The sequence below is a fragment of the Carettochelys insculpta genome, chromosome 3 (assembly GCF_033958435.1).
Source record: "Carettochelys insculpta isolate YL-2023 chromosome 3, ASM3395843v1, whole genome shotgun sequence".
Taxonomy (NCBI): domain Eukaryota; kingdom Metazoa; phylum Chordata; order Testudines; family Carettochelyidae; genus Carettochelys; species Carettochelys insculpta.
The window spans coordinates 54025467-54162035 of NC_134139.1; the positions used below are offsets into that span (position 1 = coordinate 54025467).

The following is a 136569-nucleotide window of genomic DNA, read 5'->3' on the forward strand; positions in this document are numbered from 1 at the left end:
CTAGTTGTTGGCTCTGTGTATCTTGCACTGTTTAATGAAAGTGTGTCTGGGAGGGGCCCTTTAAGGGAGCGACTTGCTGTTGAGTCCGCCCCGTGACCCTGTCTGCAGCTGTGCCTGGCTCCCTTATTTCGATGTGTGCTACTTTGGCGTGTAGACGTTCCCTCGCTGTGCCTATTTCGATGTTGGGCTGAGCAACGTCGAAGTTGAACATCGACGTTGCCAGCCCTGGAGGACGTGTAGACGTTATTCATCGAAATAGCCTATTTCGATGTCGCAACATCGAAATAAGCTATTTCAAAGTTGGGTGCACGTGTAGACGTAGCCTAGGTGGGGAAAATATTCTTGCTTGAGCCAGTTGCTTTCACATTTAAGGACTGGAGGTTTTCAGTGAGTGCACTAGTCCATGCTGTCTTTCTGGATATGAGGTCTATTGGCCTTTGCAGTTTGTTTCATGGCAATGAGAAATACTGTATCCTGACAAAATATGCTGTTGTCCAGCAACCTCGTTTAAGAATATTTCCACAGCTTTATGTCCTTAGTTTTCAAAGTTTAATCACCCTTGAGCTGCCAGTTTATGAAAGTCTGCTCAATTGAGTCAAATCTGGACATTCTTCCTCTCACAGACATAAGTGAGTGCGAAGAATATCTGTTCTTTTTGGGTGTCTGCTTTATTAAAAATATTCTGGTAAATCCTTAACACGCATTGTTATGCCATGGGCCTGCAGATGTGTATAACAATAGATTCCTGCATGGATTCTCAGTGTTTTATTTTTAATTAAATGAATTCAATGTCCATTGTAGGATCTAAAATTATAAACCAGATCTTCCTAAATTCCTCCCCTCCCTCTTTTTCTTTTAGTCCAAAAGCAGAGGCCAGTCATTACGGAGAATGGAAACTTTGACAACATTTCCTGTGATTTCCTGTTCAACTCATCCTTAAAAAGGTACTGTGGCTTATCTCAGCCATGTCATATAATACACATCCATCCTACTTCACAAAAGCAGAGAAAACAACCACGCCAGCACTGGTGAAAAACACATTACATGACATGCTGCAGGCTTTAAAAAAAAACCAAAAACAAAACAGCTTGTCTTTTTCCTGTCATAATAAAAATTATCTAAAACAAATGCAGAGCTGTCCAATTATAGTAGCTTGATCACAGTCCAATGGAATAATTGTGATGGATAAATAGAAAAAAACCTGTCCAGACACTGAACTAGTATTTGAACAGTTGGTATTTTAAACCTTCTTCCAGCATTTATATACAACATTTAGTAGCTGAGAAATAAGGAGCGAGATATGTTCCATTTCTACCCTTTTATTAATAAAATTAAAAATATACATGGCTTACTGTGTTTTTGAAATACTCCTTGTAAGGGCTGTGCAGAAGGAAATGTTAATGCTGACTCATAGGACATGCCACAGATAGACAGTTGTACACATATTATTATTAGTTGCAAGTAGGAACTATGGGTCAATTTGCTAATATAGTGAAGAACAGTGAAACATGTTTGTGACACACACGTACTACAGATCTTAGGCTTGATTCTTCTCTTGCGCTAGGCTAAATGAATAATTCTACAGAACTCAATGGAACTACCTGAGCATAGAGCCAATGTGTCTTCACAATCACATACACACAGAGTTTAGTGAGCTGCCTAATGGAACAAAAAAGATACTCAGTGTGTGAATGTGTTGTGGCCGACAAAACAGTAATGTCTCAGATCTATGATGGATGCCTAAGAGGAGTGCAAAATTTCTTTTTTTCCTGTCTGTCAAATTTGTGTCTATACAAACATTCTATTATTTAGCCCTTTTATAATACCTTTCATCCACAGATGTCAAAGCACTTGATGTCTTTGAGCGTCTGCTAACTCCCTTTTGCAAGCACCAGGGCATATCATCCAACCCTAACTTCTTACACGACTACTACTAACACTTTGCATATAACTCCCCCCAGTATCTGACAAACCTCAAGTGATATAGAGCCATTAACACCCTGAGAGGCACATTAGATATTATTATACTTCTTTCACAGACAGGTAAGTTAAGGCAGAAAGATACTTTAATAAATCCCACAGCTCCTGCAGCAAGTCAGTAGTGTAGCCAAGAACAGAACGCAGAAATCCTTGCATCAGATTCTCTGCTTCCCTGAGCTTCTACTTGGCACAGCAGAGTCAGAGGCCCTCATGGGCTGCAACTGACTCCTTGAGTGTGGCTGCATCTACACAAGCAAGTCCTTTCAAAAGGTTTTCAAAAGAAGGGGCTCTTCTGAAAGATCCCACAGTGTCTACACAAAAAAGGTGTTCTTTCAAAAGTAAATCAAAAGAACGTGGCGCTCCTTTGGAAATCGCTTTTCCTTTCCTGTTTCAGGAAGAGCACCCCCTTTCAAAAGCTTCTCTCAAAAGCAACTGTGTAGACACTCTGCAGGCCTTTTTTTTTTTTTTTCCAAAAGAGCAGTCCTCATGGGGCCTGACTTTTCAATCCCCAGCCCATTCTTCCAAACCAGCGGGGGCTATGTGGTCGCTCTCTTTCAAAAGAGCAAATCACTTTTTTGATCTGCTTTTCTGTGTGTGGACACACTCTCTCCAAAGAAGATCTGTCAGAAGAGATCTTCCGGAAGGGCTTCTTTTGAAAGATCTCTGTCGTGTAGATGTAGCCAGAGTGATTCTAGACTTAGGTCAGTGTAGCCTACAGACTGCTCTAAATTCTAACAGTTCTTTAAGTACCTAACTTCCATCAAAACCAAAGGGAGTTAGGCACCTAAATACTTTTGACAATCTGGGTCCAAAGGCCTATTGAGCAGGAACTGGTATCCAGGAACTGGAGTCCAATTTCCCAGCCACACCCTCCTCCCACCTCACTATTCTCCAGAGGAGTTTCCCCATCTCTAGTTGCTAGCTGGCTGGGAGCCAAATATGTGTGTGATGGGAAAGACGTTGGCACAGCGATCTGATAAGCCAGCTCTGATTGCTGAGAGCTCCCCCAGGCAAGAGGAATTCTCAGAGCAATGTTTCTTGTAAGCTCAGCACTTGGGCAGCTGCCCAGGAAAAATCCAGGTGCCGCCCAAATAACTGGTGGAGCACTAGGGCCACCCAAAGTGGGTAGCATGTGTTTCTACGGGTGATGCACAGCCACACATGGATTGATAAACATAACAAACTTTATTCTGCCTGTGGATGGAAAACATTAAGAGGGAACAGTGATGCTCAGTTGTCCTTGTGCCACTGAAGTAATGCAAATGGCACTGGAGTGCAACCAAATTTCATTTAAGACCAGTGCTTTTTTTGTGCCGGTACAGGCCAGTATTCCACACCGGCACCTTGGCAGCCCCAACCGTGGGATCCTCAGCTGCATGGCAGAGGACCCCGCCAGACCCATGGCTGGGAGCCAGCTGGGGCATGGAGCCCTGCTGGCAGCCCCAGCCACGGGAACTCTGGCTGTGGGCAGTGGGGGTCTCTGGCAGTCCTGCAGTGGGGAACCAGCTAGGACACAGAGCCCTGCCAGCAGCTCCCACCCCAGGGACCTGGCCAGGGGAACCCCAACAGGTCCCACAGCTTGGGAACCATGGAGAGGAAGGGGGGAAAGCCAGCTGAGTACCGTCTCCTCTTTTTTGTTACAAAAAAAAAAAGCATTGTTTAAGACTCTTATTCCTACTCCTTTATGTTACTCACTGGCTGACTCTCTCTCCTTGGAATGGTCAGAAATATAATTTTCTTGTGACACAAACACTCACACTTCATGAAGAGTTGTCAACTCTCAACATTAGGTTGGACTTGTATTTCCTGCTAGTTGATGTGTGGTCATTCTTCTTATAAAATATAACCAAATTCACTCTCAATTACAGCGAGATAAATGGGGAGTAGGTCAGTTGATTTATGTGGAATTACTCCATATTCAGTTATGTACTCGTGTTTTCTATTATGCAGCTGGACTGTCTGCTGGGAAGAATAAACAAAAGAGTATTTTCCACCAGAAAGCTGTAAGCACGGTTGCAGAGGTAGATAAACAGGGACAGGTACACCTGTTTTGAAAATTCATTTTTAACCCACAGCAAAAACTTTCTTAAGCAACCCCTCAAGAGACTGGCAAAGACTGGTTATTTAACAGAGATGGATCCTGCAACAAAAGTGGGACAGAATTCCATCTGGGATTATTGCTGCTGTTACTGTTGGACAGGATGCTGTACTGGTAGATGTCACCTCAGTTTTGCAGACATGTACAGTGTGTTCTTAGTTAGAATATATGTATTATTAACTGATCACTACACTGTACAGAAACATACTAGAAAACACACTAACTTTGAGAATCATGAAGTTTCTCTTCCCAAAACATTCACGTCCTCTGTTGAGTCGTTTACACACCTTGAGCTCTGTGCCCTGCTTTCGTTATTTGTCTCCAGTCTGCTTCTTAAACATATAGGTTTGGAGTCCGCAAACTCCTTCTCAGTTGACTCGTCCTGCTAATGTAAGAGGCAATGTTCTTCTGAGTAAGGGCTATTTACATGAGTAAGGATTTGGAGCTTCAGGTGCTTGTATATTATCTTCTCAGCCCACTTCAGTGTCTCTCCTATGACGCAATGGTTTTGTTTACGAGCAGTGGGTCTAAACTTAGAGGAGAAGGACTGGCATTCTGGTCCTACTTCCACTGATGTCAACAGGAGGTTTGCCACTGACTTAGACCTTTTGTGATTTTTTAAGAATTTTACCTTTTGCTGTTATTCTGTGTTTGTGTAACACCATACACAAAGGGGTTCTGATCCATGATTAGGGCTCCTATGCATTACAGTAACAAAACAAAATAACAACACTAATTAAAATAATAGAACTGATCTTGTGAAAGAAATATTATTCCCTCAGCCCTCCATGTTTTTACACAGCAAGACTAAGACTCCATCGGACCAAACAGTTTACTATGTGACCTGCTTAGATTGGCAGCTGCCACTTAGTCTAACTGATGTACAGAATAGGCCTATCTTCCACAGGTGACTTGATGGAAAAACGAGGACACAGACCATTATCTGCTTTTAGCCTTTATGTGGTTCCAAGGCTGGAAACAATAAATCTCCCGCCTTATGTAAAGATAATGAAAATAGATTTGTTTTTAAGTTTTTCCCTCTTTCTTTCCATTTTAATTAACCACTCCCTATATGATTAAAAGAGTGATGTTGTTTATAACATACACAGGAGAAATGTAGACCAAGATGTCATATTTTCTAACTCTTTAAAATAACACTACATTATTCTAAGGTCCCATGTGGATTTTTGCATAAATGTAGCTACATCAATGCCAGCTTGCAGTACAGATGGCCTGCACTGGCATAAAATTGGGCTTGCATTCATGTGACCTACCTTGGCAAATTAACCTGAGGTAGGATGCATAGAGGTAAGCCACCTTTTGCACCAGGGCAGTGGGTCTGTATTAGAACTTTCTACTAGAGTAAGCACACTAACTTGGTTGCATTGGTGCAAAATCCCTCGGCTAGGACATGGTCTAAAATATACACACACAGCTATGCGGATATATAGTAGCAACACACGTGAACATGCCAATGCTGGAGAATACATAAGATTTTTTAAAGTGAAACTTTTAGAAATCTTCACTTGTTTCTGATTAAGATAAAATATTACATACACACCTGCCAAATGCAGAGAGTGGGAGCCAGAAATGGTCCAATCCTGCAAACACACAAGAGTAACTTTACTCACACTAATCTCAATATGTCTGCTTCTATAAGTAAGGGTACCCACAGCCCTTGGAAGCCACGGCCCCTCTGGCTAGAGATACTGCAGAAAAAGTTGCTCTTTTTGTGGAAAGAGTCGACCCTCTCTTTTCCTGCATAGTGACTAGAAAAACAGAAACATGCTCATTTTTAGTGGCTCGCTCTGTCTTAGTGTACATCTCTGAGGTTGGCGATCCACACCTCCAGCAGACTCAAAGAACTTTTTCTCCCCCTCCCCACTCCCGTTCAATACAGAGGCTACATCTTTACTGCAAAAAAGAAGCATGGTTTTACATCAAGATCGCTATCGCAGTATAAAATCCTAGCAGAGGCAAGTCCTGGGTTGTTTTTACCTCAGGGTAGCTAGTTGAGGTCAACCCTATAACCACCAGCTAGTGTTATCTTGGACTAGTTACACAAAGGTAAAACCTGCAGTGCATTATGTCTGCCAGGGATTTTACACTGTGATAGCCATCTCAGATTGCTCATCTTGCTCTTAAGATCAGCTCTTTTTGCAGCCAGGAGCCTGTTCTTGGTGCCAAATGGGGTCCGAGTGTGAAATGGCTGTATTATGTATCCCCTTTCTAGACTCACATTTAGGATGCTATCTTACAGAAATACAGGCATCTACTCTCAGGATCCTGACTCTCCATTGTCCTGCATCTTTCATCATTTCCACCAGCGCAAAGCGGGTAATACATAAAACACTACTCGACTGGAAATGTAGTGATTTGCACCTGCTTTCTATAGCAGCAACGAAGGGTCCTGTGGCACCTTATAGACTAACAGAAAAGTTTAGAGCATGAGCTTTCGTGAGTTAACTCACTTCTTCAGATGCTGGTCCTGGAAAACTGCAAGGCCAGGTATAAATAGGCCACAGCAAGGCTGGGGATAACACGGTTAGCTCAGTCAGGAAGGCTGAGTTGTATTGTCATCAGTAGATCTGGAGGTGTGAACTCCAAGAGAGGGGAGTTCTTTCTGCTTTCTATAGAGGCAAATGGTCACCAAGGAGCAGGACAGGGCAGTCTCTGGGTCCAAGTCCTGATATCACTTTGAGAGATATGCATCCCTGGGTAAAAGGACAGTACAACACACAATTAAGCACCACTTAAGAGCCAAGTCTTTGAAATAGGGTGTAAATGGGAGTGAAATGGCCTTAAACACACTAGTTTTGGACAAAAAGCAGTCAAGTAGCACTTTAAAGACTAGCAAAATAGTTTATTAGGTGAGCTTTCGTGGGACAGACCCACTTTGTCAGACCATAGCCAGACTGTTCTGGAGTCTGTTCTGGTCTGGCTATGGTCTGAAGAAGTGGGTCTGTCCCACGAAAGCTCACCTAATAAACTATTTTGCTCATCTTTAAAGTGCTACTTGACTGCTTTTTGTTTTGATTGTGTATAGACTAGCACGGCTTCCTCTCCGTTACTATTCAACATGCAAGGCTTTAGCTTTGGACAGAGCCGCTGCAGAGAGGTGCATTTAACCCTCTCAGTACTGGAATGAGGACCCTTTAAAACATGGGTGTCCAACCTTTTGGCTTGCCTGGGCCGCATTGAGTGAAGAGGAATTGTCTTGGGCTGCATATAAAATATATAATATAGTTAATGTATATAAATCACATAATAATGTTAAAAGTTTACAGTCTTGTGGGGCTGCATTACTAGCTGTCCAGGGCTGCATGCGGCCCGTGGGCTGGACACGCCTGCTTTAAAAGGAAAGATTATAAAAAAAGCATCCTAGGTTTGACGATTAATTTGAACCTACCTTGTTTTGAAGCTTTTTACAATATTGCTTTCCTGGTGCCTAACCTCAAACTGCACCATGAGCCTTGGAAGCTCGGCAGTCTGTGTACTAGATGCAAACAGCAGCCCCTGTACGGGTTAGGCGATGACCCAGGGATGTTCTTTGTGAAAAGGAAGTGAAGTTGAGGTTTTTTAAATAGCGCACCAAGTTATACATAGTAAGATCGAGCTGAAGGAGTGGAAAAAATGGATCGTGTATCTTTAACCCACAGAAGAAACATTGCTGGTTAACAATGGAAACTTTTTCAGTGTTTCCCTCCAGCGGCCCTGCCAAGCAATAGAAAGGAAAGCAAAAAAAAAAAAAATGAAGCTTGTTCCGCTGAGTTCAACCCCAGACAGGCTCACGACTTCCTTCCTGCCTTGCTACCCACCCCCCCGCCTCGCCTCCCTCCCTCCCTTGCTCTTTCTCTTTCCCTCGCACATTGCACAAACCGTCGAGAAGCTGCAGAGCGGAGCGCCGCGAGGCGGATGGCGCTGTTGGCGGGGCCAGGGCAGTAAAGCAGCCGCCCGACCGCGCCAGGAAGGCGAGCGAAGCAGCCTCGGCGTTAGGAGCCCCTGCCGGGCAGCCTGGGGACGGGCTCCAGTTTCAAAGCGGGCGCTGGGGGAGGAAATGAGCCTCGGAGCGCTCCTAAGGGCGCCGCGGGCGCTGCAGGCGGGTGGCAGCTGAGGGGTGCGAATGAGTCCCTGAGGTACCAGGTAAGGGTGGACTTTTCTCCACCGACTGTGCATCGCCCCCCCGCCCGCCGTCCCCCGGGGCTTTCTGGCGGCGCAGCCGCGCTCTCCGCAGCCGGGAAGACCGGCAGGACGGGGCGGGACAAGTGGCACTTAGTTTCCAAACGCGCCTGACACAGGCCTCCCGGGAAATGCCCTTTCAAGCCCCCCCCCCCCCCCCCCGGCTTAGCTCGCTCCTTGCGCCGCAGGCAGAGGCAGAGGAGCTGCCTTCTCAGGCCAGGGGGCGCGCCGGGGCGAGAGGGCGGGGACCGCACGCGCGTGTTTGCAAAGCGGGTTGTGGTGGGCAGAGGCAGCGCGATGGCTTTCCTGGGACACGCGTGGAGCGAGCTTCCAAGGAGACTAGCCTGGGGCGCGCTCAGGAGCTCCGCGGCGAGTGGGCAGCAAAAGGCCGCCGCGCGGTGCCGCTGCGGGCGGGAGCTGAGTGCGAGAGGTTCCCAGATTGTTTTCCCACCCTGGAGCAGGAGAGGCGCGTTCCACCGTGTGCTCCCCCCCCGACCGCTAGGACAGAGATGGGCCGGTGCAGCCCCCTACCGTTTGCACACCGTCGGCTGGTGTGAGCAGCGGGCTGTAATTGTAGCGCTGCCCAGGCGCCCGGCTAATATTCGGTGCACGCCGTTATACGTGCATACACCGCTGCGAATGTTACCCTGGAGCCGTGCCTGGTAATTAATCTTAATGCACGACAGGAAAGGTATTTTGGCGCATAGACCGCACAAAGACACCCGCAAGTACACGGGGACAGTTGCACACAGTTGCATTCAGAGACACGCCTCCAGCTCGCGGGTGCACACGGGCATGTAAACAAACAGTTACACACATGAACCAAACGCAGGCGCGGTCCTGCTGCGTAGAATTCAAATGCTCCATCGTGAAGGGAAGGCTGCAGTTCTTGCTACCCACCCTGGCAAAGGGACTCACAGAGCTAATCCAAACAAAGACACACGGGAGCGCACATGGGCAGAGGGGGACACACCCAGGGAGAATCATATCGCACACAGAAGAGCAGGCAGAGCAGCAAGCACCCATCCCGATGTCCATGTAAGGAACACAAGCTAGGCGTGACTGTAGGGAAGGCTGTAATCCAAGGCCTGCATACATGAACATACATCACAAATAGCTGACTCCTGGCAGGGAAACACGTCTGGATCTGGCAGACCTGAAAACTGCACAGAGCCCTGCAGATGTGCACAACCAGGGGGAGAGAACAGCAGACACGTGGGTGGGTCTGTAATAAACAAAGGCGGGCAAAGGCTGTGACCCTGAAAAGAAACACTCCAAGCAGAGCCTCCTTTGATTTGGATGTCCTACCAAGGCGGCCATGTACCCAGCCGCTCCACAGCCCTGCAGACACAACGCCACACCAGAGCTTACACATGTGTCAGCCCAAATCTTTTAGGTGACAACTTAAGAACTGTTATGCGGCAGTGTTGTTCTGGTGCCTTATGGGAGTTGTAGTTGTGTGCAGCAACACCCCCCCCGCGGCCCCCCCACTTGTCTGTAGGCTGGGCTTTCTGGTCGCATGAGACCTAACTGTTTGCCCACTTGCTTAGCTGACCTATCCCACGTGACGTACCTGTAGTGGAGAGAGCAGAAAGCAGACGTGCTGGTGAAAGCAGTTGTTGGTTTGAAGCCCCAGTTTTCCACAGTGTTAGTGGGAGAATTTGGGTCGGGTAGTGCTAATAGATGGAGGGCATACACGCCTGCACGAGGCAATAGAAACACACAGGCAGCAGTTACACAGCGCCAGCCCGAAAGCCCTGCAAACGCCCAATGAACAGCTGTCACCCAGCAGAGTGACATGCACATCCGAGGCAGTAGGCAGAGAGAGAGAGAGTGTGTGTGTGTGTGTGCGTGCACGCGTCGCAGGCCCTCACACCATACTCTGCTGCGAGTATCTCTGGCGCACTCCATACCCAGGTCCCAGCCACAAGGGGATGGGGACGCGCAGTCCTTGGCACACACGTGGCGAGACACTTGGCCGGAGAGCAAAACATGTACAGACATGCCAGAGCCGTGCAGTGAATGACCCGGGCCCGCCGCTGCACACACGCGGGGGGGAGGGGGAGGCACACAGGCTCCACGCTCAGAGACAGCCCCAGCCCAGCAAACCGGAGCTGCTCATCCCCATGCTTGGCCCCGGGCTGAGCCTGCAGCCCCGGCGCCTCGCCCCGAGCCAGTCGCGCAGGTTGTTGCCTTGGGCTCACCTCTCCTTCTCTCTTTCCTCTGCAGCGGATTTGTTTATGGAGCTTTGGGCCCGGGCCAAGGCAGCTCCTGAGTGCCCCACTGGCTGGCCAGGCAATGGTGCGGCCCCCAGGCCAGGGAGGAGCCCGGCCGCCCCGCAGCGGCTGACCCAGCAGGAGGAGGAGCAGGCGGCTTCCCCCGCGAGCGCCTGGCCGCCCTACTATGGCCGTGTACTGCTATGCGCTCAATAGCCTGGTGATGATGAATAGCAGCAAGGAGGCAAAGAGTGGTGGGAGCGGGAGCACAACGCCCCCTCCCCGGGGACAGGCGCTGCAGGTCCCGGAGCGGCGTGGTACCTGCTCCCCACTCGCCACGCTCAGCCCGGGCGCCCGGAGCCCCAGCTGCCCCCGGCGGAGCTCGGCGTTCCTCTTCCCCCCCGCGGAGCAGCCGCCTGCCGAGGAGGCAGGGAGCAGCGGCAGGCCCCTCAGCCCCAGCCGGTGGGGAAGGGAGGAGCCGGCAGGGCCCCACCAGCGGGAGCTGCAGCACGTGCAGGTGAACCAGAGAGTGGGGCTCTTCGAGGCGCACATCCAGGCTGCCCTCCGCAGCCCGCGGCTGGGCCGGAGATTGGTGTCCCCCCTGGTGCTCCGCAGCCCGCCCCCTGGCGGAGCCCCCCGGGTGGAGGACAAGAGCCCGGCAAGCCCCCTACCACAGGCGGAGCGCAGGGGCCGTGCAGTGCTGGCTCCAGGGGGGGCGGAGCGGGCAGGCGAGCCCCCCAGGGCACAGGGGGGCGGGGAGGTAGAGCAGGGGGGCGGGTTCCCTGGGGTGCAGGGGTCAGGGCACAATGGAGCGCAGAGCACAGGGGAGCTGGAGAGGGGGAGCAGGGCCCTGGGTGCGCCTGGTACAGAGGGGGATGGCGGGGGGCCGGGGCCGGAGGCGGCGCGGAAGAGAAGCGGGGCTGGTGAAAAGCAGGGACAGGAGGAGCTAGGGAAGTGGAGTGGGTCCCCGAGGGCGCAGAACTCCGCAGTGATGGAGAGGGGCGCGCAGGGCTTGGAGAGCTGGGAGGAGGTGCGCACAGTGTTGGGCTCAGCAGTCAGGGAGACGAGGAGCGAGCCTGACAGAGCACAGGGCTCCAGGGTGATGGAGCGAGGGGCCGGGGCGCCCAGCACGCAGGGCTCCAGGGAGATGGAGATGGGCAGCGCCTCCCTAGAAACTCAGGGTGAGTCACCACAGGAGGGGAGCCAGAACTGTGGAACCCAGGGCTCGGACTCTTCACTAGCCCCGGACCAAGGAAGGGGTGAAGAGCAGCATTGCCCCCCGACGCCTGGCTGTTGCGGGGATCTTGGGAGCCCGCCTGCCCGAGCCGGTCCTGCAGAGGAGCTGTTCCCAGTGCCTGAGAGCTCCTTGGGGGCAGAGGATCAAGCCTGTGCCCCGCTGCGGCAGGACCACCCTGGAGACCCTCAGAGTCTGGTGACAGACACACCCACAGAACAAAAGGGGAAGCCCCCTGGGGAGGGCTGCTGTGGGAGCAGCATTCCTGCTGTTATCATTACTGACCTTGGGGGTCAGGAGGAGGAGACCGGGGAGAGTCCCCGAGTGAACATGCCCATCCGGAAGCTCTCTTCTTCTTCGGCTTCTTCCACTGGCTTCTCCTCATCCTGGGAGGAGTCCGAGGAGGACATGTCCAGTGACCCTGAGCGCACCTTGGATCAAGCCCAGGCCTTCCTGCAGACCCTGGACCAGCACAAACCCAGAGTGGTAAGTCCTGTTCACAGCAGCTTCCTTGGGGTTCTGGTTCCCTGTGCTGGCTCTAGGGCTGGTACCCCAGGCTGCACCATGGCTCCTTCCCTTAATTCTGAGACTAGCCTCCCTAACTGTGACCCACCCACAATCTTCTCCTGCACCCTGACTTCCCCCGCTCCTGGAGTTTGGCTGCACCAGGGCCGGACTGTTTTATGCTGAAGAAAGGTCTGACAGGTAGGGGCCACACTGGGTGGGGTAGCTGAGGTCTGGTAAAAGGATACTCTTGCCCCAGAACCTTTAGGAACCACTTTTCTATTCCACTCATCACCACATCTAGTTACGTAAAAGATCTGCCTATTGCACTTTATCTCAGCTGGGGCACTGCCTGGTTAGCCACCATTAACCATAAAGCCTGGTGCTTATTAAACTCTGATGAAAGACAAAGCCAGAGTCAAATGCTGTTGTCGATCGGTAGATGTTTAAGAGAAGCTCGCAGTTATCTAAGAGAAACTTTCTCTCTTGGTCTCACAGGGGCAAAACCCATCACCGTGCTGTAACAGCAAACAGTAACAGTACACTGATGGTCATCACCTACTTTTAGAAGAGATAATATATTGCACAGCCCATTGAAATGCCTGGTCTTGTAATACTTGGGCAAAATTCCTAACCAAGAGCTGCAGGCTGGAATTTACCTAGAACTATTTAGTACTGTTGTAACTGCAGACTCTGATGTGGTTCTTTTTCTTCTCTCTGGCACCAGTTGTACACTAGTGTAACTTCAGTGGCTTCAGAGGATTGTCCCCTGATTCACTTGCACACTTCTGAATTCAATGCCAGTTGGCCAAGTCTACTATCTGTCCATCCTGCTGCTCACTTCCACACCTTCCACATACGTGTAACAGCAATATTGAAATCCCTAGTACGTTTCTTTGACTCTCTGGCACATGCCCATTTTTGGAGTAAAAACATTGCTTACAATAGTATTTAAGATGTTTATTGGTTTTATATTTATATTTATTTGAGGTTGGTTTGGGGATTTATTTGGTTGGTTGGTTTGGGGTTGCTTAGGGTTTTTTGGGGTACGTGGGAGTGTCAGTGTTTTGAGTGTCTTTCTTGTGATGGTGGAAAAGCCTTTTCAAAGAAGAAGGTGTTTCTTAAAGATGGGAAGACTGTGCGTTCACCTGATCTCCTCTGAAAGATTGTTCCAGGGCTGAAGCCTCTGGACAAAGTGTGCTTTTTTCTTAGTTCTCACATGCTTGGTGCTGGGCATTGTGAAATGAATTGCCCCAGAGGAGCAATGTCACAGTGGCTCAGTGATTGAAATTTGGTCTTTAATATAGCTGGGTTTGATCCACTAATTGCTTTGACATTTGGGACTGAAGCTTTTAAACTGTCAAATCCCCTGAAAGATTCAGGACACTCAGAACTGTCAGTACTGCTAACAGGAGATGAGAGCATTCATTAATCCTAATAGACCACCTGGAGCATCCTCATGATTTGGTCCATTATGTTGAAACAATCTCGGGCACGTGGTAGTGGAAACTTCTGCAGACTTTGGTGGCATAAGGATGAGTACAGCATAAGAATCTGAACTGAAAAGAAGGATCAAGCCCCCAGAGGAGGGATGCTGTGTGGTCTGTGAACAACTATCAGGCTGAAACATAAATGAAAAACACCTTTTTTCAGCTGCCTGCTTCTTCTCATAGCAGGGATCCCGGCTCAATTCAGTACAGGACAGAGAAGCATTTGGGCAGAAACACTGTTGGCAAAGTTATGAATACTGTAGCTCTTCATGTTTCCAAATAGTTAGACATATTTAGATCCGTTGAGTCACTCTCTGGGCTCCGGGCTGTGTGATATTCCTGTAGCTGACAAATGTTTGTTCTGTGAATACTAGTTTTAGTAATCTCTGCTTATTCACTGTCCATCACTGGCAATGTTTATCAGCAGTAAGTCCCACTGAGCCTGCACTGCTGACAGTTGAGTGCTTGTCCAGCTTTCTGGAGGCTCAAAACTGTTCTTGTGCGAAAGTGGCAGAGAAAAAATACAAAGCTTTGTTTCATCCTTACTAGTGGGCAAGCCACTCACCTAATAAACTATTTTGCTAGTCTTTAAAGTGCTACTTGACTGCTTTTTGTTTTGATAGTGTATAGACTAGCACGGCTTCCTCTCTGTCACTTTCTAAGCTGTTTCACTGCTGAAGAATTGGCCTGACTCTAAAGCCCTTTGAAGTCAGTGGAGAGGCTCCTCTTGACTTCGGCGAACTTTGGTCATGCCCGAAGGTCTAGCAGTAAGCTTGTTAGTGTAGTCTGGTTAACTTGTATTATCACAGGGCCAGAGTCTGATCTAAGTTTAGTGAAACATCAGTGGAACTCCATTGACTGCAGTTTGATAACTTCAGTGTAAGTGATACCAGACTCTGGCCCCAAGCATCTCCTGAAAATCTGGGGGAGGTTAGCCAGTACTTCTTTTTGTTTGGATAATCCCCATACTGCTTGCTGGTTTGCAGCCTCTATGGGGATTCCCTATAATGGCATGAAGTTGCATTATGGGCTTGAATCCCTGCTTTGCAGTATAGTATAATATAGTATCAGTTTTTAGCCCCGCTGAGTTCAGTGGTGGTGTGCTGAAGCACTCACTGCTCCGAAGGTCCAGTTCAGGGAATCTGCATCTGCAATGAGTGGGATTTGCAGGGATAGGAAAGGTTGCGGCACCCCAGAAAGAGGTATGAACCATCGGAAAGTGCTTCTCGCTGGAGGTAGGTTCAGAGGTGCACGTTTCATGTTGGGCGTTTATAGAATCAGTATACAGCAGGCTCACTTCTGCCCTTCCTTTCTGGTGGCTGTCTGGCTGGACACCCTGTCTGGGATGTCCGGCTGTTTACTGTAGTTCCTCTCTGTGTTTTTTTTTGTATGCTAGGGCAGGCAACTTCCTTCAGCTGGACTTCAGAACTCAAGCTGTGTTGCTATTGCCAATAGGCGGCTGTCTACTACATGGCTGTCTACCTGTATTTTGTAATCCTCACTCTAAGGCTGGCCTGTCAGACACTAACCACCAAATGATTGGGAGCATTAAGTTGTTTATCATGAAGAATGTGGACACCTTAGTCCTCTGCTCCTGAGACAAGACCCATTGAATTCGGAATTAGGGATGTTAACAGTTAACCAGTTGACCTGTTAACTGCTAGGGGCTGGAGCAGTCCCCGGCCCCATGTGGACAGAAGGTTGCTCCACCTCTGCAGGACCGCCGCAGGTGGGGGACACTCCAGTGTGGCCAGAGCAGCCCCCATCTGTGGTGGCCTGGCAGTTGGGGAAGGAAATGCTGAGGAGTCTGCTTCAGCCTAGACAAGCTGGAGTGGCCCCCCTGCTTTGGACAGGAGTGCTTCACCCTGGCTGGAGCACTGAGAAGTGGGGCTGCTCTGACTGGGCTGGAGCACTCCTGCCCATGGCAGACAGGGGACCAGGGCTGCTCTGGCCTTGCTGGAGTGCCCCCACCTCCACAGCAGCACTGCCCGCAGGGAAGTTCCAGCTGGGCCGGAGCAGCCTGGGTCCCTGGCAGGTGTGAGGTGTGGTTGAGGAGGCCTCCCCACCCCACTTAATTGGTTAACCAATTAAATGGTAGGTTAGCTTATGATTTAACCAGTTAACCAATTAAATGGTATTTTACATTGCTATTCAGAATGGTATTTCCCATGTAACTCAGCAGCTAGGTCCCTCCTCACCTCCCCGATCCTCCCCACCTTTGACGGACTCCTATCTCTGCTGTTCCAGTCAACTGGCTGTGCTGCCTGTCTGTAAAGTGTGTTGAGGCCCTGCAGGATGAATGGGGTTAGAGACGACTGACAGAAGATGTTGAGGCGTGTGCTAGTAATTCTCGTGAAATGACAATAAGCGAAGCAGACCTTTTTTAATAGGAGCTCCTCCCGAGGTTTAAATAAAGCGTAAAACGGAGTGAGGGTTTCAGGCACCGCGGTTTTTACTGGGCTGCAGCAAGTTGCTTGGGGGAAACCCCACCCCTCTTTGTGCAAGCTTGCAAGGCTCAACAGGCAGCAGAGCTATTGCACGTTTTGAGCAATGTAGGAGGAAGTGTCTGTCCAGGAGAATTGGCAACCTCATGCGCCCCAGAGCAGTGTGCCACACACAGAGCCTCCGGGCCCGCAATGTGGGATTGTGGGCAGGTGGGGGAAGAAATGGGAGTGTGGCCCGTGGATCCACATGTTATGCAATCCAGCAGCTGTGCCGGCCTGGGGGTTGTCTAGTAGCCTGTCTTTTGTCACACAGGTGCTACGCTTAGGAGGTGAGGAGGGGACTTAGTGTACCAGAAGCTGAGCCAATCCAACCCCTATTAGAGACCATGCAGCTGCACAGGAACAGCTGGGGGAGGGGAGGAAAAGATGATCAGGCCCCTGCATCGGATTTCCCTTTCCTTAGGCACCTGATCCTCCTGTCCCAGGAGAGTATAACTCCCATTGCCTTCAGTGGAGAATATGGCCCTGCACGTGTTTCTTTCCCAAAGGGGCTATTCTCCTGCCACCGGATCTGAGTAACTGCTGCTGAAGTCAATAGAATTACTCATGTCTTGCAGCCGGAGACCTGGGCCCCTGCAGCTGGTTAACTCACCACCGTGGTTCTTAAGCAAAAGATTTTGCTGCAACTTGCTATTGCCCACTGTTGCCATGTGCTGATCACTATGGTGAGTCAGTGCTATCCCAGCAAAATCCTCAATCACTCACCTGCCAGAGAGAAGCAACATGCAGTTCGTCATAACATCATTTAACTATTTCCCTTATGAGAATGAAGGCTTTGAATCCCCAGCCCCTGGAAAAAATAGAACGAGATGCTGTTAGGCATTCTTCTTCTTAGCCTTCCCCTGCACTAGTGCAGAAACCAAGGGACTCTGAACCCTGAAGTGTTGCAATCACAGAACTTGCCGCCTGTTGCAGAACGCTGCCTCCCTCAGCAAGCATGGTGTCACTCTCCCAGCAAGCCTCACCGTTCGCCCGGGGCGTGGAGTTTCCATTAACGTGAGCTAAATAGCAAGAGCTTTTGCAAAGGGCCCATGTGATTACTGTAGCTATTTGTCTGTGACTGGCAGGGACTGTAAAATATTTCTGAAATGAGGCAATGTAAGCCGTGAGTAGCTGCAGTCGAGTGCCAGGCACACCCCACGCTGTCTAAGGGGCTAGAAAGCAGTCTCTGACAGCAGCGCGTCTGATATGCTCCCTTAAAAGAAATCCATCAAATTCAGTCATTCAATCATAGACCTGTCAGGGGTGGTCAGAGACTCCGGACCATGTGTGGTCATGCCATGAGGGCAGGGGACTGAACTTGATGACCTCTTGCGGTCCCTTCCAATTCTAACGTTCAATGATTCTGTGATTCCCATCCAACATGTTACTTTAATTAGGAAGGGGCTGTGCAGTAGTAAGTGTTTCCCTGGGGGGTTTGCTGGGGACGATGCTGAGTAGAGCCCCATGTCTCGCCTTCCTCTCAGACCATGTTCGCTAAACCTGCATGACCCCAGTGCACTGTGGCCCGCTGGAGGCACTATCAGAGCCTAAAGAAGGTGGATGATACCATTTTGACTCCCCTCTCATCAGCAGTTTTGTTTTTTTTTTTGCCAATGGAGGAAGATTTCTACTGCATTCATCCACTCCACGTCCTAGAGCTGTGGTTCCCAACCTTTTCAGTAACATGGCACACTTCAGTGAGACAAACAATTCCACGGCACACCCATTATTTCAGCTGAATCCGTTGCTCATAAACATCACATTTTCTTACATTTACTGGGGTTACAGTCTTACTAGAGAGGTTTGCAACACAGTAGTGTGTGCAACAAGCTCAACAAGGATCAAATGCATTTATGTTTCAGATCCACCACAGAACACCTCATCTTCCACAGCGAGCACAGACACACTTTCAAAATCTGCTCAACTCCACTATTTCTAACTACGCATAACCCTAAATCTGTTCCACACACAGCATTTGGTTCTGGCAAATTTGGCCTGTTCACTTTATTCTTAAAAGTGTAATTTTTATTAAATAATTGAACTGATAAATAATTGAAATTCATTGGATCAGAGCAAAGTGCTTTAGGGATTTGCTAGGGATATTGAGTAACTAAGTAATCTCTTTAGTGGTTCTTCAGTTACTTGTGGGGGGGGGCGCAGAGGAGGGGAAGCAGCTCCAGAGAGCAGGCTCCCCTGCCAGCCAGTCCGTTGGAGCTCAGACACAGCATTTAAGCCATGCTCCAACTCCAACAAGCACCCGCCCTGCCACAGTGAGGTGGGGAGGCTCCCAGCCAGCCCATTAGGGCTGGGAAGCATCATTTCAGCTGCCTCCTGGCGTGAATGGGCTCCAGCAGGGATGGCATTTCCCCTCGTGGTGGCTCTGCAAGGAGCCACCATTGGGGGAAAGTGACCAACTCTGCAACCCCTGGGGCTCGGGCAGCTGTGCTGCTTCAGCCCCAGCTGGCATGGGGTCATCAATTTTCACTCGCAGTGGCTCTGCAGAGTCACGGCGCAATGCAATTGATGAAATTTCATGGCACGCTTGGACAGCTATCACGGCACACCAGTATGTTGTGGCACAGTGGCTGAAAACCATTCTTCTATAGCCTGGGGACTATATGGCACTTACTGGACTTTTTGGTTATAAACCCATGTTTACCAGCATATCTATTCATGCTGGTGTTTTTGAGCAATTCCATGCTGAAAGTATTTATTAAAAAAGCTGTGGAGGCTTCTGAGAACTCTTCCTTGGGGATTCTAATGCTGTGTTGCACAGTTTTGTAACCCTGATGCCTGCAGAATAATTAAGATCAAGCTTTTCAAAATAGCCCACTCCTTTTGGGTGCCCAACTTAAGCCACTGTAGGCCAACCACCCACTGATGCCCACTGGAGTTGTAGGCACCTAGCACTTTTGAATATCAGGACCTGAGTGTCTTGGATTGGATAGAACAAAATTTAAGCTCACCAGATTTGTGGAGACTTTTCACATTTTTATTTTTGGTCTACATTTTTATAGAACTGTAAAGTGATAAAACCAACCAAACTGTTGCCGGCACCTGTGTCATGTTTTCCATGTTATTTCTATAATAACCCAGAGCAGATTTACATGCAGAGATAACATGAGCCCAGCACCCACTTTCAATCATTGTATGGCACTTTTTGAGTACGTTGGCACCTCTTTCTGATATTCAACCTCACTTCTGAAGTGCCTAAGTGACTTAGGAGCCTAACTCTTATTTTCAAAAGTGACATGTGCTTAGGAAACTAAACTGTATTGATTTTAATAGTAACAGAGAGATAGCCGTGCTAGTCTATATACTATCAAAACAAAAAAGCAGTCAAATAGCACTTTGAAGACTAACAGAATAATTTATTAGGTGATGAGCTTTCGTGGGACAGACCCACTTCTTCAGACCATAGCCAGACCAGAACAGACTCAATATTTAAGGCACAGAGAACCAAAACCAGTACTGTTTTTAGTTCTCTGTGCCTTAAATATTGAGTCTGTTCTGGTCTGGCTATGGTCTGAAGAAGTGGGTCTGTCCCACAAAAGCTCACCTAATAAATTCTGTTGATTTTAAGTGACACTGAGGCTCATATGTGCCGAAGTTGCTTTTGAAAGTGCCACTGACTTGCTTTTGAAAAATTTACCCTCTGCCCCGTACATTATGTAAAACCACACATAGGCTTTTCTCTCTACAGCCTGCACAATGGTCACAAGCAATTCAAGAAGCTATTAATGTATTATGTTCATGAGCTTCAGAACTGGTTGCCTACAACTCGGGTCTTAAATCTCTAACTAGGATCTTAAATCTCTAACTAGGCAACTAAATAAGGAGCCTAATTTTCAATAGTGCTGAGCACCCAGCAATTCCTTTTGGCTTCAACTGTCCCATAAGTATTGAGAAACCTGGATGATTACCATGTCAGGGTCAAGGTGGGCACCGTAAATAGAGGCCCCACAGATTAGTTTTAAACATGTAGATCCCAAATTCTCTTTATTTCAGTTGTCCCTTCTACAGTATGGGCACTGTTTACCTTGCACACACGGCTGCAGTGAGATGTTTGCCAAGCTCTTTGAGATCCTCTCACAAAAGGATCTAGAGAACTGCAAGTTACTCTTACTGGTGAGCACTAGGGCTCTCTGTATCCATGTAGGCTTTTTTGTAGAGATGCAATATTAAAATCTGAAACACATGAATTCTGTTATGACACACATAACCTTTCTTCCTCCTGCTACAAGGTTATTTTTGACACTATCGTGCATTTCTCTCATGAAAGAAAAGATTTTATAGTAAACATATTTCTTTTTATTACACAGGGGAAAGGCGACAGTCTATTAATGAACCATCCAGTCCTTTCTTTCAGATTTGAGATTTGTTGCTGATCAAAACGCAGGGATGATTTTGAGAGAAGTAGACTGTTACGTACTGTTTGAAACTTTTTTCTTGTACAGCAAGGTTGCAACATTCGCAAGTGCGACATTTGCAAATTCAATTATTTGCAAACGCTGCTTCCCCAGGGCCCGGGGTGGGGGGAGGGTGCCCACTGGCAGTCGCCACTTCGTCAGAGCTCTGGGCTGGGAGTGCCAGCAGCTGCTGCATCCCTGGGGCTCCAAGCCCCCTGTATTTGCAAAAATCAACGTTCAGGAGGGTTCCGAACACTGAACCCTTGCAAGTGTTGTGACCCTGCTGTACATACCGCAGTAGACCTGAGGAGCAGTACAGAATGGGAGCATCATTTACAATCAGTGTTATTATGGTCTTTAAACGATGGGAAAGCATCCCGTATCCCCCAGACAAGACAAAAACCATCTCTGGTGTCGTCCGCACGTCCTCCAGGGCTGGTGCTGTTGACGTTCCACGTCGAAGTAGCGATGGGGAACATCGAAAGGAGACTCCCTGGAAGGAAATGTGGAGCGTCCACACACACAAGTGCTCCCCATCGAAATAAGGGGCCAGCAAAGCCCCTAGCTGCTCCCTTCAAGGGCCCCTCCCAGATAAACTTGCCCTGCACAGCACGAGATCCACAGATCTGACAACTGGTTGCAGACCCTGTGCACGCAGCATGGACCTCCAGCTGCAGCAGCAGCAGCCAGAAGCCCTGGGCTAAGGGCTGCTGCACGCAGTGACCATAGAGCCCTGCAGGGGCTGGACAGAGCGTCTCTCAACCCCTTAGCTGATGGCCGCCATGGAGGACCCCGCTATTTTGAAGCAGTGGGACACGGATCGTCTACACACGCCCTACTTCGACGTTGAACGTCGAAGTAGGGTGCTATTCCCTACTTCTTTGGATGGGAATAGTGATTTCAACGTCTCACCGCCTAACGTTGATTTCAACGTCAAAATAGCATACGGCGCATGTAGACGTGACGCGTGCTATTTCGATGTTGTGCTGGCTACTTCAAAGTAGCTGGCTAGTGTAGACGCACCCATAAGGTGGTTCCTATTACTACCAGTTCATATTTAATGATCTGCAGAATGTTCAGACTGCAGCTGAGGGGTGGAGGTGGGAAAGACAAGTTAACTTTCCAAGTGATCTGCAGACCAGAAAAATAAACCTGCAATCTCTTCAAACATGTTTGATGCTGGTGGATTTTTTTAAATTAGAGTAAAAGTTATTGCAGCCTAAGCTACTCATGTTAAAAGATTTTCCAATTTTAGCAGCATTCTTTCCAGGCTCAGCTACATTTGTTTTTACCTTCTCTATGGCAATTGATGATCTAAGTGTGAAAATGTGTAATTCTGAAGGATCTCCAGTAAAGTATTTCTTCCACAGCCGTAGCTGAAGCAGGGCTGTCTAATCTAATGACATGTTGTCATACCTCATGCTTTCTTTAATAAAGTCCAGATTCTAAGCATCAGCCAAGTTTATATATCCCAAGTAATACTTGAAATCAGTAAAGGACAGAACCTGAATTGCAATTGTATCTTTACTTAATTTTTTCAGTCTTTTCTATCTTGACCAGAATCTATTTGGAGGAAACCTAGCAGGATGGATAAATGTTCATGAGCCAAAAAACATAATATTTTAATAATGTCAAGTGGAAAATCCAATGGCAGGTCAGAATACAAATTAAATAAGAAGTTACAACTACATCCTTAATGGGGACCAGAGAACAAATTCAAATATGCCAAGTAAGGGATGTAATTAGAGACAAGCCAGAATAAAATCCCTAGATTTGCTCAACTCACTGAACTTTCAGAGTGTGGGCCCTATTCTTCTCTCACACCAGTTTTACACCAGTTGAACTGTATCGGGCTGGACTCACCATTGCCATTCTCATTCTGTAGTCATTAATACTAGTGCAGAATGAACACAGGGTGGGTGTTAAATTCTCCCAAATGCAAATGTTGGTATTTCAGACTTGCTGTTCACTAATTTTGCACTAGTGAACAGCTGTAGGGTTACATTTTATTTACACAAATGTAAGTGAGAGAAAAATCAGGCTCTGATTGGGAACCTGAATGTGATCTGGTTCTGAATTTCAGAGGCAAACTCTCTTTTATATTGGATCAAGCCAAAAAATCCAGCTGTGGGTACCTCACCTCTGAGTTGATGTTCAGACTATATACAGGTACCTCCTATTGCAGCTTGGGACAATCACTGACTGTCATGATTGGCTATGCATTCAAAGCAGGGCTTGTGCTCATGGTACCAGGAAAGGTAATTGCTGGTGTGTTTAAGCAGCTAGAGAAAGTTTATAAATTATTATCTTTTCAATGCTGTATTGCCGTAGTGCTAAAGGTCCATCATGCAAGACCTGAGCTGCAGGAGCACCCCTTACTGTCAGAAGGCAAGGTGAAAGGCCAGATAAAAGGGAAGAGAACAAATAGAGAAAAGAGATTCAGGCTGCTTCTACATGTGCCACCTCCTGTCGCAGGTGGTGTGGTAATGAGGCAATTCGAAGCAGGCTAATGAGGCACTGACAGGCATATTCAGCGTCTCATCAGCATAATTGTGGCCGTGCGAATTAGAAGTGCAGACTTTGAATTGCAGATTGACAGTGAAGATGGGGGCAGCTATGAAATAAGCGCCCCCCTTTGACATTCCCTTACTCCGATCTCGTTTTGTGGGAGTAAGAGAAAGTCAAAGGAGGGCGCTTATTTCAAAACTGCCCCCATCCTACACTGTCAATCTGCAATTCGAAGTCTGCCCTTCAAAATTCGTTTGGCCACATTTATGCTAATAAGGTGCTGAATATGCACATTAGATCCTCATTAGGCTGCTTTGAATTGCCTCATTACCATGCCAGCTCCAATGGGAGGCGGCATGTGTAGAAGCAGCCCCAGTGACTGACCTGTATGTGCCTACATTATTGTAACACTAGAAGACTTACCTGATGTTGCCTGGGGCTGGCCCAGGATGGGGAGTGGGAGTGAGCTTGAACTCTGATTTCTGGCTGTTCCCTGGGATGGGTGGGGTGCACACCACACCCACTGGCTTCGTCTGGGGTCTGCCTCTCTGTGAGGGCCATGTAGAGCATCCACTGGCATTCCACAGAGGTGGCAGGGGCCAAATAGGCCTCCTACTCGTCCTCCCCAGGGCTGACTTGGTGGTGGAGGCAGGCTTATGGTGCTCCCTGGGGCTAGCACAGGGCCTCAGGGCAATGGGCAGCTACTCCCCAGGGTTGGCCGAGGTAACAGGGGCTCTTGTTGCCTCCTGTGGTTGCTGGTGAATATAACTGTCCCTGCTCTCAGCCCCCTCCCTTTCCGTTTGATAGGAAACAATCCCATTCCATGTACATCCCATTATCCTGGCACAAGCAAACCCTCACCTTGCTTTAGCGTATGATAAGAGGAAGCTGCACACCAAATTTGGTGGTCCTAGATCGTACCATTTTGGAGGAATTCCTGAGCAAACAGACTCACACGCAGACACACAGTTCTCAAATATATAGATTTTAAAAGGCTGCACGCTGTATGCAAAGCCTATGGTTTGAAGAAACACTATCAAGGACGTTCTCTCCAGCAACATTGCTTGTAATTTTCAATTAGGGACTTGTAAATACAACTTCATTCCTAATCAGTTTTGCTTTCTTTCTCCCTGGCAAAACTTAGGTTTTTTTTCCACCTGTCTTTTTAACAACGTTGAAATGAGCCAAAGTCATTTGTAAAACTAGCAAAGTGAACCTAGTGTGCACAACACTGCTGGTTTTGACAGCAAAAAGGATGTGTTTTTCCATTTTTGAGTTAAACACCATTGACATAGTCGATAAAAAACTGGCTAAAACATTTTAAGCTCTGCTGGCTGGTCATGTTTTGTGCTTTTTCTACACAGAAATATTGCACTGGCTTGTTTATATCCATTTGTAAATCAATTTAGTTACCCAGGTCCAAGCAGCTGTCTGGATTTCAGAATGACTTCTTTGAACAGGTTCTGAGCTGATTTAGGTCAGATCTACGCAACACACTGATATCAGTAGAACTACATTGAGCAGGATGTGCGAATTCCATACCTGGAGTGGCATAGTTATGCTGCGCTAACTCCCCGGTGTAGACAGCACTATGCCAGCAGGAGAGCTTCTCTTCTTAACATAGCTACCATCTCCTGGGAAGTAGATTAACTACGCTGACAAGAGAGCTCCGTCATAGCTTCAGCACTGCAGTGGTGCAGATGCATTGGTGCAGTTGTGCTGAAGCAGTGTTGTAAGTAGACTGCCCACAGATTAAACTGGACAAAAGTCACTTTTAAACTGTAGAATGCCCACACAGAGATTGCCACTGGCTTAACACTATCCGTTTATATTAACTCCTTACACTATATTGGTGCAACTTCCCAAGGCCTAATCTAAGGCCACATCTACACTGCAAAATTAAGTTGTGCTAACTTACATCAGCACACTTCGGTAATTACATTGCTTATGTACGTCTACACGTTGCTCCTGGTGTCAGTGGTGCGCGTCTGCATTTGATGCGCTTGTTCTTATTGTGCTATCAGTGTGGGGCACTGCGGGAGTAAAAACGTGGCAACAGAGGTATCAGTGGCTACCTACTTTGTCAAGGTCTATCCCACCACTTTTTCACTGCTATTATAATTTGAGTTTGCTAGATTAAAGGGAATGGGGGTATGCCTAGCCACCTCTCCTCACGACCCACGGCATTGCTTTGTAGACATACCCCAAAGGGCTTAAACTAACATGGCTGAGCTAACACACCGTCATTGCCAGTGAGGACTGGATGGGGGAGGTTCAGCAACTTAGCTTTGAGCCAAGCAGCTGCTGTGCAGCCTTTTCACATGCTTCAGTGGTGAGTTGCAGGTATAAAAGCAGCAGTGCTTCAGCTGCTTGAGCCCTGGGTTTCTTTGGAGCAGAGAATCACTCAGCTGCCATGAGTCTGAAAGTGTGTACAAACGGGGACTAGGAATAAAAGGCCCATTATATTTTTGTTTTCATTCACGAGAGCTGGGCCTTTGCAAAGACCTGATATTTTTGTTTTTCTGGCCATTCCTCTAAAAAAAGAGTTATTTCAAGTCAACAAAATATATTTTTAAAGACATTTTTTGGAATACCAAAAGCTGAAAAAAATCTTTTTGGGACAAACTGAATGTTTAAATATACAGTTGACAGGAGATGAAAAGTCATTTGGATTGTTTTTGTTACTTTTTACTCTTTTGACTGAAACAATTTGGTTAATTCAGCCTGAGGTTTTGTTCACCCAGATTTTAATCATTTGCCCCCAACCCCCTAAAAAAACATTTTGGTTGAAAACTTTTGCCTCACTCTCCCTCTGGACTCAGGTCTTCATACGTGCCAGTTCCATGCTCCTTCGTGAAGCAAATGCTTGAATGTTTGAGGACTGATCACTGCCCAGACCTTCCCCTCATTTCAGCATATGTCTCCTCTCAACTCTGTCGAGCCTTAGAAATAAATGCCTTGCTACAGTTTGCTCTTCTTTAAGTCTCTGCTGTTGGACCAGTTCTCTCCATCTGAGCGAGTCTCATGATTCAAGATTACAGCAATATTCCACAGGCATAGCCCCAAACAGTGCATCTTGCAGTTTGCTTACTGAAACCTCAGGCTGTATGGGTGTAGATTAGTCCACCAGATACTTTTGGGACTTTGTGTCCTTTAGTAAAGGATGTCACTACATCTGCACACCCCAATTTGAAAATGCACCCTAAAGAATTTTGCTGTCAGTCTTTCTGTTAAGCTTTTAACGTAAGCATCTGAAAGAGCTGCTCCGCACATAGAAGGGGCACCGGTTTCACAACAAGTGGGAAGTTAAATTCATTTAGCTGAACAGGTGCAACTGTGTGTGCAGACCCTCTACACAAGCTAAACTGCTGAAAGCCAAATTTAAACCAAAAGTAGATCTACTCTGGGAATAAGGAGTAGCCAGTGTGGAGCTAGCTACTGGAGAATACCTCTGGAATATGGGGCTCAGAGCCAGGAAAATAACCGTTTTATGCTAACTCCTTTGTCAACCCTCTGTCACGTGACGTTGGGAGAGTGGGCATGGCCATATTACTGCTGCACTTCTGTTACTTTCAGCTGAAGGGATACAGCTGTTGGAGTCCGAGGTGGCCGTTCGCTCCTCCAGATGTCCATCCCAGCCACTGCCCCCACCCCCGTGTCCCGTATGTGGCCTTGGGAGATATGGTCACCCTACTGATTTATGCCAAGAATAAATGGAAAGCAGAAGGGTAGCAGAAAGCCATCTTTGCCCTGCCTCTCAGTCCCTGCACTGAGCATGTCTTGGCCAGAACTGATAATTGGGTGCCAGATCTTTACAACAACTTAAATTTGGATCCATATCCAAAGCTTGTGATCCAGTCTGTCTCTAGGCCCTGATCACATCAGTTGCTGAGACTTTGCAGGATCAACCCAGTGGAGGTGGTTGAGCCTGATTCTTTACCAGCTAGCTAAAAAGTGAGTACCAACCCTCCAGCAGTTAAAGATGAATCTTGAATTAAAGATTATGTCATGATGAAACCTCCAAGAATACATCCAGTGAAAACTGGCAACCCAGGTATAGGATGGGAGTAAAACCTTATCAAATCAGTGGGTTGTATGGATGTAAATTAGTCACCAGCGTCCTGGCTGTGGCAAATCAGGACTCTGGATCGCATTACAAACCTAGGGCCCAATCAGGCCGCCATTGAAGTCAGTGACAATATTTCCAGTTACTTCAGTGGGAGAAAGCCCAGGCCCCTTTCTGCCTCCTCTTACCCTGAGGGGGTTGGTTTTGAATTTCAGATGTATTTGTTGGGCCAGAAACTGTACATGCTGTGGAGGCATCAAGGAGGGAGAATGGCTTCTTGGGGAATTTCCCCAGGGTGGGTAGGTGTCAGGCTGATGAAAGGCAGCTCTGTGCTGGCCTCCTGTGCAGTCTCCTGCATCTAAAGAAGCTGGAGGCGTGGCTGGGTGGGAGAGGAGTGTCTGTGTGTCAGGGGAATGGCCAAGCACAAAGTGCTCTTACTCTGCTGCAGAGCCTGGAGCTGCCCACAATTAAGGGTGATGTAGCAGAGCCATGTTTGCATCATTTCCTCCCCTTCCACCCCCAGTCTCCTGGGCTGCGTCTTCTGTGCTAGGCTTCTTAAATGGCGCAGCACAAAATCTGCCCCCTTGTCTCCAGGCCAGTGACAGACAGGTGCCTCTGGGCAGTGCTGACAAAACCAGAGCTCTAACTGCATGAACAAGAACTATAGTTTAATCTGAGGTCAATCACACTTTGCTGTGATTCAGACTGAAACCTGTGGTATCAAATGAACAAGACCGGCAAAGGGCTTTAGATAGCTGGCAGCTTCTCTGGAAGATGCAGTGTTGTGGCTGGTTTAGAAAAATAACCTAAACTGAAGGGGCCCGAAATCTGATCTGGCAACCTTTAGAGAGGCCTGTATTTGTACGGCTGAGTGGCAGACTTTCACTCCTCCAGACGTTCATACTAAGCTCATTCAACAGCTTCAGTAAAAGGAGAACTCAGCAGCTAACTGGAACTTCACTGTGGCTGGTGAAAACTGCCTGGGTTCCAAGAACAGAGAGAGAGAGAGAGGGAGGAGCACATGCTAGATAAGAAGTGTCACAGGGCTCTCGCATCACTGCCGCCCTTTCGGCATTGCTTGTATGTGTTGGGCCCTTTCCTCACCTGGTGTAAACCACTTAGTGAGATCAGTGCAGGAAACGGATTTACACCAGCTGAGATCTGACCCCCTAGACTCATCTTTGAAGGGGTAAATAAGAGAAATGGGAGGCTGTTGGGTGGCAAGATGAAGCTTTTAGCAACAGCCTTTACTTGACAAAAGTCAGTAAAATATCTCTTTCTGTAAGACAGTACCTGGGGCAGTTTCCACTAGGAGGATTTGTAAGTGTTTTTGTGCAGTTTTAACGGTGGGTGCCTGATATAGTGTGGCCAGGAAGCAGGCTTGCTTACACTGCACCCGCTACACAACATTGACCCTGTTCTGAATATGTTGAGTATCCTAATAGAAGAACTCAATATTCAGTGTACATCGTGCATAAACCTCATAGGTAGGCCAGAGCATCAGAAAAATTAACTGGTGCATAATTGCAATGGCCCTGATGTGGATATGCCTCCCTGTTTGCAGTGGGAGGAAGTGATGCAATAGAAAAATTCTGCCACCTCTGTGCTACCTGAGAGATCCCCTTGTGGTATGGGAGAGGAGATGCAGAACTGGCCCCTTCATATTAGTAGATTGTGCATCTAAAGGCTGTGTTGTGAGAAGGAGTAAATAACACTTCCTCATTCGCTTTCTCCACACCATTCATGATTTTATAGAGTTTGAACATATCCCCCTTGGAGATGTCTCTTCTCATATGGAAGCTTCTCCATACTCTTCATCATTTTTGTTGTCTTTTTCCAATTCTAGTAAATTTTTTGTGAGATGAGGTGACTAGAATTGTATATGGTATTCCAATGAGAGCATACCATGGTTTCATAAAGTGGCTTTATGATATTTTTCTGTCTAATGATGTGTCCCTTTCCCAATGGTTCCTAACATTGTTAGCTTTTTAGACTGCTGCTTTATATTGAATGGATGTTTTCAGAGGACCATCCAAAATGACTCCAAGATCTCTTTGTTAAAAGATAAAAGCTAATTTAGACCCCATCATTTTGTATGTATAGTTAAGATATGTTTTCCATTGTGCATTACTTTGCATTTATCAACATTGAATTTCATCTGCCGTTTTGTTGGCCACTAATCTAGTTTTGTGAAATCTCTTTGTAACTTCATATTGTGCTTTGGATTTAGACATCTTGAGTAATTTTACATCATATGCAAATATTGCCACCTTACTGCTTACCCCTTTTTCCAGATTATTTATGAGTATGTTGAAAGCAGTGGTCTCAGTATAGATCCATGGGTGACACTGTTATCTATCTGTCTCCATTGGGAAAACTAAAAATTTGTTTCTAACCTTGCTGCCTGTCTTTAGCAGTTACCAATTCACAAGAGGGCCTTCTTCCTATTCCATGACTGCTTGCTTTGCTTAACAGCCTTTAGTTTGTGACCCTGTCAAAGGCTCTTTGAAAATCTAAGTACACTATATTCCCTGTAGCACCCTTGTCCACATGTTTATTTGACCTCCTCAAAAATTCTAATATATTGGTGAAGCATGATTTCCCTTTACAAGAGCTGTGTATTCTCTCTCCCTGCAACATACTTTGTCCATTTATGTCTCTAGTATTTCTGTTCTTTACTTTAGTTGCCACTGCTTGCCTGGTATTGAAGTTGGAGATACTCGCCTGTAATTGTCAGGATTGCTTCTGGAGCCATTTTAAAAATTGGCATCACAATAGCTATCTTCCAGTCATTTGGTACAAAAATTGATTTAAGTGATGGATTACATACCACAGCTAAAATTCTGCAGTATTGTATCTGAATACTTTCAGAACTTTTGAGTGCATGTCATCATATCCTGGGGACTTACTACTGTACAATTTATTGGTTTGTTCTAAAACCTTCTCTATTGACGCCTCAGTCTGGGACAGTCCCTTAGATTTGTGGCCTAAAAAATGGCTCAGGTTTTGTAATCTACCTCACATTGTCTGCCATGAAAACCAATGCAAAGAATTCATTTGCTTTCTGTGAAACAGCCTTGTTTTCTTTTAGCACCTTGATCATCCAGTGGCCCCATTGATTGTCTGTCTGGCTTCCTGTTTCTCCTGTACTAAAACTTTTTTTTTTTTTTGATATTCATTTTTATGTTTTTCCTAGTTGCTCTTCAAATTCTCTTTTTGTCTACTTCATTAACTGTGTACACTAGAGGAGTTTGTAAGCCTTTCTATGCACCAGTGCAATTTTAATGGTGCTTACAAAGGGTTGCAAAGTGTTGGATTGACAGGATGTAGATATTTTCACACAGCACCTATTACGTTACACTAACCCTGGCTCTAAATACATGTATTTTCGTCATAGAATTGTACAGTCTTCACAAAGAGAAAGATAGAGCTTTTGTTCATAAAACCTCACAGGTAGGGCAGTAACTGATAAAGATGCATTCAGAGCTCTTTGATGTCAGGAGATAGGAAAACAGCTCTGATTATATTCATCTTGACACAGGAAACCAGCACAGAGGCTGTTGGCCAGTATCTCTCCTTGATGCTGATTGCAAGAGTTTAGCAAAAATCTTGACTTTCAAACTAAACAGTTGCACCTGCACAATAATCTGTGAAGATCAAGCACACTTTTATTTACAGGCAAGATTAAGTGCTGACTATATGCACAAAATACCAAGTCAGGTAATCTAATCTTCTTACAACTGCCCTATAATTGAACACTGCAAAGGCCTTGAACATATTTTAATGTAATTCTCTTTCTAACTAAAGGGCTACTAAAAGATGGTTAAATGGAGTGAAATACTTTTTCCTCCTGAACTGAAAAACTGTGTTGTTTGCCTCTTTCGTTAATAACATATAGATAAACAACCTTGCTCTTAAGGACTTTCTAAAATAAGGGCATTCTTTCTCCTATCCTGTTCAGTATCTTCTTGGAGCCTCTTGAAATGTTTAATTGTAATAATCCACAAATCAAAGTCATCAGCATTAGGTATACTACCTTTAAAGTCAATGGACCAGTTTAAGTTCTCTAATACACCACCTGTGATGATGACTTTGATGAATTTGCACTATTGTAGCTATGGAGAAAATGGCTCCCATTGTACATTACACATGTATGTTCTTTTGGTGGTCAGCAGCAGCAGCAGCAGCAGCACATGGGGAAATTAGCTTTACCTTATAAACACAATTAGAACATTTCCTGGGTATAAAATTAATTGAGGAAATAAATGTCCTGGATATCATCCAAAAGCATATGATTGCATAACAACATTTTCCATCTTCACTATGTAATGAAGTAACTTATTTGGGAATTAAATGACAAGCCACTTTAAATAGCATTGCCAGCTGTAACAAAACACACGTTGCAAAACAAATAATGAACATGATTACTAGGTGACAACATTTATTGAGCAGAATGGGGATTTCAGAAGTGAACATTGGCCAAGGAAATACTAACACCGTGATAGCATTTAACATCTTCAAAGCATGGCTGCACAAGCCTTACACATTAGGTGTCATATCCCTGAAAATACTGTTCTTTTGAAAATACCTGTTAATCCCTTCCAACCCTCCAAATACAGTAAATTTTATTCCAGACAAGCAACAACCTCAAATTTCACACTCTGGCTAGAATTACAGTGGCTCATGTATAGTGTGTGCATCTCCCAGACGTACTGTAAAAGCCTGAATCTGCCTTCAGGTGCATGCACAGTTCCTGTTGACCTCAATAGAACAAACGCTCACGCCTCTGACTGCCAAATTCGGCCTGGGTTCTTTATCTAGATCTTCATCTTCTGCCATGGAAAGAAGCTGACTCAGAAGAGCACAGACTACAGAGTCTACTGGCTGGTTTCCCTGAGTTGTGTGAACCTATCATGTTTGGGTCACTGGTGCTATATGACATTGTTTCACTTAATTTGAAAGCACTGTAATGACCTTGAGCCAAATTTATCTCTGGTACATATCCACTGCATCTAGTGGGCTCGCACCAGAGGTGAATATGGCCCAGTGTATGAAAGGAAAGAAAATGGAAGTTAACTGGGTTTGTTCGGGGTGTTCATCGCAGAGTTATTGAGAAATGGTAAAACAGCATGTGCACATTTGGGTTTGGTCTGCAGCCTAGTCTCTGGGAGCTGCCATCATCACAGGATCCCAGAATTGCTCAAGGACCAACACCTACACTATAATTTTACAGCCCAGGGCTACGTCCACACTACACTTTTGATCTTTTGAAAGAAGTCCTTCCGGAAGAACTTCTTTGGAAAGAGTGTGTCCACACGCAAAAAAGCTGATCAAAAGGGCCCACATAGTGTCTACACATGTTTTCTGCTCAGTATCGTATCATGGCTTGGAATTCTCCCCTGCCTGATATTGGTTACAGACTCCACAAGATTTAGTCCTACTTCAGCCCAGTTCCAAGTCTTGCTCTGGCCTTCCTCTTGTGCTGGCCTTGTTCATAGCCCTACTCTTGTCTTGAACCAACCTCACTGTGGGCTTCTGATTCTGCCCCTGGCTCCTGGCTCTGTCCACATCTCATGGTCATCCCCATCATTCATACTTAGCCAAAATCTTTCACTAAGTTCAGTGTTTTGCTCAAGTAAAGGCTCCAAAGTTTGGTCTGTAAAATCTAAATGAGGATTGACAGTGTATGTGATGAGAGCTATTGTCCCTAGTCCAGATTATAGTCTGGACAGTTGACCACAACACAGAATCCACCATCGCAGTTGTTACAACTGAACCCTCTTTGACGGTGTCTGTAGAGAAAGACCAAGGGTGGACTGGGCTGGGAAAATGCCTTATTACTAGAGTAAGGTGTCTGTAGTTTGGGGATGAGGTGCTTTGGTGGGGCTGTGTCAGGGAAGGTTGCACTGTTCTCCTGGCATGCAGAAGCTTGAACTTCAGGGCTGTCAATCCAGTCTCTTTCTTCAGCACTAAATTCACAGACACCTTTGTAGACCAGAAATAAGAACTGTCCATCTCAGCTATTTCTGGTCATCTCAGAACAAAGTTAGACCTCAGCATTTTTTTTTCCTCTTTCCTTCTCTCATCATAATAGCTGTGCTTTCCTGTGGAACAGGACATCATTTGAAAAGCTGTTTGAGTAGCGATATCAGTCGATCAATGGAAAAAATGGTTTGAGATGGTTTGTAAGAGTACATCCGGCTATTTTAAAATTAGCATAGCTTCTCTTCTCAGACCAGAGGAAGCTTTTTCATTGCGAAGGGAACCTCTGTAGTCAAACAGAGTAGTGCTTGCTGATCGTTTACATGAAATGCAGTGGGGGCCTGATCAGGGCCCACAGAAGACACTGGTAGTCTTGCCATTGAATGTCCATGGTGTTGGATCAGTCCAAGATCAGTTGGTCACGATAGAGGAGGAAGGCCCCAGTATAACAAAGGTGAGAACACAGCAGCTGAGTGTTGATGGATTTTCTGGTGTCTGTTGCCAGTTGCAACCTTAAAGAGAAGCTAGGTTCATTGGGGCCAGGGAATGACAGGACAAGATAGCAAAATGGTACCTTTCTATTCTATCAGCAGAGGGATGCAATATGACGGTATCCTCGCCCGTACCCCCCACTTCCTCCTGCGTTCTCAATAATAAAGCTGGAGATGGGCATATATTGTAGTGACACATGTAGCTGCTTTCATCTTTTATAGGCTGATTTGGGAACAGAATGACACCCTCCTCCCATTCAACTTTTAAGTAAAACCAGAAATGTTGAAAGCATATATCCACTAGAGGTTGGTTGATTTGTTTAGTGGACTTTGAAAAAGATATTTAAAATACGTGTACTGTAACTGTCCGTTCTATGATCATCTTCCTGCTTCGTGTTCCATTGTCTATCCCTCATCTTTTTTCTTTGTTTCCATTTCTCCCTGTCTCTGAGTCTCTTTCATATCTCTCTTCCGTAGTTTTTACAGAAATCAGAAATGTTAGAAACCTTTTAGATCCCATCCTACTCATCCCCAGGGGAGATGAATATTTCTTTGTATTGTGTTCTATGGGGTTTTATCTTCTCTGGCTTCAGACATTCATCAACCTATTTCACAGCCTGTGCATTCATTCCACCCCTGGTATCGATGCATTGTGTTTTGTAGCACTTTTGTACACTCCAGAAACGGATTCCACTGGTTTAGTTTAAAAAAAATAAAAAATTCCACTGAAAATTTTGATTTTCTTTTTAAAGGAGATTTAAATACCCCCAGCATTTATCCCAGACTGAAGAATATTGTCCTGAAATCAAACCATGGTAACCAAAAATTGAATTATTTTGATTTGGAAGTTCGGAGCACAGTGCCACATGGGAGCTGTAGTTTGGGTGCCACATGATCACTTTCCTCTCTATAGCCTGAGATCCCTGGTCCGACTACATTTCTCATGATGCACTATGGTCTTCCTTCTGGGAATTAGAAGCGGTGTACAGCAAAATGGGAACTACAGTTCCCAGAAGGCACCACGGCCGTATTTCCAGATTGAAATATTTCAGTCTTCAGGTGTTTGAGTTTTCAATTAAAAAAAAAAGCCTCAAAATTTTCTGTGGGAAGCTGACACTGCCCAAAAAAATTTAGTCAGTAACCCAATTTGCTGTTAAAAAAATACTTTCAGTGGAGAATTTTTGACCAGCTGCGCTGGCCACCTTTTGTTGTTTGTCCCAGAACCCTTTCATGTTGGGTGACAATGTAACTATATGATGATGATGTCATAAAAAAGAAGCCAGTACTGCTTAAAATGACTTTGAAAATTCTTTGAGTACTTCAATGGAAATAGGATCAATATTCATTTCACGAGAAGCTCAAAGAATTGAGACGTGTTCCCTGACAAGATAGTCCTGCATTGGCCCCCAAATCATTTACATGACATTTGAATTGTCCTGCATGCATAGAGGGAGGTGGGATGAACCCCCCAAATTAAACATTAGTGGGCAGCCCATGTTTTTTTTAAAAAAGGATGCTAAAACACTGCTCCTTGTGCTTTTTGGTTAAGGTGAGCAGCAGAGAACGGTTTAGAATCTAGAGTCACAGCCTTTGAATTCCTCAGGCTACAGATCATCACATTCTCGTGGGACCCATTCCTGCAATTCCATGGACCCCAGAATATAGTCCTGATAGCAGATTAAGAGAGTGCATTTAAATAGCTCTCTGAGGGAACTGTGTATGGCAGATGTGCAAGGGAGGATTTAATGGGAGGTATAAGACAGTAGCTGCAGTAGTTACCCTAAAGCTCCAGGTCCATGACCTTTGGTGCAGAATTCTTAATTTTTCAATTAATTAGTTATAATATATAAATAGTTAATACATAATTAATAGATTGGTGCAGCAGGCAGGGGCCCAGCTGAACATTTGTCGACTACATCCCTGTTGCCCAAAGGGTTGCAGTGCTAAGTAAGGAGCCTGAGGGAAAATGGGTCAGCATTCGATAAGGTAGGGAGCCCTGCAACAGGCGGTGTGGGGCAGTTATGGGAAGAGAGGGAGCAGTGCAGGGTGGGGAAGAAGGAGAGCAGCAGGGAGAGTTAAGCAGGTGAGGAGTGCAGCAAGAGGGGAGCTGAGGTGAAGAGAAGGTGAAGAAGGGAAATGACCCACAGAGCCAGCAGGGAGTAATGACAGAATGCAGGGGAACCGTTAACCCATTTGGGAACCTGATGCTACCGATTGAAGGTCCCTTGAATCCAGGCTGCAGCTCTCCCCTGCATAGGCGAATACGCCGTTATTGCAGAAGTTCTGAAGTGATTCTTTCCCTCAGCCCCTTGGAGGTGACAGGGACAGTAGTGCACATGGGCAGGGGGGCAGAGAGAGGAGGAGTATCACCAGGGAGGCAGTGAAAGAACAGGTGTAGGTGGCAGTAAGAGAGGGGACGTGGCAGACAGCAAGTGAGGGGCTGTAGGGCTGCAGAGTGGCAGTGGAGGGGTGTAGGGTTGCAATGGGGCAGTGAGTGAGCGGGTGTAGGGCTGCGGAGCCAGTGACTGAAGGAGTGTAGGCTGCAGGGGAAGTGAGTGAGAGAGTGTAGAACTGGGGCAAGGCAATGAAGGAGTGGGTGTAGGGATACAGAGAGACAGTGAGTGAATGGGGTATAGGAGTGCAGAGAGGCAGCCAGTAAGTGGGTGTAGGGTGGCAGAGAGGGGGTGAATGAGGGTCTGTAGGGCTGTGGGGGCAGTAGGTGAGTGGGAGTAGAGCTGTGGGGGGACAGCAAGTGAGTGAGCGGGCTGCAAAGGCAGTGAGCAAGTGGGTGTGAGGCTGTGGAGGCAGTGAGTGAGTGGGTGCCTGGGTGTTTAGTTGGGGGAAAGAAGGGGAAGTGAGTGGGTGCTTTGGGTTTGCCTGTGTGAGCAGGCAGGCAAGTTCAGGCACGGCACATGTGTAGTTGGGCCCGATGAGCCTGTGGGGCGTGTATGTGTGCTTCTGTCAGTGCACGAGTGACAAGTGTGAGCAGGCTGTGGCGAGGGAGGGAGTGAGGCGAACATAGACAAAGAGGAGCAACTGGAGAGGTGATGGCACAGGAGAGCAAACAAGTGAAGAAGGGGATTTTGTAGAGGGAAGGGGAGAAAGGAAGATAAGAAATTCAACAGAAGGGAAACAGTCACTGGAGAAAGTGAGGAGAATAGGGCAGAACTGCTGCACAAAATTATACCCAGGACAGTTGGATTTTAAAATTATTTAATTTCATCTATTATCAAAAGGTTACAATAAATTAATGCATGCAAATGGCACTGGATTTTCTATGCACCAGGTGATCCCTGCATACACGCATGTGGCGGAGATATGTCCAATGCGCCATCTAATTTTTTTCCATCCATATGTGGAATAAATTTTATTGTGTGCACCGAGGTATATATGGATGTTCACCGCCTGTAGAAACACATGCTGCTGGTTGTGGGTACTCTGCTAATGAGCTGAGTGGTATTTCAGTCTCTCCTGGGTGGCCCTAAGCGGACAGCTATACTGCATATGCCTCCTTATCCGGTGCTTGTGTGCACACAGCAGTTCGCTGCATAACGGCTGCCTAGCCATGTGAATACCTGCTTTAGCATGCGCACAGCTGAGAATTGGATGCGCAAGCTAAGCACCTGCAAATATATGTGCATCTCTTATTACTTGAGTGGAAGATGGTTAATTTCAAATCGGGTGACTGTGGCACTGCCAATCACATGTAATGCTTGGGTTCTGATAAAAGACAGAATCTTTTGTTTAGTTCCCTTTTCCAATATACCTTACACCATTCACATCCCCTGGCTTGAACAGCAGTTAGACAGAAAAATGAATAACATGAAGTCACATGTTCTCTGTATTGAACCCTTATCCGGAATTCCAGGAGAGAGGTGGTCCATTTCGAAGTCCAGAGAGAACTTTTAATTGCTGACCTGTGCAGAACTTTGCCTGAGAAACACTGGTTTTTTTTTCTGCCCCTTATATCAATCCCTGTAGTGCAGAGGTGTCGGACAGACCTCAGCTGACAATTTTGTTGATATGATGCACTAGGCTGTATAGGGTACTGCTTGATGATCTTGACAATGCATGGCTAGTTGTATAAAGCAGTAAGACTCAAACCGTTAGGCCCACAGCCCAACCTGCTCAGTGCAAACCTTTCCATTGGCCATTAGCCAACCACCCATGATGAAAGAATGCATTTGTTTGCCTCTAAATCTCTTAAATGCTAAATTATTCATATTAGTCTGCAGGCGCATAAAAACATAAGCCGGGCTGCAGGGCTGGAGAGCCAGGGCGGACTCCTTGCTGCGGGGGTTGAGGGAGCAAGTCCTAAGCCCATGGCCCACCTGCAAGATAGTGGTCCATAGACCACACTTTGAGAACCACTGTTATAAAGCCGTGCATGTCAGTAAATGACGTAGATGAGCCTCTGTTTCCCCTGTACCTGGTATAGTCATTGAGCATAATGCACAATGAATGTCCATCATTTCCATTTTGATTTGGTAGTGTTTTGCAATTGGTTTACACCCATACAAATATGGGGTGAGAAGCAAGGGACAGCTGGTCCCAGGGAACTGCTAAACTGGCTAAAAAGGGCATTATTTATATTTAGTCACTTATTCAGAAAAACATAAGAACATAAGAACGGCCATACTGGGTCAAAGGTCCATCTAGCCCAGTATCCTGCCTGCCGACAGTAGCCAGTGCCTGGTGCCCCAGAGGAGGTGAACCGAAGACAATGATCAAGTGATTTGTCTCCCGCCATCCATCTCCCGCCTTTGACAAAAGGCTGGGCACCATACCTTACCCCTTGCTAATAGCCATCTACGGACCTAACCTCTAAGTATTTATCGAGCTCGTTTTCAAACTCTGTTAGAGTCCTGGCCTTCACAGTGTCCTCTGGTAAGGAGTTCCAGAGGTTGACTGTGCGCTGTGTGAAGAAAAACTTTTGTTAGTTTTGAACCTGCTACCCCTTTATTTCATTTGGTGTCTTCTAGTTCTTATATTATGGGAACAAGTAAATAACTTTTCTGTATTCACTTTCTCCACACCCTTCATGATTTTATATACCTCTATCATATCACCCCTCAGTCTCCTCTTTTCTAGACTGAAAAGTCCCAGTCTCTCTAGCCTCTCCTCATATGGGACCCATTCCAAACCCTTAATCATTTTAGTTGCCCTTTTCTGAACCTTTTCTAATGCCAATATATCTTTTCTGAGGTGAGGAGACCACATCTGCACGCAGTAGTCAAGATGTGGGCGTACCATAGGTTTATATAGGGGAAGTGAGATATTCGTTGTCTTATTTTCTATCCCTTTTTTAATTATTCCTAACATCCTATTTGCTTTACTGACTGCCGCTGCACACTGCGTGGATGTTTTCAGAGAACTATCCATTATAATTCCAAGATCCCTTTCCTGATCTGTTGTAGCTAAATTTGCCCCCATCATATTATATGTATAATTAGGGTTATTTTTCCCAATGTGCATTACCTTACATTTATCCACATTAAATTTCATTTGCCATTTTGCTGCCCAATTTTTGCTGAGATCTTTTTGAAGTTCTTCACAGTCTGCTTTGGTTTTGACTATCCTGAACAGTTTGGTGTCATCTGCAAACTTTGTCACCTCACTGCTTACCCCTTTCTCTAGAGACCTAAGCTACAGTTTAGTTCTCTTCCAAGTGCTCATGTTCGGACAGATGGAATAGGCTCTGAATATCCTGAGCCCATTGGTCTCATCTGAGAATGCAGAGCCTGCTACCTCTGTCTTTCCACTGTCGTCGTTATTAAATGTTTAAATAAGTTACCTCAGATTTGTGATTTGGCAGATGTTAGCCTGGTGGCTGGTTAAATTTTAGGGAGATCTCCAAAACTGCAGAATACCTGTGTGATCATTGCAGTGGCATTTCAAAATTATTTTGGCTGAAACATTGCTTTCTCCATCCAGTTTCCCCTGGGCTGCAACTGAAAAGATCTAGCTGATGAAGATGGTGAGAGACTGTGTAGGAGTCACATGAGAGAGATTGCAAAAAGTTGGATTACGATAGCCCAGAAAAAAGACTGAAATGCAGCTTGAATCAACTATTTAAGGTTATTATGAAAACTAGTCAGTTCTTCCTTCCTACTTACCCTGCCCTGCAGTACAAGACAAAGGCCTGCTCAATGCAAGGGAGTAAATTTAGACGTTTGAAAGAAAGCACTTCCCCATTCTGCAGCCAGCCAGCCTTGGGAACTCACTGCTGCAGGCCGTCGTAAAGTCAAGCACTGGCAGGATTTTTTTTAAAGCGTGGCAACACATATGAACTACACATATGTAGTGATGCAGGCTAAGATTTGTAATTGTGTCATGTTTCAGTTCACACCCCATCAGCAGCACGGTGCAACTGCAGACAAATAATGAGGCTGATCCTTTTTTCCATTACAGTGCTTCTACTTCACTCTGGTGTTGTAAAAGGGCCTTAAAGTAGCTGTAATTTATGCCCCCTATAAGGGCCCTTCATATTGCTAGAGTGTGACCAAGTGGGATTCCATTCACAGCCGAGGGAGAGTACCATGGACTACGGGCCAGGATTCTGGGCATGACAAAGCTACGGTCTGATCCAGTGCTCCTGGAGGCATCCAATCCAGTTTACAGCATTACTGAAATGATTATTTTATGAACGTCCCTTTCGGCATTCCCTGTAAGCTGAGTGCTTGCGTGGCTGCCACCCATCTGGTTAGCAGAGTGCCCCCAGCCACCCACAGCCAGCAGCATATGCTTCTATTGGTGGTGCGCACCTGCACATGCCTTGGTGCACATAATAAAATTTATTTTACCCTGGATGGAAAAAATTGGAGGGAACACTGGTCCCTGTAGAAGAGTGGCTTGAATGGGTTTGCATTAATATGCCCCAGAGAACAGATCTTCCACTGTTGTAAATGGCCATCATTTCATTAAGTTCAGTGGAGCTCCCCCAGTTCCACCAGCTGAGATTCTGGCCCATAACCTCTAATTTACAGAAATCAGTAACGGCTCAGTTCAGTTACCGAGCCCCACCCTTTTCCTGCGGTTGTGACTAGAGAGGCTGTGCCACCGGTGATGCTTTATCACAACACAAAAAGAGAGAAACATGGGGAAAAAACAAGGCGATCTGACATTTGGTATAAAGGGCACACCTGGCCTCTGCTGAGAGTGGTGGAGACGTGATGTACTTGAGAGATTTTTTAATTAATTCTTTTAAGCAGGAAGGAATGACTTAGACCTCAAGTGTACTTATGTGGGGTTAACTGTGGTGAGGTGTAAGGAGTGGCTTGAATGGACATGATTATGTGTACGCTGCCCAAACAGTCATACTATCATAGCATCAAATTAACTTTGTGTGTGTGTGTCTGTTGACTTTGCCTAATCAGTAGCTTGGCATTTCAGCAAAGCTAGTGTTTAGACACACTTGAGTCCTGGTGGGTTATTTAAAGACCCACTGGTTTAATTAAGTACTTCAGCTTCTAAAGAATGACACCGGCAGGGTTGGGGAGGGCATAGGAAGGGCAGGATGGCGTCGTCCTGAAAGTTCAGGGAAAATAAGGGCTGTGTTCAGTGATCATGTGCATAAAGCGCGGGCCAGTCACAACAACTGTAGTGTCAATGTGTACAGGGCCTCCTCATGCCAAGATATTTCAAGGCCCCTTACAAAAGCGGCATTGAGTTACGACTGCTTGACTGTTCCATAGAGAAGGTCAAGTGAGATTGGCTGTTTGTCTGTTCGTATTGGTCATATTTGAGTCTTTTATAGTTTTATACGTTTATACTGTCCAGTCCTGAACAGTCATGCCTCTGCAATTACTTAACTCCTACAGTAAAGCCATGGCCCAAGTAAGCACTTGAGCTTTGGTGACTTCAGCGGCACTTCCCATATTCTACAAGTTGCAAGCTTTGCTGGGCTGGGGCCTGAGCTAGGCTAACACAATACAGTGTTACCTGCCCAGTTCTTGGGGTTCAAATCCTGCTGCAGGGAACAAAAGAAAATGAGTTTGGTGAATTTCAGCCCAGTGGCTTTATTTCTTCATTCATGTCTCCCCACACAGTTGAAGCTGACAGTCAAGGAACAACGTCATGTTGTTGGCCAGGACTGGGGACCTTGGCAGGTCTTTACAGCTCAGTAATAACAGCTGGTGCTTTGCAAAAATTAACTCAGTTATTCCACACCTCCATGAGTGCGTTGGTGCTGTGTGCCCGAGGAATCACGCGGCAGAAAGGGGCAGGCCTCTCGGAGCATACTAGTGACTAACTAGGCACCAAGGAACTGCAAAGGGCAGCATGGATTATATTGGACAGTTAGACAAAGAATACAGAGTCTCAGCAAGAGCTCCTTCTGCGCTCAGGGCACAGGAGTCCCCTGTGTTTGCTACCTCACCTCACTGTCGTTCCCCTGGCTTGGGGTAATCTGCCCAGCACCTTGGAAGAGTGGATATAAAATCATGCCTGCGGTCTGGCCCTATGGCTCTCACAGTTCCATGGCTGCAGGAAATGAAATTTCAGTTTGTGCCACACAGTCTCGCTTTTCAATGGGGTTCTGGCAGTCCAGCGGTTCTCCAGCTGTGAGCTGAGACCCCGAGTGGATCATGACTCCATTTTAACGGGGTTGTCCAGAGCTGACTTAGACTTGCTGGGGTCTGGGACTGAAGCCCTAGTCCCACAGCCTGGGCCAAAGCTGAAGTTCGAGGGCTTCCGCCCTTGGCAGTGGGACTCAGATTACAGCGCCCCCACTCCAGTACCAGGGGTTGAAGCTCTTGGGCTTCAGCTTTGGCTCCCCCCGAGCCGTGGGGCTTGGGCTTCAACCCTGCCAGGATAGTGGAGCTCAGATGAGCTCCTGATCCTGAGCCTGTGTAGTAATTTTGATTGTCAGAAAAGGGTTGTGGTGCAGTGAAGTTTGAGAAATGCTGCTCTAGATTTATGCTTCCAGGGGCCAGCAAAAGCCATTCCTGCCAAGCGGTCTCTCCCCTTCTCACCAGCAGTAGTCCCCAAACCAGTCCAGAAAGCCTCAGTTTCACCCTGCGTCTGGGGCTTCTGACCCAACCCCCCTCACTGATTGGAGAGAGATTCTGTTTCTTCCCAGCAGCAAGACAACCAGCAAGGTCAGCTCGGCGAGCTCTGCTCTGCTACGTGGGCAACACTGGCGACTTGCCACCCCTGCCGATCGGCAGTCGGACTCGCCCACACAAGCGCCTGCCAAACCTTTGGCTACTCATGCACATTCACCACAGAACTAGTCTCCCATTGCCTTGTCTTTATTCCCTCCTCCCTACTGTCTCTAGCCCTCCCACCATCGCAGGCAGTCCCGCACTGTCTCAGCCCTGAGACAGGTACTCATTCCACAGCCAGGGTTAACCCCTTCTGTGACTAGCTGGGGCTACACAACTGGTTACAATTCTTATCTCCATCTGCCTGTGTCCTGGCTAGCTCTGGCTCTATGCCTTCTTTCTTTTCAGGAGCCACTTCCAAAAAATAACCACAGCATAGGCCAGTGGATTAAGTTCCCTTTCTTTCCAGGAATCTAATGCTGTCAGAATCTGCATTAACTTTCTGCTTCAGTAGAAATGAGCGTGCACATTACTGCAGTGAATGAAAGAAAATGCATCCATTATCTGGCATGCCGGGGAGAGGGGGAGTAACATACCCGTACCCTCTAATGTGAGAGAAGACAGGGACCTGCAATGTTTCCGTCTTCTGAGAGCAGCTTGCCAAAGCAAGCACGTTAGAACTGATCAAAACACCTCGCTGCGACCCAGAATGTGGGGTGTACAGGTTTCCTTTTCGGATTTGCATTTCTCTTGCAGCCTTTTGGAACCTGACCTGAGGTGCAGTAACATGCCAGTGGAACAGCCTCTTAAGAGTGTGGTTAATTGTAAACAACCTGAGGTGGAATGAGAGGGTATGAAAAAGAACATTGCTTCTATTACTGGCAATAAACATCCTTTCGCAGCACAGCATGTCTGTTCTCACACAGCTGTCTCATCTGCAGGAGCAAGAATGAGGAGACTGAAAAGCACATACACACCCATGAATGGTGTGCAGATGTCCTGACACATGTGGTATACAAGCTAGAGAATCCAGAGACCCTGGCATGCTGCCACAGGGCCCTTTGCCTCAGCAAGTTTTGGAAGAAGTTGGGCCAGTGGGCACAGGGGGGAAGGCAAATATGTGATCAAGTTTAAGGAAAAGTTGGACTGTGCCAAGGCTCCCACAGAGTGTCTGAGTGAACCTGCCACAAGCACTAGGAGCAACAGATTCCACTCTTGTTCTTTGGGGTAAATTCAGTTCCAAATCCACATTTGGCAGCTGGCCCTTATGTCTGTAGTGGGCTGAATTAAACACTTGGGTTTGAGGAAGTGGGGGGACTTGATCACATTTGGTAACAGGCTCTGGTTTCTCTAATGGGCTAAGACAACAGTCCTCATCTGACTTTGGAAGAGTTCTCACCTGGACCCAAGCTTAGTCCCTACCAGTGTTCTGTGTAAACCGAGCACTTGGGCGGCTGCCCAAGAGAGAGTCAGGGCTTGTCTTCACTTCTACAAAGATTGACCCGGTCAGGGTTGATCTTCCGGAGTTCAGTTTTGCACATTTAGTAAAGGTGCACAAAACTGATCTCTCTAGGTTTGGCTGTCAACCCTTGTACCCGCTATCATGAGGAGTAAGGGAGGTCAATGGGAGAAGTGTTCCTGTCAGCCTTCCTTAGTTACTGCAGTCAGGTAAGTCGATTGCCGATACATCGATTCTGGCTTTGCAATTGCTGTAGCTAGAATTGCATATCTGAAATTGACTTATTTTCCTAGTATAGACCAAGCCTCAGATGCTGCCGCACTGATTAGCAGAGTGCCCACAGCCACCCATAACCAGCAGCATGTATTTCAATTGGTGGTACACATCTGCACATGCCTTGGTGCACGTAACAAAATTTATTCCACTCCAGGACAGAAAAAATTAGAGGGAACACTGTCCCTATCTCATTTTTGGCAGGAATGTGATAGGATTCTCTACCAAGCGCAGGCTTGTAGTAATGCATATCTTAGGCTAAGGGTTTTTCATCTGGCACAGACGTTCAGCTTAGCTGTTCCTTTAGCCTAATGTTCCCTTTAGTGGCTGGAAATGGATGGAAGCAGAGAGGAGAACTGTGTGAAGGAATTGACATGACACCATTCCTAACCCTCCATGGTCAAAGAAAGAAGCAATAACCAACTCAACTGACAGCTCTTGTATACGTGCACGACAAGTGTTCGACACCATTGTGTGGAACAGGGTTGTTGCCAGTGCGAATGGAACACAGCTTCCCTGCCTTTGGATTTATTTCTGAGAATTACTCCCTCGAGTGAATTGATGCCTTCATTATAGACAATAAATCAGAAGCGCGAGTAATCTGCTGGAGGCAGCCCTGTGGGGCTCTGAGGTACTGCTTGTTACAATTCCATCTCTAAATTGAAGTTTTTTCCTGGCCACTGTCACTTATCCCCCCACTGGAGCTACCAGAGTTGATTTTTGTCTCTGAAGCTTCCTAAAAATGCTTCTCAAGAGCAAATACGTTGCCTCTGAAATGCAACAGATTTCACCAGCTGTTAGGTATCTCGACTGTACACTTTTTGGGGCACTATATTATTGGTAGGGCCCCGATGCCTGTTGACACTAAGCACCACCACAATACTAACACTCAGGTGAAAAATTTTAATTCCCAGGTAAGGATCCCTCTGGGTCCTCCAATAAGATTTTCAGTCTTCTCCTAACATCACATACAAATCACACAAGTCAAACCCTATCAATATCTGTCAGTATATGTAGTAGATTTTTTTTCAAGAAACAAAGTATAAGCTTTTCCTGTGACATGCAGCTTATTGTAAGCTTGTGGTGCTGCCTCACTCCTTAATTATAGTTATGAGTCAACATTTTTGTTTACATGAGAAAACAAATGAACAAACAAGCAGAGCCCTCCCATCTCTTGGCCCTCTTCTCCGTGAGCATATCACAGGTCATATTGGTGGAAACCCTTTATTAAAATATTGGCAGCACATCACTGTGGTAGTAAAATTGTACCAGTACCAAGCATGGTGATAGCTAATAAGGTTCTGTTTACAATGTTAACAGTGCTAATTAAACACTAACCACCTGACATGATCTTTCTTGGATGATTTAAGTGATCATCAATTTCTACCATTTTTCAGCTGGAGTTCAGGTCACCATTTTTTAAAGTGTCCACTGATTTTGGGAGCCTCTACTTTTTGTGCCTAACTAGAGACACACTGGGCCTGATTTGGTGGCGTGGTGGTGGCGGGAGAGTTTGAAGTGCAGGGGCTGTGGACTTCAGCTGGCATTATGAGTGTGCGCCACCAATTGAACAGATGGAATTTGAGGAACCCCCAGTTAGTGTCCACCTTGGAAAACGTTGGTCTTAGTGAGCTGCAGACAATGTCAATGCTGGGATTTGATTTCTGGAGCTCCTGGCTCCTAGTCCCTGAACTCACCCCACCCAGGTTAACTCTCCAGTCTTCCAGGAGCATATGGCCACTGTGCAGTCACATAGACCAGCCCTTAAAGTGACATTTAACTCTTTTTTTTCTGTTCCTCATTTGTTAGTGGCTGTAAAGCCTGTTTCTTTCAGTCAAACAGAGAATGAGAGAACTCAGAAAACAATGTGCGATTCAGTTGCATTGGAGCAGACCCGCTTACAGGAACTGATTACTCAGTACAGTACGTGCTATGAAATAGCAGTTCTGTCTTGGCACGGATTGGAAGGACAGAGGTGACTAAGCAGTAAAATTGATGAATAACAGTAGCCATGTATAGTAGATCCTGTAAACCTCCTTGAAACCCGTCGTATATCTCAATGAATTGCCCCCTGAGAAGCACAAACCTTTCAGGCACAGAGTCTGGACCAGTTCTCAGAGCACTCCAGGCTGGGTGTGAGCAAAGGTGGGACCTGCAGCTGATGGTGCTTTCCCTCATTCCAGACGAGGGGAAATGTCATGGAAGGCAGGCTGCCTGTGCAAGGGGGGCTCCAGGCACAGACGGCAGCAGTGGAGTGGAACAACTGGCACAAGGATTTTTGTCCCAGGTAGGGAGTCATTGAGACAAGCTATTGGGAGAGCCAGGTTGCTAAGTGCTGTGTTGGAGGGTGGTCTCTATAACAGTTAGGTAGGGGAGAAAGACGAGGTGAATGGAAAAAAAGACATATGGGTCCTAATGCTGAAGGACAGTATTATAAAGGAAAATAAGTGTCTGACCATCAGAAGTGTTGAGCGCCTGCCGCACCCACTGAAATCAGGAGATGGGGATGCACCAGACCTTTGAAGATCCATCCCTTAGTGTACTGAGCTATAATCCCATTCGCAGGGCCAAGTGACAGCTACGAGCTATCCCGATTCATGAAATACTCATTACTAAGGAGGTAAAGCTGTTTCCCCTTGCTATGATGTAATCACTCATGATACAAGACTCTCTGCAAGAAATTTTTGTCACACACTCGGTGCAACAACCCTGCAAGCCACTTTGCTTGCTGCTGTTACAGATTAGTGCTGGTACTGTTCTCTCGGTGCACAGCTCTTGCACAGGCCTTTCACCTCCTCCACATCGACCTCATTTGGGTTTTTCCGGCATGAGAACCTGAGATTTTTTTCTTGGTAGCGGCTGAGATTAGTTGAACCAAATATTGTGTGTCAATGGCCTATGTGCCAAGCTGTAGGAGTGGAAGAGGCTTACTACTACTACTACTACTACTACCATCACCACCTTTGTGCTGATTGAGGGCCTTTAGGAGGCAGCAAGATGGGAGAGTAACTCATTGTGTGTGGGTTCTGCAGAGCAGGGGTGTGTTGGCATGCATTCAGGTGACTGCATAGTGGAGGAATAGCCTGGCTCTCCATCCTCCAGGATGAATATTATCCAAATATGAGCCACCCGTAATCCCAGACCTGCAGTTCTTGCCTAATGCTGCCATTCTCCATCAGGCCACAAGCTTTTTCCCTCATTCAATTTGTAGTCATCTTCTGCAGGAGTCCAATAGCCTTTCACTCCCCATCTCTTTCCCCCTGTTTGTTGGAGAACTGGGTGGTAAGCCCAGGGGCATGTCACCTGCCAGACCAGGCCTGTGTGAGCAGTCCTGGCTCCTGGGCAGTGGAGAGAGAGGCTTGCCTTCTATCCCAAGCAGTTCTCCTAGCTCCTGTCAGACACTGTGAGTCACTGCTAGAGAATCAGTCAGAAGCACCCAGCCATGTTTACGTAACTGTGATTTCCTGCTGTCTGGGAATTTTTGGGGTTCCATTTGTGCATCCCTAAAAGATAACAGTGAAAAGAGCATCCAGGGAAATGAAGCCGTGTGTCTTGACAGTGACAATGTGACCATCCCACTGTCAGCCATGGGCAAACAGCAAAGGAGCTCCAAAGTCAAAGGGAAAGCCTAAGGCTGACAGGAGTTCAGAGCCCTGGATATTCAAGGAGTAGGACAAGGCAGAGAAATGACCCTTTGCTACAGTGATTAAGTAGGAATGCGTAGTTTACTGTAAAGGGAGCAATATTATTTTTTTTGTCTGTGATCAGGGCTTGGGACACTCCCCCGCTCCTCCAGAAGGGGTGAAACCAGTGATATTTTTGCTGGAGATTCATAAAGCCAGAAGGGACAGTGGTGGTCCTCTAAGTCTGACCTCCTTCAGAGCCCAAGCTATCGAGCTCCCATCAGTTAATTTCTGACTGAATTGGAGCATATCTCGATCTAGTGCTGTGTGTCCTGTGCAAAAGGAGTCAACCTCTGGTATGTTGGGTACTTTTGGGGACGAATGAGATGGAGTGAGAAAAACAGCCTGTTGTCAGTCTGCCCCTGGAAGAACCTTACTGGGTAGGAGGCAAGAAACAGGCTGAAGCCAGAGGATAACCGTGTGGCTGTGTGAGGCTAGTATGATCCCACTGAGGAAGAAAAAGTGTCTTCTTACCCTGAAAATAGAATATACTGTCTAAGGCTACTGTCTAGAAGTCTTGTCTCTGGTACTTTGCTCCTCACTGTAGTATCTTAATGCTGCTCTATGAACAATTTATTTTGCAGTAGTGATTCAAGAATAATTCAGGCTACAGAAATAACAATTCTTATTGCAGAGAAAGTGGGTCCACACAAGGAGTTATAGGAGAATAGCTCTTGCACTTCGTATTCATCCCTTTAACCTGAATTAATTGTCCAGTGTAGACAAGCCCTTACCCTGCTTGAACAGATGGATGAAAGAGAATGCCCACCTTGGAAAGTACAGCCTCAATAGGAGTGAATCAAAATACTGACTGCCAGTTTATCCCAGCTCCAAAGTAGTTAGCAGTAATAATGTCTAATCTAATCTAATGTGTAATGTCTTTCTAGGGGAGGTGCTTTTACGTGTGGGCCAGTGGTACATTTTTATTGTCTAAAATAAGAATTTTTCTTTCACAAAATAGCTCAGGCAATCTGATGATTTCCTCAAGTGTGTCATTATTAAGGAGTGGAGGAGGAGAAATGATCAACTTGCTTGTGAATCAAGACAGTCAGCTGGACTAGACTAGCAAAGCTCAGAGCTGGCCCTGTGCAGACACATGCCTGTTCATACACCAAAGATTAGATTGTAAATTCTTGGTAGTGGGTGGTGGGGCGGATGCTAACATCATACAGCCCAAAGTGGGAAACCAATGGACTATTTCCTGATGGCAAAAAGTGATAGCATAAGCTTATTGTCTATATGGGCAATTGCTTGCAGAAGTGTCCAAACTTCTGGGGGTGGAGACTGACACTGTGATCAAAAGAGTTTGTGCTTGTCTTGAAAGGCAGATGCAAGAGCCTCAGTGGTGGTTATGGCTGCTCTTTTGCAGCTGGTAATTAAATACACTGTGGATAAACTCATTGCAGTGTTTATCATCATCAGTTATTAAGGACACTAAACCAAACTTCAAGCTAGACATAAAATAAACAGGAATTTTGGCCAGCAGGAGTGATTTAAGAGAAAGCTTCTCTCCTTTCCAAAGAAGCCATAGGTTTGTTTGCCAGGAATTAGGTCTCCTGATCTGCTAGTTCTTGGCTGAATTGCTTGGGCCTTGAATATTCCTTCTATGCTGCTAAAAGCTATAAACGAATGTGGTTCTGACAACTGAAAAAAAGGGCCTTTCCAAACTAACCACTGTCTTACTATGTTGGTGATGTGTATGTGAAACTGAAGGTGACTTAAACAGACCTAGACTAAGTTTAAATCTAAAACTCCTGACTGATATCTGTTGACCCTAGTCAGTAGCAAAATTCTCATTGACTGCAGGGGCACCAGGACTTCACCCACTGTCTGTGGCTTGATGTAATGCTGTTTAATTAAAATGTTAAACACTTCTCCATTTCTAACACTAGTGTTCTTTAAAGTACTCCTTAACTGGTGGCGATTTTTCCCTTTCCCCACTTCCAACACTAGTCTGCTGAATGGAGCTAAAATTAAAATGCCTGTTTTGTAGTTTAAGATGGGGTGAGCAAACTTTTTATGTCAGGCCCTTCTTTTCATCCCCACAATTAGCAGGACCCCCTCCAACCTGTCAAATGTAATCCAAAACAATGGAAATTTTGGTTATGGTCATATGAAAAAAAACCCTTTCGCCATATGTAAAGAAAATAAATATATAGCATGTAAAAACGCTATTAATCAGTATATAAATGTGAATATACAAACATATTCCAAACCTTTTTAATGAGATGGATGAGCCTGAGACATAGCAGCCAAGTTTGCTGTGCTGCCCCTACAAAATTTCACACCCCCACCGAGGGGACCCGCCCTCCTCTTTGTGCACCCCTGTTTTATGAACCTCACTGTGCTAAAGGATGGGCTATTAAACAGCTGCTGAGAAGTTTGCAGGGAGTCACACAGAAACAGCAGATGTTAAAGCTCAGAAGTGGAAAGGAAGGCTTAAAATCCAGAGGCAAAACCACCTCAGAACAGTAAGGTCAATCTTGGCTTCAGGATTCTTGTCAGTGCTTCTTGAACACCAGCTAATGTGTAGCAAGATCCAGGTGGTGAGGGTATACAGGATTGCACAGCTTTATTTTTCATGCACATATAACCTGCTGGCTGTTGCCTGAGTTCATTTGTACCCCCACCAAAGGGAGTTGCCACAGGCTGCTGAAACTGGAGGGCTTTGTCTAGTGCACTGAGCTCACTAACGTTTCAGAACTCTTCTTGCAAAGAAACAGCGACCAGGATGTCTCTTTCTTCAGCCTGCTAGCAGAGATGCACCCTGTCTTTCACAGAGATGATAATATTGTTTATTAACAGAAACCCGTTATACAGTCTGGTCTCTGTAGGGGTTTTAGTCCCGCTTGTGGAACCAGTTACATTACACAGACTGTGTTGCTGCAGTAACTATTGAACTGAAATAACTGAGGGTGAGATGAAGTGAATGCAAAAGAGGGATCCTTCCCATTGAAATATCAAAAATATATCAGTCATTGGTGTGCTGCTGAGTAATTGTGCAATCTGTCTGACATGAACCACACAAATGTTTACACTTAGACTTGTTCAGAATTCCGTCTGCATCCAGGAACTGTCAGTCACCTTCTTACACCGTGTTTGTGTTCACAAACGCTCTGTAGACACGTCTTGTAAGTGACTGTGCTCTGTCTGTTCATGTGTGTTAACAGGTGGCTGGCTGTTCGTGCCGAGTCTCTCTCCATAGGATAGATGGCACAGTCCACCATAACTTACTAGAGCTTATCCTGAGTGGGCGAGGGGGAGGTAGGCTCCTGATTCAATGGGTGCAGCATTTGGAACTGTCCCGGAGGTGCTAGCCAGTAGCAGCAGCACCCTTCTGCCCCAGCATCACAATGGAGGGGAGGCTCTGGAGATGGCGGTAGGGAAGGGCTGGAGAGCAAACATCTCAGCTCCCTTCTTAAGATATCATGACCTGACACATGGGCTCTAGAACCTTGGGAAGTGGTAGGAGCTTCAAAGCTGTAGCCCAACCCACAGCCTCTATCCAGCTTTTTTTCAGCTTGCTAGCCTGAACCCTGAAAGTCTTGAGTCTGTTGACTTGACCTCTAAGACGCACTGCTGCTTGCTGTGATGGCATACTGTCTGTTTCCGTTTCCCCCTCTGCAAAACAGGAGTGATACACTCAGCACTCATCTTAAGAGTGGTGGGGACAACTAGTTAACATTTACGAAGTTCTTTGAAATCTGAAGGGAGTGGTGTTTAGATTTTACTCTTCTGGAAACTTTAAGCAGAAGAGACCAATGCTAAGTTCAAGGGAGGTAGAGAAACTGTTTCAAATTACATGAACTCAAAGACTAATGTATGATTAACTGGTACTCTCATGGGCCTGTGCTACCACCTGTTTTGCCTTTAAACAGCATTGGGAAACTAAAATCTAGTCAGAGGATCCCATTTCTTTTCCCCTAAGCACCCTTGGCTCAGCATTCTCTGTCCCGGTATTATGGCAGACTGCTGAATGGATTTATGGCAGTAAGAGCCCAACATGATTGTCAGTAAATCCCTGAGGGGGTGGGGATAGGGTTCTTCCTCTAAGACAAACCACTCACTCTTTGCTCATACGTCCTGTGAAATATCTGAGTATGGAGGACTTCTAGTTTCCAGGAGGTTTGGCGAGGGCACCAGTCTGTCCCATAAATTGAATTAATGGACTAATTTTATAATATCACAGGGCTAATGGGCAGAATTTATATATATATATATAAATATATGAAAGCAAGGTAGCACTTCAGGGAGAGACTTTTGGTGTGATGGAAACTAGGATGGAGAGATGAGGGCTTAATTGGGGCATTACTGACAAAATATGCATCGATGTAAGTGTCCGATGCCATCAAATACAATTGGAGAAGAGTCTTAATACATCCCTGGGGCAGAACTTGGCCCAAAATATAGTGGCTGATTTGCTGTTTTCTTGCCCAGAGTTTTCATACTTTTCCAGTAGTTGAAGGTGTGTTAGTAACTTCATCCCGCATGCAGCTGTGTTCATGTGATTTCCTGGACTACACTCTGTAGGAGTACACTGTCCTACAGAGGACAAGGCAAAGCCTCTCTGTTTATCCATTTCCATGGAAAAGTTTAGCTTTGGCCTGTCTTGCCAATGAAAGAATCAGAGTGCCAAAGTGATAATGCAGCATACCAACATGGGACAGAGCTAGAAGCTGGGCATAGTTCAGGCGTCAGCATGATTGAATTGCGCATGTGGTACAGGCAGCTGTAAACCATAGTAGGGAGATCTGAGTCTGTAGCAGAACCAAGAATCAGGCTGCCAGAATTACCCTGGGCAAGTCACTTAATCTGTCTCCAAGTTTCCAGCACAAAACGGGGATAATCCTTACTGTTTTATCTGTATAGATGTGCTGTTTGGGGCGGGAACTGTCTCTTCCACATGGCATATGGGGCAATACACAGTGGTGCCTTTGTCTTGTTGGAGATTCTAGGTTGGGGTCAGGAACCGTACGGAGGTGGAGCGCTGAAATTTGACCTTTTGACCTCTATGTATGGTCAGAGTGCTGGTGATACTTTTTAAAGTCACTAATAGTCCTGCACCAGCTTCATTAATAAATAAAGATGCAGAGCGTTATCATTTATCTGGTGGTTGATAGATTAGCTGGTCTTTTGTTAATCCACAGGTGGCATGACTTTGAGCAAGCTCCTGGCTGCATGGGGAAGGAGGGGAGGGGCTGAGCTCCCACCTCATGTGCCAGTGAAAATCGGCTTGCATGCTGGGAGTTGCTGACTTCTGTTCTAGGTGCTACTGTAATTAAAGTAACAAAGTACAGTAGTGTTTACAAACGGAGACTGATGTCCCATGAACAGTACACTATGATGGGTCACTCAGAAAAGAAGATGGAGTTGAAGGCCAGAAGGGGCCATTGTGACCACAGCACAGGCCCGAAAACTTCACCAAGAGATTTCTGGGTCAAGGTCACAATTTCTGGTTAGTTATAGCAACGATGGAACAAAACTGCCAGGAGGGGGGGAAAAAACCAACCAGATTTCTGGAAAGAATATAAACTTATTTTTCAGGGACTAAACAAACACTATCTATCAGATATCAGGACAAAATTCTCCTCAGGGCCCCCTTTAGGAATAGAATACTAGACAAAGTGGATTTTAACTCTGCTCCCCAATATAAAGGCTACGATAATGGGGGAGTGGGGACTGGCCATGAAGGATTTCAAAGTAAGACTGTTCTGTTGATCTGTCAGCCTTGGAGGTGGCTGTGTCCATGATAATGATCTGAATGGGTACAGGGTAGCAGAGGTCTCTGCTGCAGTTGAGAGTTTTGTTGTATATAACATATGGCATGTGTGCAGTCCTCTTTACTCCTAGAGCTCAAAGCCGCGCACAGAGGTAAATAAGCATGCTTCTTATTTTGCGGTGGGGTAACTGAGGCAGAACAGCTATAGCTCAGGGCCCCATGACAGTGTGGGAGTACAGCCCAGGTCTCATGACTCCCAGTGCAGTGCTGAGAATCAGCTGGATTGCAGAGCAGGGCCTACACGGAAAGGGCAGACCTGTCTAAATGCATGTTTTTAATTGACTGTGGCTAGAAGGTGTGAGGGCCAGAACCGAACAAACCTAGAACTGGCTCATTAGACCAAGAGCTTGTTGTCAGTAACTTCAACTGGGTAATTTACTTGGATTTTGTACCCCTTCCTGTCTGGGGAAGCATCCGGGTTGTGAAGGAAAAGCCAATGTTTGTTCCACCTGTGTCGCTCTCTCCAAAACTTTCCATTTGCAGAAGAGAGCACTTTCTCTTGAGTGAATTCTAGTGTTAATCCCAAATCCCAGCTCGTATTACTGTGTAGTAAAAATACTACCGTCGTTTCCCTGGTGATTTTGTCCAGCTTTGATTTGGTTAACACTTTTGTTCCCCTCCTTGGAAGCAGTTTGAACTGTGCACAAACACCTCTATCCTGGCTAGATGAGTAGTTTATCTCTCATTCTGCTGTTTGCTAGTGCTTCTTTTCTAGATGCTGAAGATGACCCTTTCTTAGTTCGCAGCCTCTCTGAAGTCGACTAGTTTCTTCTGAACAGTCTCTCCTGCAGATCTCTGTGATGAGCGGGGTATAGAGCACAAATTAACACTTCTAACACAACTCTAAATCCAACACCTTTTCCATCAGTACTTCTAGCACCCTGGCTATTTTGGATACCTCGGTTCATTAGCAAGACACCATTTCTGGCACATTGCACATCTACCTTCCAGTGTGACTGAACTTAACTGCATGGAAATCATCCCATCATTTATAGACTGAACTGGATGTGAGTTCTTGCATCTGCTGATACCCTATCCCCTGTGCCATTGTATGCAACAGGAAGAGACCTGTGCTAGTCCTCCCACAATAGTGTATAAAATGCCTATATGATGTCTGGTCCACACTAAGCAAACATTTACTTACGTTAAAGACTGTATCTTGCCTTTCTAGGGCATCCTTCCTCTTAGGCACCAGTGTGCAAGTTTAAAAAATATTCTGACACTAGCTCCTGACTCCTTGAGTTTTAACTGTGGTCCAATTGCTCACGGCTCTGTTTAATGCCAATGGTGCCACTTGGCTGATGGTAGGGGATCACTACATCTCCCTAAGGCTTTCGGAGGGACAGGTCCTTGTATTCTGTATTCCTTGGTGACTGCACATTAGGGGTGTCCAAGCTTTGAAGCACTGTCAGACACATCAGCCATTAACCAGGTGTTTGAGGGCTACACCTAACTTGCATACACATTTACACACCACTTTTAAATCACAAATGTGTATAGCCATGAAATTTGCTTATCGATTTTACCTGTAACTAAGAACACCTGGACAATTCAAGTGTCTTTGGTCTAGGAGATGGTGAGCTAGAAGAATCCTTACCGCTAAAACAAGTATTATCCTGATCTAATACTTACAGCCATATATCTTTTTGGCTCTATTATTCCAGTTCATACAGGAGAACGGAATTAAACAACGATCAGGTTCCTCTCATTCTTGATTTGGTCCTAACATTGCTCACCTTTGAACTGAGGGTTAAGATACTTAGCTTTTTTCTGAGCCTATGGGATCTGGGGGGAGTTGCCAAGGCTGCCCTTGTTAATGGACAATGCATCTTATGCTAGCAGATAGCCACATCATTTAGACTCCAGTGGCCTGTTGCTGTTGGAATAACATTGCCTGACCTGGGAGGAAGGAAGCAGAATTTCACAAAGGAACATAATCCTTGCAGGTGTAGTGGTGGGGAAGAAGGGCTTTTTTTGCCAATAGCTTCCTGCTTTTTATGCAAGGAGTCTTGATGTTTATATAGCACACTCAAATCAGAGTTATGCAAATACACCTTTCCATTTGTAGCTTTGGAACTCTACTAATTTACATGTGACGAGTGGTAGAACTTCTTTCTTGTAAATCACTGATTCTCATTCCTTATAATCTAATTCTCTGATGTTAGCTGTGTCACCCGGTTATAACATCCCATATATGATTGCTACAATCATGGCTGGGGCAGTAATATGACTGTACAACCCTGCTGTTCACAGTGCAGGCAATAAGCCTTTTTGGAACAAGTGTTCAAAAGTAACCAGTGACTTGTAGCTGTCTGAATTTTTGGATTCCCAATTTGAGATATTACAGATCTTCAGAAAGAGCTAACTGGACCAGTTTAAAGAGTGTGGGTGCTGAAGGTGTCAAGTAGGACAGGCCAACTTACTGGTTACTCCTAGAAATCTCGGCCCAAATGTCTGTTAGATTATTACACCATTTTCCCTTGCTGTTCATGCATGAGTGGCAGACCTTCTTATGATATGGAACAATCCTAGAGCTCTAAAATGCCCCATGTTCTGCAGGAAGGGCAGTTTCTTTGCAAAGTAACTCAGTATTGTTGAATGAATGCTTTTGTTCTTTCTCCATTTGTCAGTTGCAGGGACTGGAAGAAGGATTGTCTTCCTGTGCTGTACAGTGCCTGCGACAGTGGGATTGCAGGTTCAAGGGGGGTTTTGTCGTAGTTCTGTGTTACCGAAAAGTAACGGGTAGAATTAAACGTGCAGAGCAAAAAACCCACTGCAGCAATGATGTCATTGAGAGCTTCCAGACTGTGGACAGTATAGAGGTGCAGGAAGTGTTATTAAAGACAGTATGTCGGCTCTTGCAGGGTTGGGAGCATTGGAAGGAATATCCTAAGGCCCAGTCTGATGAAACTACACCAAAGGGACAAGTGCAAGACTATGACTTTTAGGGGGCATTCTTCAGCCTCTTGGCTTTTCAGTTGGACTTGGAGCAGGTGAGTGGCCATTCACTGTAAATGGAAAATAATCTCGAATGGCCCATTTTCATCAGAATACTGGCTCAGCAGCATAGCAAGCTGTCCATCTTTAGCATCTTGGAACAAGCTGATATTTTGTGGTACTCACCATAGCCAGTGTCTTTACACAATAGAGGAGCTTGGCCCTGGGATTCCAAGCTGGTCTAGACCACCGATGAGTGATGGTTTCAACCTCTTTCCAAGTAAACACTTGTTCACTAAAACTGACAGCCTCTATTGGGTAGCAGTTGAGAACTGATGGGTTAGTTGCACTGATTGTGGTCTGGGGGAAGCCTGAAATGTCTCTTCATGTATTATTTTTGGCTCTGGCCATGGTTCATGAGCACCAAGATCCAATAAGCTACCTACTCTCCTCTCAGGATGGGCAGCGTGGCTATGGTTTTGCCTTTCGCTTTAGAATAGTGTAAAAGGTCAAATATTTCCAAACTTTTTAAATGCTCAGTACTGTTGCTTTCTTTAAACCAGTTCTGGAAAGGGGCTGCCCTCCTTTCAGGCAAGGATTTGCTGGGGATGGTCAGAGGAGATAAAGGAAACTAGCATTAGCATGTAATACTACTTTACCTTCAGGCATTGGAATGGTTTTTGTAGTGGGTGGTGTAGAATGCCACTGAACAAAACAAGTCATGCATTTGCTTGCTATTGTCACTTCAAGCCAGGGAGAACATCTACCTTTCCCCCAACACTCGTCCTTCCAATGTCCCTCCTGGAAGTATGTTAAAACATCAGAGACAGTGGAAACAACTTGGATAAACAGTCTTGGTTTTTCCCACCTTTAAGCAGGACCTGATCAGATGCCTCAGAGGCTACAGTGGGACAGGCTATAGCTGTTGTTTGACTGTACAGCACATAGCATGAGGGTGAACCAGAGATTTCTTTCTGGTTCCCCATCTTAAGCCTAACCTAGAAGAGCAAACGCCAGAAGAAAGTGTTCGTTCGCTAAAGAGGTGACAATCAGACAATGAAAAGGTGACAATCAGACAATGGCAGCTTTTTTCTAGGCACAACTTAAGGCAATTATGGGCAGATTCTGTCCCCCACTGCATCCCCTTCCTCAATAAGCAGCCCTGTGGCATCTTATTGCATGAATTGAGCATCAGTGCAGATGGGAAGGAAGCAGGTGTCCGTGTAGGGGAGTGGCTCAGTCATTTGGTGTTCTGGCTTTTCCAGTTTAGAGGAGTCCCTGGGCAATAACATGGACATCTGTAAGTAGTGCTAGGACTTCAATAAAATTTTAGCTGGGAAAGGTCTCAGATACAGGGTAGAAGAGTGCGTGTGTGTTTGTTCATCCATTTATCTCCCAGAGCAGCAGATTGGTTAGAGTACTTACCTGGGATGTGGGAAGCTCAGGTTAAAGCTGGGTCTCCCATTGCCCACGTGAGTCTCCCACTATTCTGGAGTGGGGGTGTGATGGGGTTCTGGGGTCCCGGGGTCCCCCAAGCTCTGCACCCTGTCCGCAGGCAGGAGAGTCTCTCACCCAGCAGGAGAACAGCGGGTTTATTAGCCGACAGGACACAGCATCGTACAGAGGAGTCAGTACAGCAGGCAGAGACAGCCAGTCCAATTCATGTTGGGGAGAGGACGCCCCGAGGGGCCCCCAGAGCCGGGGCCTTGCCCCCTCCTTTGTCTCTCTCTCCCTCAGCCCAGACTAACTGCTTCCCAACTCCCAGTTCCAATTCAAACCCCTCAGGCTCCACCTCCTCCTTTGTCTGCAGTACAAAGGTGTTACCTGGTCATCAAGGTTACCCTCAGCAGGAGCCCCACACCCTCTGGCTACGTCTACACGTGCACCCAACTTCGAAATAGCTTATTTCGATGTTGCGACATCGAAATAGGCTATTTCGATGAATAACGTCTACACGTCCTCCAGGGCTGGCAACGTCGATGTTCAACTTCGACGTTGCTCAGCCCAACATCGAAATAGGCACAGCGAGGGAACGTCTACACGCCAAAGTAGCACACATCGAAACAAGGGAGCCAGGCACAGCTGCAGACAGGGTCACGGGGCGGACTCAACAGCAAGTCGCTCCCTTAAAGGGCCCCTCCCAGACACGCTTTCATTAAACAGTGCAAGATACACAGAGCCAACAACTAGTTGCAGACCCTGTATATGCAGCACGGACCCCCAGCTGCAGCAGCAGCAGCCAGAAGCCCTGGGCTAAGGGCTGCTGCCCACGGTGACCACAGAGCCCCGCAAGGGCTGGAGAGAGAGTATCTCTCAACCCCCCAGCTGATGGCCGCCATGGAGGACCCCGCTATTTCGATGTTGCGGGACGCGGATCGTCTACACGTCCCTACTTCGATGTTGAACGTCGAAGTAGGGCGCTATTCCCATCCCCTCATGGGGTTAGCGACTTCGACGTCTCGCCGCCTAACGTCGATTTCAACTTCGAAATAGCGCCCAACACGTGTAGACGTGACGGGCGCTATTTCGAAGTTACTGCCGCTACTTCGAAGTAGCGTGCACGTGTAGACGCAGCTTCTGTGAGCCACACACACACACACAGGTATCCCCCACGCCATCACATCTCTCCCCCCTTCCAGACCGAACTGAGTGGGGTCACTCAACTGGTGACCTGGGGAAGTTCGGGGCTCTCCCCTTGTGACAGCACATCGGCTGTACCCTCTGTTCTTCCCTCGATATGCACCACCTCCACGTCATAGTCCTGCTGGGGGAGGCTCCAAGTCAGGAGCTTGGTATTGGCCCTTTTCATGTGATGCAGCCGGGCAAGTCCCTTTAGTTCCCTTGGGTTGGTTGGTCTCGCTGCTTTGGCCCCGGTCCGTCAGCCACGTTCTCAAGTCGGGCAGGCAGAGCCCATACAGATGCTGCAGCACCAACAGATCAAACAGGTCTTTTGTGGTCTGGGTCCTGCCCCATCTGACCACCAGTCCATACAGCTGCTTCAGCCAATGTCTGGAATTCAGTTACAGTCCAGTAACGGAAGGTACAAATGCTTCCACCCTTGGCATTCAGCCAGACCACCCAAATGGTTGTGTGCCTCAGTTTCTCCTTCCATGCCACACAATAGGTTTGGAATGTTCCTTCTCATGTCAGAGGTTGCAAGACTAGTTACAGGGAACAATGGTGACATTTCAGAGTTACAGACTCCTTCAACATACAATTCATGCTTCTACATCAACGTCATCATGTCACATGGCTCTTTTCAAACATTCGGTGCATGGTACAATTCTACAGCTTTTGGTAGTAGCACCCCTTGGTTACAGCAGTCAGCATGAGTAACAGAACAAACCCATTGCAACTGTACATTTACATTGCTCTTTGGTAGACCACAACTTTTGTGTAACCTCCTTGAGAATCTGGTATTTTGGGGATAAATGGCTGAGGCCTTTCTTAGCACCATCAAGTTCTAATCTTCTCTCTTGCCCCCTGGGGTGGAAATCTGATCTCTCTGGGTGTGCCCTCCCTTCTAACAAGAGCTGGGCCATTGATGATCTCAGGGAGACGGCCCCCTCCCAGCCAGCCTGGAAATTTGCAATCCAAACTGCTTTCTGAGAGTTGTTTTGTGAGTCCCAGACGCAGAATCCACATGAAGGAATCCCTGTTTATCCCTTACTGGCCCACCAGGCCCACAGCTCCTTCGTCCTTCCACCTCCAACTACTGCCTCCCCATGGAATCAGAAGTCGAATCCAGTATGAGAATATAAGTGTTTCCACCATCTGGAGATGGGGAATTGCTGGCGCTCTCCTGCATCCTACAGAGATTGGCTGTGCAGCTGTTTTACTTTGTTCTCACAGGGCTGCTCACATTCCCTGATAGTTTTTACTTTACTTGCACCAGCTTCCAATTCCTGAGAAACTTTTACACTGCCTGCTTTGGACCCTTCCAGAGCACAGCCAGTGGTTTCACACTCAGGCAGGTCCTGGCCATCAGGAGCTGAAACAAACTTCTCCCCAGGCAAAGGGCTGGCTCTGGTGCTTACAGGCAAGCACCCTTTCCTGTTCACTCTCCTTCACCTCACTCCCATTTTCTGCAGTCCCCACAGACGGGTCAGGAAAAGTTTCAGGGAAATTCTCTTCCTCAAGAGCTCCCCCAAACAATAACTCACCCCTGTCTGGCTCCACAGGTGCACTGATCCCTTGAGCCACAACCAGCTCCTGGGTTTCACCTACACCCAGGATCACTTCTGGCCTGTCAGGCAGATTCCCATGTAATCCCCCTCCAGGCAGACAGCCAGTACCACCGGACAGAAGGTCAGGGTCCCTTTCCTCCCTTCTGCTACCAGTTCCTTTATCTTCATCAGTCAGCATAACTCCATTGCCCATCTGTTCTTGTGTCCTGGCGAGAGGATGACTCTGGTAGGACAGAGTCCTCTCACCCCCTCCCAGTAACACCTCAGCATCAGGCAAAGAACAAGTACCAGAATCGTCTGGTCTCTGGGATTTCCTGATGATCCTAACTGGATTAGACCAAGTTAAAGCATCATCCCCCCTGAGAGACACAGAGGTAGGCCCACTTCCCATCTGGGCTTCAGCTGCCCTCAGATCCAGCTCTGGGATCTTGGCTCCATCTCGAGCCCCCACAGCTCAGGCAAAGGATTCACTTCCCCGAAGCAGAAACACTTTTCTTGCACCAAGGACCAGTGTCCTTAGCAGGGATACCACTGCCCATCCCAGAGCCATTCCCTCTGCTCCAGCCCCCATGGCTGGATTCAGAGACACACCTGGAATGCTCTTTCCTGGTGGTTCCTTCTCCAGCCACCCCAGGCTGGGGAATCTTCCTCAGACAATGGGCTAGTTTCCTCATTGGCACCTTTTCCAAACGCAGGCTCTGCTCTCTCCCCAGGCTGCTGCTGCTGTTCAACACAGACAGACAATGGGAGACACTCTCTCCTTTGTCCCAGCCCCCTGGCTGGTCTCCACACACACACAGAAGGTGAAGCAGCTTCTGTCACAGACAACTTGCCATTCCCAGTGGATCAGTTGCTTTCCTGCACAGACACACGGGCACCTTCCTCAGCCCAGGCCTGGAAAACTCTTCGCAGGTCTGTCTTGGCCACTAGTAGATGGTGGGTTGGAATCGCTCCTTCCCTCCTTGAGCTGTGGCAGGCCACTCGGTTCAGAACTCCATGCAGTCCAGGGTTCCCTGCCCCGATCCGGGCTCACCTCTGCAGGATTCTCCCCAGCCCTCAGCTCTGCCACTGCACATCCACGCTGCCTTGTCCAACTTCTTTAATTTCGATTCGGTTTCCAGGGGCTGCCACTTCACAGCGGAGTTGCTCAACGTGGTTGCAGGCTCTCAGGCTGATGCCCTCTGCACCCCACGATTCCTGGAAGAATCCCTTCAGTGTGCCAGGCTCCTTGTGGGTCACAAGCTCCCCGGGGTTAGGCCATAGGCCCCTCTGCCCTCTGGGACCGACTCCAACAGACTCTCAGAGGAACCCCTTCTTCAGTGTGACACCTGCTCTCAAGGACCATGAGCACCCTGTCTTGGGAAGACTCATTCAGCGTTAGCCTCCTTGTGGGTCACTTGTTTTCTGGGGGTTGGGCCCTCAGCCCCTCCACCTTCTGGGACCGACTCCAACAGATTCCCAGGAGTAACCCCTGCTCAGGTGTGGCACCCCCTCTCGAGAACCACGACTGCAGTTGCTTGGGTTCGGCCGCAGGCCCCTCCGCCTTGGGGAGCTGCACCTCACTGCCCTTCAGCACACCTGGGTCTCGCAGGCCCCACTTCTTCCAGGGCCCCGGTCACTTACTGCTGGATGCTCCATCCTCGGGATGCAGAACATCCCACTTCTGACACCAGCATGATGGGGTTCTGGGGTCCCCCAAGCTCTGCACCCTGTCCGCAGGCAGGAGAGTCTCTCACCCAGCAGGAGAACAGCGGGTTTATTAGCCGACAGGACACAGCATCGTACAGAGGAGTCAGTACAGCAGGCAGAGACAGCCAGTCCAATTCATGTTGGGGAGAGGACGCCCCGAGGGGCCCCCAGAGCCGGGGCCTTGCCCCCTCCTTTGTCTCTCTCTCCCTCAGCCCAGACTAACTGCTTCCCAACTCCCAGTTCCAATTCAAACCCCTCAGGCTCCACCTCCTCCTTTGTCTGCAGTACAAAGGTGTTACCTGGTCATCAAGGTTACCCTCAGCAGGAGCCCCACACCCTCTGTGAGCCACACACACACACACATGTATCCCCCACGCCATCACAGGGGATTTCTCAGCTTTTATGTCTATATGAAATGTAGAAAGGTCTCATTTTCATCCTGATGCAAAACAGGAAAAAATCAAAACTGCCAAAGTTTTCTGAGGATGGTTTTCTGCCCAGTTCTCCCCACAGGCTAATGAAGCCCCTGGGGATGATCTGATAGTGCCCAGAAATGCACCTGTTCCAGAGCAACCCATGAAGCTCAAAGACAAATCTGCTTGGGTTCAGGCTCCCGTGGTCTGTACCCTGACCCAAAGAGACAGCAGAGACTCTGGCCAGTGATGTTTCTAAAGTTCTGTGTGTGTAAGGTCTACTTCACATCAGACCTTGCTCTCCTTAGTCATTTTCATGACCTTTGAGGTCAGCTGAGGCCTCCTAGCAAGCTGCCTCCAGTCAAGTGTAGAGACCAGAGTCCCGGTGTCTAACTCTACTACTTGCACTTTTGCCACCCTCCCTTTCCATTTCACCTCTATGTGAGTCATAACTTGCCCTGGCCCCACTGTACAAAGCCAAGGTGAGAATGTGGGTTATGTTACGTTTTCACCCTGTCTTGACTCTGGTCAAATTTTAATATTTGTCATCAGTGTGTAGCGAGGAGGGTGTGTGTGCAGATAATAACTGGGGCACCAATGATCATCTAGTGGGAACTGGATCATCTTTTGGCTCTGTTATACCTTCTAATTTAAATGTAATGTAAGTCACACATGGTATGCCCTGCAGGCTCTCACAGTCTCTGCCTGATCTCTAGATAGCTCCCTTGAGAGAGAGACCTCCTGTTCCGCAAGCTCCAACCAAGGCAGTGTAATGGAAAAATGTAGAAGTGAAGCCTGGCTGCACGTCACGCTGTATCTTAGCAACCAACCGCCACACTACTCTTCGATAGGCAGGCTTGCCTATCAGTTTCAGTACAGTGATCAAGAGCAACATGCCCCCACCCTCGGCACCGCCCCTACCAATGTGGTGACTGAGAACAGGGAAATACCAGGGCTTTCTGGTAACACTGCAGCCTGCTGTGTGCTAACAAAGCCGTAATTTATGAGCTTTACAAAGAATGTCACCAGCCTTCAAGCAGAACAGAAGTGCTGGCACTTGGCCATCCTGCTCATATCAATAAAGGAAAAGCACTCTGCTTCTTCAAAGCTGCAATTGCACTTGCTATTTTTAGGTTAACAGCCCAGGTCCTGCTGTACAGCATCAAACATAAACAGATATTGAAGACCTATTTATATTGCATTGTAGTAAAGTTTAAGCATCAGGAAGCTGGAAAGAGGCTTTTAGAAGCTATTATGAGCCTCCAGAAGTGTTCCAATTGCCGTTGTGAAATGCCTTGGCTGTAGAGAGACCTCAGCAGGGTTGCCTTCTGAAAGGGGAATGTTGCCCATCAAAATCCAGTTGTGGTTTAGCTGTGCATTTTAAGTCTTGTTTGCCTCTTATTCATATTTGGGTTCTTTCACATTGGCTGTGTCTACACTACCTCCCTACTTTGAAGGGAGGATGGTAAGTAAGGTGTTGGGAGTTTATTAATGAAGTGCTGAGGAGTATTTATTAATGAAGTTGAGGAGTAAAGGGACTTTGAAGTACCACAGGCACTGCGAAGTAGCGGCGGGTGAGCCGCGGCTACACGCAAGCCGGCCCTTAGAAGTTTAAAACTTTGAACTTGCCACCAGGGCGGAATTTGCTAAATGAAGTGCTGCATATGCATCGCAGCACTTCATTAATAAACTCCCACCACCCTACTTACCATCCTTCCTTTGAAATCGGGAGGTAGTGTAGACAAACCCATTGTCTCCTGTAGGCAGCATGTCCCAGGCAAAATGCAGGTCAAATAATGATCATCGCCCTTAGGTGCTGCCAATCTGGATCAGACCTTCAATACGCCAGGGGCTGTACAAAAGACAGGATCCTTCTTCAAATATGTTAATATACTTTAATTTAATCCCCTCTCTGTTTCTTTCTCTCTCGTTCCAAAACACTGAAATTAACATTTTTATTGAGACTCACTATTCCTTCCTATACAACCCCAAAAGCAATCATGTACTACTTCATGTCCGAAACCACAGAAAGCTAAGAATGCGGTTCTCTTACTGGTTAAAAAGAGTCACGGTGACTGGTTTTGAGCACAAAAGCTTTGAGCTCAGACGATACCGAGTCATTCTGCCCCCATGTTCCTTCACACATGTCCATACAGTGAAATCAAACTGAAAAGTGTGCCAGACAGCAACTGCCTTTGCCAAGGGAGAAGTCTCCCTGCCAGCACCTCTTCAGGGGGTGAACAGAGATGCAACAATTCACTGGCCCTGCTGAGGTTTCATATAGCAAATGCATGAAATTCAGTACTGCCAGAAGTTTTTCTTAACTTTAATGACTCCTTCACTCCAAGAGATCTGGCTTCTTGGCTGGTGTACCACAGCTCTAAGTAATGGCTTCTTTGAGAACTGGGCATTGGAATTTCATTGGGAGGTGGGAGACATTCCAATTTTTAAGTAGTCTAAGATCCGTCACAACTTGTGTTTTAGGTGACAAAAAGGTCCTTTGGTATTTTGTCAGAGAACACCCGAGCCATATTTGCTGTTTCACATCGTTACCCGGAACACACTTGTAGCTCATTTCACATGGGCTCTGTGAACAAACAGGGAGATATGAGGGGGTGAGAACTGTATTTCACCTTCGTAAATGATGAAAAGAACTTGCTATTTCATTGGATGAAACTACCACGCCAGTTTGGGCCAAGCTCAGGGACTAGTCTGTGGTGTCATTTACTTTTTAGTGAAAAAAGCTAGCTGTGTTCTGTTCTCTTCAAAAGACATGAAATCTCACCTTCCCCACTGCAGAGCAGAGGTCACCCCTCTCCAGGGGCACCCGCTGCTATCTTACTGCCTGATCTACTCTCTTTGGCAGAACATACCACTGATGACCCTGCTCAGTACATGTTGATCAGCTGCTTACTATAGAAGGAGCTACCTTTAAAAATACATGGTTAGACGTAAAGTTTCACTCCAATTGTTGTTGCTGAGACACATGAAAAAAGTAAGAGATAAAGAGAAAAGTGGGGGAAATGTTTAAATGCTCCCACCTCATTCCTAACAGATCTAAACAAAACTTTCTGCATTTGCATGGCTTTCCTGCTGCACCTATAGGCCTCATCCAACAGCCACATGTTTCTTTCTTTCAGCAGTCACTGCAACTGTGGGAGGGTAGGCTGGATTCTAGACTGGAGCATGGTCCTTATTTCTGTCACTATCCATACCACTGTCTTATGCTTACATAAACCGGAAGCCAGTGGAGTTAGTCCATATCTTTACCAAGGAAATAGCAGCATTTGAGCCAAGTTCCAACTGCAGTGCTACATCCTAGCTTTATGTACTCAAACTGTCTCATCAGTCTTCAGTAGGGTTGAATCGGTGTCAGCAAGGACAGAGTTTGTCCGTGGCAGAATCTTAATTACAGGTGATTCATAAGGGGGCTTAATTCACAACAGTGACATTTTCCTTGAACCTTCTCTTTGCTGGCATTTATGCAAGCAGCCTCGCAGACACTATTTTCCATTATTAATGCTCAAAAGAAAGTTCCATTTTCCTGTTTCAGATGAGCATTTCCCCTTTGGGTTACAGAAACCACTTCCTGCTCTACACCCAGTGGAACACTATAAGCATGAGCTAAAATAGTAAATTCCTTTCTGAATCTTCTTGGGGGTCTTTCTTTCTTTCTTTTTTTTTGAACCAGAACATGATGAATTTCTTATAATTGACCTCCTCATCTGGCCTCTCTGGGATGTTGCACATAGGAATAAGTGGCTCTTTTGGGCGATGTTTCGATTTTAGTCTTTTACATAAGAGAAGCATACAGAATGGTTTTCTGTAAAGTTCCTTCTGTGTTTAGGGTTCGAGTTCCCTGTCTTTTTGGCTGCAACTCTGTGCATCAGTGTGGGTTCCGCTGAAAATAGTCATTGGTGTTCAGAGCAATTTTAGTTAAGGTTTGAGTTGGTCAGTTTTGACAGTGTCCCTTTGAACTCTGCGGAGACCAGAATCTGTGGTTCTCACCACTATGTTTAAACTGCACTGAGGCTTAACTAAGTAGTTGGAATGGACAGCCCAAAGCAGACAAGTTGCCTTGAAAGGCAAAGGGAATAAATATAGGAAACTTTCTTGCCAGTGAGAATTATCTTGGCTTGATGTCTCAATTTCCTCTCCCAGCCCTACCTACTCCTCCTGTGTGCTGCCTACTTATCTGTCACATTTGTCAGTTTAAAGGGAAACCACAGCACGCTGACCACATCTGAACATCATTACTGCCCCGCCACTTCTTGAGCAAGGATAGCTGTTTTATTGCCTATTGGTGCGGATGTCTTCCCATGTGGTCTTGACACTTTTCCACTGTAGGTAGGGTTGCCACATGACTTCTATTTAAAGGTTGACCTTTCTAGGTCCCCTAAAGTTGACATGCTTAGCCTGGTTCCCTTAAAATTTTGTGTGTCAAACTAGAAACCCCATTTTGGGGAAGCCCTGAAAAAATACCCATTTTTCAGAAAGTTTCTAGATGGGTTTCTTGTGCAGAGCTATACATCAAACTGTTGATGTGATGTAGCCCAAAATAGTCAATCTGTCAAGTTTTATGCCAGGCACTCCATGGCACCCATTAAATCTCTGGGGCACCCAAATTAAGAATGCCATTAAAGAAAATGTATATGTTTTACTATGTGCACATGGGCATACACAAAGGGGCTGGGGGGCTTCCATTCCATGACATTTTATATGCTTTGAAGCTTGACTGTTGTAGGTACTTTAAAGTTTGAATGATTACTCAACCTGCTTTGAAATTTGGTGCACTTCATGGAAACGCGGGAGTAGCATTACTCATCCAAATATGGGATCAAGTAACTCTGGGATTCCTGAGTTACAGACACCCCTCCTCACAGAGGAAGGTTCCTTCTGCTAAGTAGTACTAGGGCCTGAATGAATCACAGACCTGGTTGACATTGATGGCTGTGAATTCTTCCCTTCAGTTAACATCACTAAGGACACATTCATTCCAACTCCCTCGCCAAAGAGGAAAGGAGTAATGAGTGAGTTTACTGGAGTTTGTTACAAAGTGAGTCGTGTGTGGCAATTTTGCAGCACAGTGGGAAGGCCTGCAGATATATCATTCTTGGCACTAAGGATTCCTCAATCTATTTCCCCTACTTCCATTAGGTGCCTCTTGCTGTGCACTCCAACTGGAAAGAAGGAGGAAGATCAAAGGATTTGTGCCTTCCCAGATAGCATCGGGGTTCAGAAAAATCGCTTGTTACTCAGAGATTTATTTACTTGGCTTCTAATAAAATTCAGATAAAATCTACAGTTAGGGTAGGCATGCGACTGCTGTATGTTATTAGTGTGTTCTCTAACTTGCACACCTTTGATTCAGATGGCATGTAGCACTGCCGAAATGAGGCTTAGATGAGGTGCTCAGTAGCCCATCAGATGTGCCTGGGCATCTTCTGCATTCACCAGTGATTGTTGCGCATGTACGCGGATGATGTGATAACCGATACAGAAAGTCACAGTGACAGTGGTAGCCGTGTTAGTCTGTATTCTGTCAAAACAAAAAAGCAGTCAAGTGGCATTTTAATGACTAACAAAACAATTTATTAGGTGATGACCTTTTGTGGGGCAGACCCACTTCTTCAGCTCAGAGCCATACCAGATGGGAGCCAAAAAAGAGGAGCTGCAAAGCAGGGCTGACGTTCATGGGCTTATCTGAGGATACTTGAGTCACAGCTTGACGATGAATTTCCAGGTGGATTTCAAGGTGTTGATTTTAATGTACAAAATCCCAAAGCACCTGGGACCAAATTGCCAAAGAGAAATCTCTCTCACTATGCCTGTGTAGAAATTCTTGGACTGACTCAGTGGAAAAATGAAGTCACTGCTTGAAAGGTGTTTTCTGCAGCAGTCCTAGATGCCGGAACACACCATCTTCCCTGAATAGAGTCTCCCATTTGCTAGGATAAGCATTTATAAGAAGTGTTGTAAATTCTCATAGTTAGGAAAGAAGTCAGCCATAAATATTTAACATTAGGAATAAATGTGTCTTCCTCTGAAGCAGCTGATGCTATCCTCTCAGTTACTGGACCCTTCAACTGACCTAGTCCAACAATTTCTAGGTTCCCAAGAGGAAAAGGAGACATTTGTCTGGTATGGCTATGATCTAAAGAAGTAGGTCCGTCCCACAAAAGCTCATCGCCTAATAAATTGTTTTGTTAGTCTTTAAAGTGCTACTTGACTGCTTTTTTATTTTGATAGAAAGTCACAGGTTCACCACATCAGTTCCAGCTGAGAGTTGGGAATTCATCCCCTACCAAAATAAGATGTTGAGGTCTCAGTTCAAAACTCTTGCTCAAGCACTTCAAAAATAAATGGGCACTTAGGTTCCAGAGACAATGCTTATCTTTAGGTGCCTAGATATATTATGCACATTTGTAGAAAGCACTGAGCTCTCAGAGACACGTTGAAGTCAATGAGAACTTCTGGGTGCTCACTGCTTTCTGAAAATCAAGCCACTTACTTAGGAACAGAGCCTAAGGTATATCTTGTTGTCTCGGCCCCTAAGGATTTCTAGAAGGATCTGCCTGCACTGTCATGGGGGTGCTTTCTGTGCATCAATACAACACAGCAGGCACGTGGCGAAACCTCGACCATTTGAGCCTTGGTCTCAGGCAGTCATGAAGAAGTGATGATTTTTGTCAGTTGTCCAGGTTTCCTTGAAAAGTCTCTTTGAAATGCTGCCCATTTCTGGAACCTGCTGATTGGTTTAGATGTCGTAGCGACGCTTTCTATCCTGAGAGTAGAAGAGGAATCTAGGGAACAAGCCAGACTGACACAAAGGAGGCTGCCCATTCCTGCAGGAGTACTGCACGTTTGGGACTGAATTGCCCTCCGTACTTTGCAGTGACCTTTCTGTGGAAAGAGAGGACAGGGAATGTCTCTCTCTCTTCCCGCAGCCTCTCACCGTGCAGAGCAGGGCAGGAAGGCAGCCTCATTTTCAGGAAAATTAGGGGAAGACTAGCTCCTGCCCATGAGACAAGAAGGCCCCTCTTGTAGTTGGGAGTGACAAGGCTCCAGACCTGCATGCCACTCTTTCCCAGAGCAGAGTATGCTTGCCAGTTAATAGGCCTGCCCTGCACCAGCTGCATGGTCTCATTGACCAATGAGGGACCAGTTCGGTCCTCCTAGTCAGCTCCATTTAACATGGTTATGTCATGTTAGGACAGGATTAAACCTCCACCTGGAAAGTGACTGGTTATTCATCAATGTGGATGTTCAGCATTCAGTGAAGTGAGATGTTAGCTTGAAAAAAAAAAGGCTCTGCTCTTAGCACAATGTGTATCCCTTAGAGTGGTCCGTAACCATTTGTCACCTTGGCCTTTGGTCATGGAAGTGGGAAATACACCTCTCTCCCATGTGCCTTTTCTTGTAGGAATAACAAGGACTACTCCTGTGAATTGCTGTTGAGCAGAGGCTCTGAATTACAGCAGCTGCTGTGGAAGGGGAGAGTTTTCTTTCCCCTTACCCAAGCATTTGCTGTTGCTATTCCAATGTGGGAGAAAGAATCAAACTTTAAATAGTGCTTTAAATCTTCAAAGTCCTGTCCACACATGAACTCAGAATGCCTAATAAAAATCAAAGAACCAAGCTGACCTAAATGGAGCTGAGAAGGCTCAGCGTGACTTATTCATCTTTAGGGTTCAGTCATGTCTGTGAAATACATAATCTGCATCTCCTAAAAATCCATTTCATACATTCCATGTACTCAATGTGTGTGGGTCCATACAAGACCTTGTGACAGATTTGCTTGTTTCAAGCAAATGCGACTAAGGTAAACTTGTGATTCACAGCAGACCAAATGTTGAAACAGTCCCTTTTTTCAAAAAAGCATGAATCGTTTCTTTTGGGAAATTATGTGTATTTTACAGAATGAAATTTAGCTAATGGTAAATAGGGTAATGGAACTGCCTGCCTAAGTGGAGATGAACCACACGCAAAATCTTGAATGGGCATGTATTTTTAAATCAAAATACTGTACCTCCATTTTGAGTTGTTATGCGGGGTCACAAGTGCATTGTAATGACAGAGGTTCTTTTGTTGAATATGCTTCCAAACAGAGCTTGTAGAAGATTTTTACTTTGGGCTAATTCAGCAGGATGTGGAGCTTTTGCACTCAATATCATGTAAGCAGCTTTAAAGCAAAGTTAAGTAAATTAACAACATTCTTATTAAAATAAACAAGGAGCACAGACAAAACAAAACACTGCTATGTACAGATTCCTGACTTCTTAAAGACTATTCACACTTTCGTTACATTAATTAGCATGGCTACATATCAGTTCACTTCTCCATTGGACAACAGCACCTCTGCCTGCTACGGTGCCAGCCTAAACAGATGCTTCTTGTACCATTGTGTCTTAAAAGTTGCTTCAGGTAGGCCTGGGACTAGCGCTAAGCTCCAGAGGTGGCAGCCATGCACCAAGAATGCCCTGCCTTGGGGTCCACACTTCCAGGGTGCCTGCTGCTGTGATACACAGTGGGAGACTCTCTCCTGCATTTCTAGATAGTAGGCAACCTTTTGTACCACACTCAAACATGACTATGAAGCCAGCACAGAACTCCAAGTCCAAGTATTAATAGTTCACATTGGACTCTTCTGCCGACTAGCGATCTCCTCTTCCATTTCACTGGCCAAATATCGCTAGGGAATCTGTGAAGCAGTAACAGTGTTCGAGGTGAAACAAACTAGCCCATTAAAACCCGCCCGCTGCAAAATGAGAGAGACTTACGAAATGTCTAAGATTGTACTTCGCACTCTCGCGAGCACTTGTACACTTTATAAGCATCTCTGTGCTCTCTCCTGGACATGGCACCAGTGCCCACAGGTGCCGTACATAGCAGCAACAGTGAGCATTTTCCACACCTGACTCCTTGGCTAGCTAGCTCACCTCCAGGTACACAGCTGTCTCTCATTCTCCAGACAGACTTCTTCCTGTGAACCAGTTCTCTCATTAGAGTCACCATCCACTTCAAAACTTTCAGGGTGGCTTTTTAAGAGCTGAATAGCATGTGGCTTTCAGGCTGCCTCAGACTCTTTTGGGGCTATTGAAATTGCATACCAGCTCAATGTTTTCATTTCTAAATAAGACTGGAGCTGAAATAAGCATTGCCCAGCAAGAAGAGGCTGAATTTTGTTCTCAATACACAGATGGTAACCCCTGTAATTGAAGTTCAGCATTTATACTAGCTGAGTGGCCAGAGATGTTATTGGTTGATTTGAATTTAGAGGGTTAGAAGTGTCCTTGTAAGGCAAATAAAATGACAATGGGAAATGGTGAAATCAGGTTCACTTCACACTTGCAGGCTTTTCTGTGGACCTGAGCATTAGGCTCTGGCTCATGCTATTTAATGTCAAGCCAGAAAGACTAGAGCTGAAGCAGCTGAGCTGAAGTTGGACTTCGAGATGGAGAAACAAGGGATGTAGTGTGCAGTGCTGCTTTTGTAAAGAAATTAAACAAGTCTCCAGAGCCCTAGGCTGTTCCATCAAAGTCCCTGGCATAGATTCCGTTGACATCAGTGCTGTCGGGTTGGGTCCCAGGAGAATTTGTTGTATTTGTCAAGTGCGGAAAACTGAGCTGTCTGAACACTACACAAGTGAATAGCTGCTCCCTGCCTTTCTTGCTCTTCATGAGCACTTTGCCCATTTGGGCTCCTGCTCCCCTGGATTTGGGGGCAGGGTGGAGGCTTGGAGTCTGCAGTACTGACTACCAGCCAGGGTATTTATGATCAGTCGCGTTTGAATATTTTAAAGCTTGTCATCGACAGAGGGAGGACAAAAAACACGTGACTTCAGATGTGGACGGCTGCCTAAAATAGCAAACGGCTGCTCATGAACTACTCTGCTTCCCAGGCTGAGAACTGCTTAGCCAGAGGAATTAGTGTATACTTAATGAATGACAAGCACAACCACTGAAATCTGGATTGATTCCCAAACAGAAATAGGCTAAATTTGTCTAACTCATTTGCAATTAATAATTCAACCAGCTTTACTGGAAGGCCGGTTATGACTAATCCAGATCAGGAAGTTTTCAGCTGTTACTTTAAAGTAAGGGCACTCTATCGAGAGGAAATATACAATGGGAATGATGGCACTCATGCCTTTTGGATTAATTTATGTAAGGGCTGCCCCTCCAAGTTTTATCAAAGAGGGTTTATAGACCTATGCCAAGGCCTGTGTTGACGAATCGGCTTTTTTTGTTAGTTACCCCTGGAAAGATCGACAGAACCAGGCAGGAGTTGAAATATTGAGGCATAAAGAAGCCAGCTTCACTATCAAGGTATTTCAGATAAAGCATGGAGTAAGGTCATGCAATATGGTGGGACACCTTTATTTAGGGCACTGGTGGGGCAGTCAGATTGTTCTCCCTAATCCTTTAAATCAGATGCCATCTGGAATTGGACTGTCCAGCAATCCAAGAAGCCAATCTAATCCTTTATCAATCTGGCAAACTGTTACCAATGGTCTATAAAGCGGTTTATTGAGGTTGTGGCAAAACAGACCTTGCAAAAAAGGGGAAGCCAGTGGCTGGAGGCTGGTGTAAGGGGCATTAAGGCATAAAAGGGGCTTTGTCTGAAGCGTCTGATTTCAGCAAACCCTTTGTGCTGATGCTTCTAAAATTGGATTAGGCAAGGCTGGATTAGGCAGGGTGAAGTGACAACTAGGAGAGAACTAGGCTGTCCTCAGGAGCCCATGCTGTGCCATAGTTTGGGCTATTAAGCAACTTACACCTTCCCTGCATAATGGAAAATGACAGGTTCTAACGAGCCACTCTCAGCTGATGGGGTTGTGCCCAGCCAAAGGGACCAGTTTGAAACTATTACGCTGAAGTTCTTCAGGAGTTTGACATGGAGATTGCCCAGAGCAATGGTAAAGCAAATGTCCTGGCAGTTACCTTGAGGCAGATTCAAGAGCATTGGTAACACCTCTGCCCACGCCATTTTTGGATAGGGGGCTGTGATGCAGGGAGACCAGATGCAAGGTCATGCCAAGATCGCTGTGCCTCCGTTGAACATGGGCAAATACAGGGATGGAATCAGTCTGGCTCACATACATGTTACTATCAATCAAACAGATATGAGAGTGATCAGAATATGTTTGAATGCTTGTGAGCTGCTGCATTAGTTCCACTTGTTATATGTAAGGGAATATCTAGGTGATTGCCTTGCAAGCTTTAGTCACCAGACAGGAGGGGAAAATTCATGCCAAAGGCTGGTCTCCAACAGAAAGTGTGATGTCTTGCCCAGCAAGGAAAGCGTGTTAACACCAGACTGAGTGCAATATTAAAGATGACAAAAGACGTGTTGTTTACTCTACCCCTCATGCCCATCACGAAGCTGAATCTTGCATGTGAATTCCTTCCATCAGCTGAGTTTCCAGCTCAGAGCGGAAAGGGAGAAGGGAATAAAATCCCCCTAACAAGGAGAAACTTTATCTAAGCTGCTTGGACTCGAGGCATGGGGAATGACTGGCGGGATGATCAGGATTACTAGGCATAAGCAAACGATCCCTACTGTTTAGCCTGGGTTAGCTCTGAAGGCCACATGGAACTTGCCCATCTATTATTTTGGACATTTAAGATTATAACTTATTTGTGGATGTTTGTTTACCTGCTTTAACCTTGTGAATAGCTTGTTTGCTTTCTTTTCCTTTAATACATCTGTATGTACAGAAAACTCTGGTTTAACCAGGTTTCAGTAACCGACACATTCAACCGGCATAACTCTCAGCCAAGTGGTCAGAGGACACCAGGTGCGAGAGCAGAAGAGCCTGCTGGCTGCACTCAACGCAGCATGGAGGGACGCAGGGCAGTGCTGAGCAAGCGGGCCCCCCGAAGGGCGGGGCATTGCTCTTGCGCTCTGTGCACAAACACCAGCCCTGACGCTGCTTCTCCTCTGCTCAGCAGACACCGGGCAGGAGCGTGGAGAAGCGGTGTCCTGACACGGGGCAGGAGCAGTGTGGAGAAGCAAGCTGGGGCTTGTGTACAGAGTGCGAAAGCAATGCCCCACTCCTCGGAGGGGCCAACCCACTCAGCGCCTCCCTGCATACCTCCGCGCTGTGTGTGGGAGCAGCCAGCAGGCTCCTCTGCTCTCCCACCAAGCATGAGCTACTCTCTGTTGTCTGGAATATTTGATTATCTGGCAACCTCCTGGTCCCGTGGATGCCAGATATCAAAGAGTTTGCTATAGTTCAGTAGGACTGGCTACAAGCATCTGTGGATAGAGCTCTAAGCTGCACTTGATCTGGAGTAGGGGACTGGTCTCTTAGGACTGGGAGTAACCTAAACATTGCCATAATTAGTGGTGTAAAGGACTGTTTATCCTGGGTGGTGAGATAGATTGGAATATCCAAAGGGACTGTCTGTAACTCCTTTTTAAAGCGGATATAGTGCTGGAGGGGGTGATTTTAATTGGGAAATAAAAATCTAAGTTTAGAATTCACAGCCAATTTGGAGTTTGTGCCCTGGGTCTTAAGAGGCTGCCCTGAGATTGGTATTCATGCTTGCTAGCCATGGCAGGGTGAACAAGCCCTGGGTATGCAGAATTATATTGACTCTGAAAAAGCATAGCATCTAACTTCACAGAAATACCCACACTACCCTCTCCACACAGTACAGTCTGCATATGTGATGGATTCTGCAGAAGATACAGAGGAGCTCCATCTTAGTTGCTATATCATAATGTCTTAGCATCTTGTAGTGTTTAATGTATATTTTCCTCCATCACCCCTTTAAGCTTAGACACAGCTACCTGCTCCATCTGACAGAAGGGGAACTGAGGCACAGAATGAGTTGTCAAAGGGAAGTTTGTAGGGGAGTAGGGGCTTGAACATGGGCTTCTAGTGCACCAGGCTAATGCCTGAGCCACTGTCCTTCCTTTGGGTGCTAGCTGTCAGAGTCTCTGTAGTTTGCATGCACCATAATGATGCATGCAGTGGAAGAAGCTGATTGGCATTTGCTTAGGATCAGATTTTGAATGAGCTGCTGAAGATGAATCCCTCATATGCATGAAATAAATGCCTATTTGACTAGACCCAAAAAACAGTGTTTACCAATCCAAGACTTTTCCCTCATGAGCTCTAACAAAGAAACCCCTCTCTGGCCAGTGCAACCTTCCCAGAAAGAGGCATGGGAAGGGGAATGAGGGACCACAGGTATAACGGTCATTGGTTCTGCTTTCCATTGAGGAGAAGGTGTGGGCTCTTTCTGTGGCTCTCATAGTGGCAAGTGACAGCCAACTTGCTGATGGGACCAACTGGAGGTCCAACTTAGAAGCCGATAGAGAGTAGAAATGGCCTGATGGAACCAGAGAAACCACAAGATCACCGTCTCTCTTCTTTCCCCTCTCTTGGGAAGACATATGAGAAAATTCTACACTCGGAAAGGAAGGAGCACAGTCTGAGCTCGGTCACAGATTCCTTTGGCTATCCTTCGGCTATGCCTTCCTAGTGGCTTCTCTCTAAAGTCTTTTCAGGTCAGCCCTGTTTCTCTCACCCCTGTGCAAAAACATTCCAGAGCTCTGAAGACAAGTTTACAAACTTGGGTCCAGGCGTGAGCAACTCAGCCTGAAGCATCCACCTGCCAGGGCTTGCCTACAGGTTATAACCTGCACATCAGCCTCTCATATAATGAATAAAAGCTGTCCTTCCTATCGCTTTGGGTGGTACCAGGTTTTTTCTGGGGAACGGAAACAATCATCACTAGGGAAACCTTAACTACTTTTTGAAGACCAAAGGAAAACACATTCATTCTTCTAAACATGGAAAGCTCAATGGCCTCTTTTTCCCTTGGCTGCGGGTAGCAGGGCCTTAGAAGAGGTTGACCCACAGTGAACTCTGTGGGCAAACACTCTGAGTTTTTTTAGTGCTCTCCTGAATGGTGTCCAAAATCTGCCTTTCTCTATTGTGAGACAAGGCAGTAGGTTCTGGGAGCAAATTGCTAACCTTTCAGCCTGAAAATTGCTTAACTGAACCTTCCCCATGCCCTACCTGCTCCAGAAGCAATCCCAAGTTCTGCTGTAAGTCATTGAACTTTGAATGACTTGTCACAGGGCGGCCACACAACCCCCGTGGCTGGAGTTCCCTTTTTGGTGGGGCTGATACTTTCACTTTAAGGGACATAGAGAATCACTGCAAGGCAGGAGTGCACCGATCCCTTGCAGCTATTTTGAACGTTGCACACTGTGACTCCTAGCAAGCCTAAGGAGCTGGGAGGGGTAGGGGTGCATAAGGGTAGTGCAGGGGACAAAGCTCTCCGCAGGTTTTGCAGACACTGCAGGCTTTCAAGCATTGCACGAGAAGGGGCTGGCATGCAGTGGGCATTTTCAGGACGTTGCTAAATGCATGGCTAGTCCTGGGCAGTCGTTCACAAAAGGCTGGCGGTTGGTGACTGGTAACAGCCCACACACAGGGACGTAGGGCTGGAAGAGGCCTCCTGGGTTACTGAGGCCAGGCCTCTGCCCTGGCAGGCAGCCCCACTGTATGTAATTCTGTTCAGACATTTGCCAAGCTCTGTTTAGGAACTAGTTATATCACTTGCCCAGCAAATGTAAAACTCAGCCCTGGTTTCTTGCATGTTACTCAGGAAGTTCCTCAAGTTCACTCCCTCCTGCCCTGTCTGCTTGTGAAAATGGAAACCTAGAGGTTCGACTGTCATACCCTAAATGGGGAAGAGGTGTCTTTATGTGCAGCGAGGGACATGAATTCTATCCCTTCCTCCCCTTATCCAGTCACTTCTTCCAATATGGATGCAATAGACTTAGGCCTGACTTTTATGAGCATCTGCAGCTCCAGTGAAGTGAGTGGAAACAGTGGCTGCTTAGCACCTCTTCATGGGACTGTGGACCACAGTCTTCTCTGAAGACTGACTGAGCTCTTCTTGACCTCACCCGGGGTTTGTGCTGACTCCGGAATCTTTCAAGTTCTAACTGGGGTCAGGGGCAGGTTTTTTTTGTTTTTTTAGGGCACAGGTGCATGTGCCTCTGGACTCTCGTCATCTTCCAAGCCTGAGGATGACTTAAGTCTTGACTAATGTAGTGTGCTCATATTAGATAACAATAAAGGAATAATTCAGTACACGCCTGGGTCAGGCAATTCACAGGAACAATTGGCCCTATAAAATTCCTGGATGTCATAATTGCAGCTGATTAACCTGGTTGCCACAGATCTCTGGTTTTGTAGAGAATAAGGAGAAGTCATTCACACAGCAATTTGTAAGGGAAATAATATTAATAAAACTTCTGCAAAATCTATACAAGGAAAGGGATGGGGAGGAAGGGGTCCCAACTCCCTTGAGCCATTGTGAGCTCCACCTGCTTAAAAGAAAGCCATCTGCCATTGGGCAAATATACAGCAAATCTCAATCTTATCAGTCACATTTTGTTTAATGAAACAAAATATTTCCTCTGTGCTTCTGGGTTGTCACTGAACTTTTGTATGTTTTTTTTCATACAAAGCTCTATTGACAGACAGGGGAAGCCCACAGTCTGCTTTAACATCCCTATAAGTAAGGTAAACACGGTAGATAAAACTGTGTCCTCCTTACATTCCTCCCCCACACATCAAAAATGTGCACTGGAATTAATACCAGCTCAGTCACTTAGCGGTACTGGCCCCAAAGGAGCATAATACAAACAGAAGACTAGCTACTGCCTTATTGGGACAGAGGAACATGCAGTGACTCTGCCGCTATTAAGGCTAGGGCTACACAGATTGACCTGCTCAGGGTCGATCTTCTGTGGTTTTGTGTCACACATGCATGACCTGGTGCTTTCTGTGTCAAAGTTGACCCCCAGAACTCCTCATGAGCAGTGAGGATTAAGGGAGGTCGATGGGAGAAATGCTCCCATCAACCTTCTTTCATGAAGACAGCCATTGTAGTCGACAGCTGATAAGTTGATTTTAGCTATGCAATTGGCGTAGCTAAAATTGCATATTAGCAATTGACTGCTATGTCTAATATAGACATAACCTCAGAGTTCTTTAAGAAGTAAGTCTAGAGTCTACTTCTATAGCTGTGATATTTAGCTTCACTGCTACATAAGTTCCCAGCCTGACCCGTGGGGCTCTTCACTGAATATTTTTTCATCTCTGGTGAATAGTTGAACATAAAATAGCTAATCACTCTGCATTTGCTGCAGCTGTTAAAACAGATGAGATGCAGTGAGAGAACACTACATTTATAACACCTTCCGTAGCTGCCCACTTATGCACTCTCTAACCAATGGCTGTTGCAAAGTTATATTAAATTAACCCTTGCACCATACCTTTTGCTAAATAGCAAGGTAACTGAAGAACGGGCTCTTCCAAACATCACCTCAGGACACTATACATGCAGCATCCCCATGCATGTCATAGATCCTGGTAGTGCAAAGCACTTCTTAGACAGGTTAACCAGGAATATTGCTGTTGACAAGTGCATACTGAAAGGAGCAGACACGGGCATCACTTCACTTCACCAAAATCACCGTTTGGTGTACCAGCTGATGCTTCACTACTCTAGAACACCACAAGACTCCTCCAGGTGTTCCCAAGAGGCATTTACTCTGAATTGCTGTGCAACGACTTTCACATAACACTCCCCTTGTAACTGCATAAGAAATCTGACCTACGCAGGAAACTGTAGGCTTCATACCTATTTCAGAATAATCCTGGAGATACAAACAGTTACATAAAAGCTTGGAGGTGATGCTCTTGCATGGAGCAGCTTACCAAAGGGTCTGTTTAAAAACCTTGTTGCCTGGATGGCCGTGTTCTCACTCGCAGGTGCCAGCAGGGGTTGAGGTGTGGTGTTTGGGCACACAAGGGCCTGGAGCTGTCTTTGCATTAGGCTGGGTTTTTGGGTGCTGTGCACCTGGGAACACAAGCCTGGATCCATGCAGGAGTCGGGAATGGGGAAGGGGTTAGCTGGCGTAGAGTGTGCTGTGAGAGTGACACCCTTATGTGGAAAGGGTTAGATGGTCTTCAAATGGATTCTGGGACTATGGGAAAGTTTGGGGTCACAGTAAATCTTGAAAGAGTAAAATAATCTCTCTTTCTCCTCCAGGAGAAGTTAGACCTTATTGTGCAGCAGACAGAAGTATCAGGCAGCACCCTCCCCCGCCCCCCAACCCAGTTCAGTAGGACATTTGTCCCTGGCAAAATGTCTTTCTTGTGAACCCCTATGGTAACAGTGAAGCCAAACACTTGTTTTTCATCTAACCGATAAAAGGAGCCTTACTGAGCTAGCCAGCAAAACAAGCTTCTCTTGCCTCCTGGGCAGGGAATCACGCATTGTACGCCTTGGGCTGATGGTTCGAGATCTTACTGGTGAAGCAGACTTTTCCTTGAACAGCAGGGAGGTGCTTATCTCAGGCCAAATGGAAAACAAAGATGGCTGCCAAAGGAATTGCAGGGGCAGAGACTAGGCACACCCTGTCTTCTGTACTGGGAGTGCTCAAGGCCATTCGGTAAGATTTCATACTCATCCCACACCATTGCACCTCCTTGGATGGATGAAGGGTCGGACTGGTTGGCAGCGCATGAGATACTGTTTAGTGTGGAAACCTGCTGAGGAAGCAGTAACTCTGAAAACAGTATATGTACTCGAGCAGCTTAGGAACACTTGTCCTGGAGCTGCGTCAGAACTCTTTCCTAGGGTGTAGAGCAGCGGAAGCGTGCTTGCTTGTAGACATGTGGAGGGCAGGCAGCGCTGGATCTTGCTTCAGCTGGCCGTTAGAGCCCTCTCTTGCTTACCTGACTAGCAAAGTGCACTCTGGTGGTTCGGTGCCTAGTCGTTAGACGTAATAGTTGTGAGGGCCAGGGGTTAGCCCATCCCAGAGTTGTAAGAACTCTGGTTTGCTTGCATGTGGGTCAGGTGTAGGAGAAGACATCAGAAAGAACTGACCGAGTAGGACTTATCTGGCTAGTTCTCAAAGCCCCTGCTGGGGAAGCAATTGAGAGGGCCACCATTCCTCTGGGAGCCACTTGGCACCACTTTGCTCATGCTTTGAACTACATCAAGGCTTTTGCTGTCAACCTCTAACCACCGAAAAACAAAATCTTGGCTTGAGAACAGTCATTGCCTTGGCTTGTATCCTGGGACTGAATGACTTATAGTTCTGCCGTGATGGGAGGATTCCCTTTTTTATTTTAGACAAGTTGGGTCAGGTTGATCTGAAGCTGAGCTCCCTTGCCGGCTGGAGTCCCTTTTTTTAAATCAATCAGTCAGTGACGGTCAGAACGCAGTGTTGCTATTTTGAAAACAGGAGGAGGGGAAAAGCCCCGGTGCTCACTGCCAAGTGAGAACAAAGAACAGTCAAAGCACACAACTTCTGGCATTTTCCTTGGAAAGAAAGTTTTCATCCACATGTCAGGTAGGGAGCTGCCTTCTGCATCCTTGACCCGACTTGGCAAAGGTGCAGCATAAACAAGCAAATCCCAAGAGGCATGTGCCCCATGTGATTTCAGTGTTTTGGAAACTTCCTTGGCAAACATTTGGTCTAAAACCAAACCCAGGATGAGAGTGACACCCCTGATTCCCCAGTAACTTCTCGGAGGGGTGAGTGGCCAATCCATGTGCTCTGGCGGGACTTTATGGTACACCCCAGTTCTTCTTGCCCCTTCTCTTCAATGTGCATCGCATGCAAAAGCCTGACACAACATGAAACGCAGCGACTGCTCCCTCACTGTGTCGCACAAGGGTGCATAGCTCTGTCTCCTCCCTCCTCAAACCTGGTCTCTCTTGCATATGACAACCTGGGAGGGATTCTCTGAACTACCCAGAAGGCAAAGTGACTTCACATTCTCCCATGCCTAAACAGCATAACCTAGTGCATTGCTTCTTGCAGTTTGAAGTGGAAGCTTCTAGTGTCACAGGGCCTGACACCCTATAAAATCACCCCAAGATGTTAGGAGAACCTGCTGTCTCAAAACTGAATTCAGCGCTTCAGGTGAGTGGCCACCACACATCTGTGGTTCTCTGTTGCTGAGACTTCAGGCAGACACTTTTAACAACCTTGGTGAGTGACTTGCAGTGCAGTGGCTTAGGAAATTAACACCTCTGCTCTGTTTCCCACGCCCAGATCAATTTCCTCTTGCTAATGCCTTGGCTATGATATTAGCTGCCTGGTTCTGGACTGTGATTTCACCTGAAGTAAATGCCATAAGGACTGGAGATGTGGGATTGCTCATGTACCAGACTGACAGAGAGATGAAGCTAGGTTCTCTCAGACTCTGTGGAATGAGGTAGCTGCTCTCTTAGGCCATGTTTACAATACCTGGAAGATTGATTCATCCAGGGTCCCTTTTCCAGGGTTTGAATTCACGTGCCCGGTAGAGACACACAGACTCGACCCATCAGGGGTCAGCAGTTGGCTCCTGTACTTCTTCCCATCATGAGGAGTAAGGGAGGTTGACAAGAGAAACTCTCCCTTCGACCTGCCTCAGTGAGGATGGCCAGGTAAGTCGGTGGTGGATAAGTTGATTCTAGCTATGCAATTGCCATAGCTAGAATTGTTTATCTTCAATCAACTTACCTACCTACTGTAGACCAAGCCTTACATGCATTTTAAAGTTGAAGGTAACTTTAATGTGCACTTCCATACTGAACTCAGTTGCTCCTGAGCTACCAGGACAAGAGCACTGGTTGTCTCATCTTGTCCAATTAGGCATTTTCCTGTTGTGGTTGTGTTGCAGATAGCCTGCTGGGATTGTTTGCACAGCCTTCTGGTGCTGTGATAAGAAATATCTCTGCCTTTTATTAGCTGTGTGTTCTATCAGCACAATCTAGGGAAAACAACTGTCTTCAGGAAAGACTGCGTCTTTGCAAGAGGCTTTCCTATGTTTGAGTAAAAACCCTCTTTGGTGCGCACAAGTATTTGTACTAATAAATCTGTCTAACAGCAAATACCATATGCCAGAAGTGAACTGTTTTCTCAAATGTGCTGATTCACTTGGTGTAGCTGGTCAATTAGACACTCACAGACTCAGTACTTATTGAACACAGCAGCTGTTTTCCAGTGGGAACAAAAATAAGTTTTTGTTTTGTGTGGCTTCATGCATATGGATATGCAGTGGAATTTTTGCCGGCTGACCAAATCCTGACATACCTGCAAAATCTTATGAGGTCTCCTAGAATTCTGACGCATGAGCTGTCCAGGGTCTGTCTGACCCTAGAAAGGAGCTGATCATTTGACCTCTCCTAGGGGCCAGCTAGAAGTTTTGTCCCAAGACAGAGTGCAGTGGAGAAGACTTGTAGATGACCTATGCTCAACGTAGAGTACAAGGGTTATGCAGTAGCAGTAGTAGTAAAGGGGAAATGTCAGAGATGGAAGGAGGATGTATGCAGATGATGCTGATGTATGTAAGGTGAACAGGAGCTCTCCTGAGCCAATAGGTCTGATTCAGATCGTGTTTTCATCTATGTAAAGCTGAAATTCCATTCACTCAAATGGAGTCATTCTTGATTAGCACCGGTGGGGATTGATAATTGATCTATTTACTCCACGCCCAGCCTGGCACAGGGGCAGAAGAGAAAGGGGAGGAGCAGTGTTCCCTGTGCACCTTTTACTTCTGCCCTTCAGTGTCAGCTTCCGTTTCCCCATCCCAATAATCCACGAATTTGCTCTCTGAGCTGGCTTTATGAACACCAAAATATTGACCCACTCTCTGCCTTTCTCTGTTTCCTTAGAGCAAGTCCTGGCGGAAGATCAAAAATATGGTGCAGTGGTCCCCGTTTGTCATGTCCTTCAAGAAAAAGTATCCTTGGATCCAATTAGCAGGGCATGCAGGTATGGAAGATTGAGCTGTGTCAAGTCATCAAGGGAACCTGCCACGGTGTGTTGGGAAGTCTCTTGATTGTTAAGCTAATTAGCTGGGTTGGCCTAAAGTGTCTCTGTGATGCTAATTAAGTGTTCACATCGAATCGGCCTTGTCTCCAGGGAAGCCGCGGCATGAAGGAAGGGCTGATCGAACTGCTAGACTGTATGGGGCAGGGGTGAAGGTGCTCCCTTGTAAAGCATCAGAGAGGTACCCGTGTTAGTCTGTATCTTCGAGAACAACACGAAGTCTTGTGGCACCTTATAGACTAACAGATATTTTGGAGCATAAGCTTTCATGGGCAAAGACCCACTTCATCAGATGCATGAGTCGGGGGGTGGTTTCAGAGGGGTATTTAAAGAGTGGAGTCCCAGTAAGAGGGAGGGCTAGACACTGGAGTCACTCCTCCTGCTTGAGCAGTGAAGGTTGGCGCTTGGCCGAGGAAGGTTCCAAGTGCAATCCTAGCCGTTCAGAAAGGAGCAAGTGTGTTCCTCTCCTCTCTCAGGCCTGGGAATGTCCATGCTTAGAGGGAGTGGTCTGGGGGGGCTGGGAAGGAGTGAGAGAGAGCCCCCCCCACCAAAAAGAGCAGCATGTATGTCCTGGACTCTCACTTGATCTCTGTTGTATCAACCAGTACCTCTGTTAACCTTGGGCGCTATGCACCACTCCACAGAAGCCCATTACACCTGGATTGTCCTGCAGGGGATGTTGGCCAGGGCAGGAGGCTTCATGACCATCTGCCTGCTGTCCTCCATGAAGGTGGGTGTTTAGCACCCTAGTAAGCATTGTGTTGCCTTTTGTCTCTCAGGTAGCTTCAAGGCAGCAGCCAATGGCCGGATACTCAAGAAGCACTGTGAATCTGAGCAGCGTTGCTTGGATCGCTTGATGAACGACATCCTTAAGCCCTTTGTTCCTGCCTACCACGGGGATGTGATGAAGGATGGGGAGAGGTATAATCAGATGGAAGACCTGCTGGCTGAATTTGACTCCCCCTGCGTTATGGACTGCAAGATGGGAGTCAGGTTAGTGTGGCGAGATGAAACGAGCAGCGTGAGCTCCAGAATTCAAACCCAGCACTTACAGCAACTTATCACCTGGGTGAAAAGTATCCAGAGCAAACCAGCTCCTCTGAGGGGCTTACCTGGCCATGGATGACTGTTGCCCAGGCCTCTGGAGAGGGAAGCCAAGCTGGTGCAGGCGGGGATGGGATGGGAAGCACAAGAGGAAACCTGAGCTGGGAAATGCTGTAGCAGACTCTTGCAGTCGCCTGTCGGCGGGGCGGGGTGACAGCCAAGGCGGGGCGGGAAGGGGGCAGCTCTGTGCCCCACACGGGGCAGGGCTAAGGGCAGTTAGCTCTCAGTGCCCCCTAGATCACAGTGCTGGCCCCCCGCCCCCAGCCTTCAGAGCCACACAGAGCAGCGCTGCAGCAGCAAGTCAAAGGGGCCTGGAGCTGTAGCCACTACTGCAGTAGCAGCAGTGTGGGCCAGGAGCTTTGGGCCCCTTTGAAACTCTGGTTTCTGGGGCAGTTGTCCTCCCTGCCATTCGCCATCGGGGCCCTACGTGCGGGTGTTTCTATGGTGTACTATGGAAGTGGATCGTGTGGCACCGAAGTGGGGGCTCTTGCACCGGTCTGCGTTAGTAACTCAGAGCTGTTCCAGGCACCTGGGAATGGCAGTGGCTCTTAGATATCCCACACACCTAGACTAAAACACAAGCAGTGCTGTCGCACATCCACCTACAGCTTTGCAGTGAAGAGCACCAGGGAGCTGCACCCCCTGTGAGGGAAGAACAGCATTTACCACCTTAATGCTTTATATTATCACAGTATAATCTAGTATGCTGGGGCAAGAGCTATCAGGACAGCTAATATTCCAGGAGATGTCCCAGTGAAAAAGTAATGTGTATTCTTGTGCTGCTCTAGCCCATTCAAGCTGCAGTGAAGGCCTTGGGGCGAGCTGTCAGCCTTCTTGTTTCTTTGCCACCACTTTAGATCTGAATTCAAGCAGCTTTTAATCCTTTCCCTTATTTCTCGCTTGCTCTTCCATGCTGTTTGGGACACAGCCTGCTTAATGCCATGCTCTGTCCTTCAATGGACCCTGAAACCGTTCACAGAGGGTGAGCATAAAAATTCTAGGCTTTCTTGGAACCCATAAATGGGCTCTTAAAATTCAGTCCTGCAGACTCTTGCCTATACAGACCTTAATCATGGAACTAGTACATTGACTTCACTGGGGTTATCTGAGCGAGTCAGGGGTCAGACATGGGCAAGCACTGCAAGATCAGGATCTTAAGTTTTTGTGTTGAAACCCAAAGCCAGCATGCTGATTTGGGCCAGATAAAAATCACTAGCCAGCTTGGACTCTAGAACCCGCCCAGATGAGTAACTTAAAGCTTAGATGTGGTGGAGACTCCTACGCTTTCTGGAAAAGCTGACTGCTCTTGTGGAAAGAGGAATTTTTCTTCTTCTTGTTCTCCTTTTGAACTCTTGGTGTGAAACATGAACTGGCACATTCGACTGTCAGACGCAAAACGCATACTCCCCTCCAGAGAAGGCGGGGGAAGAAGGCAGGCAATGGAATGCTGGCTAGGCTCCCAGCTTGCACCTTGCCTCCCCCTCCCCACTCAGGCATGAGTTGAAGTGGAACTTGAAGGAAATGGGGACTGGGTCTGTCCGTGGGGGTGGGGGGGGGGGAAGGGGATTAAATCCTGTCTATACACCTCAAGAGAAAACCCACTTTCTTAACTCTGCCCATGTGCTGTTGTTTATCTCGCCGCATGGTGGAAGGCCATTCTGTGGTGCTGTTTTGGTTGGCCTTTGCTTCACAGAAGAGGAATGAAGTTCAGGTTACTGCATGAACAAGTGGAAAAATATTCTGAACGGTGTTAACCAACGCTTTGCTCAAAAGATCACATCCTCTTCAAGGTGGTTACAGAAGACCATTTCCTTAAAATTTGTTTGTGCTGGCCGTGACCTGAAGGCCTGGTTTGTGTTGGTGTTAGAGCTGTGTGGGCAGTTGTGAAAGAGGGCTGTGTATCCCTTTGCCACACTGGTGTTGGTGTGTGGAACTAGGCAACCTCATCTACATGTGATTGTTGAGCAACGCCAGAGCTTATCTTTCAGGAGAGAGTTGCGATACAGTGGAGTCAAAGCAATGGTTGTGTAAAAATGTACATAGTGGTGCAAAAAGGTGCACATTAAAGCTTCCCAATGGAGGCTCGATGAAAACAAATTCCGTTTTTTGACTCTGAACATTTCTGGGGCCAGATCTTGGCAGTGGCTTGGCAGCTCTGCTGTGGCTGCTGTTTGTTCCACCAGACCTGGGTTGTTGGTCATGGCCTCCACCATAATAAAGACGGGGCTGTCTGCTTCCATCTGTGTATAGCTCCAAACACGACAGCTGCCCATGCTCCTGAGGTGTTACCACAGTACACAATGAGACATATCCTTAACTTCAGCTACAGGCACCTTACAATTCAGTGTCTACCAGAGGATTTAGGTGTCTAGGTAGGAAGGGTCCAAGCCAAAGGAGTGAGAAGTATATTCTGGCTTGTCAGAAATGAGGTTTTGGGTCAGGCTTACCTACCACAGGGGGAAAAGCCTGTGGGTAAGGAGGGGGGACCTGTGAGTTGGAAGATGAAGGCCTGATAGAATGAACAAGTCCTCTGAGAAGCAGCAGATGACGATGGTGACTAGATGTCTCTGGGGAAAGGAGTCCTTTTAGATAGGCTTGACAGCATTTAATTTTTATATGTTCATCATTTTGGTCCATAATATCACCAATGTGTATTTTTAAGCATATTTTCTATTGTTACCTGTTTTAATTTTCACAGAGGCATGAAATTCTGGGATAGGGTTGGGGAAGGGCAAGAGCGGAGGTGTCAATAATATTTTCTTAACGATAACAGACACTGAGATTTAGGAAAGTCAGTCCTCATAAAAACATAAATTGTCAATATCGCACATCAAAATATGCAAAGTAAATATCCTTCAGTCAAACTTTAGTAAGTTTTCAAGCAGCTTTTTTCTTACTTGGCCTAGCAGTAAATTCTTACGATCTCTGATGGGAAGATTTGTTGTCAGAGTGTGTGTGTATGTAGCTACGTACATAGAATGAGCTAGACATTTATGGATAAAAATCAAAACCTTCTAAGTTGACCTGTGGAATTTAAGTCAGTGTGAGGTGTGACAACAGGGCCATTGTAAAGAGCACTGGAGGTGCTTAACCCTGCACAGGATTTCTTCCCTACCAGATCTTGTTTAGTTCAACAGAGTGTAGTAAAAGTGTTTGCTCTGAGAGGGGCTTATCAGGTGATAGCAGTCGCTGGAGAGTGGGCAGAAGCTTTCTCAGTATTTCCACCTTGCCCTTCAGGAGATTGCTCTTTCCCCACCTGTGGGTTTCTCTCTAGGAAACGACAGCTTGAATCTGTCTGGAGACTGACTGAAAACAGACCTAAGACTTCATTGCCAATCTCCCTGATTTATCACAGCTATCACTGTGAGACGACTGGCCAAAATCCACAGCGAGGATAATAAGCATGTTTGCTCAGAGAACAGAATTTCAGACAAATGGGAACCAGACCAATGAAATCTGTGGAGAAGGAGGACATAAATATCCAGCGGAGGAACATGCACTCCAGTCACTCCCAATTGTCCCATTATTTTCCATAATTAATCATAGAGACCTTAGTGCTTCTCTCTGCTCTGTGTTTTACAGGAGTGGGAACAAGGTTGTTCCTCCCTGTAAGTCCAACTGAAACAGACTAACGCCAGGAGAGCTAAGCTATGTCAAAGCCGTTTTGTGTGAAAACATCCTGTTTAACACCCTGTTCCGTGCAGCACTCTGGGCTGTGCGGTGCGGGGGGCAGGGAGATGTATAAAACAGCACTCGACAGACATCAACAGAAGTCAGAGCATGTCAGCTGATTCTCAAAGGGAACATCAAATGCTGTTAACAGTCAAGTGTTGGGATGTAGCAACTTCTCCGTCTCTCTCTCCTTGAATCCTGCCAGTTGCCATGGTGCACAGTCAGTTGACCGAGCATGTTTTGAGAGCTTCCTGTAGCTCAGGAGAATGACTCCTTGTTTAGTTTGCTCAGCATTCCAGTTAGTTGTCCAAGACAAACCGTGGGTAATCTGCTCCCCACTAAGCGCAGAGGAGGGTTGAGTGCCTGCTCTGATTTGGTGCACTGTAGGGGTCTGAGTGGAAGTTAGGTAGGGCCATAACATGCTGCAGTTATGAAGCAGATGTGACACAGGTCATTGGCTGTAGAAGATGATCCCAGTGGCTGCAGATGAGCCCAGTGGCTGTGTTTCTGTGTAGGCTGTGGGGGGGGGGGGGGTAGGCGGGGGTATTGTGGGAAGCCACAGAAGAAGTTACAGTAACTGAGGTGATGAAGGCCAAGACAATTTTACCTGAAGGCTGAGCTTTGCAATGAGGGAGAGGGAGATGGGGCAGGCCTTGGACATTGCACTTTGCAAGAGAAGTTCTTAAATACTACATCAGCTGCATTCTAAGCGTATCCAGTATTTGTCCAGGACCAAACTTAGTCACCTGTTTCTCTGCTGTCTTTGACTTGCTTCAGCAAACCCCCGTGAAGTCACCTCTCAGGTATGTTAACCTTACCCATCAATCAGATGATGACAGGCTCCAGTATACCAGAGTCTTGTTAGGTATTTAGCACTGAGAGGAGGGTAGCCGTGATGGGGCAGATCCAGAAGAGGTTTTACCATTCACTCTGTTTTTCCATCCTTGGGCAGAGTATATTTTGTTACGTGCACCAAGGCACCTGCAGATGTGCACCCCCAAGAGAAACACATGCTGCCCACTGTGGATAGCTGCAGGCGCTCTGCTAATCAGCTGGGTGTCACCTGAATTTCTCCTGTGCAGCCGCCCAGGTGCTCAGCTTACAGGGAACACTGGTTACCAGCTTGACTTAGGTCATCAGAGCCCATCTCACACCTTTCAGGAGGGTACTGTGGGGCTTCAAGGATAGGCACAGAGAGGGAACTAATCTGATTTTACCCATATTAATTTTGAATTCTGAGTAAATTCAGGACACCTGAAGTGTTTGCAGCAGGCTGGAAGCTTGGGGTATTAAACTGCACAAGGTCAGTGAAACAAATCTTTAAGTAGGTTAATGTTTTCACATTCCTCTCTAGGCAGATACTCCCTGGGTATCTTCTGTTATCCAAGGTACGTGCTTTCTGGGGCAAGGACTGTCACTAACTTTGCCAGGCCAGACACATTAGATCTCTGATTCTGATTGTAGCCTGTGACCACTACTGCGTACGAGTGTCTAGTGTTTCTTCTGGCCCACTCTCTGAATGGCAGAGTGGAGCCTACCGAGCCAGCCCTGGGAACATGTTCTAAATGGAGACATTTGGGGACTGCACCTGAGTGATAGTGGCTGTCTGTGGGCTGAGCTCCGAATGGTGGCAGGTGGGCTGGAAATAAAAAAATTTTTCTGTGCATGCTGCATTTGTCTTCTGTGTCTCCTTTCTCAGTGTGACTGGACAGCACCATCTACTACAGTTGCTGGTGGACTCTTCCTGTACCATGTCTCATGTTGTTTATGTTGCGTTTTTATTTGGGACACCAGTTCACATGGTACATGCCCTGAGGCCAGTGTGCATATTTATTGTAGCCCCAAGTGCTGTGGGTTTGGCACTGCCTCTTGAGGGCTTAGTCCTCTGAGGCTCTTGAGTGCCTTTGTTTTAAGAAAAATCATTGGCTGTTGAAGGCACTTGGACTTCCTGTTAAGGGACTCATAGTAAGGAGTGTTGTTCCTCCTCAGTGCTATTAACATGTTAAGATAGTGATTCCAACACACTGGAACCATACCATATTCGTCAACTGCTAATGATCCCTCTTCCTCCTTTGCAGGACGTATTTGGAGGAGGAGCTAACAAAGGCCAGAAAGAAGCCAAGCCTGCGAAAGGACATGTATCAGAAGATGATTGAAGTAGATCCCAATGCTCCAACCGAGGAGGAGAATGCCCAGCATGCAGTAACCAAACCCCGGTACATGCAGTGGAGGGAGACCATTAGTTCAACAGCAACACTGGGATTCAGAATTGAGGGGATAAAGGTGAGCCTGCTCCACGCATCTCCAAGCCACAGAATCGTCACTCAGCAGGGCTCAGGGGAAAAGGAGCCTGGGAGAAGTGTTACAACCCCCATTAGTTTCATGTGCTACACCCCCCATTAGTTTCATGAAGTTTCTGTAGCCAGATGTGGCAAAACATGCACACAGAACAAGTTTTCTGAGCCAGGCAGTAAGCTGAGCACTTGGGCAGCCACCCCGGAGCGAGTCAGATGCCACCTAGCTGATTAGCAGCATGCTCCCAAGACGTCCAGGGCTTCTGAGGGAGAGCCTTTGAAAATGGCTGTTTGCACCCAAAAACAGGCAGACTTTGACTAGAATTATGAGTCCTAACTTACCCCAATAGCAGAGAACTGAGCCCCTTACAAACGTTAGGCATACTTTAAAAAATACCATGATCCCAGGCCTGTGACTTGCAATCAAGCAGAAGTTGTTTCTGCTCCTTCCCCTTCCAATCTCTTAAGAAATGGCTGTGTAAGAGATAGTGAAATATTGTGATGAAGACACAAGTGAACTGGGAAAAGTCTTCATGAAGAAGTCCTCTGCAAAAGTGCTCTGTATTTTACTCAGGGTTCACGGCTGCCATCCCTGCTGGCAGAAGAGGGCTAGCAACTCAACTGCACAGCTAGCCCATGTAGCTTTGCTATGGTAGTGGCGTATTGCATGCCTTTCCTATGGCAAGGGAAGGGATTTTTCTATAGATGTAAACAATCACCCCCCCAAGTAACAGCAGCAAGATTGACGGAAGAATTTTTCCATCGTCACAGCCACATCTGTGCTGGGGCTTAGTTCATCTTAGCTACAGAAATCAGGAGTATGGATTTTTCATGCCCATCTGTGTCATAGTTTTGTTGACCCAACTTGCAAGCTAAGACCAGGCACTAGACTAATAGTGGCTGTGTAACATCTTAGCAGCTTAATACTGCCCTCTAGAGGCAGTTTGTCTAATTGATTTTGTAGCACTCAGGATGCAGAGGCTCTGGTTCTAATTGCATCTAGGAAATGTCAACCATGGCAGATGGGTAGCAGGAGGAAGGGGAAGAGATGAACAGACAAAACTGTGATCCAGTCCTTTAGTGCATGACTCAGTCTCTCTCAAACCTGAGGGCTAACAAAATGGATCTGAACTTTACCAAAGCTCAGGGTACAACAAGAAGTCTTGTGGCACCTTATAGATTAACAGATATTTTGGAGCATAAGCTTTCATGGGCAAAGACCCGCTTCATCAGATGCATGAGTGAGGGGTGGTTTCAGAGGGGTATTTAAAGAGCAGGGTCCCAGTAAGAAGGAGGGCCAGAGCTGACAAGGTCTGGTCAGCAAGGTGGAAATGGCCCAGTATCAACAGTACTTATCAAAAGAGATAAAAACAAGTCAGATCAGACAGGGGGATGTGAGCCTTTGTCAGAGTCTAATGAGGAGCTCAAGGTGTCTGTTTTGGTGTCTGGTCTTGTCATGCTAAAGCTCTGAGCTGAACACTTCATCCAAACCAGCATGCGAGTTTTAGGTTGTTCCTATCTCAGACTATGGGATCAAGGCATGGTCCTGATCAGGGGCTAGGGAGATGCCTGTCCCACATAATGGGATGCTCTGTCTCTCATTTAAATGTAATGGGTAACTCTTTCAAAAGTGCAGAAGGACGTGTCTTTAGTGCAGTGTGAACTCAAGTTATCCACTCTTGTGTTACTTTTCTCAGTTGTAGCCTCGCTTGAGTGAAAACAGCTGCACTGCAAAATAACGCTTGAGCTGCTCTGTCCACTCAGATATTGCACTGACTGACGTATGGGTCTAAAAGCTCTGGGGGCCTTTCTCACCATTCTTAGCACTGCAGTCAGCAGAGCCACGCTGTGAATTCTGACCCAGTGAACTGTGGCACTTCATGAGGTTACGGGGTGGGGGAGAGGGGAGAATGACGGGATGGCATTGGAGGACTGGCAGCACTTCCTGCATCCACACTGCAGGATGGTTGTGTTAGCAGCTGCAGAGCTGAATTGTAGCCTGGGCTAGCTCCAACCGGAGTTACAAGCACTACACTCAAGTGAAGGGTTGATTTGTGTGACTGGGGAACAAGTTACAACTCTGCAGCAAAGACAAGCCCTGCATGACTGAGGGTATGTCCACACCAGAGCTGCACAGCCAGGGGCAGGAGGCAGGGCAGAGAGGTGTATGTGTGGCGGGGGGAGGGGGTGAGGTCCTGGGAAGATGAGGCAGTGTGGGGGTGTAGCCTGAGGGAAGAAGTTGGGTGGGGCCTTGGGAGAAGAGGCAGGGTAGAGGTAGAAGAGACGACATGGAGACAGGGCCTAGTGGGGGAGGTGCTATGTGTATGTGGGGGTGTGGTCTGGAGCTGTGCAGCCCTGGCGGTGAAGCTTTGATGGAGACACCTGTGCCCCTCGCAGTTTTAGGACATTTCTGCAGTTCCTCGGCACAGCTACAGCACTGCAGCTGTGCCACTGCAGCGCCATACTGAAGATGTGTCCTACTTCAACGGAAGGGGGGGTGCTCAACATAGCAATGTGTGTCAAGACAGGTAGTCCACCTCTCAAAAACGGTGATAGCTAGGCCGACGGATGAATTCTACAGTGGGGTTTGTGTTACCGTAAGTACGTAGCACAGGGCAGGAAATTGTTCACAGCCCTGAGCAATGTGGCTAGGCTGAACCACTGTAGACCAGGCCTTAGCAATCGCTCATTGCAAATGAATGAGAGGTAAGAACTTCCAAAGCTTTAACTAGAGAGAAACCTCCAGGAGCCGTACAACTGAATTAAAATGAAGGCAACCCTGATTTGAACCGGAGAAAAGGGCAGAAGGGATTAAGGGTTGAGCTCTGCTAACCAACGATCAGATTGATTAAAGCAAGATGAGGTTAAAACAAGTAGTAAGTGGTGTATAAAAAAAGTGGGGGCACTCACCTCGGCTGACACCCACGGCACAAGCTGCTCCTGTAGCTGCTACCAGAAAGAGCTGCCTCTTCAGTCATCTGGGGAGTGTCTCCTCATAACAGCCCTGGTTTCTTAACACTCTTGGCGCAGCAGGGAAATGGTTAATGACACCAAGATTATATATATTGTCATTAGGCGTCAAATTTAAAACATAGCCACCAGTCTCACAGCTGCCGTTTCAGGCTGTCTACAGAATTGGGCAGCAGTCACTGCATCCATTTACACTAGGGAGGCCTTCACGGCCACAAGGCTGAGAGAGAGAGACTTGGGGAAGAGGAAGAGCTAAATGTAAGTGTACATTCCAGTGCAAAGAGTGTGGCCCCATTGAAAAGCATTTTCTTATTGAACGGCTGTGACTTGCCCAGTTCAACCCATGCTCCTAGCACATGTTTTCCTGTGGAAATGCGCCAAGCAAAGAAGGCAATCCCATTGGGAGAAGAGAGCTTTCTGAGCTTGAGGTGGGGCAAGATTCATGAGCAGCAGGGGGTACTGCAGTACAGTAAGGTCTCGGAGTACGTGAACTCAGAGTGCGTGACCCCGCTCTTACGCGTCTGACCCTGACCCCACCCCCCTAGCCCCGTTTAAACCACCTGCAAGCAGCTGTAGTTCAAGCTGCCCCGGGAGGGCTCTGGCACAACCCCGCCTGCCGGCTCACAAGTTGCCCTCCCCCGCCCAGCGCGGCTCCAGTGTGACCCTCCCTGCCAGCTCACAAGCTGCCTGCCCGCCCCTCGTGGCTCCAACGTGGCCCCCATGCCAGCTCAGAAGCTCCCCCCGCACCCTGCACAGCTCCAGTGCGACCCCCACCTGCCAGCTCACTAGCTGTCCCCCCCCTGCACAGCTCCCGTGCGACTCTCCCCCCCACCTCCCGCCGGCTCACGTGCTGTCTGGCCGGCTGCCCGCCCTGCACGGCTCTGGTGCGACACCCCCTGCCGGCTCACAAGCTGCCCACCCCCCTACCCTGTGTGGCTCCAGTGCAACCCCCCCGCCAGCTCACCACCCAGCCACGGCTCTGGTTCCAGCTCAACTCCCCACCCCTCTGCAGCCCATCTCACCACCCATGCTCAACTCCACCCCTCACCCCCCTGCAGCCCTAACCCAACCCAGGCTTAGCATACCCCCCTGCCTACCTCCCATAGCCCCAGCCCACCGCCAGGCTTAATGCCTGCCTTCCTGCCCCCTGAAGCTTCCCACCACCCTATGCTTGTGGGTCAAGAGCTCTGGCATCTCCCAGACCCATAGTTGGGGTTACCGCCCCTCTGCAGAGCAATGCAGTGCCCACAAAACCCACCCCCAAAAGGGGCCAGTGCCCCAAACAAATCCCTCTTACCTTGTGTAAAAATTTTACACTGAAAGTTTATAATGATGTCTGCCCCCTTTATCAAAGATAGATATGCACAGCACTTGTTCCCCCTACGTAATAATTATTTACACTGGGCTTGATAAGAAACAAAAGTGTTTCATTAAGAATAGAACGTAGGTTTTAAGTGATTGCAAGTCAAAACAGATCAAAGTAAGTTACTATGTTAAAATAAACAAAGTTACATGCAAAGTCTTGACCTAAGCAGTTGATATTATCTCAGATAATATGCCTTCAAGTCAGAGTTAATCTTTACTCTGGCCTGTGTCTACAGCTTTTCCATGACTTATTTGTTGCCAGGGCTTATCATGTATATATCCTTTTAAGGTGGGTGAGACAGTTTCGAAGGCCAGCTGAAGACAAAGAGAAATTGCTTTCATTTTCTCAAATAGACTTCTTCCCACAGTGAGACTGTTTGGTTCAGTGTCACCATGCCCCTGGCAAAATACTTTATTCAAGATGGATTCCAGTACCAGGTGGTGTGGTCACATGTCTTTCTCAGACCAACTACAGTTTGGACTTACAGGACACATAAGACGATTCACAGGTCATTGGTTTGAGTACTAAGCCATCATGTTCCTAAACTATCCCTAATGGCCCTCATTAACACATTCAGAATTAAAACCACGCTACATATTTCAAATGTCATATGCGAGAATGACACGTGCACAAAAATAGGATGTACAGATTCAGCAGATTATAACTTTTAAATTGATGTTACACGATGCATTTTTACATAAAGTATCTTTGAGTTATGTATATACACAAGCCAATTTTCATAAAACATGGGGAGCACGAAACAGCTCTTAATCTGAACAACCCTTCACTCATTTCCAAACACTGTAGTTGTTGCTGTTTGACAATTCACTTTATAGAACTAAAATTGAAAAGTAGCTGGATCAGTTAGGACTAAATCTTGAACATGGTGATTCGTCTGTTGCTTCTCTCTGTCTTCTTGCTAAGATCAAGCATATCTATTTGTTCACAGTTTTCCGTGATGCATGCTCAGTCTGGACTATTTTATACATAGGGATACCGAAAAGGGGCCGACTTATCTAATAGCGTCTCTTGCAGCTAATTACTGTAATTCTCCTTAAATCCCTCAGTTTCCACATTCCCCGTCCCATCTGCAGAATTGACATTTCACATTGTTATTGGCATAGATCTTTCTTCCTGCCTACAAACTGAAGTTTTACACAGGGCAAAGTTGCTGCACTGTATTATTGTGCTTGCTTTGTAGATGGATAAGGATCCTCCTCCTGCGAACAAGCATTCAGTATATTGAAGTTGCTATTGAAACCTCATGGAGAAATTTAGGAAGGTTTTATTTAGAGAAGGGTCTAGTTTTATCCTTCCCTACTTTCTCACTATGGATATCTTCTTGGAAAAATGGGACTATCTAGAGTTACCTACCCTGTAAACTGTCTGTAATGCATATCATACATATACATACACACCTATCTCATAGAGGTGAAAGGGACGTTGAGAGGTCATCAGATCCAGTCCCCTGCACTCACAGCAGGAACTATCATCATCTCTGACAGATTGTAGTTGGGCTTTTTATTTTAAATGCAACCTGGCCCAGACCCTTGAAAGGACCCTCAAAGATTGAACTCACAACCCTGGGTATTTACAAGGCCAATGATATGGTGATAAATTTTGTTTTGAGATCTGTATGAGTAGCTGTTTTGGAAGTAAGTGGGTGTTGTGGGGGTGGATCAGGAGACTTACATGAAGAGATCCTTCGTGAATGCATTAAGTTGCAAGAGGAAGGCAGTGGAGTCTAGCAGGCAGACCACAAGACTGGGACTTGGGAATCCAGTTCCTGTCCCATTTCTAACTCTGTCCCCTGCTTGCTGGGTGACTGTAAGTAAATCACTTACCCACTCTGCATCTCTCTGTCTGTATGGGGGTGGCCTGTGGTGCTTTCCTGCACAAAAAAGACTGGGAATGCCAAATTTTATTAAAATAACCAGTGTTTTTAAAATAACCCATTTCTACTGCTAGTTAAAACTACCCTGAGGCATCAGTAACTCTCAGACATACATGCTCTGCATAGCACACTACTATGTTGATCTATACATATTTACATAGGCACACAAACTCCATAGACTTAACTTCCGCCGGCTCCTGAAATTCCCACTCAAACACCCTTCAAAAAAGAGCCTAGCTCCCTGATCTTTCTGACTACAAGTGCTCGGATTCCACAGAAGGAACAAGTCGGCCTGAATGCTGCTAATGCTGTCACTGGCTGAAACTGGAGATAGGAGCAAGGAAAGCCAAGTAATTGGATCAATAAACCATCCCTACCTTTCTTCTTTGCCCGATTAACTCTCTAGGGCTAGAACACCTGTAAAGGTCAAGCCTATGGAAAACACCACAGAAGTACCTGACAGGCCAAGGAAAACTTCAAGAGCTGAATACTTACAGGAGCAGCATTATAAGGATCCTAGCTGGCTTTCCTGAAACTGAGCTAGTGCCTTATCTCAAAGTCCATTCCAGTTTCATTATTTATAGATGCCTATGAGACTCCACTCGCAACCAGACGCCTGCCTCCTTGGGTACTCTGTGCAAGGTTTATAAGGTTTGCACTGCAGTTAATTTGTGAAACTAGTGAGATAGATATTAATCTGGAGAAGGGCTGGCATCAAGGGGAAGGGTGGGAAAGGTTTCCAAACCCTGGCAAAAGCACTCATAAGCCTGGTGCATAGCAGTGTACACTTTCTCTTTACCTTGTGTGCATGACATAAAGGCAAGGACCACTGATGTGCTCTGCCACTCTCCATCCCTGACCAGCCATAAGAAACCTATTTGTGCCCCCCCACAGACTGTTCAGGACTTTATGGCAACGTCTACACGTGCACACTACATCGAAATAGCTTATTTCGATGTAGTGACATTGAAATAGGCTATTTCGAGGAATAACGTCTACATGTCCTCCACGGCTGGCAACGTCGACGTTCAACTTCGACGTTGCGCAGCACCACATCGAAATAGGCACTGCGAGGGAAAGTCTACACACCAAAGTAGCACACATCGAAATAAGGGTGCCAGGAACAGCTGCAGACAGGGTCACAGGGCGGACTCAACATCAAGCCACTCCGTTAAAGGGCCCCTCCCAGACACAGTTGCACTAAACAACACAAAATCCACAGAGCCTACAACTGGTTGCAGACCCTGTGCATGCAGCATAGATTCCCCAGCTGCCGCAGCCGCAGCCAGAAGCCCTGGGCTAAGGGCTGCTGCACACGGTGACCATAGAGCCCCGCAGGGGCTGGAGAGAGAGCGTCTCTCAACCCCTCAGCTGATGGCCGCCATGGTGGACCCCGCTATTTCGATGTTGCGGGACGCGGATTGGCTACACGTGCCCTACTTCGACGTTCAACTTCGAAGTAGGGCGCTATTCCCATCCCCTGACGGGGTTAGCGACTTCGACGTCTCGCCGCCTCACGTCAATTTCAACTTCGAAATAGCACCCAACACGTGTAGCCGTGACGGGCGCTATTTCGAAGTTGGCGCCGCTACTTCGAAGTAGCGTGCACGTGTAGACGCAGCCTATGTGTTATAAATGGCTCCCAATTGCACATGCACAAACACAAATACCTTTCAGAAATACTGATCCATTCCACCAAGCACACTTTAGCCATGGACATTGTTCATCATCTTAATTGTAGGTTTCATTAATGGTTAAGTCAATTTACATAATATGCATTTTACATAAGGGTTATGTTTGCATATCGTTTACTGGCTCCATTTCGCACACTGATTTACATGATCAGTGTACACACCCGCACAATTCAGGCATTGTACGCACACATATTTCACCCTCTGTTTCTGACTGATGTCAGAGTTTACTCTCTTGTCTGCTATCAGTATCTTAGTCTGTAGAAAAGGGCTCAGATGAATCTTTGGAACTTCCCTGGGAAGACTTTATAAAGAGCCCCATGACATCTAACACTAATGGGCAGGATGTTCATTGTACTCCCTTCCTTCCCTTACCCTCTCATCCAGTTTTTCATTCTTCCTTCATCTACCCCAGCATAACAGGATGTCTTTCCGCTTCCCGTCCTTTCAGAGTGTTTTGGGCAAACAAGTCATCCTTCATGCAGAAGTAGACCATGGAAACAAAGCTGCATATATAGAACACTCTTTAAAACTGGTCTCTATGTCCAGGGAGTGAGGGTTCTTCTTCGAATGCTTGCTCATATTGATTCGAGTGAGGTGCACATGTACACAGCTGTTGGAAAGTTTTCCTTAGCAACTAGCCATTTTCTGAATAACTGCCTCAAGGTTCTCAACCTTTCCAGAGAAGGGTAGCCTTTCAGGAGACTGATGGGAACACACAAGACCAAAGTTCCACCTCACTTCTAAAAACTACTTGTTTCCAAAATCAGACCTTAAAATACTAAAGTGTTGCAGCGCACTATTACTGACCAATTGGTTACCTTCTCATGTTTACTGTAAAATTATAAAGTAAATGAGTTAGAATATAGATATTATATTTAAACCTGGGTGTGTAAAACACAGAGCTGTATGAATTTGTTTGTTCCAACTTCAGTAACGATTATCATGTAGCCTGTTGTAAATCTAGGCAAATATCTAGAAGTGTTGATGTACCCCCTGGAAGTACCCCAAGGGTAACAGGTACTCCTGGTGGAGAACCACTGGTTTATGGAATCTGGAGAAAATGAAAGAAGCTGATCTATACTCTTCATTTCTACAGTGCCTGAAGCTCTTAAAAGTGATTTGGCATCACTATGGCTTTCTTAGTTTGTTTGTGAGACGCACTCTTCATCCTTCCCATTTTGTAACTAAGAGAGGAAGGTAGAGAGAGGTGAAGTGACTAGTGACAGGCTCCCCCAGGAAGTGTGAAGAGGAGCAGGAAGGGATCCCCACCCTCCTGGCTCTCAGTTCTTTACTTCAGCCACTATGCTACACTTCCCCCTCCACGCTGTGACCCTGGGGAACAGATCAGGAGAAGAGAGCCTTTGGGGACAAAGTTCTACTGGGCAGTGTGTCGTAGCCCGTATCTAAAGCAGATGTCTAAGGGTGTTGTGCTCATTCACTACTGGTGCCCAACAGCTGACATTTCCCTTGCTGGAAGTCTGGCACTGTATATTTCTGTGCTGCTTGGTAGTTTGTAAGCTTCTTGGAGAAGAGTCTTCTTGCTATTTTTGTCATGCTGTGCACAGAGCCCTCTTAAACTGAGCACTTACTTGTATTCATTTTGCTCATGGGCTGTGTCTGCATTAACCTTTTCCCTTAAAATTTCTCACCATTGCTCTTCATGGAGTCATAGAAACGTAGAGCTGGAAGGGACTCAGTTGGTTGTCTAGTCCGTCCTCTTGCACTGACCCAGGACTAGGCAAACCGAGACCCTCCCTGACAGGTGTTTGTCCGACTTGTTCTTAAAAACCTCCAGTGATGAGGATTTCATGACCTCACTGGCATAGCTCAGCCATGGGTGCCCTTAGCCACCTTTGTCAGAGCACGTCTATCTGACCGAGCGAGAAACACGCTGTCAGTCTGTTTACCACCCACCACTGGGGAGCTGCGGGTTCATAACAAGAGAGAAATGTGAGGAAGAAAGGCACAGCACCTTTTCACTACATCAGAAGTGGCTAAGGGCAAGGGTAAAATCTAGAGATGTGTATTCATTACCACTGCCTCTTTTTTCCTCACGGCTCACTCATTTTATTGCCTGCTCTGTATCTTTTGGTGCGAGAGATGGCATTTAATGACAAACCTGACTCTGCGACTCATGGTCAACCTGCACAGATCACAGAGCCTCCAACAAAAACCTTCATTTGATACTGGCACTTAAAGAAATCCTTTGAGGCCAGATTCTGACATCCTTGCTAAGGCAGAGTAGCTGACTTCAGTTTGACTCTCCCTAGAGCAAGGTACCACTTGCTGCCACAGGATGGGAATCTGGTTGTGAGGTATTTTGCTGTTTCCTCTGCTGAGCAGAGCAGGAACAGATGAAAGAAGGCCAATTCTGGGTGTGCTGAGTCCCTTCTAGGGCTGAGCTGGTCACAGCCGGAGCAGGTGAGATGTTCAGGTGGCAATCAATTGGGAGGGAAGAGTATGTACATCTTGCTGAGTTTTTTATGCTGTATACACCAGTCCTTACACACAGAAGTGAGCAGAAACAGCCTGCAGGAAGGTGCCTTTTAGGAGTCTCAGCCGTTATCAATAACCTGGGGACCTGTGTCTCCTGCAGACCTATCATCTTTTTTGCAGTTTCTAATAGGGAGCAAAGCAAGCTTTTCCAGGCACCTTTTCAAGTGGTACCTGTGGGTGAGCAGCTGCAGCCTGAGTTATGTCTTCCCACCCAAAAGCTGCCCAAGTGTTTCAAAGCAGACCAACTAACAATGGATTTTTGTGTCCTCTTCTGGGAAATGTCTAAGTTTCTTGCCATCCATCCACAGATGTTTCCTAGCAAGGCTTTTGTTCTTGCTGCCTCTGGAAGCAAGAATATGAGGCAGACACTTGCTTTTTAAAAATTTCTGGCCAGAGAAAGCAGGGAGCCGAAGGAATTCAGGAGCTGTGTGGGAAAAAAATAAGTGGTATTTACTTCTAGGAGCTGCAGTTGGGGTTAGTCACTGCTGTGGTCCCCGACAGTAACTTGCTCCCGTTGCTAATGGCTTTGGCAGTTCTTTGTGACACTGGAGAACTGTTTTTTAGATTCCTCATTAAGTGATGGATAATACTGTAGCTTCCTGTAAGAGTTGAGTGGCCTTTGATCTCTTCAGTGAGGCAAAGAGCCACTGTATCTGAGCTCCTCTCCTTGCATTTAAGCTGCGGGTTGTCATCTCGAGAGAAGAGCACACCGCACTGGAAATCAGGAAACCTGGGTTCAACTCGTGAGTCTGGTCCAGCTAGGTGACTTCTCAGAACCTCTGCTTTTCCCATCTGCATGATAGTGATACTTATCTCCCTCTGGAAGTCACTTTCAGATGGAAAGTGCTACGTAAGGTTAGGTGTTGGTTATGATTATTTCATGGCACTCACTTGAATCTTGATCGCCTATCTCATTGTCCTACAGGAGGCAAGTCTGCATTCTGTTTAACGACGTGCCCAGCAGTGTTTCAAACACAAGTCACATCCCCTACCTACTTGCTCTAATGACATTGTCTCTTGGTTTCGATTTCCTTTTTTAAGAATGAAGATGGCACAGTGAACCGGGATTTTAAGAAGACACGAACAAAAGAACAAGTCACAGAGGCCTTCAGAGAATTCACTAAAGGAAACCGTAACATTTTGGTGAGTCAGCAGATGCATTAAGAGGGCATTACCCAAGGTGCAAGGGTGGGCTCCTTCATCTTCTAGACAAATGCCTTGCTGGTGCAATGTCTGATGCCGAGGACCAGAGAATTAGACTTCCCGCTGCTGCGCTGAGCCCATCAGAAAATAGCACCTGAAGCGTAAAGTAGAAACCACGTCCGAGCCTGGAGGAGGTGCAGGCATAGGCAGAGCATAGGAGAGAACATGGTATTAGCTGTAATGGCAACACTCAGATTTTGCACTAGATGGCCTGATGCTTTCAGGCAGCTGGTAGGGTTATGAGGCCACGCACTGCCAGAAGACAGACGCAGCAGGATAGACTTGGTCAGCTGAACCCTGGGCGGGGAAGTCAGCTATAGAGCGGGAGAAAAGGGATGTGAGGAACAAGCTCCCATCAGAAGTGGCTGGGGCTGGTGAAGAGAAGTTGGACCTTTCTGTTCCTTTCTTACTTCTGAGCTCTGGCTGTGTGGCTGGAGAAGATTTCCTTCGTAGATGGTGGGCTGCTGTCTCAGAAGGCGGGCTGTAAGGGTACCCAGTGTCCCTGGGAGATGGGCGGGAAACCATCTTCTCTGTAGCTGTCCCTCTCTTGAGCCTGAACATTGCAAATCCAGGCATCCTGCACATGCCAAAGGGTGCTGCTGCGCATTACTAGGTGAACTAGTTGTTTAGCTATAAATGTTTTACACAGATTGGGTGAAACATACAATTTCATAAGCTAGCTCCATTTTAAGCCCTCTCATATAAAGCCCATTAACAGATCACTCTAAATGGCCTGGCTCTCAGCACTCCCTGCTGCAAACATGTCTGTTGACTTGACATTAGCTAACTTGGGTTTATTCTTCTTTCTATAAACCACGCTGCTTGTCTCAGCTTTGGCCAAATCGCTCCTAAGTATGCAGGCTTAGGCTACGTCTATACTAGGCAAAGTAAGTTGACTGCAGATACACAGTTCTAGCTACAGCGACTGCATAGCAGAAATCAACTTACCGATGCTCAGCTAACTTGGCTGCCCACACTGGCTTTCTCCCATTATTCCTTGTGTCTTGTGAGAGGTACAGGAGCTAACTGCAATCTCTGAGAGGTAGATTTCGTGTGTCCGTACTTGATGTGCGAAATTGACCCTCAGAAGATCGACCCTGAGCTGATTGATCTTCCAAGGTAGTGTAGACGTAGCCTTAGACCCTTGTCAAGCCACTGTGACACTGTTTAAAGGAAGAGCTAATGAGAGGGGAATCCAGTGAGTCAAACAGCTAATCTCTTAAAGTCCTCTCCTGCTCCACCAGAGCCAGAGTTTGAGTAGCTAATTTGAGTCTCTTAGAAGGAGGTTTGGCAGCACGTTTAGCCAATACTGAATTTATTAGAGTATTTATGATTTAGCCTGTTTTTATAAATTAAACCGGAAACACTAGTGTGATTAGGAAGGGGGCTATGAAGGATCTCTTGGTGCATTCCAGAAATTCACCAGGTTACTAGTCTAGCATGCCCCTTTCTAGGTCTTAACATTGACTTGCTTGACAAAAATTTACACTTGCAGTAGTGCTTATAGCTTATTTTCCTTATTATTTCAGAACGGTTACCTTAATCGGTTGAAGGGGATCCGTGCCACCCTGGAAAAATCGCCATTCTTTAAATGCCATGAGGTAGAATTTGCCCTTCTGTCTTAAGATGATGCTTAGCTAAATCCGTCTCAATGTGTACAATTCAGCTTCTATCCAAGACAAGGACAGAGTCAGTGTTTGCACTCTAAAACTTGAGTTTATTCTCAAATTTATAGTTTCACAATTGCCCATTTAGTATCTGAAGAGAGATCATATAACCTACAACTTTGGTATAACTTTGTCACATCTGACACAAAGTGAAAGCTACCTTTAAATGGTATGACCGTCCATTTTTATTAGTTCATGCATTGATGTTTAAATGTTTGTTCAGAATGTGACTTCAGGAATATTCCTGTCTGTGAAGTCTACACTAAGGCAAATTACAGATAAAAGTTGACTTCCAGCATCATGAGCTATTCAAACACTGCTCCAGATAAGCCAGCGTCTTTTGAGGTTTTTCAAAGTAGCACTCAGAGCTTGCTGGTCAGGAGTCTTCTGTCGGAAAATAGCTTCTATATTTTCCCCGCATGTTTTTTTGCCTGAATCACAACTCTCAAGACAATTGAAATGTTGAAATTACTCAAAACAAAGAGTTTTGGGTCAGTTCAACAAACCAATATTAAACATTCAGATTGCAACAATGTGAGTTGTTTTTTTTTTGTTTTCTTTTCGTTTTTGTTGTTGCTGGTTGGTTGAGCAAAAGTTGAGACAAAACATTTTGACATTTCCAAATGGAAATCTTTTGGAATTTCCATTCCACAGAAAACTTCAAAATGACAAGTCTTCAGTCTGTGTTGGAACTAAAATAAATATGGAGAAGTCAACATTTCCCATGGGATTGAATCACAGAATTTTGCTTGGCTCTACTGCTGGAGTTCTTCTCTGGAGAGTGGGACAAGGAGCCTTTTTCACAACTCCGTTACCAAAGAGATGAGAATGAAGCACTTTTTCAGGAGGATTTTTTTTAAAGCAAAGTGGGTCTTTTAAGGCAAAAGGAGGCTATAACAGTGGAACTGAGTGCTTCAGATGTTCATTCGTTTCCAGACACACTCTGGGAAAGCTCCAGTGAGCTGAGGGAAAAAGCCTCCTCAAAAACATATGTTCATAAGAACTTACACAAACTCCATGTGCTGCCATTTAAAACCTTTATTTCTTTAGGCAGACCTAACACGGGTGAAGCTACAAACATGGCGGCACATCTGTTTGGAAATGCTGCCATTGGCTGAGTTCCTCTAGAGCTGAATCAGTGTTCTTTCCTGGGGACTGCTTTCAGGAACTTCCTAGGCTCCAGTACATTCCCTCCCATGCTGTCATGAAATGGTGACTGGTCAGATGTTCTTGTTAGTCTAGTTTCTCCTGTAATGATCCCTTACAGCTTTCAAATTGCTCTCCAGTCCTTTGTGTGGTTCAAGAATGGCTTCCTACAATTGGCTGGATCTTTCTCTTCTAGCTTCCAAATCCCATCTGTGTTCCCAGTCTCTTATTCAAGGGACTAGCTGAAGGCACCTGCTTTTGGTGCTCCTGTAGGAGTCACACTAGCTCTGCAACTTGCAGCTCCAGAACTGTGTGCAACACTTTAAGGACATCTTTGTGGCTCCTTACACGTTACTTGCAAAGTTAAAAAAAAAAAAGCCCAACAACCCTCACTGACTATTTTCGATAAACAGTGAACACCTAAAAGCCCAAAAATGAACAACTCATATCTAAATAGCAAATGACAATGTGATCTTGAAACCTTGGATAACTCCCCCTAGCGTCCTCCAGAGAGAGAGAGAGAGGGGTCGGGAGTGAAAGTCAGGAAGACAGTGGCACAAACGCACACATAAAGTATGAGGAAATAGAATATGTAAAAAGTTTGTGAACATCCTGCAGTAAACATTACAAATCATTGTGGCTGCGTCTACATGTGCACGCTACTTCGAAGTAGCGGCAGTAACTTCGAAATAGCGCCCGTCACGTCTACACGTGTTGGGCGCTATTTCGAAGTTGAAATCGACGTTAGGCGGCGAGACGTCGAAGTCGCTAACCCCATGAGGGGATGGGAATAGCGCCCTACTTCGACGTTCAACATCGAAGTAGGGACGTGTAGACGATCCGCGTCCCGCAACATCGAAATAGCGGGGTCCTCCATGGCGGCCATCAGCTGGGGGGTTGAGAGATACTCTCTCTCCAGCCCTTGCGGGGCTCTGTGGTCACCGTGGGCAGCAGCCCTTAGCCCAGGGCTTCTGGCTGCTGCTGCTGCAGCTGGGGGTCCGTGCTGCATATACAGGGTCTGCAACTAGTTGTTGGCTCTGTGTATCTTGCACTGTTTAATGAAAGTGTGTCTGGGAGGGGCCCTTTAAGGGAGCGACTTGCTGTTGAGTCCGCCCCGTGACCCTGTCTGCAGCTGTGCCTGGCTCCCTTATTTCGATGTGTGCTACTTTGACGTGTAGACGTTCCCTCGCTGCACCTATTTCGATGTCGGGCTGCGCAACGTCGAAGTTGAACATCGACGTTGCCAGCCCTGGAGGACATGTAGACGTTATTCGTCGAAATAGACTATTTCGATGTCGCAACATCGAAATAAGCTATTTCGATGTTGGGTGCACGTGTAGACGTAGCCTGTGTGTGTGCTGTTCTTAAAATAAGGGTTACAAAAAGCATGGTTTGATGTTATTTATTAAGGCTGTCTTGTATTCACATGCATTGCAGCTCTTGAATTATTGAATTTTTTACCAGACTGGAAAAAAATGACTCTTTTTACTATTCTGGTTGCCAACCCCTGCATTAGCTGGTGCAAGGATGAATAGCAATCGTTAAAATCAATACAGAGTCCATCAAACCACAGCAAGGAAGAGAGATGTTATTATGTCCCTGTAAAATGTTTCTGTTGGGGGAGCTACTCAAGCTTGTTCCTGAATTGAGGCTTATGCACCAGCTGAACTAACTGGAGAAATAGAAATTATGATAGGCCAAACTGCCCAGTGAGAATTATGCAATGTAATTCAAGCAGTCATGTGCACAATCGACACACGGTATTGATGAAAAAAACTGAATCAAACTCAGCACTGGGTAAGGACCTTGAAGAAAGCCTTAGGCAGACTAGGTACAGGGATCTGAAAGTCCACATAACTGGGCTGTCTTGGCCCAGTAAGGGAAGCAAATATCATTGTCTAGTGGACTGGCTCTTCAGAGGCGCTGAGCACCACAGTTCCCATTGGAGTCAGTGAGCTTGGTGGATATTCAGCACCTGGCCAAACTTTAAAAAAAGCCAGGCAATAAAGGAAGGAGAAGTGTAGAGGGGGTTCTTCCTCTGCAGGCTTTTGTGTGAGCTGTGGTTCACCTCCTCCTTGGCTGGCAGCACCATGTTAGTCTGTAGCTTCGAGAACAACAAGACATCTTGTGGCACGTTATAGACTAACAGGTATTTTGGAGCATAAGCTTTCGTGGGCAAAGACCCACTTCGTCAGATGCATGAGTGTGGGGGTGGTTTCAGAGGGGTATTTAAAGAGTGGGGTCCCAGTAAGAAGGAGGGCCAGAGCTGACAAGGTCTATTCAACAAGGTGAAAATGGCCCAGTATCAACAGCACTAATCAAAAGAGGAAAAAAACATCCCACTGTCTGATCTGACTTGTTTTTTCCTCTTTTGGTAAGTACCGTTGATACTGGGCCATCTCCACTTTGCTGAATAGACCTTGTCAGCTCTGGCCCTCCCTCTTACTGGGACCCCACTCTTTAAATACGCCTCTGAAACCACCCCCACTCATGCATCTGACGAAGTGGGTCTTTGCCCACGAAAGCTTATGCTCCAAAATACCTGTTAGTTTATAAGGTACCACAAGACTTCTTGTTCTTCTTCAGGCAGGCTTTCAAGTAACACATAGCCAACTTCTGCCAATGGATGCCCTCCCAAATTCCTGTTGGATTCAATGGGCAAGGTGCATCCACACCCACCCAAGGACAGATGGGATTTGTCCAAACGCTTCTCAGAATGTGAAAATCCCATTCAAGTAGTGGCAGCAGCTCATGGAAGAGATGGTGTTACCCTACCATCCTGTAATATCATGGTGGGCTTGCAGAGGCCATGAGCCTCTTTGAAACCTACCTGGTTTCCATTCTAAGAATAAAGCATCAGCTGGGGCAGGGGCTTTTTGTCCATGTATAACTTGTATTCAAGAAAAAAAAAAAAAAGCAGTCAAGTAGCACTTTAAAGACTAGCAAAATAGTTTATTAGGTGAGCTTTCGTGGGACAGACCCACTTCTTCAGACCATATCCATACCAGAACAGACTCAATATTTTGTATTCAATATAATATTATTAATAATAATAATAATAATAATAATAATAATAATTTGTATTCAAGAACTTAAGCACAATTGTTGAGATGGTGTTTGTATGTTAAGATAGAGATTCAGCAAGTGTAGCTTAATTCTAGGCACTGATCATTCATAGAGAACTTGGGCTGTGGAGATCCTTATTCTCAATATTAATGCAAAGGTCTTATCTATGCAATGATAGTCAAAGTCAAGACAAATCAGATGCAAGTATGAAGTCAATGGGTATAAACAAACGCCCATGAATATCTGAGTGGATGCTCTCATTCAGAAGTAAAGTGGCCTAAATTGCTGTGGCTTTAATCTCCTTTGCAGACTATTGAAAGAGGAGGATTAAGGTACAATAAGGCCACTTTACTTCTGAATGACTGCATTCACTCAGTGGTTTTTTGTGTGCTTTAACTGATGAGCATTAACCCCATACCTTTCCTCTTAGCTTTCCTGAGTATCCCCATGAAGACAAGCCCTGTGACATTCTCCCCTGCCCCTATCTCTCAGAGCCTCCATTTGGCTTCTGAAGTTTGCAGCTGCAGTTTTATAAACCCAAAGTCTCATTGTCCTTGCTTGAGCAAACTTCTTGCATGTACAAAATCTGTGAATTATGAGTAAATGGAGTAGTTTAAATCTTTGATTTATGTGTATAAATACAGCTGGTGTGCACAAAGTCAAGTTTTTGCACATACAAAAACTTGAGTGTAAAATACTCAAACAGGTGCAGCTTTCGATAGTGGGAACATGAGTGCAAAATTGTCCATGTTCTGTCTGGCCTTGTTTTGAAACTGGAAGCGTGAACACTGGGCTCTCTTCTCTCTGCAGGTCATTGGTAGCTCACTCCTCTTCATTCACGACCAAAAGGAACAGGCCAAAGTCTGGATGATCGACTTTGGGAAAACCACACCACTGCCAGAGGGACAATTCCTCCAGCACAACGTGCCGTGGGTGGAAGGGAACAGAGAGGATGGCTACCTCTGGGGTCTGGACAACCTCATTGAGATCCTGATGGAATTATCCCAGAGCGAGGACCTGCATTAAAGCCGTATGTCCAACTCCACCACTACCCAGCATCCTGCCCTCAAACTGACTATTCTGAACTGCACTACAAGACACTTTCCAACCCCCCTACCCATTTTAAAACTATAACTCCCCTATTTAAGGTGGTTTTTAGGTTTTGTACATATGTAGATCACCTGCCAGAACAAACGCTGAACTTGAAGCTTTGGCTTTGCTTCATAGATGGGAGCAGATCGTGTCGCTCGTTGCAGGTACCCGTGCAGCGAGCAGCTGTGATTTGGTTGGCTAGGCAGACTTGTGCTCTCCCCACAGCATTTCTGGTTCTTAGTCCATCTTGTTTTAACAAGAACTTACTGAGCGAGCAGCTGTGCAGCTGCAGTGGCTCTGTTGCTTCTGAACCCTGTGATTAAAGCCCCTCCAGCTAAGTGAAGGACAGTACTCGTTCATAGGTAAGGATCATCTGTCCTCTAGTGGCTGGTGTTAGTAACACACTCACGAAAGCAGTCAAGGCGCCGGAGTTTTCAGATGGCATTTTAAGTATTTATGGAATAAAGAAGACACAGATTGTAGAGAAGGTGAAGGCAGGGATACCTTACTGGCAATAGTTTAGTTACATTTAATAACATCCTTCGTCCTAGGAAGCTAGAAGTGTAGACTCCTGAGAAGTAACTAATACAACCAGGTCTAGGTTTCTCTCTCTTTGGCCAACCTCGTTACCCACTTGTGCAATTGTTCTGTTAAATTCAAGGGGCCGTTGGAATTGTAAAGTCCGTTCTTGTCAGTAAACAAGCGTGGGGATGATTGTGCCACATACTAACCTAATTGGTGCTGCATGATGAGCTTCTCTCTAACCACTGAGGCAGGTTGGTGTTGTCAGCAATAGATGTTTCCCATGGGCCTGTCTTCAAACTGAACTTGCCTTACGACAGCCTAGCAGGTTGTCTGCGAAGACCTAAGGCTGATGCTCAGACCTTCTAGGCCAGCACTGTCTGGGAATGCTAGAGAGCCAATAATATAAACCTAGACAACAAGGAAGGGATTTCTCTTATGTCTCCAGAGACACCACGCCCATTAGAGTAGCAATTTCCAGCGCTCCTAATCGGGATTGTTTGGCAGCCTGCCATGGGACCTGAAGGCCTCAAATGAAGCGGAGGGAGAGTGAAAGTGGCTATAGGGACCACTGTGAAACTTCAAAAAGGCTTCAGTGTTGGTGGGTATTTCCTAGCAATTAGCAAGCAAGCTTCCCTCCCCAGTCTATTGGGGTGATACTGCCAAGTGCGCAAAAGAAGATGGGAACCCTGGTAAATCAGGCTCAGATGGGAGTTCACAAGAGGGGAGCGGTCTCCATTATTTTTCAGCGTCTTTCAGCATCTTTTGCAGCATCCTTGTTACGAGACCCTAGGACTGGCAAATTCCAGGCATAATTATGGGTTCTTGTAGAACCAGTCCTGGCTACATCTCCAACAGAACTGCATTAATTGAGCTAAAAGATTTCTTTCACGTGTGCAGCCAGCCTACCCCTAGATGGTGTGCCTTTGGGAGCGATCCCATCTGCAAGGGTGCATTGCAGGGTGGGATGGTAAGACAAGGAGTCAGCTTTCAAGATTATTGACTCCATGTTACTTGGTAAGACATCAAAATGTAAGGTACCGCCCCACCTGTGGTGTTACCCATGTAACTCAGAAGCTGTGTCTACACGTGCACGCTACTTCGAAGTAGCGGCACTAACTTCGAAATAGCGCCCGTCGCTGCTACACGCGCCGGGCGCTATTTCGAAGTTAACTTCGACGTTAGGCGGCGAGACGTTGAAGTCGCTAACCTCATGAGGGGATCGGAATAGCGCCCTACTTCGACGTTCAACGTCGAAGTAGGGACCGTGTAGACGATCCGCGTCCCGCAACGTCGAAATTGCCGGGTCCTCCATGGCGGCCATCAGCTGGGGGGTTGAGAGATGCTCTCTCTCCAGCCCCTGCGGGGCTCTATGGTCACCGTGGGCAGCAGCCCTTAGCCCAGGGCTTCTGGCTGCTGCTGCGGCAGCTGGGGGTCCATGCTGCAGGCACAGGGTCTGCAACCAGTTGTCGGCTCTGTGGATCTTGTGTTGTTTAGTGCAACTGTGTCTGGGAGGGGCCCTTTAAGGGAGCGGCTTGCTGTTGAGTCCGCCCTGTGACCCTGTCTGCAGCTGTGCCTGGCACCCTTATTTCTATGTGTGCTACTTTGGCGTGTAGACGTACCCTCGCAGCGCCTATTTCGATGTGGTGCCGCGCAACGTCGAAGTTGAACATCGACGTTGCCAGCCCTGGAGGACGTGTAGACGTTATTCATCGAAATAGCCTATTTCGATGTTGCTACATCGAAATAAGCTACTTCGATGTTGGCTTCACGTGTAGACGTAGCCAATAAGTCCAGCTCTCTGTTTTACAAATAGTTCCCTAATCTGCTCTGCCTAAACTGTTGTATAAATGGTCTTTCTGCTTCAAGGCTTATGAAAACAACCAATTCTCTATTTAGGATGGGGGTGGATCTTTAACTTGCTGAACATTTGAACTAAGCAGCTTGCTTGCAGCAGAGCTAGCTCACTAAAGGTCATCTAGTGACGGACCGGAGGAGAGGGGAAGATCATTGGTGCTTCTTGCTCTTCCCAGAGAGTTTAGACTTCCTCAGAATTTATGATGTAAGGACAGTATTGAGCCTTGGTCGTGAACAATCCTGCAGCCTTCTCTTTGTGAATAATACAAGCTAGCTAGGAGTCTGGCAGACGTTATTAAACTTTCTCGACCCCTCATCCTCCAACTCCGAAAGACCATTGTCTCATCTCTTTCTCTATCAACCCACTGTGCCATAATTTGACGGGTACAACACTCCTGGGTCAGGCAGACATCTTCACGGCAACATGGAGAGAAGGGGTGTGTGATTTGGCCTTTTGGTGTTCCCTAGCCTGCACAAGTCTCTCTCATGAAGATTAAGATCTCGTCAGATTTTCTCAGTTCATATCTCACCAGGCGCAGGTCTGTAGTTCTGAGGAGATAGTTGTAAGAGGTTGCATTGCTCAGCTTTTTGCCCAGGTTTCCTATGCTGCTTAGAGTAGCCCCTGAGGAAGTGCCTTGTGGACATACCCCATTCCATTAGTGTCATGGATAAGGTTTTTAAGTTATATTTATTTTCATTCCTTCTTAATTGCACAAAACACTACGACTTAATGCATGGATTTTTTTTTTAAAGAGCACCTGTAATTTTAGTTTTTAAAATGTCCTTTTCTAGCTTTGAGAAAAGGGCTTTGAGCAGCAGCCTAAATATATACCAATCGTAGCTGTAGTTTAGCTTTGCATTGCTCCTGTATATGTATTTTATGTTAAGTCTGTTGTGTAAACTGATTCCTTACTGTGTGGCTTCAAAAGAAGCGGATTGTTTGCCTGAATGTCTTATGCCTTCCTGGAGGCTGGAACTGTTGCTGTGAGGTATTTCACCCATCCCCTCTACCCTCGGTCATTGGGTGAAGCAGAGTAAATCTGAACTGTTCTGAAACACCAACGCACAGTGCCCGTAAAGAGCCTGTAATTTCCAAAATAAAGGCATATGAAAACCAGCCATGTTTGTGTGCAAAGGGAGTGGTCATTACAAGCCATAGAAACTTGGAGTGACTCAATGGTCGGGACCTGTCCTTTTAAGAGAACTCTGCTTATTAAAGGCCTCACTCTGTCTCTGGATACATCTGCATAAATCTTGACAAACACTGGGTGTAAGTGAGAGGACTATTGGACCCTAAGCTGGGAGACGGGGGTGGGGGGAAGAGTTTACATGAAAGGGAAATAAGACTTCAACCGGGAGGCAAATTAAATCCAAACCCTGTAGGGATTGTGAACAATGTTGCCTATAAACTGAGCCCTTGGGCGGCCATGCAGGAGAGATTCAGGTACGGCCCAGCTGGTCTGCAGAGCTCACAGCCAGCACCATGTGTTTCTGTTGGTGCACATTCACACATGCTTGGGTGCACATAAAATTTATTCTGCCCATGGATGGAAAAAAATTAGAGGGAACACTGATCGTGGCTTCCAAATGTCTGTGGCTGTGGGGAGAAGAGCTGTCATTTCCCCACAGTCCTGGGAACGGCTACAGCATTCATAACATGCCAGCACTGCTTATCTGGAAAGATCACACCCTAATCAAAGTAACTGCTGTATTATGGCTCTTGTCAAGCCCCCTCTTTGTACCTTTGTGACTGGTCTCTGCTTTGGACAAGGAAAAGCCATGGATGCCTCTGTGCCCTTTGTAGACCACATACGCTAACATGTCCATATCTGTCTGGTCTTTTGCTGACCCTCTGTACGTACACGACCCATTCACAGTAGGTAAGCAGAACTAGCCTGACTGTGTAGGTGAGGCCCAATGGATCTGGTCTCCCTGGTGGTCAGAAGTAGTATGATTGCCCCAATTTCCTGTTTCCTAGTTCCAACCTCAATCCATTAGCTCGCCATGCCCTTACACAACCCTCTTAACCTCCTCTTTCCCTGTCTCGGCAGCGGTAGTAAAATATTGTTGCTCTATGAAGTGCTCCCATCAGAGGAGACATCCGTGACATCAAGACTGGGTGCGTCAAGGCGGATCCTCATTCTGGCACTTCAAGAGTAGACGGTGGTGGGCCTGCGTGAAGGGTTAAGGGCATCTGCTTAAAAAATAAAACCTCCCCAAGGACACAGAGTCCCTGAGCCTGGGTGATACGCTACCATCAGCCAAGAGCAAAAGCCCTTTTGAAAACCCATGAAGGCTCACTTGGGATGTCCTAAGGAGAGAGCTTGAAAACAAGCTGCAATTTAATAGCTGACCTTTCAGTCACAGGCTTGTGCACACAGAACCTCCTGCCTTCTACGACACAGAAATCAGGTCCTAAGCTGAAAAATGTGATTTTTTGTGAACAAAACAAAGACATACTTGGTAAGTATACCTAGTTACCAGGTGTTACAGAGCAACTGAAAAAAAAAAGCAGTTTACAACACAGAGAACTGTTTCCCAGGGAGACAGTTGAAAGGTTATAGTGTATGGGAGTTATGGAGTGGTATATAAATCAGCAGAAGCCCCACAGCATTTAAAAAAATAACCTGATCACAGCTGACTAAGCATCCCCTTTCCACTCACATGCAGTTGTTCCAAGCTTCCTCTTGTGGTATGGATATTACTGAAACATGCCAGAGCTGGTTCCTGGCTTAATCCACCTCTCCCAGCTCACTTCTGCTCACACAAAAGACCGCTGCAGGCAAAAACTGCCATGTCTGCATTACCTGGAAGCAGGTCAGTCTTCCAGGGTCCAATTTCACATGCATAGTAGAGACACGTGAAATCAACGTATCTGAGGCTGGTAGTCGACCCCTTTACTCCAGGCTGTTGCGAGGTGTAAGGGAGGTCGATGGAAGAAACTCTCCTGTCCCCTTTCTCTGCAAGGATGGCCAGGTAAGTCAATTGCAGCTAAGTTAAGTCTAGCTACACAATTGCTGTTGCTAAGTCGCATAACTGCAATCAACTTACCTGCCTAGTGTAGACCAAGCCTCAATTCAAAAAGCCCTTTCTCTCTTCCCATTGGCTCACCTGGCTGCTGACCAAGACTTCCTGAAGATTTTTCAGGACCCACTGTCTCTGGGGCTAACCCTTTACAGGTAATTTAGCTAACTGAATGGCTGAACTGTCTAGAAAAGGATAGTAGCCCACCCATCCATCACAGTGTGTATCCATAGTCCAATTTGTTTGGCACTCCTTGAACAATGGTCATCATTAACAGCATGCCGGCAATCGCCTTTTAGTGTTCTTGGACAAAACACAAACACTCAGTTTCCTAGGAGCAATTCTGCTTAGACTGAGAGCTCAAAACTCCCTTGCTGCTTGCCACAGTCCCCAAAAGAAATTGTACTGGAAAGTGAACACAGCTTTTATTCCAACAACTACAAGCTTGTTTGCATGCTAAAAGATCTTATAAGCCTGTAACCCATCCTTTAGTGAAACCTGCTATAAGAATACCTAACAGCCTCACATAGTTTTGCCAACACTTTCTCTGAAGTCTGAGGTCATTTGATGCCCTATATGTATTTATCCCTAGTTCCTGGAGGCAATAGGTGAAAAATCTCTGCTTTCATTTTTAAAATATTTCTAGACCTCGTGGGTGTAGAGAGGAGCTTGGAAATGGCCCTAAAATTTGACAACAGATTAAAAAAGACACTTCAATCTGTCTCTCACTATGGCACAAGAGATTTTTCCTCTGTAACTGGATAGGTGGTGGGGAGGAGTTACCTCGGTTTGGTGGAACTATGGGACTAGTAATGCTGGGAGCTTTATAGGGACTTGAAAATGCAAAGTGCTTCTGATAAATCTGATGCCCTCACTGTAGCCTACTTGTTCCTCCATCTGTTGCATTCCCCAAAGGGACATCCCAGCTCGCTGAGTCACTCAAACCACCAACCTGCCTGAATACCTCATGCTCCTGTTAAATTTGGGGCTCATATACTGAAAGGCTTTATAGAGCAAAGTCCTGCAAATGACAGGTATCGCTCTACATTTCCACTAATTGGCAGGTTTTAGGTTCTCCTCCTCCCGGTTAGAAACAATGCTTTTTAAACTTCTCCTCCCTGCTCTAGAACAGTCCTTTGGTTGGCACCAGGCACTCAGACTGTAAGAGAGAAGGGGAAAACATAGCAGGGTAGCATGTGATACATGTTGAAAGCTTCTGAGAATTTGAGTGATATACTAAAGCTATGTCTACACTACAGCGATCTTTCGAAAGAAGTCCTTACGAAAGAGCGCATCCAAAAGAACTGCTTTTGAAAGAGTGCGTCCACACACAAAAAAGCAGATCAAAAGAGTGAGCTGCTCTTTCAAAAGAGAGCGTCCACACAGCCCCTGATCTTTCAGAAGACCAGGCCAGGGATTGAAAAATCAGGTGCCATGAGGTCTGCCGTGGAGTGTCTACACACATTTTCTTTTGAAAGAAGGTGCTCTTTCTGATCCGGGAGCGGAAGAACGCTTTCGAAAGGAGTGCCGCATTCTTTTGATTTAATTTCAAAAGAGCACCTTTTGTGCGTAGATGCTCTGCTGGATATTTCAAAAGAGCCCCTTCTTTCGAAAACCAGTCAAAAGTACTGGCTAGTGTACATGTAGCCTAAGTGATATAACTGGGCTGGGTTAACAGGTCCTCCATGGGAATTCAGGGCATATTTGTATTGGTCTGCTGTTGTCTGAGCCATTATTCAGCCTAGCACTGAAAGCTGGGAATACAGACTGGCCTAGCAAGTCCTGCTTCTCTTGGTTGACAGCATCTTAAATTAAAGCTGACACTTGGCTTGTCATTTGGACTTCCCCATAGAGGAAACAGTGTAAGCAAAGCTACTGAAGTAGCTGACACCCAAGCGCAAATTCCTCAGGGGCTGCGGTGTAGCTGTGTCTGCCAGAGCGCTGTAAAAGAAAGGCATGTCATGCCTTGGTTGAGTCATGAGCTGCAGTACCTTTGATTCCTTCAGTCAAGCCAGTGTTAGCTTCAGCAGCTGCTGTCCCTGGCAAGGAAGGTAGAATGCAACCTGAGCACTCTGAAAAACTCCTGTGTCGTTCCAGTGCAGCTGCCATGGGGGGACAGGAAAAGAGAGGGCTTGCCAGCAGTGCCATGGGCATGGGCCTCATGCTGCCATCGGAAAACACTGAGACTTGACTCTGCTTTTCAGAAGGGCTGAGCACAGGCAGCTCCTAGGCAGCCATGTGCACAGAAGAAGGGAAGGGAGTAAGGCATGGGGCAGAGAGATTATGGGTAGGGTCCCCACCCAAAAGCTTTTAACCACAGCAAGGTAGCAAAGACCTGTAGAAATGTGGGATGTTTCCAATTATTTGAACATTTAGCCCTTTGCATTCCAGTGAAGTTAGGGTGTTTAAAACCAAGCTGGTCATTTCACCATAGGTGCTGGGAGAGCTCTATGCCTGACACTGCCCTTAGCAACATGGGGCAAGCCCATAACCTTTCTGTCTCAGGTTTGCTAGCTCTAAAGCAGGGAGGACCCAACTGTTTAGAGGAGGGCCCTTCCATCTGAAACCTTTCGCAAGCGTGGCAAAACCTTATAATTTAATTGTTTAGCTACTGGCATGTGACCAGCGCTGTGACAATACTACACTAAACCCTCACTGACTCATCTTCAGGGTACCTGAAACTTGCTTTAATGCAAGTTTCACACAACTTGAAGATGCGTGGCTGTCAGCCTGCCTAGCTTCCCGCAGCTGCAGCCAGCAAGGCAGGCTAAGAGCCCCTTTCCAGAGCGGCGCTAGACAGCGCTCTGGGAAAGTAGCAGGGGAAGGCTTTTGGCTCATCTAACTGCCCGCCACTGCAGGCAGCCAGCTGGTCTGAAAACTCCTTCCCAGTGCAGTGCTGCTGTCAAGCTGACTGCACCCCACTCTGGGAAGGTAGGGAGATGAGTTTTATCCCCAACTAGCCACCCACTGTTGCAGGCAGCTGGGGGGGGGCCCTAAAAATCCCTTTGCCCCCCCTGCCCAGGATCACCTCCCCACATGTTCCCAGCTCAGCCCCAACCCGCGCACAGAGCTCCCAGCCCCAGGCGCACTACAGCCCTGTACGGGGCTTGGGCTCCAGCCCACTGCCCACCACCCCTTGCAGACCCTGCTCCAACCTCCGCAGGCCCCGGCTTCAACCCCCACACGCCCCAGCTCAACTCCACCCCCAGCAGCCCTAACCCACCCCTAACCCACCCCAGGCTTAACTCCCCGCCACCCTCCAGGCTGAACCCACCTCAACTTACCCGAAATTTGGGATACGCGAGGGTTGGGTGGAACCCTAATAAAGTGCCTAGCATTTCACAACCTGTGCTGGAGTACATAACCCCTACACTGGGTAACATGGAGATAATGAGGGCTCAGGTGCCCCCCCCCCACACCGCCAAGAGAGAAGGCAAGGTGGTGGGGAGGAGGGAGGACCTGGAAAAGCAGGAAACCGGTGAAGTTGGTGGGGGACGAGACCACTAGTTTTTTGCTTCCTAGATGGTGGGCTGAAGGCAAGAGGGTGTTGAGTCACTAGCTGGCTGACAACCCTGTGTGAAGGGTGGGACTGTTTATCCACATTAGCCTGTCAGCTTACTTGGGGCTGCAGTTTACAGAAACCCGCCCTAGGATCCAGCTTCATTCCACCTGTGCAGCAGCTTGTTTGTGTCCATGACCCTGGGAGGGGCAGATTTCCCGGGGCTGAGACTTTTATGAGCAGACTTAGGGGAGGTCGAACACTTGGTTGTTGCAGACCAAAGGGAGTGGGTGAACGCAGGGCTCTGGGCCAGGGTGGAAGACATCTGGTGACACTCTTCACCATCTTTTTCCAAACATCTGCATGAAAGAAAGAACCAGGAAAATGCTTGTTAAAATAATTGCTTTCTCCCCTGAGTAGGTGAAACACAGCCATTTAGTTCCACCTGGAATACAATCAAACTTCCATCCGCCTATGGGCTCTTTGACCCGGGAAGTGTTTTCAGCAACCCAAGATGTCCTGAGGTGCTCCTTCCCAGATGTCTGCTGGTGCACAAGAAAGCCACGAGGTGGCAATGTTCTACCTGTGAACAAAATCTACCAAGGCATCATGATCTGAAAAATTCATCCCTTACTAGGAGGGCTGAAAGAAATGATGGTGGAATTCACCTAGCTGAGATAAATTTATAGCTATGGAGTAAAAGGACTCTGATTCTCATGAATGCATGGACCACAGTGGCTTTATATAAGCTCCCAGATGTCTGGAAAAGTGGCAGACGGCTCATAACAGTTCAAGGAAGGGAGAGACTGAATTTCTCATTTTAACAGTATATTGCCTCTCTCCTGCCTTTCCTTCCCCTTTTCCTAGTCTCTATCTAGTCATCTGCTCATTCTCCTATGTTCCACACTCGCCTTTCATCAACCTTCATTTTCTTCTCCCTGCCCCGAACTTCCTGCCTCCCCATATTGCTTCTGAGTGCACCTTCTAATGGTCTATGATTGCCATTGGATAGCTCTGGAGTGCCCAAATGAAAGGAATGACCCTCCAAAGACCCTTCCCTTTGTGGGGCCTCCACACTTCAGGGGGATGCAAAGTTCAGGGTTACCTGGAGAGCTAGTGTGGGAGGGGGGGAGCCTGATGCCAGCAGCTGTGAGCAACCTGGCCCATCCCACTGCCCCTTGCCCTGACAACTCCCATCATCATTCAGGGGAGAAGAGGGAAGCCACAAAGAGGCCAGGCCTTGGGGAGGGGGTGGAATGGGGCAAAGCAGGGGTGGGAAGAGGAGGGGCTGGGGATTGGGATGGGTTGGAACCTGGAAGCTTTTAATGGGAAGCCTAGGGGCTCAACCCCCCCAACTTAAATAGCACCTCAAAAGTTTTTCTAGTGCTGGGATTTTTAAGTCAAACTCCTGATTTTTTAAAAATACCTCATGTTGCCAGTACTATGTGTCAGGTCCTGTCACCTCCCACCACCCATGTTCCATGATAAAGCTGGGGCAGACACACGTAGAATACAAGTCACATTTCACTCATAAGCCGCACTTCAGCAACACCTAGCGCGGGAAAGTATGAGCCTTCCCCATAGGGCATGTGTGCTGCCTCCCCTCTTCCTAGCTCAAGGTGCGCTGAGGCACTAGGCTCTCTAGGGGGTATATTTGTATGTTTTATTCACATGACTTATGGGAAATAGTGATTCAAAATGGAGTCTGTGAATTCGGAGGGCTTTTACTGTTGGTGAGCTGGACCAACCCAGTTTTTCCTGCCCTGGGCCCTGAAGATTCCATTGTACTCAGAATCTTCCCACCAAAGGGCTCATGTGAGCTTAAGTTTTCCCGGCCTTAAGCCTTTATAAGGACTTCGCTGCTGTGACTTGCGGGCTGACCATGCTGGTGGCAGTGTGTGCATGGGTTCCTGTGACTCCCCAGCCAACAGCAAGGGAAAGGTCCAGCGACACCAGCAGCAGGAAAAAAAAGGGACTGCATCCATTTACCATCCAGATACATTGCCACCCAGCTGCAGTTCATCTTCACTGGTGCTCCGAACACCAGGGGACACCCCAGCATTTCTCCACAAGGCTTTTCCAACGAAGCTAAGGGTAGCAGGTCCCGGGCAACTCTGCAATCACCACTACGACCCTATGAAGAGGCAAAAGTTAATGAAGTGTTTTGGGGGACAATTTACCATTTGCTTCCATCTAGCCAAGGGTTTGTTATATTTGGGTGTAGGTTTTGCATTCTGTTTGGTTGTCCTGTTGGTGTTTGAGTTATTCAGCTGTGTTGGGTTTTCCATGAGCCCAGTTCTATAAATTAGCCCTTAATCACACCAATGTGTTTGATCTGGATTGTGTCTGCCGTTCCTGTCATTTTTCCAAAAAAACCGTCACACAAGAGGGTGGGGGAAAGGCGTTCACTGCTGATTCCATGGTGAGAGATACAGGTGGAGGAACTAAATCTGGTCTTCTGTCAGAGGCACCAACGGCAGGTGGCCACATTAAATTTGTTTGTTTGTCCAAACCCCTGGGGCAAAAGCTTGGGGCCCAGACTTTGCAGTACTGAGCGATCCCAGCCAGCGCATAGCTCTCTGAAGACCAGACTCCACAAAGTTACAAGGTGAGGTTATTTTAGTCTTCATTGTTCTGAGCATTCCACTGATGTATGTGGGCGTGTCTATTTTCTACAGGCAGGTTTTATCTTCAGACTGATGCTTCCCCCACCACCCTCAGGGGGACTATTTTTGCATCGCAAATTTTTGCGCAGGTACTTGGCAGCAAAAGAAGCTGTTTCCTCGCTTTCCTCCTCCCCTGGCATTAAGTCCACACCCGTCCCAGGAAAGCGGCCTGGCCCAGCCCTACTCAGTGCACCATGTTGTGTGAACCTGTAGGGAAAGTATTCTCCTAGCCATTGGACTGCTCCAGGAAGGTCCTGACTGGATGTCTGGAATTGTCCTTGTAATGTCTGCCAGTGCATCCACATCTCACTGCAACCTCTCTCCTCAAATACAACCGTGCTGCCCTGAGCAGCAGAGTGCATCCGTGGTGTAATGTGTGTTCATTGTGTACTGCTGCAAAGGTTTCAGATTGCGCTGAGGTATGGAAAATAACCAACCTTCCTCTACCCCCACTGCCCCAGGTTATAGTAGGTTTAGAGAGGTGATGCCTGAGCTTTTGGTCCTTGGCTTTCTTATATAGTGCCAGAAGCTGATGTACAGGGTACTAGCCCTTGGCTAATTGTTCATGGAGCAGAACTAAGGCTTCTATTCTAAGCATGCTCATGTCATGCTAGGACCTTTACCCAGAGGATATTGTGGGCTCCACTGCAGTATTTGTCTTAGATTTATGGTATCTAGGTACATGTTGTGGGATACTAGTGGTATCTATTTTCCATACCTCAACTCAATCTGAAACCTTTGCAGCGGTACACGATGAACACACATTACACCACGGATGCACTCTGCTGCTCAGGGCAGCATGGCTGTATTTGAGGAGAGAGGTAGCAGTGAGATGTGGATGCATCTGAATGGAGATGATCAGGCTTCCCTTGGTGTCACATGAACCTGCAAGATGTTCTTTAACTGCCCAGGAAGGGCTTCAGCTGAGGGCCCCTATAGGGGTGTGGGGCTGCGAAGTGGTGTTTATACACACAGATGCTGGGAAAATGGCGGCCGTGGGAGCTCCTGGCCCCGGAGCCCCAGGAAAGCAGAGGCAGCAGGTGTGCCCTGCTCGGAGCCCCCAGGAAGCAGCGGCATCAGGTGCTCCTGACCCACAGCCCCAGGAAAGTGGCAGCTGCTGTCGCTCCCACCCCCAATCCCAGCCCTCAAGGGCCTAAATACAGGAAAATTTGTCCCTTTTAAAAAACAAGTATGTATGCCTTTTTGGCACCCCAGATATGGGACCGTCCCACCAAATACGGGACAGTTGGACCAGGCTTGGAGCAGTTCAGTAACTATCCAGGCCTCGAAAGAAATCTGGAAATACAGATATGTAAGTAGCAAGGAATGTTTATCCAGATGCGATCAGGTTATTTTTTTTTGTTTTGGGGTTGGTGTGGGGATTCTCAGGCCAACTGATGTACCCTTCCCTCCCCTCACACACTAAAGCTTATAAACTGAATCCCAGGGAAGTAATTCTCTGTGCTTTAATCTACCTTTTCCTTTTGTTGCTCTGTAACATCTGGCAACCAAGTATGCTTTATCACATATATCCTTTTGTTTGTTAATAAATAACCTTTTAAAGGGAATGATTTAATTCCTGTGTCCTACAGAGGAGTCTGTCTGTACGTATGCCTAAGACTGAAAGATCAGCTATCAGAGATTGCAGTTGTTTTCCTTCCTTTTGTTTTCAACCTCTCTCCTGAGGGAGGGTTAAGAACTTGGGGTTACCCCACAGGGAGACATCCAAAGGGGGGTGGTGCTTCTTACTTGGGTGGTGGAAGCTACCTTACAAGGTCAGGGAATTTGTGACTTTGGGAAGCTTTTAAGCAGAAGCCTATACAGGTAAGTTAATTTTAAGGTCTCTTGAAGGCCCCCCACCTTCTGCAGGTGGAGTGTCAGAGTGGGCAACAGCCTTGGTAAAAAAGTTCTCAATGTTATTTTGGTGCTCAGCTTCCACTGATTTCAGCAGGAGTTAGACACCCAACCCCCTTTGAGGCTCTGGGCCTTGCTGTCCTTCTGTCTGACTGTTTAATTTTAAGAGAAAGAAAAAGAACCAAGGTTTCTGCGAGAGCATTTTGGTGTGTCTAGCCTGTGGAGCAGGCTGCTTATTTTGAACTGAACACATAATGGTGGTTGTCTCCTACAACAACCAGACTACTCAAATGAGGAACAAAGCTGTAGAAAAAAACCTGAAAAAGTGTAATTGAAACTTGAAAATTCCTCAAGCATTTTTATTTTGTGGGGGATCGAAAAAGCACTTAAAATAAGAAATGTCAGGCAACGATACAGGAACTATGGTGGGAGCAAAGCTTTCCTGTAGCATTCTGACCCTTCTGTGTCTGATCCCAGTCAGAAACCAGCCATGGAGAGGGGAAGGGAAATAAACAAAAAGGATGGGGAGAGTAAGGTCAGATCCAGACAACCTTTGGTCTGAGTTGTGAGCAAGGGCCAAGGGAATGCAAGTTGAGATAGATTTTTTGCTAGTGATGGGAAACAAGTAGGGCCAGGTTGGATGCAGAGGAAATATTTTGTTAAAGATGTTCTCATTATGGAACAGATTCTGATGGGGCATGTGCTGAAATTCCATCACGGGAAGGACAGGAGAACATGTCTGAGGAGGTATCAGCCTCTTGTACCATCTCGTCTGAGGTGCCCGACCTATGGCCCACAGACTGCACATGGCCCACCAGAGAATTTCATTGGGCTCACAGCTGGGACTCTGGCTGTCAATTCTGAGCATCAGAGCTCAAACTTCAACTGAATAGAAATATAAATCAATACAGATAACTTTAAATCTTCTTAAAGTAGGCAGAATCTGTTTGACTCACTCAAGGTTGTGCTTAGGTTTTTGTGGCCCTCCTGCATAATAAGATCTAAGCCATAACCCTGCCACCTTTGCTGGGCTACAACTGATGCCTTTAATTTTCTAGTGCTTGATACTGCCTCCTGTAGCATATTTCGGTAATGCCTGAAGACACGACCCGAGATCAGAACCCCATTGTGCTAGGGCTGTGCAAACACCCCAAGAGAGTCTTTGCCCCTAAGGGCTCACGACAGTGGAAGGTGACCCAGAGGTTCAGTGAGGTAAAATGACTTGCCCTAGGTCACACAGCAGGTAAAGCTGGGGGAAATAGCTAGGTCTCCTGACTCCCAGTTCAATCTGTCTTATCAGTCAGATCACACTGCCTCACTAACCTGCTCTGAATGCTGATTTGAATGGTAAGCTTTGGAATCTCTGAATCCCCCTCTTGTTATATATAGTAGACGCCTTTTTATTCAAGCAGACTGGGGAGCATCCAAAACTTTTGGATAACTGAGTGTGTGGCTAAATGGAAGTTTAGCTTAACCAATGTGTGTGGCACATTGTGGATTTGGATAACTAGGATTACTTTTGGATAACGGACATTAGGAAAACTGGAATTATACTGTATTTCTCTCTCTGTAATTAGGTACATAAAGTTCTGTTACGCACAGAAAGCAACAAGAGCTTTTGTTTTCAAGGGAAAATAAGAAGGAACAAATTGAGTGAAAGAATGCTCTGTGTGTGTCTCTTCTTGGGCTAATGAAAGGACATTAATCTCCAGCACTGTCAGTGCAGCATCTTTCACCAGCGTTACAGCTGTGCATTCTAAAAAGGGAGTGGGAAAGAAAGTACTCCTGTGATTGGTTTTGGATGGTGCTGGCATGATTCTTCCCACTCCAGCAGATCTCCTGAAGGGAAGTGACTCCTTGTGGGCGGCCTACAATGGTTTTAATTATGAGAACGACTGATACATTCTATTTGCAATCTTGACTTTAAAACAAGATGTTTCAGAAGGGAACCAAATGGAAGCACATATGGAAAGAAATAAAAGCTGTAAAGCCTCTTGGAACTGCAGCTGCTGAGGCTTACCTGCTCAAGGTTTTTGCTGCAGTGTGGGCTAATGCCCCCATGTGCAGATGAGGGGGTAGAAAGTGAATGGCTCTTGAGCAGTTAAAAGTGCAAGAAAAGGAGAAAAAGGAGAATGTTTTTCTTTCTCTCACCTTTTTCTCCTCCCTGCTCTCCACTGCTCATCTCCCATGAATCCGTCCCAGTGCAGCGTTTGGCTTCTTTAGAAGCCCACCCTAAAGCCAAAGCCTCTTGTCTCTCTCTCAGACATCAGGTCCCTCAGGTACTGCCAATAAATAGGTTGTGTTGATGTTAGGGTGATTTTTTTTTCAGGTTCTGATTCTAAGATCCCTTCAAAGGCAACTGCTGAAGTCCCATGGTTCACTCTGGATGGTATGTGGGAATTCAGAAAGCTTGGAGGCCCTTTATTCTTATGCATTTTTTCCCCGCAAAAGACATGCAAATATTTCTTTTTAAGAAGTCCTGTCAGTGATATATGCGAGAGTTAGACCAGCCTCGGCTGAAATGAAAACAGAGCCTCTAAGGCTAGGCCTACGTGGCGGGCGCTATCTTGGGATATGGCAGTGTCCTGAAATAGCTGCCTGTGCCTAAGAAACGTGACCATTGTCTCAAAACAGTTTTCAAGATAATGGATGTGCTATTCTGGCATCCCTGTACACCTCATTGCAGGGAGTACAGGGATGCCTCGAAACAGCGCTTTATTTCAGCACATGGCGCCGTTTAGACAGTACCACGTGCCCAAATAGCCTAGTTCGAGGTTAGGCTGTTGTGTAGTTGGGGCTGGGGCTGGCATGCTGTCCACTTGCTAACATCATCTGTGGTTGGGTCCGGGCATCATTTTAAAGGGGGCTGATGTGCAATGTTGACGCCTGCTTAGTGGTGGCACAAGGCTGCTTTTCAGTGCACAGGCCTGTGCCCCAGGGGAAAAGCTCGATGCAATACAAGTGAATGGCGTGGGAGAATTAAGTGCAGTTCATGGGAGCTGGCGGCATTTGGGTTCCAACGATTTTCCAGTGGAGCCAGCTAATAGGGCCAAGCCTTAATCCCATCAAAGTCAACGACAAAACTCCAGCTGGCTTCAGTGGGATTGAGGTCAGAGTGACCGGGATGTTGTGAACTCCTGCTTTCAGTGAGGTGCGTGAAAGCTGTTCTTTGCAGTGTGCACACCTGTTGTACTGGACCATTGGTGTGCGCTGGATCTGCTAAGGAAGCAACGGCAACTCCCACCAGCTCCCCCCCCCACCTTGTGAGGCCCTTCCTTAGCCAGGTAAAGGGAAGGAGAAAGAAAGGAGGGACAGCAGGAACTGCCTGGGCATGGCCTGGTGGGAGGGGGAGGGTGTCTGCAGGCTGAGGGGGAGAAAGCCACCAAATTATGACAAGGCGGATCCCACCAGAAATGGCAAGCGGCTCGTGTTTTCACCCACTGGTGACAATACACTGGCCTGGAGCACTCTGATGGCATCTCAGGGTGCCAGAGACTGAGTCACCTTGTTACCAAGTTGTCCCTGGGGATGGGGAACCTGAGGCAGTCCCCTCAATACCCCAGGCATAGGGCCCAGGATGCTCCCCAGCTTCTTCCTGCCCCTGCTCTATCCCCTCCTACTCCAATTGCACTCTTTCATGAAGCCCTAGCTCCTGAGCTATCCAACACCGGTGTTACCTGGGGGGGACCTGGGGTGGGGTGGCAGCAGGGATAGGGCCCCTGCTCTCACTGAGGATCTGGAGCTACCCAGCAGCTGGCTCTGCTCCACCAACCATCTCCCAGTCGACTCCTCTCTGCTCCCCTGTGCCCTGCATTGCAGGCGGGGGAGCAGAACAGGCTGGGATTGCGGCCAGGTTGCTTTACGTATCACTGCCATGGGAGACGCATGGGGAGCAGAGCAGGCTGCTGGGTTGCTCTGAATTCCCCCACAGTGGCAGGAGGGGGTGGGGTAATCGCCAGTGCCACCATGGAGCCTATGGGGCCCCTCCTTAGCCAAGTTGGGCAGCCACCTTGGGGGCCCCCAAAAATATGGGGCCTGGGGCAGCTGCCTAGACCTGTCCTATGGACAGGATGGCTCTGTGGTGGCTTCTGGAACCCAGGCCCTAGGCCTGTGGCATTGGGGGGGCCTGTTCCCTGCCCCACACACCCCCTAGGGAAAACCTGGGTAATAAGATGACTCAGTTTTTGGCACCCTGCCTCAGTTAGAAAGGGGACTTGCTCATGCTTAGCTGGGAGTCAGCTCCCTGGCTTCACCAGCCTATTGCCCTCCCCACCCTGCCCCAATCTCCTCAGAGCTCTACTAGCCCTCAGGTTGCCTTGCAGTTAAGAGTAAGTGTATCCCAGTCTCCAACCCCTTTGAAAGCATCCCCCTGTCGTACCCAGCCCGTCAGTGGACACTCACTGAATTTACTAGGTTTGCTGCCCTGACAGCTTGACTGGCACAACGCAGGAGCACATCCCTTATACCAATACAGCACTGAGACATACGGGTACTGAAACTACCATGTTTATTATTACCAAAGCGAAGGATTTAAGAGATTGTGAATAAGGATAGTAAGTGGAGGTAAAAATGGGTTGCATATCAAACAAAAAGGTAACATGCTTCTTGTTGACTTAAGTTCACTTTGACAGGTAAGCTCACTCTCTGACAGCTACTTCTCTGCTCCAGCAGGGCTGACAGAATTGCCAGGCACCTGGGCATGGAGTGTGTGAGGGGCTTGCTCTGTGCTCCCAGAAGGGGTGGGAATTGAGGCTCGCCTCCACTCACCAGCTCTTCAGTGCCACCTGGAGTGTGATGCCCAGAGCTCTCATGGGGATTAAAAGGGCCCGGGGCTCTGGGACTCTGACTGACACTGCCCCAGGCCCGCTTTTGAATTGCTTGGCCCTGGGGAAGTTGCCCCCTCCCCATTGTTGAGCCTGGTTTGATCTCACCCAGAAATTTCTTGAAGGATTTCCAACCAGGATGGGCTGGGATCTCGTTTTCATGGCTGTAATAGCACTGCCCAATTACTTCCTCAGGTGCTGGAAAACAGGTTGCTGTCCCCATCCCCCAGATATAGTCCAATCAACTTTTGAAGTGCACCTTTGTCATGAATGAATGCCAGTAAAAGGTTAAACCCAGAGTGAAGGGGGTTCTCTCTGGGAGACAGCCAGGTGAGCCACTGGTGAGAGAGGGATCCTTTTGTGAATGGAAACAATTTCAGGCTGAGGCGTCTTTATTTTGTGACTGGAGGAGGGAGAGACCAATATGCTGATGAACCCAGTAAATATTCTGACCACATCATAATCAGAACATAGATATGTAAGTAGAAGGAAAATATTTAGTTAGACACGATCAGGTTATTTTTATTTTTGGTTTGGTGTGGAACTTTCTAGGTGGGTTGATGTATTTTTTTCCCTGTACACTGTAACTTCTAAACTGAATCTGAAGGAAATAATTCTCTGGGCTCTAACCTTGACATTTTGAGTTGCTTTTATTACACCCAGCAGCCAAACATGCTTATTTACTTTCTTGGTATTTTTTCATCTTTTGTTTTGTGAATAAATTACTTTTTTTAAGGCAATGATTAGCTTTCTGTGCCCTAGAGGAATGTCTGTGTAAATGCCTGCCTAGAGCAAAAGGTCAGCTATCAGATTATAGCTTAATTTCTTATCTTTGGTCCCAAGGCAAGGGGTTATTCCACACGGACATATCCAAGTGTGTCTTCTTGGTTTTAAGGGGGGTGTGGCTTTTTCACTTGGTTTGTGATGTGATGCACAGATTGTGGTACGTGCACAGTTCAAGGAGACGCTGTCCATTTTCATTCATTTTTCCCACACCGAAGTGTCCTAAGCAGGAAGGCCATGAGGCCCAATCAGCTCCAACTCTTGCATTGAAGTCACCCAAGATGTACAGTTGTTCACGAACAGGTATTTGTGCTACAGCAGCACTAAGCATGTCATAGAACTTGTCTTTTACTTCTGGTGTGGCGTACAGGGTTGGGGCATAAGCGCTGATCAGGTGGACAGGACCGGCGCATGTTTGAAGCGTGATCTGAAGAAGTCTTTCTGATCCGCCCATGACTAAATCAACCATTTGTAAAAGGGTGTTTCTGACAGCGAAGCCAACACCATGCTCTCTGGGTTCTTCTTGGGCTTTACCCTGCCAGAAAAAGGTGTAGTCTTTTTCCTTTAGAGATCCCGAATCTGCAAGTCGCGTCTCTTGCAGTGCAGCGATATCAACTCGGAGCCTCTTCAGTTCCTCATTGATGACAGCGGTCTTGCGGGTGTCACTGATGGCCTGAAGATCTTCAGTCAAGCTGGTCAGCATGGTCCACACATTCCAGCAAGCAAGCTTGAATTGTTGATGTTTCTCATTTCTTGTTGATTTTCTTATTGGTTTGCCTGGTGCCCAAATTTCAGTCACTTGTCAGGTTCAGGAACCTTAAGCCTCACGCACCCAGCGAGGCTGGTGAACTGTGGCGGGACAGTACCCTATTGGCTGGGGGCTGCCCAGCTTGAGGCGGGCAGTGACTGTCCAGTGAGATGCGAGGATCCCTCCCACCGTCGAAGGCAACCCCTGGCGCTCGTTCTCTACGCCAATCGAGCAAGAGCTTATAACCGGTAACTGTTGCCTCCCGTGTTGATGCAACGCTGTTCAGCGATGCCAGAGTACCTCTCCGGGCACGAGCCTGGGCATTTGTTATGGAGACTCTGGGCTGCCCAGACACCAGTGTCCCCCTCTCGGCTTTACTGATATAGTCCAAAGGAGAGGATAACCTCCGCGTCTGGTACCAGCTCAGCTGCAGGAGTTGCTGGGACAGTGCCAGAAGTTGACACTGAACCGCCTTCAGACTCCACTCCGGGTTTTCTGACAGGGTTTACTCCCTTAGCCTTCCTCCTTCCCAGGATAACCCACAAGCCACAGCACAGAGTGTCGTGGAGACACCCACGCTCGAAGCACTGGCATCAACTAGATGTGGTCATCACTAGGCGTAACAACCTCAAAAACGTCCTTCTGACATGCAGCTATCATAGTGCTGACTGTGATACAAATCACTCGCTAGTTTGCTCCAAGCTCAAGCTGAGACCCGAGAAGCTGTACCGCCGTAAACCTGCTGGAAGGCCCCGCATTGACGCCACAAAGACGGCAAACTCAGAGAAAGCTGAAAAGTTCAGAGAGACCCTCCAGGAAAATCTGCGCAGCAGCCATGGGGGCATCTATGCGACATCCAAATGGCAACATCTGAGGGATACAGTTTACAACACAGCCTTGTCGGTGTTTGGAAGAAGAGTTAGAAACACGAACGACTGGTTCGAAGCTAACTCTGATGAGATGATTCCAGTCATTGAAAAGAAGCGTGCTGCACTCCTGGAGTACAAACGCTCACCGAGCCAGCGTACCCAGCAAGCACTTAGAGAGGCCAGAAGAACAGTACAGCAGACAGCCAGGCGCTGTGCCAACAACCACTGGCTCCAGTTATGCAGCAGCATCCAGACCTGTGCCGACTTTGGTAATCTCAGAGGAATGTACAAGGGTATGAAGAAGGCATTAGGACCCACCCAGAACAAGATGGCACCTCTGAAATCCAAATCTGGTGAAGTCATCGCTGACAAAGCCAAACAGATGGAGCGCTGGGTCGAGCACTACTCCGAGCTGTACTCACGCGAGAATGTTGTGCTTGACGCAGCCCTCGATGCCGTTGAGCTCCTACCAGTAATGGACGAACTGGATCAAGAACCGACTGTGGATGAACTGAAGACAGCCATCGACAGCATTGCAGCAGGAAAGGCCCCTGGTCAGGATGGTATACCACCAGAGGTAATCAAATGTGCCACGGACACACTCCTGGAACCCCTACATGAGCTACTGTGCCTGTGCTGGAAAGAGGGTGAGGTTCCACAGGATATGCGTGACGCTAACATTGTAACGTTGTATAAGAAAAAAGGAGACAGAAGCGACTGCAACAACTACCGTGGAATCTCCCTCCTAAGCGTCACTGGTAAACTGTTCGCTCGCGGCATCCTTGGCAGACTCCAGAAGATTGCTAAGAGGGTGTACCCTGAATCGCAGTGCAGATTCCGTGCAGAGAGGTCTACCGTTGACATGGTCTTCTCTCTAAGGCAGCTGCAGGAGAAGTGCAGGGAGCAGAGAAAGCCACTCTACATAGCCTTCATCAACTTGACCAAGGCTTTTGACTTGGTCAGCAGGGATGGTCGGTTCAAACTGCTCCACAAGATAGGCTGTCCTCCACGGTTACTCAAGATGATCCAGTCGTTCCATGAAAACATGAGAGGAACCATCCAATATGACGGCGCATTATCGGATGCTTTCAGAATCAGGAGCGGCGTCAAACAAGGATGCATGCTTGCTCCAACATTGTTCGGGATCTTCTTCGCACTCCTCCTGAAGCATGCCTTTGGATCTTCAACAGAGGGCATCTTGCTGCACACAAGATCTGATGGGAAACTGTTTAACCTTGCAAGGCTGAGAGCTAAGACTAAGGTGCGAGAAGTCCTCATCAGAGACATGCTGTTCGCAGACGATGCTGCTGTAGTGTCTCACACAGAAGACCAGCTTCAAAAACTGCTGGATCGGTTCTCCAAAGCGTGCAAGGACTTTGGGCTTACCATCAGCCTAAAGAAGACAAATGTACTTGGTCAAGATGTTGCTGAATCCCCATCAATCAGCATTGACAACTATACGTTAGAGGTTGTCCACGAGTTCGTTTACCTCGGGTCCACCATCACTGACACCCTGTCGTTGGACACTGAGCTAAATAGGAGGATCAGAAAAGCAGCCACAACTGTGTCCAGACTCAGCAAGAGAGTGTGGAATAACAACAAGCTGTACACTCACACCAAAATGCAAGTCTACAGAGCCTGCATCCTCAGCACCCTCCTTTATGGCAGCGAGACTTGGACCCTGTATGCCCTCCAGGAAAAGAGGCTGAACGTCTTCCACTTGTGCTGCCTCAGGCGCATCCTTGGAATATCATGGAAGGACAGAGTTACCAACATAGCCGTCCTCGAGCAAGCTGGAATCCCAGCCATGCACACCCTCCTTAGGCAGCGTCGGCTCCGCTGGCTTGGCCACGTCCACAGGATGAACGATGGAAGGATTCCAAAAGACATCATGTATGGTGAGCTAGCCCCTGGCAAAAGACCCCCCCGGACGCCCCCAGTTGTGTTACAAAGATGTCTGCAAGAGAGACCTCAGAGAGGTAGACATCGAGCTGGACAACTGGGAAGAACTAGCAGACGACTGTGGCAGATGGAGGAAGGGGTTACACAAGGGCCTTCAGAAGGGCAAGTTGAAGATCAGACAGCTAGCAGAGGAGAAGCGAGCACACAGAAAGCACAATAAGGACTTGCCAGACACCCACTACATCTGCAAGAGATGCAGCAAGGACTGTCACTCTCGTGTGGGTCTTTATAGTCACAATAGACGCTGTAAATGAAGTCTTAAATTGAAACTTTAAAGGGCGCGATCCATAGTCTGTGCAGACTGAAGGATGCCTACTTTTTCACTTGGTGGTGGTGGAGATTATCCACAAGGGCAGGAAACCTGTAACCTTAGGAGCTTTTTTAAGTGGCAATGTGCTTTTTAAGGTGTTTGCGGGCCCCCGCTTTCTGCACTCAGTTCCAGAGTGGGTCTCAGCCCTGCCAACCTTCAAGGCAAAGTGCTTTTCTGCCTTCTATTATTTTCCTTAAATCTCCTTTTCATTTAGCTCCGACTGGTGATCATGAAGGTGACACACACGTTTCATCAGAGAGATGGCTAGACATCTGCGGTCTGGCAGAGACCAGTTTTTCACACCTTGATACACATTATAAGGCCCTATTTTTAGTAAACAGCCATCACTTTTTAAATACCATCAGGACATACATTTCAAAGTGACACTAATGATCCTTGTGATCCTGGTTTTCTTTTAAGAGCTTCCAGGGCACTTTATGGATAAGTACTACACATTATCGCTCCGTTTTAGAAAGAGAAGTGGATGAACTGACATTTATATTCAAATTCGGAACATTAACACATGGTTTAAATCGTGATGGGAACTTTCTGAGTCACTATAGGGGCTCGTCTGAATACGTGACTCAATCTAATTCTTGATCTTACCCCCACCCCTCCACTCTCTGATTTGCTCACCTTGATTATCTTTTTCTGATTTGTCCTCCTTGCTTACTGTTTTTGGTTCGCTGTGTCTTAAAAATTGAGTCTGTTCTGGTCTGGCTATGATCTGAAGAAGTGGGTCTGTCCCACGAAAGCTCACCTAATAAACTATTTTGCTAGTCTTTAAAGTGCTACTTGACTGCTTTTTGTTTTGATAGTGTATAGATTAGCACGGCTTACTCTCTGTTACTATTAGGAGCAGTGAGTTTGTCATGCCTGACAAGAGTTGCCAACACACCAACAGCAAACCCTTTGCCAGCTGGCACCAATGGGTCTCTGGCACAGACCCACATAATTTTTTCTGCCCTTTCAGAATTGTCTTTCAGGGGCCAAAGCTGCTTTCAATAAGAAGGAAGTTAGAGGGATAAAAAAAGAGTCTGGAATGTAAGAGGCATAGAAGGGCCTGAACTTGGTAAAGCTTTTGATAATTCCTAAGACGGTTCGTCATGTGTGATGAGGCCTAGTGAAAGATGAAAAAGGCTTAGGACGCGGATGTGAATAAGAACAGCATGCACTGTTACAAGGTGAATTACCAAGCCTCTCATTCCTCCTGGCTGAGGGCATAAGTTAATTTTGAGCTGAGGTCAGGAAAAAAGAAAAAAAAGCTTGCCTTGTGGCATTACAGAAATATTTTGCACAGATAATTAGGTGATTTGTGCAATCTGATAATGCAATTACTAAGCAGTTTTATTATCTAAGTGTATGAATATGGGCTAAACTGAAGTCCGTATGGGTTGCTGTATTTCAGTTGCTTAGATGTGCCTGGGAACAATGCGAGGTGACAGATTGTTGCAACCAGTGTTCAAGATTGCACCTGCATTTAATTAATCTGGATACCGTGAAGCTGTGCTCAGGAACATGTTGCTAGAGACATCAGGTGGGAAACCTCTGAGAAAGCTATCTAACTCCTCTGTCTCTTTGGGGAATCTTACTGTGCTTAGAAGGAGATAGAATATTCAAGTTACTCGCAAGCATTCATTGCAGCTCTGCTTGCAAGTGGAAGTTGCTCTGGAGGAAAGTTGTAGGCAGAAGCTTCTTGTAATACACATCCACAGTTTGTGGGCTGGGGCCCCACGCTGGTTGCGGGAGGGCTGGGGCTGGCCCGGTGTGGTGGGGGCTCCGTTGTGGGCTGGGGTGGGGCAACCAGCATAACTGGTGTGACATAAACTAGCTGTTTACAATTCCTTCAGAGGAGTATCTGATGATACCCTTCATTACAGGTAGGGGCATTTGTGCAAAAGAAAAACACCCCAAAACCAAGTGGCACTAATTTTGCAGCCATTGCTCAGATGAGTCTCACTAGCTCACATGGATAGTCCCATCGAAGCCGACGGGTCCATTTGCCTGAGACAAGGTAACACAATGTGCCCCAACACGATTTTAAATCTCACTATGTTCTTTTCAAAATCTTTCCTATCAAATACCTTCATGAAGCAGTGCATGTGTCGCCTGACTCAGGGCCCTGTGCAGGAATTCTGCGGAGGGGCACTTTTTCTGTAAATGAGGCCTACAGTTTTTTTAAATACAAAGTTGTTCAAAAGAGTCATGCAATGAATGTGCCTAAGAGAAGTTAATAAAAAAAATTGAGTGGCAACAGTGACTGGTAAAATTATTTTGTTATAACGTACTACAAATTCATACAGTAATAAAGGTTTTATAAAAATTACCTTCTGGGCTCTTGCTGTAATATTGTAAGTGGAAAACAATATCCCCTTGTCCCCCTCCCTTTCCTGTTGCTAGTGGCCAAGGGCATGCTGGCAGATGTAGTCCCTTCCCTGCTCCATGGCCAGCTCTTGTGGCAGAAACTACAGGTCGCAGGGTGCTTTGGGTTTCAACGTCATGCCCTGCACGCTCCCTTTGCATAGCACAGCAGGGAGGAAGGGAGAGAAACTGGACATGGAAGGTATGTTCACACCCCCCACGTATGGGCTTGTGACTGTTCAGAGAAGGGCCCTCTGCAGAACCATTTTCTCACTTGTCTGGCCAATATCATCTGACTGAGAACTGGGTCCATAGGACAATCTCTAGAATTCAGCATTATTCTTTGGTCTCTCAAAGAGGTCACTAGAGGTGCCAAAGATCTGAGGCAAGGCTGCTGCTCTCCTGTGGAACCAAATCTGATCCTCTTCCAATACGAAGTACTTCCCACAGGCTGCCACGGTATCTCTAGAAAGAAAAAGACCTGGACCCATTTGTTGGGGGAGGAAGCACCTGCTGCAGCAAGCTGATCTGTGACAGGCACTCAACCCCACTCTTCCATTTGAAATCTGTGGGGCTCTCACATGCATTAGAGCTACTGCATCTAATCCTTTGGAATAGCCATCCTGTCCTGCTACTATATCAAGTAAAGAAATGACCCTTATTGGTGTGATAGCAGAACAAGGGGGTCTTGTTTCCCTGGCAGTTTCTGGTGATCTATTTGTGCCCTTAACCAGCTGGATTAACTAGCTCTTGTCATGGTCCCCTCTATGTTTGCTAGAGGAGAAAAAGACTGGGTAATATTGTGTACCACCTCCAAAGTAGGGATGAGGATGGTAGAAGGGAAATGTGAGGGGCAGCTGCTGATGAGGAGACAGACCCGTGGAACACACCAGCCATTGGCACCTCTCTGCTAGGGAGGAGATTTTGCCTCTTTATCATTCCTTGCCACAATATTTATAAACACACAGGCATCCAGTAATTTAGGCTCCCACTCAAGGCGCTAACAATGAGTATCTGACAAGCTTCCAGGCCTAGCGACATATTTAGCTGTTTTCCCGGTCGAATCTGTGGTCCTGTTTTTGTCTATTTTTACTCTACTGCTCCTCCCCCTGCCCTGACAAGACGAGACCTTGTGGGGAGAAACAAAGACGCTTGTTGCAGTACCCTGTCAAACAAAGACTTGAGAACAAAGAACAAAAGTGATGGCTCAAATGTAGTCATTAGGTTATGAAACCACGCTCCCTAGAAGCCTGCTCTGGTGAAGGGCGGTACCATGCATGCCTGAATAGCTCTGTCAGGTTCATAAGACAATAAGAATGACTGTAAACCAAGATTTCGTTCCATACCCTTTTCTGGAACACGGAGCAATAAGGTGGAGAAGTTTATTTTTTTATTTAACCTTTTCAGCCACCCTCATACTTTTTCTGTGTACGCAATAGTGCTGGAAACCCCATGGCAGTGCTGGAAAATGTCTTGCTGTTGCCACTGGCCTGCTATGGCATGGGCAGAACTAAAGCTAATGCGCCTACTCTGTCCTGGCAGTGGTGTGGATGTGGTGGTGGAGCTTGGGTACATCTGTGAAATTTATATTCTGTCTGCTGAACGCAGAGCTTCTCTCTGCCCCACTAAGTGGCTCTATGTTCAGTTTG

The 136569-nt window shown here is 46.9% G+C and overlaps 1 protein-coding gene and 1 long non-coding RNA gene across 2 annotated transcripts; one reads left to right on the forward strand and one right to left on the reverse strand.

Moving 5' to 3' along the window:
• Positions 1-1317: 1317 nt before the first annotated feature.
• Positions 1318-8073, reverse strand: LOC142011049 (uncharacterized). Its single transcript, XR_012644946.1, has 4 exons — positions 7958-8073; positions 6550-6792; positions 5640-5679; positions 1318-4776 (listed from the first exon to the last, which is right to left on the reverse strand). It is a non-coding gene; the product is annotated as an uncharacterized LOC142011049 (long non-coding RNA).
• Positions 7923-113138, forward strand: ITPKB (inositol-trisphosphate 3-kinase B). Its single transcript, XM_074989874.1, has 8 exons — positions 7923-8221; positions 10487-12193; positions 83822-83921; positions 84758-84971; positions 90833-91037; positions 102510-102611; positions 104201-104272; positions 109361-113138. The coding sequence occupies exons 2-8, from the start codon at positions 10661-10663 to the stop codon at positions 109574-109576; spliced, it is 2442 nt and encodes an 813-aa protein (XP_074845975.1). The 5' UTR covers positions 7923-8221; positions 10487-10660; the 3' UTR covers positions 109577-113138.
• Positions 113139-136569: the final 23431 nt, after the last annotated feature.

Coding starts and splice junctions, on each gene's coding strand:
- ITPKB (XM_074989874.1), top strand. CDS start 10,661: ATGGCCGTGTACTGCTATGCGCTCAATAGCCTGGTGATGATGAATAGC. Junction 12,194..83,821: donor ACCAGCACAAACCCAGAGTG/GTAAGTCCTGTT, acceptor CTGTTTCCTTAG/AGCAAGTCCTGGCGGAAGAT. Junction 102,612..104,200: donor AAGGAAACCGTAACATTTTG/GTGAGTCAGCAG, acceptor TTATTATTTCAG/AACGGTTACCTTAATCGGTT.